Source organism: Carya illinoinensis, chromosome 5 (assembly GCF_018687715.1).
Source record: "Carya illinoinensis cultivar Pawnee chromosome 5, C.illinoinensisPawnee_v1, whole genome shotgun sequence".
NCBI lineage: Eukaryota > Viridiplantae > Streptophyta > Magnoliopsida > Fagales > Juglandaceae > Carya > Carya illinoinensis.
The window spans coordinates 27,765,301-27,884,690 of NC_056756.1; the positions used below are offsets into that span (position 1 = coordinate 27,765,301).

The 119,390-nt window shown below is 35.1% G+C and overlaps 4 protein-coding genes across 7 annotated transcripts in view; 2 read left to right on the top strand and 2 right to left on the bottom strand.

The window, feature by feature from the left end:
* LOC122308791 (alanine--tRNA ligase) overlaps nucleotides 1–6,054 on the bottom strand; it is a 20,601-nt gene extending 14,547 nt beyond the window's left edge. The window contains exons 1-6 of the mRNA XM_043122008.1: nucleotides 5,689–6,054; nucleotides 5,196–5,434; nucleotides 4,725–4,865; nucleotides 4,089–4,235; nucleotides 3,256–3,408; nucleotides 2,643–2,772 (exon numbers count right to left, since the gene is read on the bottom strand). Of these exons, the coding sequence (XP_042977942.1) occupies nucleotides 2,643–2,772; nucleotides 3,256–3,408; nucleotides 4,089–4,235; nucleotides 4,725–4,865; nucleotides 5,196–5,434; nucleotides 5,689–5,998 (1,120 nt within the window). The 5' untranslated portion in view covers nucleotides 5,999–6,054. The remainder of the gene's footprint in view (nucleotides 1–2,642; nucleotides 2,773–3,255; nucleotides 3,409–4,088; nucleotides 4,236–4,724; nucleotides 4,866–5,195; nucleotides 5,435–5,688) is intronic.
* Nucleotides 6,055–25,366: 19,312 nt separating this feature from the next.
* LOC122308908 lies at nucleotides 25,367–26,788 on the bottom strand. Its single transcript, XM_043122183.1, has 2 exons — nucleotides 26,651–26,788; nucleotides 25,367–26,090 (listed from the first exon to the last, which is right to left on the bottom strand). The coding sequence occupies exons 1-2, from the start codon at nucleotides 26,686–26,688 to the stop codon at nucleotides 25,784–25,786; spliced, it is 345 nt and encodes a 114-aa protein (XP_042978117.1). The 5' UTR covers nucleotides 26,689–26,788; the 3' UTR covers nucleotides 25,367–25,783.
* Nucleotides 26,789–59,183: 32,395 nt separating this feature from the next.
* LOC122309797 lies at nucleotides 59,184–73,878 on the top strand. Of its 2 annotated transcripts, none has more exons than XM_043123452.1 (8): nucleotides 59,184–59,472; nucleotides 61,034–61,441; nucleotides 62,438–62,479; nucleotides 62,580–62,968; nucleotides 65,176–66,538; nucleotides 69,628–69,722; nucleotides 71,670–71,811; nucleotides 73,009–73,878. In XM_043123452.1, the coding sequence occupies exons 1-8, from the start codon at nucleotides 59,295–59,297 to the stop codon at nucleotides 73,590–73,592; spliced, it is 3,201 nt and encodes a 1,066-aa protein (XP_042979386.1). In that variant the 5' UTR covers nucleotides 59,184–59,294; the 3' UTR covers nucleotides 73,593–73,878. The 2 variants fall into 2 exon arrangements, with proteins under 2 accessions (XP_042979386.1, XP_042979385.1); XM_043123451.1 differs by having other exon boundaries at nucleotides 59,186–59,472; nucleotides 72,913–73,878.
* An 18,747-nt stretch (nucleotides 73,879–92,625) lies between these two features.
* On the top strand, nucleotides 92,626–103,128 carry LOC122310613. 3 transcript variants are annotated; one of them, XM_043124675.1, is made up of 6 exons: nucleotides 92,626–92,779; nucleotides 94,486–94,782; nucleotides 95,283–95,417; nucleotides 96,792–96,848; nucleotides 100,423–100,557; nucleotides 102,619–103,128. In XM_043124675.1, the coding sequence occupies exons 2-6, from the start codon at nucleotides 94,489–94,491 to the stop codon at nucleotides 102,682–102,684; spliced, it is 687 nt and encodes a 228-aa protein (XP_042980609.1). In that variant the 5' UTR covers nucleotides 92,626–92,779; nucleotides 94,486–94,488; the 3' UTR covers nucleotides 102,685–103,128. The 3 variants fall into 3 exon arrangements, with proteins under 3 accessions (XP_042980609.1, XP_042980610.1, XP_042980611.1); XM_043124676.1 differs by lacking the exons at nucleotides 100,423–100,557; nucleotides 102,619–103,128 and adding an exon at nucleotides 98,628–100,252; XM_043124677.1 differs by lacking the exons at nucleotides 100,423–100,557; nucleotides 102,619–103,128 and adding an exon at nucleotides 96,969–97,838.
* Nucleotides 103,129–119,390: the final 16,262 nt, after the last annotated feature.

The following is a 119,390-nucleotide window of genomic DNA, read 5'->3' on the forward strand; positions in this document are numbered from 1 at the left end:
GGCATTCTACTAATGAAAGAGAGAGCCTATGGAAAGCGATAATAGACAAGAAGTATGGTAGTTAGCGCTGTAAATATATAGAACTACTCAACAAGTTTCTGGAGATCAGCTTAGTCAAACCTGAGTTTGGCTCAATTAGTTTAATAAAAGAGTTGTTTGTGAACACAAAATTATGATCAACTATTAAAGGATACAAGTCATATAAAACTCCACTAGACTTAAGATCGTATAAACTCAAATAATTTCATTGTTACTATTTTTTCAAGCATTATCTTTTAACTTGAAAATGAATATTCCTTAACTATTTAAAAAAAAAAAGGAAATCACGTTCTTAATACCATGTGTGTTACTTGAGTCCTTATAAATATTACATTGATATATATATATGTAAACTATATAAAGATATTTATGAAAACTCAAAGTTTGTTTATCAAAATTTGTAGATGAAGTTATAAGATACAATAAATAATATATTTTGCTGAATTTAAGTAACCCATGACCAAGTTTAAACTTACTCAAATGAGTTGTTTGTGAACATAAAATGTAACTAGGTAATAAGCTCAAACTTAACTTATTTTCGAACAAAATTAAACGAATAAGGCTTATTATCACTTACTACTTGCTCAAACTCGACTCATCTGATTACATTTTACAAATAGAGCTGGGCCTGGGATATTAGAAAACTGATTACATTTTACAAGGTCCCTTCGAAGAAAAGGCTTTGGCAACATGCCAAAGAAACAGATAGCCTATAGCGAGCAGTGATAAATATAAACTTAGGTAGAATGTGCGGTGGGCGGTGCTCCAATGAGATGAATAAGAGTTATAGGATTAGGCAATGGGAGAACATCCAAAGGGGTTGGGGGAGTTCTTCTGATGCATCATATGCATGGTGAGTGATAGATCCAAGATAAAGTCCTCTTATAATGTATGGTGTAGAGATCATTCCCTCAAAGGAGCTTTTCAACATCAGTAAGGCCAAGGAAACATTAGTGGTAGACAATTTATAGCCTTCAAATAGTCCTCCTCAATGGGGAGTGGAGTTTATCCATTTTTTTTTGGTTACAAGTACATTCCTAAAGTGGAGGTTAGCTGTATTACGAAAGACTAGAAGGTTAATTGCTTTACCTCTTTTTATGCTTAACTGTTTTCTTTCATATTGAGACAGGATGGCAAAAACAAGATGTGCTGGAGCATATCTAAAGAGGTTTTTCAAAGCTGAATCTTTTAGGCATTCATACCCCCACGATAGCATTAGTTTCCCATGGATGATCATTTGGAAGAACCATGAAAGTGGCTTTCTTTGAGTGGAAGACTAGATTAGAGAAAATCCTTATATTGGATAACCTACAAAAGATACATGTTATAGGCATAGAGTGGTGTTTTATGTGCACATGAAATGGGGAGTCCGCGGATCATCTTTTGCTTCAATGTGACGTGGCTAGCTCATTATGACAAGCTATGTATAGGCCTTGTTTGTGTAACAAGATATTATCAGGTATTGTGATTCTCTCAGATATTTCCTACCCAAACAGCACTCAAGCACAACAACTTTCAATTGCAAATCTTCAATTTTTTTCATCTAATCATTAGCTAATCATTTTATCCAAACACAAAACCCAATAAAACTTTTCCAAACTTCCAAACAAAACACAAAAAACATGACAACTTTTTCAAATTTCAAAACAAAAATAATATTAAACAATTGTTTAACTTTATAATATTTTTATTCAACTTTTTCTCCTCCTTTCCCAAAACCCACTTTAACATCTTAAGTGAAACCATTTCACTACCATTCATAGATATTCAGAGATATTCTAGGTGTCAAAACGAGCCCTTAGTCCTTTTGAACTAATTTGGGGCATCCCTAAAGGGGTGATTGATCTATTCGGAAATGGTGGTTTGATAAATCATCAAAATGTGACCTTTGGAAAATGATCTTGTTTGATGTGGTGCATATGGAGGAAAAGAAACAAATGAAGTTTTGAAAACAGCTCAAGGAGCATAAAAGAGTTCAAGGCATTCTTTTTCAGTCCCCTTTACATTTGGGGGGCAGCCCATGTATGTTTCCTTAGCCTTTGCTTCCAGGATTTTTTGTTTCTTTTCTTTCTATCATTAGGTGTATCTGGTGTTTACTCCTTGTGTATCTTCACAATGCACTTATTTCTTTCTCTTGATCATCAATAAAAGACTAAAAGTTACATTACTTATCAAAAGGTTCTAGTGTTCCAACATAAGGGGCGAGTGAAGTCTCTTATAAAAATCTTTACATATTTTTTTTCTAATGGTGAGGAAAAAATGCTCAGAATAGGAGCTTCCAGGATCAAAATTTCAGTAACAAGGAAAGGATGCAAAGAGAAGTCTCTCCCTTTATGAGAATAATGTTTTCTCATTTGCACAGACAATTGTTTTGGAATGGGAAGGAAAAGAAAAATATCAACAATGTTACTTCAATCCAGAAGAGGATTCTTTTAAAGTAAAAACATTTATATTTTCCCATACATTTTCTGAAGTTTACAAAAATAGCACATCAAAGATCTCTGTGTAAACCAAAAATCACGACCAAATACCTCAACTCGATGAATAAAAGACCAGGGTAGAAAAAATGGGTGGACAACAATTCTCAGTTTATAATACTCTACCTGGACAAGACCCATCAGCAATGGCAAATGAAAGAGTTCTAATGTGATCTGCAACAACTCTGTATGCCATATCAACTCTGTCTAGATCATCTGGTCCAACTTTTCCGGAATATGATCGAGCCCCAGTTGCCTACAAATAAATGGATTGTCAACAATTCATATTAAAAACAATATGGATTCCAATTATCCGATTATAATTCGTAATGACCTAATACACCAAGTTACATAATAAGGAGCTAGAAAGTGATACAAGAAAACTCCTTGTTGATAACTAATAGACGCTATAGTTAAAAAATGCCAAAATGGAAAATTGCTAATACAAAGCAAAAATATTCAATAAATTCTTAGAAATAGATATTAAAAAATAAACAATTAAAAATGAAATTATAGCAAAAGGATGCATGGAACCAGAAAACACAGCAACGGTCCAATGCAAAATTACGTTCCATCATAGCCATACCCTGGAAACATGTCAATTTGGACACTGCACCTCCGTTTATATTTCTAACCTTAAAGCTGAACAAAATAATTGAAGGATGTACTGTTCAGAAATTTTAGAGTGTAAAACAATATTATAATATATACTATATAACCATCAGCATCACCATCTTACATTTTGGATTGCGTCAAATATGGGCAGAAACACATCAGTATCATAGTTGCTCATCTTTCTTTGAAGTACAGACGTCAATCTTTCAAAACCCATGCCAGTATCAACATGCTTAGAAGGTAGAGACTTTAGGGAACCATCACTTTCCCTATTGAACTGAAAGAAATAACCAAAAAAAGTATGAATAAATCAAATTAATTGCCAGGCACCACAATGAACCAAAAAGAGAAAGAATAACATCATAACTACAGTAAGCATATTTTGAAGAAGTTTCAGACATCTCATTTCAGAGATGCTAAATGGGATCCACACGATAGTGTGGAGAACTCATACCTTTTAACACCCTGACTCTAAATAACTATACTTGGTATATTTATGGTTTTCATTTCTGACAAGTTCCTAATCGGGAACTTTCTTGTTTTGGAAAGTTTAGGGTGTGTTTGGTTAAGGAAAATTTTGAAAATTTTTAAGAATTTTTTTGAAATTTTGTTAGATGCATTTTTACTAAGTTTTGGGAAAGTAGATAGGAAAATTTGAATATTTAACTCATTTTTCACATTTTAAAATATCTTAAGCTACGATAAGGACAAGTCTACAAGCCAAAGTCAATTAAGAAGCCCTTTGACATATTAAAGATTGAAATTGTTAATCACGTGTTATAAGGACTTTATTTATGCCTGTTCTACGACATTATGGTTTATCAATAATTACTTTGAGATTTCAAAGCAATTGACACTGTTTGAGATTTAAAATATTTACAAAACTCTTTTTTCTTGATGTTATTGAAAGTAGTGAAGTAACATTCCTAGCTTTGTTAGAAAGGCAGTGTTACAAACCTGGATAAATACAAGGTTCCAAATCTCAATGCAAGTAGGATCGTCATTGTTAACTAATGATGCAGCATCCCGATTACCAATCCTATCATAGTGAATTTCAGTGCAAGGTCCACAAGGACCAGTATCACCCATCTCCCAAAAATTGTCCTATTTAGAGACACAAAAATACTAAACCAAATTAGAAGAATATAATGAAAAAGAAAACAATGCACAAGAAAAATTATCAACTAGATGGAACCTTTGCACTTAAGTGAGAAAGGAATGTATATGCATATTGTTGGATTTTTAAACTAAATTAAAAAAAATTTTGATGTAAACAGAAAAATAAGATCTTGATTGCAAGAGTTAGTGCACTCGTAAGTTGTTTGAAAAACAAGCACAAATGTGATTACAAAGTTACGCATGCATGTAGTAACATAAAGACAATTTCATGGTTAAATGCATAAGTATCCCCTTACATGTATTTCTATATTTTTTTTCACCTTTTGGCATTTAAAACATGTAAATTCAGCAGCAATGCAATATGTTCTAAAATATCACATAAGAAATCAAATCCCAAGAATATTTGTGACAGAATGTAAAAGTGTAGACCCTTGTCCCAATAACATGTAAGAGAAATATCATGGAAAGTCATACTTTGCATCCAAAAGGCAGCACACGTGCTGGTGGTAAAAATTTAAGCCATACGTCTCTAGCTTCATTGTCAGGAGCAAGACCCAATTTCTCATCACCCCCAAAATATGTGGCATAGAAACGATCTTTAGGTAGTTTATAAACCTGTAACAAGGAAAGATTATTAGATGTGACACTTTTTAGACACAAAATGCAAGAATATCATATGAAAGACAATTTCACTCTAAATCAGGGCATACAGGAAAATTTTCATTAGCAATCTCCATTGAAAAGCCAAATGCAAAAAAAAAAATCTTATACAAGAATGTCGAAGCAATGCAATGGGGTCATCAACGAAATTTCCCATTCACTAATCTATTGATACAAACAAGTTGACTTAGTATTTAATATGACATTACAATGAGTATAATTACAAAGCATTTTCATTCAACCCAACAATCAAGCATCTAATATGAATCTTTAAACATAACTTGCCTCTGTAAGAAGTTCCCAGGCCCATTCAATGGCTTCTTTCTTAAAATAATCTCCAAATGACCAGTTACCGAGCATCTCAAAGAAGGTGTGGTGGTACGTGTCTTTCCCTACATCATCAAGATCATTGTGCTTTCCGCCAGCTCGAATGCACTTTTGGGTGTTGCAGGCACGAGTCAGTTTGCTTAAGGCAGTGTTAGGGTCAGCGGTACCCAAAAAGATGGGCTTGAACTGATTCATACCTGTTTTTTGTATCAGAATTTGTCTTTCAGTCTCAATACTCAATCACATAACTATGCAACCCAGAGTCTATAAAGAAATGAACATAAAATCCCAGAACCGATGAGTGCTTATCTAAACATAGTGGGTGTGTAAGAGAAATTAGCATCCATCACCTAAGTCTTTATTGGCTTCCTATACAGTATATCTGAAACGAAACCAATTCCAAGTTTTCCGGGGAACCAAAACCAAGGCAGATGGTAAACGAGAACCATACCAGCATTAGCAAATAATAGAGTTGGATCGTTGACCGGCACAACCGGGCTGGACTGCCAGTTGACGTGGTTCTTCTCCTCGAAGAACTTGATAAAAGTGTCCCTGACGCGCTTCTCCGGCCATTCCACGGATTCGGATTCGGCGCCGGGCATGTTGGGAGGGGACGACGTCGTGGCTAAAGAAGAGAATGGATGAGCAAAGAACCTGCCGAGAAGGTATGGTTTGGAAGAGGGAAAATGGAGTGACGGCGAAGAGAGGGGAAGACGAGGGTTACGCACAATTCGGCTTGTAATGAGAAAGAATCCCCTCATTACTCATTTTACGCTAAATTGCCTTTATTTCAAATATTCTATCCCCGGCGTATTCAGAACGGTGTTATCCCTATTGACAGGAGACCTCTCGGTTTGGTTGCTATTCTTTTTAATTTTCGAAACTTTTCATCAACCACTCGGTTTCTCTATCTTTTTATTTATAACTAATATGATTTTGAAAACATTTATTTTGCTCATATTATGTCATGCAAACGATTTTCAATTATTTGTACTATAATTATTTAGAGAATTTTCATTCGTCACAAGTATTTTTTTCATTTAATTTTTATTTAAAAGAAAATACTTTGACTACAAAGGAATTACACATAATTAATTAAACTCATAATCTAAAATGACATCATGTAGTATGTCAAATTATAAAGTTATTTTTATTATATAATAGATATAACTGATAAATAAAGACATATCAATTTGTGAATTTATTTTTATATAATCTTTTGGGTGATGCTCCACCCATAGAAGAATCCTCACCAAACGGCAAAACTTGTTTTTTTATGCTTTTTTTTCAAACACTTCAAGCATTTTTAAAAAAATATAAAAAAAATCATAAATTCATTAAAAAAATACTTATTTAATCATTAAATAAACAAAAAAAAAAACAATCAATAGGTTTTTTCGGTAGGTTTTATAGGTAGAAGTAGTGTTTTCCTAATCTCTTTGTGTATCTAACGGATCACATAAAAACATGTCAATTTATGAATTTATTTTTATATAATCTTTTGAGTAATACTATACCCATAGAAGAATCCTCACCAAACGGCAAAAAAAAAAAAAAAAAAATTGTTTTTGCTTTTTTATCAAACATTTTTTTAAACACTTTAAGCATTTTTAAAAAATATAAAAAAAAATCACAAATTCATTAAAAAAACATTTTTTTAATCATTAAGTAAACAAAAAACAAAAGAACAACCCAATGAATAGGCTTTTTCATAGATTTTATAGGTAGAAGTGATGTTTTTCTAATCAATTTGTGAACATAGCAATTATATTATTTAAATTACCCTTCAATGCATAAGAGACCCTTAAGGTTCCTATTCCTCAAACATCCTTCAAATTTTACTTTCCAAAGACAATCAACCATAAATTTAAATATTTTAAAGATCAAAATCAATTTGCCTAATTTCATTTAAATAACTGTGAATTTAAATTAATTTGAAAGGTAATGGGATTTTACAGGTCGGAGGCACTTCTTCTTTTGTTTGTGTAACATTTTATCCAGCTTCTTCGTCTCTAACACAAGTCTTCTTTCATTTATAAGTATATTATTAATATTACTAATCTAAAATACTCATTATTTTGTTAAAAATAATAAAATATATATGGTCTATTACGCATGACATCACGTAGTTTTGCATTATCCTTTCCCAATGGTTGTGAGATAATTTCTTCGTTGCGATAATTTTTGAAATATGTCGACCTCTTTTCTTTTTTTGAACTTACAAGGAAGGGGGAGGGAGGTTGAACCCTAATTCTCCGACTTGAGAAACCAAAGTCATTGTCATCTGATTTAAAAGATCTTGACAGGAGTATATTGACTTGAGATTTGGGGTATAAAAATTAACTAGAAAACCGGATTGGACCTACTGAAACCGGTGGAACTGGCCCGAAACTGGTTCCTTAATTTCAAAACCAGCCGGTACCGATCTAGTTCTGATTTTATACTTTTTAGGACTAGATTAGACCGATTCGCTATATTATATATTTTAAATTAATTTTGTTAACATTATATATAATATTTGTTAATATTATATATAATTTATATATATAATATAATAATATAAATTCCAATTATATATGAGAAAATAAAATTTTAATCTTAAATATAAAAATTTATTTGATCATATGCTTTAATCATAAAATATATATTAATAACATTTGATGTCCTAATAAGTTCCCAATATATTCTTTTTGATAACTACATTAGGGAATTAGTAATATTAATATACATTAGTATATAATATATATTAATTACAATCTACATTTTATGACTTAATACTATATTATTATTAGTAATATATTTTAAGTCTATATATAAATTACTATTCCAAATAATCATACATGAAATAATGATATAGTAATAGTAATACTATCCATATCAATGATATAGTTACAATAAATTAAAATCACTATAATAAATACTAATATATAGTCATTCTAATTAATATAACTAATACTAATATATATACTAATACTATTAAAACTAGAAAACCAGATGTACTGGTTTAGGAAGGTAACCTGTGCGTAATCGATTTTCAAAAATATAAAATCGATACATTATAGTTCGATCTCAAATTTTATCTAAAATTAGAACCGTTACATCCCCACTTGAGATACATATTATAGTGGTTTTTTAAGGATCTCTTTATCATAATAATTCTAGATCAATAATATAATTTTAGAATTATTATTATAAAATATAGAAAGGGAAGGGTCCCTTCAATGGTTAATAATGCACAGGCTATCATGCCTAGGATATAAAGTTGCTGTTAACTTGTTGAACCATTTTATGAGCAGTGAAGGTTGGCATTTATGACCAACCGTATATTACAAGTGAGGAGGCAAAGTGTCGTACCATTAAAAACTTCGTCTCCCAATTTTATTGTCTATGTGAAAAACTTCATCTCATCTAAGGGTATAAAAAAAAATCGATAAACAAGTAAACCGAACCAGACCGGACCAAACCGGTGGGATCGGTCTGATCCCGAGTTTGGTTCGGTCCGATACCGGTTTATTTTTCTTAAAACCGATCCGGTTCTAATTTTTTTATTTTTAAAACCAGACCAGAGCGGCTTATATATATATATATTTTAATTTTTTATATTGTATATAATATTTATACATAATATATAATTATATATAAAATAGTTTTGTATTATATAATAAATTACTTAATATAACATTAAATTTTAAAATCTTATATCATTTTATTTATTGTATTAATAGTTATACTAATATTATATAGTGCATATTAATAGTTATTACTAATACTATATCACTTGTTGAACCCAAGGTTTTAAGTTTCATGTGATTAGAAATCTACACATGGATTTTGATGATAACAAATGAATTCAAACAATAAAGGAGTTTCAAGCTCAAGTTGTTCACACAATGGAATCAAGCACATCAAAGAACCAAGCATGAGCAAGAAGGAAACAAGTTCACATTGAAGTCATAGAGTAATGTTGTAAATCTCTTAAAATTCGAAATTAGGATTAATGCTCAAAATTAATATTTTATTATAAAACATTAAAATACATTTTCCACATATGCATGAATATTTTTTAAAATTAAATTTGAAAATTTTGAAAGATGATTGATTGTTATCTTTTGCATGTGCATGCCTTGATTAAAGGGTTAAATTTTGAAAATATTAAAGATGATTGATTGTCATCTTTCACATGTGCATGGTTTATTTGAATATTTTCAAAAGTGATTGATGCTTTTTTAGACTTATACAAAAGGTAGATGATTTTATTTGAAAATTTTAAAAAGTAAAATGTGCTCATTTTGTCATATACAAAAAGTAAAAGATTAGGTTTGAAATTTTTGAAAAAGAAAGTGTGCTCATTTTGTCATATGCCAAAAGTAAAAGATTAGGTTTGATTTTTTTTGAAAAAGTGAATGATGTTGTCTTTGACAATTGAAAAAGAAGAACCTTTTATTTGAATTTTTTGAAAAAGTGAATGATGTTGTCTTTGACATGTGAATCTTTTTAAATTTGAATATGAAGTCTCATATGCCTATAAATAGATCATTTGAGAGCTTCACATTTACAACACCAAGAGCATACAACATTCATTCAAAGTTTTCATTCTCTTTTCTCTAAGCATTGAGCCTTAATCCTTATTCATTTTGAGAGATATAGTTTGCGTTGTATTATTCTTATTTCACTCATTGAGGAGTGTTTTCTGATAACCTACCCACTATCAGCTTTTGTATCAGAAAAAGGGTGTGTATAACCCTTGTGCGTGTAGAAAGTATTCTACACGGGGAATAGTTGAATCACCACGTGTAAGGTGATTGCAAGTGTAGAGGGTGTTCTACACGGATCCTTTGTAGCGGTGTTGTTTAAAGGTGTAATAGGTTTATATCTCCACCTGAAGGATGTTGAATAGTGAATTTGAAAATCTTCAAGGGGTAACTTGAGGCGAGGACGTAGGCAGTAGGGCCGAACCTCGTTAACATACTGAGTTTGCTTCTCTCTTACCCTTACTCTTTATATTTATTGTTATTTCATATTTTGTTTATATTTTATATTATATATTTGATTTATAATTGTTATTTTTTTAATATAACTCAATTCACCCCCCTTTTGTGTTAGTCATCTGGGTAACAATTGGTATCAGAGCTAAGAGCTCTATTATAAGATTAACTATCTTTTGAGTTAAGATCTTATGGCTAACATTGCAACTTCATTTGGTGAAGGTCAATCTAACAGTCGGCCTCCACTCTTTTGTAGAGATAATTACTCATTCTTGAAAGTTAGAATGAGAATATTTCTTCAAACTCAAGGTAGAGAAATCCGGAACTATATTGTAAATGGACCTTATATTCCAACAAAAGTGGTTGATGGAGTAAAGGTCAAAAAGGAAGAAGAAGAGTTTGATCGTGAAGACGATAGACTTTATACTTTAAATTTAACTGCTATAAATTTATTATATAATGCTCATAATGGAAATGTGTTTAATAAAATAATGAATTGCGCTACGGCAAAGGAAATTTGGGATAACTTGGAAGTAACTTATGAACGAACTTCGCAAGTCAAGGAATCAAAAAGTTATATTCTTACTCGTGAATATGAAATGTTTAAGATGAATGATGATGAATCTATTTCTAGTATGCACACTCGTTTTACTAACATCATAAACAGTTTGACAGCTCTTGGCAAAGTTTATTCCAAGGTGGAGATAGTAAAAAAAATTCTCAACTCTTTACCAAAACGTTGGGAATCAAAATTTACAGCGATTCTTGAAGTTAGAGACCTCAAGAAGCTCGAAATCAATGAACTCATCAGGTCACTTATCACCCATGAGTACACATTGAAAATAGGAGAAGAAGAAGGAAAGCCAAAGAAGAGCTTAGCACTTAAAGTTGTTTCTCATGAAAGTGAAAGTGATGAAGATAAGGAAAATGACGATAAAGATAAAGAAGTTGCGATGATAACAAGAAGAATTCAGAGGTTCTTGAAGAAAAATAGAACTCCTCCGAGGAAATCCTTCAAAAAGTTTTCCAAGAAAGATTCAGGTAAAAATGACACTTTAATTTGTTATAAATGCAATAAACCTGGTCATATCAAGCCAGAATGTCCTTTGCTAAAGAAAGATCGAAACAAGGGCAAGAAAGCAATGAAAGCTACATGGGATGATGATTCAAGTAGCTCAGATAGTGAAGCAAGCAATGAAGAATCAGCAAATCTTTGTCTTATGGCTAAAGATGACATTGAGGTAACAAATCTTGATAATATTGAAAATCCTTCATATGAAGAATTGCAAAATATTTTAGAAGAGGTTTATAAGGAATTTGAAAAATTGGGTATCAAGTATACTGCTTTGAAAAAGAAAAATTCTTCTTTAACAAACGAAATTGAAATTTTAAGAAAAGAAAGTATCATTTTGAAAGATGAAAATCTTGAATTGAATAAGAAGAAAACCGATTTAGAAAATATTGTTGAAAACTTTACGAATGGAAAAAGAAATTTTGAAAAATTTCTTGGTAGTCAAAGATGTGTTTTTGACAAGGCAGGTTTGAGATATATGCCACAACAAAAATACAAATCTTATAAAAATTTCTTTGATAATCATTCTACATCAAAGACTAATATTCAAAATTCTTTTCATAAAAATAATTTTGTCAAAAAAGGATATTATTATAATCATTCAAGTTTTCATATATGTCACATGCTATTTGTAATTTTTGTAATAGAAATTGTCATAATTATTATACTTGTCCTATTCGAAAAAATCATACAATGACTATTAGGGCCATATGGGTACCTAAAAATCTTGTTTCTTCTAATACTAATAAATAAAGGACCCAAAGAACTTGGGTACCAAGAAAAATCATTTTAATTATTTTTATAGGTATGCATGAAGTCATCCACAAGCAAAAATAAATGGTTTTTAGATAGTGGATGTTCAAGACACATGACGGGAGACAAGACTGAGTTCTTTAATCTTAGATCTAAAGAAGAAGGACACGTGACATTTGGAGACAACTCGAAAGGGAAGATCGTGGGAATAGGTAAAAATTGGTAATGAATCTTCTCTCATAATTGAAGATGTTCTACTTGTTGAAGGTCTAAAACATAATCTTTTGAGTATAAGCCAATTATGTGATAAAAGATTTACAGTTACTTTCAAAATGGATAAATGCATTATTTTGAATGATCATGATTGTAATATTTGTTTTATTGCTTTTAGAAGTAACAATGTTTATATAATCGATTTTGAAGAAATTACCTCACAAGATGCTATTTGCTTTTCAGCTCAAAATGAAACTAGTTGGCTATGGCATAGAAGATTAGGTCATGTCAATATGGAACTTATTTCCAAACTTTCAAAAAATGATCTTGTGAGAGGTTTACCAAAAAAAAAATTTCTTAAAGACAAAATTTGTGATGCATGTCAATTTAGTAAACAAATAAAAACTTCTTTTAAAACTAAGAAATATATTTTCACTACTAGACCATTGCAACTAATACACATGGATCTTTTTGGACCAAATAGAGTTGCAAGTCTAGGAGGAAAATATTATGCATTTGTTATTGTCGATAATTTCTCTAGATATACTTGGGTCATCTTTCTTGCTCATAAAGATGAGGCACATAATGCCTTTACCAGCCTTTACCAAGTTATGCAAGGGAATTCAAAATGAAAAGGGTTATACTATTTCAAGTATCCGAAGTGATAGGGGAAAAGAGTTTGTTAATAAAAATATTGAAACTTTTTGTGATGAAAATAGTTTTGTGTATAATTTTTCTGCTCCTCAAACTTCTCAACAAAATGGGGTAGTTGAGAGGAAAAATAGATCTCTTCAAGAGATGGCAAGAACAATGCTCAATGAGAACAACTTGCCTAGTTATTTTTGGGCCGAAGCCGTAAGTACTGCATGTTATGTTATAAATAGAGTTATGCTAAGGTTTAAGTTAGATAAAACCCCCTATGAGATTTGGAATGAGAAAAAGCCCAACATTGGTTACTTTCATGTATTTGGATGCAAATGTTTTATTTTGAATGACAGGGATAATTTAGGCAAGTTTGATGCAAAATCTGATGAAGGTATCTTTCTCGGGTATTCTACTAATAGTAAAGCTTATAGAGTATTCAATAAAAAGACTTTGACTGTACAAGAATCTATGCATGTAGTATTTGATGAATCTAATTCTCCACTCTCCAAGAAATCTATTGATGAAGAAACAGGAGGTATAAATAACACAGAAAGTCTCAATCTCAACAAAGAGAAAACAATAGAGGAAGTTCAACATGGAGCCATAAGGAAAGATCATCAAAATTTAATACAAGATGCAACCAAATAGTGAAAATTTGTGAAAGATCATCCAGTGGAACAAATTTTAGGAGAACCTTCACAAGGTGTAAGTACTCGATCATCTCTTAGAAATATTTGCAATCATACTGCTTTTCTATCTCAAATTGAACCCAAAAATATTAATGACGCACTTCTTGATGAATCTTGGATTCTAGCTATGCAAGAAGAGTTGAATCAATTTGAAAGAAATGATGTTTGGACACTTATTCCTAGACCCAAAAATCATACTATTATTGGAACAAAATGGGTTTTTAGAAATAAGAAAGATGAGTCCGAAGTCATTACTAGAAATAAGGCTCGACTTGTAGCTCAAGGTTTTAATCAAGAAGAATGAATTGATTATGATGAGACATATGCACCAGTCGCTAGATTAGAAGCTATTCGAATGCTACTTGCATATGCTTGTTATAAAGATTTCAAACTTTTTCAAATGGATGTTAAAAGTGCTTTCTTAAATGGTTTTATAAATGAAGAGGTATATGTTGAGCAACCTCCAGGTTTTGAAAATCATATTTTCCCAAATCATGTTTTCAAACTCACAAAAGCACTATATGGACTTAAACAAGCTCCTAGACCTTGGTACGAAAGATTCAGTGGTTTCTTGATTGAAAAAGGTTTTTCAAGAGAAAAAATCGACACAACTCTTTTCATTAAATTTGAAAATGATGATTTTCTTTTGATTCAGATTTATGTTGATGATATAATATTCGGTGTTACTAATGAAAATATGTGTCAAGTTTTTGCTAAGACTATGCAGGAAGAATTTGATATGAGCATGATGGGAGAACTTACATTCTTTCTCGGATTGCAAATTAAGCAAGCAAAAAGTGGGACATTTATCAATCAATCAAAATATATTAAGGAATTACTGAAAAAGTTTGGGATGGAAAATGCTAAGAAAATTGGAACACCAATGAGCCCATCAACTAAATTTGATAAAGATGAATCCAGTAAACCAGTTGACTCGAAGATATATCGAGGTATGATTGGTAGCTTATTATATTTAACAGCTAGTAGACCATATATTATGTTTAGTGTGTGCTTATGTGCACGCTTTCAATCATCTCCAAAAGAATCATATTTAATTGCAGTTAAGCGTATTCTTAAATATCTTAGTGGTACAATTAACCTAGGGTTATGGTACCCTAAACATTCATCTTTCGATCTAATTAGCTACACAGATGCAGATTATGCTGGCTGAAAAATAGATCGAAAAAGCACTAGTGGAGCATGCCATTTCTTAGGTCATGCATTAGTTTCCTGGTTTAGTAAAAAAATAAAATTCTGTTGCACTATCTACTGCTGAGGCAGAATATGTTGTTGCAGGTAGTTATTGTGCTCAAGTTCTCTACATGAAACAACAACTTGAAGATTTTAAACTCAAGTATAATCACATTCCAATCAAATGTGATAATACAAGTGCTATAAATCTTTCAAAGAACCCAATACAACATTTTAGAACTAAGCATATTGAAATAAGATATCATTTTCTTCGAGATCTTGTGCAGAAAGGCGATATAGTACTAGAATTCACAAACACACACGATCAGTTAGCAGATATTTTCACAAAGCCTTTACCAGAAGATAGATTATGTATGATCAGAAGAGAAATAGGAATGATGCATGCTATGAATATCTCTTAAAAGATAGACTAGAATCAATAAAAATAGAGATAGATTTTTTAAATTCTTTTATATAAACTTGAGATTTTTAGCCTCATGTTTGAGACGCTCATTCTCTTCATACAATATCATGTCATTCTTATCCATGGGAACCGGCAAGCAGAATGAAGAATCTAATAAAGATTTTAACTGTTTATTCTTCTGCCGAATGATTCATTCCCTTGTGTGAGACTCTTGAACAATTCGTTGAAGTACAACAATTTGTTCTTTGAGCTTTTCAACTTCATGATTTTTGGCTTGTAGCCGCTGAGAAAAGGCAACAATAGAGGAAGAGTAGCGAGTCCCAAGACTCACCAAGTCATAAATAGCATCAGAATCTGACTTATTAGTCAGATTATTATTTTCCTGCTACAACATGGCACCAATGGCAGCTGCAGAAAGGACAGAAGGTTGAGATGTAAAATGTCTCATGGATGGATTTAGAGAAATGTTAGAAGAATGAGCCATTGAGAAAAAAATAGAAGGCTTAAAACGAGAATGTTGAAGGAATGCAGATGAGTTATAGAGATGAGATAAAAACTTGATGCGGATTGGATGAACTTCAGGATTGATTTTATAGAGATACATAAAGAATAAGACAAACTATTGTCTCTTCAAATCTTATTTAGTCAAAAGAAATACAAGATATGCTGGACACACATTGTCAAAAGTTTTCTTACTAAGCCAGCGAGATTAACAGTAGATTGTCCCTATTTTTCTAGTAAACGATGAACCTCTGCTGTTATCTGCCGATGTTGACCTTGTATCTGAACCATTTCTCGTTCCAGCTCCTCTATTCTTGGTTGCAGATCATGAGCATACCAATATGTAAATTTTTTCAACTCTTGGTTTTCTTACTTTAGCCTTTGATTCTCACTATCTTTGTTAGCAAGCTTCTGTCGTAATTCAAATATTTGTATGTTAAGATGATCAATCTCACTCACCCTCGCCATTAACTTCCGAGACATGATCGTAACAAAGGCAGCATATTAACTACTGAGCATTCTTGATTCTGCAATAATCTCAGAATCAGCCTTACTAGAAAAACGGTTCACTGCTCCTATCATGGTATTGACGGCCTCAGGAGAGAAGATTGATGATTGATGTGTCAAGGGTTCCTGATTCAAGTATGGAACATTAGTGGAAGAGAATTGCTCAGCCATTCTATCGTTGTGGAAAAACAGAACTCAGGTCAAGAAGCGATTTTTTTTTTTTGCATCCGATAGATGAAAATGATCATTTTTTTATAACAACTCAGAGCCTTCAATCACATTTGTCAACAATATCAGGCGATTGTTTAAATCTCCAGCCGCACTAAATTCATAGAGTTAGGCCTCAAGACTTTGCAGCATTTGTCGGGTCACGGATGGCTCCTTTTTTCAACTATCTACAGTGACTATTAAACGCATCGTTTTCTTCAGTCCATTTACTTGCTGCCGATCCTTTTTAATGATGCCAAAAAGGGAAAAAGTTTTAAACTAGAACATTAACATTGTTTAAATTACTAAACTTGTTATATATGCTTGGAATTATATTTATACTTTTGCTTGAAAAACTAACGCATATTTTCAGGAGGAGCTTAAATATTAATACAGGTTTCAAGTTCTATCAAGTATTTGTCATCATCAAAAAGGGAGAAATTGTTGAACCCAAGATTTCAAGTTTCATGTGATTATAAATCTACACATGGATTTTGATGATAACAAATGAATTCAAAGAATAAAGGAGTTTCAAGCTCAAGTTGTTCACACAATGGAATCAAGCACATCAAAGAACCAAGCATGAGCAAGAAGGAAACAAGTTCACATTAAAGTCATAGAGTAATGTTGTAAATCTCTTAAAATTTGAAATTAGGATTAATGCTCAAAATTAATATTTTATCATAAAGCATTAAAATACATTTTCCACATGTGCATGAATATTTTTGAAAATTAAATTTGAAAATTTTGAAAGATGATTAATTGTCATCTTTTGCATGTGCATGCCTTGATTAAAGGGTTGAACTTTGAAAATATTAAAAATGATTGATTGTCATCTTTTACATGTGCATGTTTTATTTGAATATTTTCAAAAGTGATTGATACTTTTTTAGGCTTATACAAAAGGTAGATGATTTTGTTTAAAAAATTTGAAAAGTAAAGTGTGCTCATTTTGTCATATAAAAAAAATAAAAGATTAGGTTTGAAATTTTTGAAAAGGAAAGTGTGCTCATTTTATCATATGCCAAAAGTAAAATATTAGATTTGATTTTTTTGAAAAAGTGAATGATGTTGTCTTTGACAATTGAAAAAGAAGAACCTTTTATTTGAATTTTTTGAAAAAGTGAATGATGTTGTCTTTGACATGTGAATCTTTTTAAATTTGAATATGAAGTCTCATATGCCTATAAATAGATCATTTGAGAGCTTCACATTCACAACACCAAGAGCATACAACATTCATTCAAAGTTTTCATTCTCTCTTCTCTAAGCATTGAGCCTTAATTATTGTTCATTTTGAGAGATATAGTTTGCGCTGTATTATTCTTATTTCACTCATTGAGAAGTATTTTCTGATAACCTACCCACTATCAGCTTTTGTATCAGAAAAAGGGTGTGTATAACCATTGTGCGTGTAGAAAGTATTCTACACGGGGAATAGTTCAATCACCACGTGTAAGGTGATTGCAAGTGTAGAGGGTGTTCTACACGGATCCTTTGTAGCGGTGTTGTTCAAAGGTGTAATAGGTTTCTATCTCCACCTGAAAGAGGTTGAATAGTGAATTTGGGAATCCTCAAGGGGTAGCTTGAGGCGAGGACGTAGGCAGTGGGGCCGAACCTCGTTAACATACTGAGTTTGCTTCTCTCTTACCCTTACTCTTTATATTTATTGTTTATATTATATATTTCATATTATATATTTTGTTTATATTATTTCATATTTTGTTTATATTTTATTTATTGCTTCACCATACATTAGACCTCATTAAAGTACACCGTATGGGCCACCTCCTTGATGAAATCATCAATATCCACTTCATCTTTTACATTGTACGTAGCAATTACACCATCCTTCTAGTGTAGAGTTGGAAGACTTGCAAGCATCCCCATTACTTCTTTCTAGACTTCTCTAAATTTATTACAAGTGTGTATGTTCTGAAATGTCTTCTCAAGTGGAGAGGGAGAGATGACTGGAATTGCGGTGTTAAAGGAGTGGAAGTCCGCTGCATTTTCATTCTCAATCTTCTTTCTCAACGCATTATCGAATTGATCAACAAATTCTTTTAAGTTTGTCTTAGCATGCACATACCCATAAAAAAAAGCATCCATGCTCTCGCTTCGTTGGGTTGTACTCATTACAGTCCAAAATACTTCTTTCATGAATACTGGTGCCCAATACGTACGCTCAACGTATAAACTCTGCAACCAAGCATTCTCCTGCAAGTTGTACGTATCAATTATCACTGCCCAAGATCTCTTAAACTCCTCTATTGTGTGCGAGTCATACACACAATTTAACAACTGACTTTTCAACGCAGTTTTCTAAGCACCATGTGAACCTAACTTCTCAGTTAATTTTTTCAATATGTGCCATAAGCAAAATCTGTGCCAACTATTTGGAAAGACAAGCGCAATTGTATTTTTCATGGCCCTATCTTGATCAGTGATAATAGCCTTTGGAGCGTCACCATCCATACAATTCAACCACGTTTGAAACAACCAGGTGAATGTCTCTGTATCCTCACTAGAAATCAAGCTTGGCCCCAAAAAAATTGACTGGCTATGGTGGTTTACACCAACAAATGGTGCAAACGGCATTCCATATCTGTTTGTCAAATATGTGGTGTCGAGTGTAATGATATCTCCAAAATATTTGTAGGATGCCCTACTTTTTGCCTCCGCCCAGAAAACATTCCTCAACCGCCTGTCATCATCCATATCTATTAGTGAAAAAAACCATCATTCTTGTATTGCATCCTAGCAAAATACTCACGGAGGGCTCCAGCGCCACCTTTCCCAAGTCGAAGGTGGCGTGCCTTATCAATGTAATTACAATAGTCTTTTTTATTGAATAACAAGTTCTCAAACCCACCTGCTTCTTGAACAAGAGCGGCAAAACTCTTGTTCATTCTGATCTCAGCCTGATCATTTGTATCTAACACTCTTTTAACAGACTCGCTTACTTCCCTATTGCAGCGAAAAAACCTTGCCTTTTGTGGACTCAGGCCGTGATTATGAGAATTGTTAACAGTTGACACCTTCAACACCCCATCAATGAACATAGCATTTATCCTTGCTTTATAATCTGTCTTTGATGTCGGACGTGGCCTTGCGACATTTGACGTTCGGTTTCGTGCCTTCCCACCACAAGCATAACCCAATGTGACATATCTGATGCTCCTATCCTCAAACCTATAACTCATTTGTGTCATTATCCCAAAACCACATTCTTGCCCATATCTTTTATAATAACAATTTAACTCCTCTTCATCTTTAAACACCATCCCCACCTTCGGCTCTGAATGATATCGACCCCCTCAGTATGCCCGGTATTTTGTGGCCCAGACCCAATATTCTCTTTGGATTCAACAATGTATTGAACAGAGGGAGTAGAGTCAGGTGTGACCTCTTGAATTTCATCCACATGGCTTGAACTTGCGGAGTGTACTTCCATCGAAGGGTTAATTGATGACTGAAATGGGGGCAACAGATTTCCCTACAGTTTACACCCAAATAATGTTCTAAATCGATTACTCATCTGAATAAAAATTAAAGCCAATTTAATGAACGAATTTATCACCTCATTAGTCCATGTAAATGGGTTGGCATCAGGACGAGGAACAAATGGTAGATACCATGCATGTGGCATTGGTAGATGGCAACCATGCATATAATTTGTTAAATCCGGATAACATGGTATTGGTATCACCTAATGCCATAAAACAATAATAATTATGAAATAAAGATGTACTAATATTAATGACGTCAATTGATTTTTTCAATATGTTCTTTTTTACATGAGAAATAAGGAAAAATTAATTTAGAAAACAAGCAACACAACCTATACCGGTATTAGAAAAATCAAATGAACTTCATTAATATTCACTTCACCTGGGTTGCTAGATTGGTTGATGGATTTGCAGTAGGCAGCATTGATCCAAATGGATAAAATGGTCTTGGTATCACCTACAGTACAAAACCAATCATGAAAATTTTTAAAAACTTAATTTTAACTTTAATTAATGAATACCTGGATTGATGGATTTGCTGATAGATCTGCGGTAGGAGATGTTATAGGAGATGCACGCTCCTTACCTTTATCCATTTGCAAAATATTTTAGAACATTTAAAAATCATCTTACACCATCAAAACAAATCAAATATATAATTTAAAACAAATCCAACTTCAACCCAGATATATTGTCATATTGAACTAAGTTATATAAAGCATCTTTCAATTACATAACAACTTATAAATATCTAAAATAATGCCAACATAGATTAATGCTCTTTCTAGTTTTAGGGGTTATCGAACTGGACATTTAAATGAGGGCTCTTCAGATTTAATCCATTTAGCACCTTTAACCTGAAAGCTAAAGCTATTTTACTGCAAAGGTATTGATTTCCAATCCTTGAAAATAGTGTTAGAAAATAAATGTTGTGCAGGTTTATTCTATATAGACATTGCTTTTATACAGCCTTCTTTTTGACCACCCAATATATCATCTCTACCTCATTGGGTGACATTCACTACCTCCTTGGGCAACACACAATCTTCCTCCAGTTAAACGTAAACCATGAATTAAAAATTGTGTTCATGTTTTTAGTATGTTTGACTAAAGGAGTAATTAAATAACTACCTAATATTTGGATGGAGCTAAAGATTTTGCTGCTATTGCAGCAAACAATGAAAGACCATTTATACAAACTCTGATAATAGAGAAAGGAAGAATTACTACTTTTGAAGAAAGTTCTCATGAAAATGAGATGTAACTGACGTCCTACACAACTGGCCAAGATGATAACAGTAGATGGCATAAGTAGTGTGTAGTTGCAAGACTCTTGGGTATCTGTTATTTTCCTCTTTATTATTTTTCCTTTCCTGAGTTCAGCAAAAATGGACTTGTACCAGATTATTTTGACATGATTCTGTACGGTTGGTAAGCTGTGAGAAAATGAGTTAATGTAAAGAGGCCATTCTCACCGACCAAAAAATACTTTTAAGCTAAAATGTAAGCAAGCAATTGGAATGGTGAGACAGTGTAATACCTAGTGTATGCCAGTGTAATCTTGTCTCAAAGGTACTAATTGGTGAGTTTCTGTGTATCATTAAATAATTTTTCGAATAAAAAATTTATGTAGGTGACCTGTTATGAATCAATTAAACTCTTTGGGATAAAAAACTGAACTCAGAAACACAGGAAGCAAATCTATGCTTTAAAGCAGTTGGTAAATAGATGTCAATCAATTAATCACACTCTAATCCAAAAATGTCAACTCCTTGATTCTAAAAGTAGAAAATTTTCCATACGATACCAAATATTGTTCTGCCCACCACCATCCATCTTGCAAAAAATTGCACCAAATAATAGAATAACGAACTAATAGTTAAAAAAATATTATTATTGGGTTTTATTGATGTTACAGTAGTGGCGTGGTTGAGAGGTGGCAGAGGTGGCAATGGCAAAAGGTAAGGGATGACACTGTACATCGTTCCAAAGTGTATGTCTATACGAAGACGGCTTCCAACCTAGAATAACACTTTTCTAGTCAATGGAGGATAGAGAAAACATCATCCCGTTTATCTTCAGGAAAAATGATGAAAAGCTATATTTTTTTTTAGCTGAACAATAAAACAAATAATGTGAAAGCAAATACCTTTTCTGCAAGATGATTTTTACAATTGAAAATGGTATGTTGGGTGTGATTCTCCTACTGAGACTACCTTATACTTTAATATAAGTTTCAAGCTGAACAGGGCGAGTTCTGTAGTGCTTTAGAAATAGATGAATGCAAACAAGCAGCTGCAGATAGAGAAAGTGAGAGACGAGTGGCTGAGCAGAGATGAAAATGGCGAGAAGATCTGTGAAGGTGGTCGCGGAGGAGGTGATCGCCACAGAGGGGAGGAATAACTCGAAGAGAAATGAAAATGGTGTCACCAGACCTCTGTTTCGTCTTTCCCTCATTTTTCTCAACTTTTCATCTTTTTTTTTAAACAACGTGCCATGTCAGCATTTGGTGCGCAGCGGTACGCAATGTGCTTGCCTGTAGCAGAATTGATAAAAAAAAAAGGTGTGAAAAAGAAGGAAAAATATAGTTGCAAGCACAATTGTGCACTAATCTGTGCACCAATGTGATGTGATTGGTCAAAAAGTAAATTTTATTGAAAACAATGTTAATTTAAATTTTAAGTATGAATGAATCAATATTGGTACACAAATTAGCACGCGACTGTGCTTGTATATAGCAAAACTCGAAAAAGAAAAAGTGAATTATCTTTCAGTCACAAGTGAATTGGCGAGAGAGAGAGGGGACAAGAGTCAAAAGTCGCCCAAAGGGAAAGGGAAATAATCTTCTCATCAATCACTGTGCCAAACTCCACACCCCTACACCCTTTGTGCCAACCAACCCCTCCTCGTTCAATTCGCTCCCTTTTTCTCTTCTCTACTAACTTATCTGTATTTTCCACTTTGTTGCATAAAACGTTTATGACCCTTTGTGTTCAATCCCCATTTCTGAACTTCTTAGCTTTTAGATCGAGCCCAATTCCATAAAGCTCTCAGATCCACAATTGCTTTATTTTTCGAGGTAAACTTAATCTCCCAAGAAATCAGATCTTATTAAATCTCTCATGTGCTTAAATATATGTTTGCATTTCTTTGGGTAGATAAGTTTGTTGCTAGAAAGAAAATTGCACGACTGGGTGCCTGAGCTTTGATGGGGACAAGTAACGGTGGTTGTGGGTGCAATGCGTGGCTGGAGATAATGATGTTGGAAGTCAACTAGGCAAAGCCTAATGGTGGAGACTTACTTTCTGGTGAGTAGATGCAGCTCGAGGTAGTGATGTTGAGGGATGAATGATGCAACACTTGTGGTGGTTGGCAGCTTGTAGAGGTGCTGTGCTTGACGCGAGGGGTTGTGGTTTACGTGCTATCAACATGTACGCAAGGTGGTTTGCATTTGTTCTTGTTGATTTTGCTATTTGCAGACAGAGTAGGAACTGCCTACCATTTTGAGCCATCAAGAATTAAGAAGACAAGAAAAAAATTATTTAGTGGTGGAAGTGAGAGTAGCACAATGATATGAAGTTATCGATTTGTAGGAACATCATAAATGAATCCAATCGGGCAGGGAAAAAGAAGATTTCATGGCAAGACCAGGTGGCTTTTTGAGAGTTTGAGATCTTGGTTAGTTGAAATGGTATTAAAGATCCTCTATATTGGTTGGTTCAATTGGTGTCGGAGAGGAACCGATCTATTTCCTTGGATTTGGCAATAATTTTAGCATTTTGAGAAGAGCTAGATCCGGTATGTCTTTCACTGGCACCCAACAAAAATGCAAGGTCTGTGAGAAGACAGTTTATCTGGTAGAGTAGCATTAAGGAATTAAAAAAAAAAAAAGGAAAATTCCACATAAGGTGTGAGGTGTGAGTTAGCTACTAGGACAATGCTACACTTACCGTTGGTGGCTCCCGTTGGGCCACCGTTAGGCTTAAAAAAAAGTTTTTTTTTTCAAATCATGTTTTAATAGTTTTAAATATTTTAAAAAAATATAAAAAATTTATATTAATATTAAAATTTTTTTCTTAATCATTAAGAAAAAAAATTAAAAAAAAATTGGCTAGCAGTGGCCCCCAGTGGGAGCAACCAGCAGTGGCCTTAGTATTTTCCTTACTACAATGATTGATCTCTAGCAAAAATCCACTGTAGATTAGTTGTTTCCTAGCAATTTAGAGCATTGACAATGGCTATAGTCTAAATTTTGATTAAAACTAGAGCTTTTAGTTAAAATCCAAACCAATAGAAATAGTGATCCATATTGGTCCAGTCATCTCAAAGTCAAAATAATAATATAATATTATATATTTTAATAATACTTATTTATTTATTTTTTAGTATTTTACAAATACACTTCATATATTAATTAATAATTTAATTAAGATATGATTATATAGTAAATTTTGATACAAACTGCTGTTGTGACCCAACTGGGAACAATTAAACATAACTTGATATTAGAGTAAGAATTCCACGATACCCACGATACAGAAGCTAGCAACCAGTTCATAAACAAAACATTTCCACCAACTGCTACCCAACATTTACACCAACAAAACAAAACATCTATACAGATTTCAGCCCAACTTGGGTCCGCCACTACTACCAATGAGTGCATCTATTGAAACTTTTTTTATCGTAAGAGTAACGTTAAATATAATTTTAAGGTATGTAAATTATGTGTATTTTAAGAAAAAAAAAAGGGACTAATTATTTAAAAATATATTTTTTTATGTAAATTTTATATTTATCTAATTTTTTAAGCGCTAGAATTATTGTACAAAACATTTTCTCAATTCCTATTTTCAATAAGAAATACTTGTACTTTTATTAAATCCATTTTATTTTGTGTGTTGTGGCGAGACAATAAAGAGATGGGAACTATAATTTATTCATTTGAACAATTTAAAAAGAGATACAACACTTCTACCAAGCAGAGGTGATTTCCTTCTCTCTCTTTATCACGTAGGCAATGAAAATGGGTGGGTGGGTTCGAACTTTGGATGCTTATTTTTGCCACAGGTCAAAGAGAGGTCTTGATTCACTTTCCCGTACAACAATTTATAGAAATGCGTTGTGTTGATCAGACATTTTATATTGGTGTTGCTGGAGCATTATTCATTGTGTTTCCACTAAAATGCTCAATGGTTTACTTCTCCGCTGATCGACGTATAATGTATATTCCATCACCAAAGAACTCCAAAATCTTTTGATGCGAGCGGTGTAATAACCATATCGATATTATGAATAGGAAGGCGCAACATGGATGTGAAATGAACAACAAAAAGGTTGGAAAGTGTAAGGCACCCCAACTGTTTAATGAAATACCTAGGCAATGGCTCACTTCGAGAGTAACACCTCCGTATGAAGAAGAAAAAGAAAATAAGAGAGGAAATTAGAAAAGTTTTATAACATTCCACAATACCGTTACAATATTATATATTTAATACAAATTATAATAGAAAGTACTAAGCAATTGAGGCCATGGGATAGTTCCAGTACAAACCTAAATAAAATTACTCCAAAGCAAATAAAACACACCTCCGTAAGTAATGCAAACTAGGCCCCACGAAACAAGCTCCCAGCCCATACGAAACAACATACTAAATCAAATAAAACAAGGATTAAGGCATGGGCCCATAAAGCCCATAAAGTCCAACCCATATAACAAGCAGATGCAACATAAATTTAACTCTGATGACCAACTAACAAGAGTTAGCCCACGCATACTTAGATCTTCCTGTTCTTTCCTCTGTCTTGAATCTTCACTTCACAAACCCCTTCTCCATGCAAGCCCTAGATCTAAGCTTGTGATAGATAGATGATCAATAGTAGTAAGACACAAGTTAGGATGCCTAAAACATAAATGACGGGTCCAATCACATGACGGTAGCGTGTGTTTGGAACTTGGGTTATCACCTCTGTTACAGCCATGTAAGCAAATGATATTGGAATGAACACTATGATGATTATAACGTTGACCATGTTCAACGAAGAATTGGATGAGTACATCACTTGTAGAAGGTTAAGCAGCACCTTAACTAGCTTGTTGATAATTTTGATGAATACGGCGGTATAATCATAATCAATCTCGTCTTGCTCTCTTGCACTAGCAAACAAATAAAAGAGAAAAACATGAAATTGAATAAATCTTATTTTAAATAAAATAAGTAGAAGAGATAAAAATAATACTATAAATAGAAGAGATAAAAATAATACTATAAATACAGATTCAATATCAAAGCTTCAACTTTTAAAACAAGAAAATATGTATGTAGTCGTAAAGTTTTAGTCGGCCCACGAATGAAACCAATCCTTAGAGGCCCATGGTGCTATCCCTATCCATATATGCCCATACATAGAAAAGTGGAGATCATGAAAATATTTACTAAAGTTCATAGATATGAGAATTCTAAAGATATTACTATTGAGAGAGTACGTTCTAAAGAAGTTATATAGTTTGAATATCGTAGATTATATCTACATTTAAGACATGACAATTATTTATGAAGAAAATATGATATATTACATACTGTCTCTTTACCAAAAATATATGATTAATAGAGATCTAACAAAAGCATGTGAAGAGAAATTTCAATTTGAAACACCAAAACCAAGCACTGTTGTAATTTAAGTAGAAATGATGAGCAAGAAATGTGGATCACTAACCTCAGATTGTACTCGGAGTTGCTGCTGCTGCTATCCATTTCCTCCTATTCTCTCTTCATGTGTTGTCTCAGTTAAGAACTGAAATGGAGAATGATCTGATTCCTATATCATGGCTAAGCATTATTTATAGGGAGCTCGTATTACTTTGTGGTCCCAAGACTTTGACCTTTACTAGCAAAGACAAATTATATCCTTGTCGGAGTAGTGGGTCGTCCAGTTATTCAAAAATTCGTTGCAAAAGCCGTTTAATTCGCCCCGTCTCATTGGGAATAATTATATATACAATTGACGGAATGCACGCAATATCAAACGTTTAATTAATACAAAGCATGGAAAGTAGACTCAACTCTCCTTGGCCTGTGACCCAAATGGCATTTGGGGGGAGGGTGGGGGGTTTGGTAAAGGAGATCGATTCTAAAAAAATTAGAAATCAGTAAACTGGTAAACCGAGCCAATCCGGTGAATTCGGTTTGGTTCTAAATCGGTTTGATCTGGTATTAATTTTATCTTTTTCAAAACTTTTAGTCCTGTATTGATTTTTTTTTCTCTAATACTAAACCGGATCAGTTTATATAAATATATATTTTAACTTTTTATATTATATAAAATATTTTTTATATGAGTGATTATATTATATATAATTTTTATATCTAATATATATAATTATATATAAAATAATATTGTATTATACGCTAAATTACTAATTAAAATAACACTAAATTTTAAAATCATATATAAATAACTATATATTATCACTATAGTCTATAGTATTAGTAGTTATACTAATACAATATCACTATATATTAAATTATATTATAATATATTACTATATTATATATTATAATATATCATTATAATCTTTAATACAATTATAATATAATATATTATGACTATATTGTTATATACTATATATAATATATCGGAAAAATTAGATCCGAATCGGTAAAATTAGAAGTACCAGTTTAGGGATATAACTGGTACAATATCATTTATTCAAATTTTAAAACTGATGTATATCAGTTCAATTTTAAAATATGTCTAAAATCAAACTGAACCAGATCGATTACACTCCTTAACTCAATGAGTCAATGACAAGACAACTCATCTGATGCTCACACCTTTTAATATATAAATATAAAAAATGATATTTATAGATGTAGAGTGCGTAAGTTACATATTTTATTTTATTAAAAAAGTGAGTAAATATGACATCTATGTAGAAAAAATTAATTTTTTAATAATAGACTTATTTTTTTCAAAAAACTTATGTAGTATTTATGCACCTCGTGACTATATCCACAACTATATATATATATATATATATTTATATATATCAATCATACGCGCATTGGGTAAGAGAAGAACAGTCGGCTTGTAAGTTGTAAGTAATGGAGGGCGAATAAAACGGCAAGAGCAGAACAGTTCGTGGTCATATAAAAGAGATGTTTTGATAGTTTTTCTTTTTATTTATTTAAATATTGGCAAGAAATTGACGTAAATGATAGCGACGCAGCTGTGTCTGTCTACAACTGCACTTTCCAGCTTCGTATTAAAATCGATCAAGAATTCGGGAGTGCCGTTTAATTCGCCCAGTCTCAGCGGGGAATGCTTTGCCTTCTCTTTCCCAAACCATGACCAGTAAGTATTGTCCTCTCATCACATGCTTATTATGGTCTTCCTATTGAATGTGTCGCAAGACTTGCCACTTTTTAATTCGTTTGAGCTAAGTTAAACTGAATTCAATTTTTTATAAATAATAATAGATTGAAATATATTTTGAATATTAAGATGAGTTTAATATTATTTATAAAAAATTAAAAAAAATTATGAATTTCACGTATCAAGATATTTTAAATTGAGATGAATTTACTAATTTAAAACTGTGCTTAGGTGTTAAGAATATTTAAACACTTTTCAATATACTCAGCTACTATTAATTACTTTATTATTACTTTTCACTCTCTTTTTATTACTATTCATTACTTTTTACTACTAGTAACTATTCTATTATTACTTTTTACTTATATTTTTATTATTATTTACAACATATCTTAATATTTCTCAACACCTAAACCTAACTTTAAAAATTATGTGTTTGAATATTAGATTGAATCGATTTCAAATCAATTCAACAACCAAATTGCTCGTGGTTGGTTATTCGGCCCCCCAAAAATTTGACTAACTTTTGTTTGATTGGATCATGACCAAAGTTCAAGCCCACAAATTTAAATGGTCTTGTATAATACCTCAAGCATAAAACCCTCGATTAAGTGCATAGAAATGGTTAGCCCGACAAAACATATCCAAGTTTAACGCAACGAGAACCTCGAACTAAAAGATGGAAACTAATTTAGGAAATAGTAATAATATATATAGTTGTAGAATTATAAATACCACGCAATCGTTTTGAAAAATAGTGGGATCTACGATTAAAAAGTTAGTTTTTTTTTTCATGTGGGTCCCATATTAATTCATTTTTTTCAAAGCAACTGCACGCCTTTTGCACAATCACTACTGCAAATATCATTTCTCTTTAGGAAAACCTCATGTACAACATCAAACTTGCCTCAAATCTAATTCAGCTGAAATTGAGAAAATTAGCTACAACCAATCAGATGTACAAGGCTCTTGTTTGGATGTTAAAATGAGAATAGATTAGAAATTTATGAATATTATTGAAATAATTTGTGAATAGTAGTGGAATGGTTTGAGTTTAGATGTTTTGTGAGGTTTAAGGAAATGAGAAAAAAAAATTAAATAAAAATATTATAAAGTTAAAATATTGTTAGAATACAATTTTTTAATATTATTATTGTTTTAGAAAAAGTTGAAAATTTTTTGTGTTTTATTTAAAAGTTTTGAAAAGTTGTAATAATTAGATTAAAAAAATTGAACATTCAAAATTAAAAAATGTTTGTATTTGTGGTGTTTTAATGTTGAGATGAGATGAGACCACATTGGAATCTAAACAGAGCTTAAGGGTAGGTTTGAAGAGTGAGATGAGATGAGATTTTGTAAATAATAGTAATATAGTTTATGAATAGTAGTGAGATAGTTTGAGTTGAGTATTTTTTAGATTTTATGAAATGAGAGAGAAAAAGTTGAATAAAAAATATTATAAAATTAAAATATTGTAAGAATATAGTTTTATAATATTATTTTTGTTTAAGAATTTGAAAATTTTGGAATTTTATTTTATTTGAAAGTTTGAAAAATTTAATGATTAGTTTGAAAATTTTGTAATGATTAGTTTGAAAAATTTTATATTTGAATTATGTTTGTGAATAAGATGAGATCATATGAGAATTTTATGTCTCATATCTAGCCCCAAACCTGCCCTAAAATTCTCTTCCAGGCATAGTCAAATCACATCGACTTTTGGGTGTCATTTTGGACAAAGCAGCAAGACACATATGATAAACCTATTAGGGATAACAATACATGACATAATCCATAAATTTGAAATGAATATGACACAAAATTAACAAGTTTAGATTAAAATACGTTGGCCGGATAAGATATATAATTAATATACAAGTTAATTGCGGGTTAACCCACAAAATCTACTATCAACCATATAACGCGAATAAATTCTATTTTTAAATTTTATAAATGTTTAGTTTTATATGCATTTTTTTGTTATTGAGATATATTATTATTATTATTATTATTATTATTATTTAACTACTTAATATCTCAAACGATCGAGCCTTTTTTGTTAATATATAATTTCTTATTTTGTAAAAATATTAAATTTCTTATATATTATTGGTTTGGGTATTGATAATAAAATATTTTATTATTATATAGTTGTAATTGTGAATGATTTTACATAGTTATACTTGTATTATATATGAAATATAATATGAAACGAGTAGAACAGATTAAATAGGTTAAACGAGTTGAAACAAGTTAAATTGGTCATGTCCATAATTATTAAATGAGTTAAGTAGGTCGTGTCATATCATTCATTATTTAAATTAGTTGAGTTTAATCCATTTAGTTAAATAGGTCGTATTTGGTTTGACCTATATAGTATAGTACTCATGACTTGATGTGACAAAAAAATACAAATTGTCACCCCTAGAGCTATATTTTGGGACCTTTTGGCCTTGTTTAGATTCATAAATCATTTCAACTCACCTCATTTCATTTCATCTAATCAATTTTCTAAACTTTCAAAAAAAATATAATAAACAATTTAACTTTTTCAAATCTCAAAATAAAAAAATATTAAAAACTTATATTTTAATAATATATTAGTCAATTTTTAACTCTCATCTTATTTCATCTCAACTCAACACACTAACAAAAATTAGTATTTTTGTTCGTATGTTAATTGTCATGTCTTGTGCCGAGGGTAAACCCTTTCAACTAAAATCAATAAAAATAATAACTTAAATACAAAATTCTCCAATATCAATTGTCTGGAGAATTCTTCATGAAGAAAATGAACTAAACACTAAAAAATAACTCTCTTCAATCATACTAATCTATTTATGTCATTTGCCATTTTCCTTAGTACTCTCATCCAGTTTCATTGTATTTCTGCATGATCGTCAATGACATTTGAAAAAGATAGCAAATAAATTGGTGAGGTGAGTCTACCGAGTTAGTAAGCAGTGAACCAATACTAATATACAGAACATGAGCCAGTAGTTTATAAACAATGCAACAATAAATAGAAAAATTAACAGTGTAGCTCTGTAAAATTTACCCTAATATATAAGTTATAACAATATCAATAACGGTAACCATAGTTTTACACGTGTGGCGGGGCTAGTAATACAATAGTATTAGTAATCAATTCCTAATAGTCATAATTTTATAACACTAATTCCATTAATCAGTTGCCACACCTTATGCTCATGACGAGTAATGCTAGATACAGTATGAGTTGTGCAGGTACCACACACTTATTTTAAAAAAAAAGTGGAGTCTAATATTAAAAAATTAATTTTTTATATAGATCTCATATTTACTCATTTTTTTTTAAAAATGTGTGCACAATGTTTGCGCACTCTGTGAGTGTAAATATCATTTCTTATGAATATATGATCACTTAAAAATAGCTCAAGTCTACACTATTTATGACAAAAAAAATACCCAATACAATATTCAATACAAAAAATACTGCAGAAGAATGATCGAGGTGATTTTCACAACAAAAACATGCGGGTTTTCTAAAAAAATCAATCTCAATTTTAACTTTAGCAAACCCATGATTCCATCTTTGGAGGCACACCCAAATTCTCATTTGAAGAATGACCGAGGTGCTTTTCTCAACAAAAACACGCAAGTTTTCTAAAAAAATCAATCTTAATTCATTTTAACTTTAGCAAACCCATGATTCCATCTTTGGAAGCACACCCAAAGTCTCCTTTCAAGTTTTCTACAAACCTATGATAACTAACCAATAATAACTTATCCTCTTTGTGCCTAATCCATTTAAAACAACTTCAAGGAAATCAACTCACAATTGGTCTAATAACACCATATACCATCTTGATTCTTGAACATAAAATCAAACAATTACTAAAACCACATACTGCATGTTCCAACCAAATATAAACTCTAGAATGGTTAAGTCTAGGAGTTTTTCGATTGTTCAGTGGTGGCTATTTTACTCCAAGAGCTAGAAACAATGACATCGGAGTAGTACAATGGCGTAATTGTAAAGGGTGATGAGACGTGTGGACTTGGAATGATGATGAAGCACACTAGTTGCGGTGGCAATGGCATGGCATACAGAGAGAGAGAGAGAGAGGACTGAGAGAGAAATCCAAAACAACGGTTTCGAGCAAGTCCTATGATGTGCAATGATAATGGTGGCGAGCAAAGCCTCTGTGGTCGGGCAGGGCACCACCCGCCGACAACATAAGATGTAGTCGGGTCAGGTGGTGGCCAGTAGTGACTTTGTCTGCTCATGGTCACCACAAGAGTGTAGAACCTTGGAGTCCTTTCTGCTAGCCTCTTGGTAGTCCGATGTGGAGAGTTAATGCATAAATTTGCACAACAAGTAGAAATAGAGGAAAGAGTCATTCCTGGCGCACGATGACAGTTTGGGCGTCGATAAAGTGTTTTTTTTGTTCATCCATAAAAATAAATAGCAAATAGGAGTACGAGAATCAATAGAGAGACAAAGAAATTTACGTTGTTTGGCATAATGCCTACGTCTACGAGTTGTTTGGGGGCGGATTGCACTATGATAGGCAATTTTATATATCTCTCATGCCTCAAGGTATTTTTCAATACAATGGAGAAAGTTGAAACCTCAGAAGGTTGAAGATAATACCTCCCTTAAGAGAGAACCTTTGGAGTCACTGTGTGTTCTCTTCCATTACTATTAGTGATAAGTTTTTAATGGGTTGGATCCAGTTAACTTTATCGTGGACAATGTATATATAAGGTTGTAACAAGTCTAGTTCGGTCTACTTTTGTACATCAGTATACATCGACTTTGAAAATTTAAGAACTGATACCGAACCAATTCATTATTGTATCTCAAATCATTTGATGGTTTAACCCAACCATCTCAAATCAATTTTGATCTCGTGTCTATGTGGGTGCATATGCACAATTTGCCTTTATCATGCATGACGTATGCTATGGGAGAGGAAATTGGGAATTCCCTTGGGAGAGTTGAAGAGGTGGATGCCCTTAAGGATGATCTTGGTTGGGGAAGTTATTTACGGGTTAAGGTGGAGATAGATTTGAGAATATGGTGAGAGGTAGGACTATAGAGGTGGATGAGAAGAAATTATGGGTATCTTTCACTTATGAAAAGCTTCCCAAACTGTGCTTCAAGTGTGGATGCATTCTTCATGGGGAGGAGGGATGTGTAGGGGAAGTCTTACCATAGTACCTAGATGGGGAGAAAAAGAATCAGTTTAGCTCTTGGCTTAGAGCAAGTAGGGGTCCTCAAGTTAACTTCAGGGGGTGGAGGGCGTTTGCCTAAGAAGAAAGGAGTAGGGAGAAACAACAAAGTGAGCAAGGTGTGGAAATTGAGAGGAAAAAAAGGAAGAGATAGTGGAGGTGAGTGAAGAATCTATTGATAGGGAAGAAAATGGGACAATGATATTGAAAGAGGTTGCTGGGGAAACCTATGTGGGGGATGAGGGGAGGGATGGTAAGGAGCGAGAGGGAGGAGGCATCACTGGGTTTGCAAATTTAATCACTGAAGAGGAGGGAAGAGGTAATACTCTTGGAAAGGAGAAGAGGTGGAAGAGGAGGGTAAGGGGGAAATAAAAAGAGGGATGGAATGAAGGGGGACGAGCTATTTAAAAGAGAAGAGAGGGTGGGCAAGTCACTAAGATAAAGGCAAATAAAGTGAAGAGGGGAGATGAGCTAGAGGCTGTTGAACTTTACAATGTTGAGGTGGTGGCTGTGCAACAGCCCCACCTATCCTAATGAGTGTCCTATGTTGGAACTACTAAGGGCTTGGGAACCCTTAGACAGTTCAGGACCTTTGCTCTATAGCAAAGAATAAGAGGCCCAGAGTCATGTTTCTCATTGAGACCATGATTGTTACAAAAAATGTTGAAGGAATTTGAACGAGAGTTGGCTTCGAGTAGTGTTTTGTTGTAGATTCTATGGGAAAGGTAGGGGGATTGACTTTGTTGTGGAATGATGAGATGGAAGTGGAGATTGTGAATTGCTCCAGATGGCATGTTAGTGCTTGGGTCTTAGATGTTGAGCTGAAAGAGAGGTGGCTGTTCACTGGCTTCTATGGCCACCCTGAAACAGCAAAGATGAAATCTTCTTGGGACTTGTTGCAGCTTTTGAAACTAGAAGAGCAAGTTCCATGGTGTGTGGTAGGTGATTTTAATGAAATAGCTTGTGAGTCTGAGAAATGGGGAGGTAGCCCAAGGGATGAGGGGCAAATGAGGTTGTTCAGGAGGGCTATGGAGGAGAATGGGTTGTTTAATCTGGATTATAGTGATGACAGATACACATGGAGAAATGGGCATACATATGGTACTTCTGTCAAGGAAAGGCTAGAAAGATATCTAGCTAACAACAAGTGGAAAGAGTTGTATAGGGAGGTAAAGGTTGAGGTGCTACCTGCTAGGTGTTTAGACCACAAACCACTAGTGATGCAACTGTATTCAAACATGTTAGCTGGCCCTAAGGAGAGAATGTTTCATTTTAAAGCTAGCTAGACCAGAGATAAGGAATGTGAGGAGGTGATAAGGGGGGATTGGAGTAGGGCTAGAGAGGGAGTTTCTTCTTTAGAGAAAGTTAAGAAGGCTCTAACTAAGTGTGGGTTGCTTTGCAGGGTTGGGGGAGACTAAAACATAAAAGAGAAGAAGGGGAGTTGAGGGAAAAAATTGAAATACTGAAGGGGCTACAGGAGGAGGAGGATGGAAACAGGAGTTGGGAAATAAGGAGATTAAAAGGGGAAGTGGATTAGCTATTAGAAAAAGAAGATGTCAAGTGGAAACAGAGGGCCAAGAGGAATTGGTTTAAATTTGGTGATAGGAACACGTGGTACTTCCATGCATGTGCAAGTCAAAGGAGGAGGAAAACAGGATCTCTCATATTTCTAATTTATCTGGTAGAGTTATGAGGGATCAGTTAGGGATCGAGGGAGCTTTTAGAAAGCACTTTGCAGAGGTGTTATTTTCAAGTGGCCCAACTTTGGAGATGATTGAAACTGGTACATAGTTTATTAAGCCTAAGGTGAGTAGTGGTATGAATGATTTTTTAACTAACGAGTTCATAAGAGAGGAAGTTAAAGCTGCTGTGTTTCAGGTGGGTCCTTTTAAGTTTCCAGGTGTTGATGGTTTTGGAGCTATTTTTACCAGAAATATTGGTATGTAGTAGGGGAGGATGTGTGCTTGGTTGTGCTGGAGTTTTTGAGAGGAAAGGGTGATTTGAGATCAATCAACTAGACCCTTATAGCACTAATTCCCAAGGTAAGGATCCTGTCACAGTTGGTGAGTTTCAACCTATAAGTTTGTGTAATGTCTTATATAAAATTATGGCCAAGACATTAGCAAATAGGTTGAAGTTGATTATGCCAGATATTATTTCTCACTAGCAAAGTGCCTTTATGAAGGGAAGACTAATCGCAGATGATATACGAATAGCCTATGAGCTACTGCACTCCATGAGGAATAGGTAGAAGGGTAAGGACGAATCATGGCTGTCAAGTTGGACACATCCAAGGCCTATGATCGTGTAGAGTGGGGGTACTTGGAGTCAGTGATGATTAAGTTGGGTTTCTGTGATCGGTGGGTGCAATTAATTATGAGGGCTATTTCAACAGTTTCACATTCTACCCTAGTAAATGGTAGGATTGGTGATGGTTTTGTTCCTTCCAAGGGGATAAGGTAGGGGGACCCCTTGTCTCCATTTTTGTTTGTGTTATGTGCTAAGGGTCTGAGTAGCTTGATCAATGCAATTGAGGAAAAGTGAGAAATTGAAAGGGGCTACAATTATTAGAGGATAGACATCTATGACTCATCTCATGTTTGCAGATGACTGTATTTTATTTTGTAAGGCCCATGTGAGGGAGTGGAGGAAAATGAAGGAGATATTGGAAGTGTATGAGGTAGCTTTTGGTCAGCGTTTAAATGATAAAAAAACCTCAATCTTTTTTAGTAGAAACACAAGAGGGAGGACAAGAGGCAGAAGTGGTGGGGGCAAGATTATGTAGTAACATTGAGACATATTTAGGCCTACCTACCTTGGTTGGTAGATTGAAATACAATGCATTTAGAGGTATTAAGGAGAGTATCTAGCAGAGACTCAGAGACGAGATGAGATAAGTTGAGATTAAAGTTGAAAGTTGAATAAAATCTTATTAGAATATATTGTTTTAATATTATTTTTGTATTGGAATTTGAAAAAGTTGAATTGTTTATTTTATTTTTGTATTGAGATTTGAAAATATTGAATTGTTTATTTTATTTTGTATGAAAATTTAAAAAAGCTGTAATAATTGAGATGAAAGTTTTCTAAAAGTGAACAAGAGCTAGAAAAACCAGTTCTTGTCAAGGCTGGAAAAGAGGTGCTTTTGGAAGCTATTATTTAGGTCATCCCAACTTATCACATGAGTGTATTTTGACTATTTAAGAGGCTGTGCAATGAGATTTATGCTATGATGACCAAATTTTGGTAGGGCCATAAACAAAATAATAGAAAAACACATTGGAGGAGTTGGGAGAGGATGAGGGAATCTAAACATTTAGGTGGTTTGGGCTTTAGGGATATGAATAGTTTTAATTCAGCTATGCTAGGCAAGCAATGCTGGAAGACCTTGACTTATTTTGAGTCCTTATCAACAAGAATTCTCAAAGAAAAGTATTTTAAAAAAGAGGACCTGATGTCATTGAAGCTTGGATGGTGCCCATATGTTATGTCATTGAATCTTGGATGGTGCCATATCCATCTTAAGCTCCTGTACATATTCTTGAAAAGAGGACTAAGGTTGTTGAGTTTATTGAGGAAGGAAAGGGGTGGAAGGTAGAGGTATTAGAAGTTATTGTAGGGAAAGAAGAAGCTGACATTGTAAAGTCAATTCCCATGAGCAGGAAGGGTGCAAGTGACAAGCAGATATGGGGTTACACTAATACTGGGATATTCTTAGTTGTGCTTATCACTTGGTTATGGAGTTGAAGAGTAAGAGAAAAAGGGGAGTCTTCTAGTAGGTACAATGGAGGGAGCAAGTGGAAGGCCTTATGGAAGATGGAAGTACCTGCAATGGTGAAAAATTTCATGTGAAAAGTTGTGGATGATTGTCTTCCCACTAAATAGAATATGGCTAAGCGTAGAATGGTGGAGGATGCTTTGTGCCCTATCTATTTTAGAGAAATTGAAACAATGGGCTATGCTATATGGAGTTGTGGAGCTGCAAGTATTGTATGGGCAGAAGATGTTAGTCCTGTTAAGAAGTGGTATTGCAGTGAGTAAGATTTTCTATGTAACATGGGATAGAATAATTCAAAAACTATCAAAGAAGGAAGTTGAGATGGTGGCTGTAACCATGCGAAATATTTGGTTAAGGAGGAATAAGGTGATCTTTGAAGAACAATTCACTAGGCTAAGGAGAGTGATTAATCAGGCTATTGAAGACCTGGAAGAGTACAGAGAGGCTCAAGGGAAGGGAGAGGAGCATCTACCAATAGAAATAGTAGTCAGAAGGGAGGTGAGGTGGAAGAGACCGGCAACAAATGTGGTTCAAGTGAACTGGGATGCAGCATTTGATCAAAAGTCTTTGAAGATGGGGGTTGGCATTGTGATAAGGGATGAGGAGGAAGAAGTACTTGCATCTACCTATATGCTAAAAGCTAATGTTTGCAATCTAATAGTTGCTGAGATAAAAGCATTGTGGTGAGCTGTTAAGATATGCATTGTGTAACAGCCCGTTAGAAATTTAACGGTGAAATTTCTATTGACTTTAGTAATCTTGTGAAGACCCTATAAGTTTTCACGAATCTATTAATCGTATAGTTAATGTTATTACTCACTGTGATATCAGGAGTGTGTTTTTTTATTATTGGAAATAGTTAGAAAGTTTTATTTGGACACATGGAAAGATTTTAGCCACATTACTCTTCCAAATCTACTCTCCACTTTCAGAAAATAGCCAAACCTGATTTTGTGGATATTATTGGATAAAAAAAAAAAATATCTTGAGCTAATTTTATGGATATTATTGGGTGAAAATATCTTGAGCTGATTTTTATAGATATTATTAGATTAAAATATCTTAAGCTGATTTTTGTAGATATTATTGGATAGAAATATCTTGAGTTGATTTTTATAGATATTTTTGGGTAGGAGAAACCTACACTCAACTCTCACTCTAGCCTCATCCTCTTCCAAATCTCTTCCATAAGTATCTCCAGTCACCCCCCACGAAATTATCTTCATTTACACTTTCCATTAAAAGAATACCAAACACTCTATCTCGGATAGCTTTTAGGAGTTCTTTTGTACACCAATTTCAAAGCTTTTGTAAGTGTTTTATTATAAAGTATCCTTCATATAAGTTGTTCCTTTTTTAGTCTAGTTTATGTGGATAGCTTATTTGTTCCATTTGAAGATTATTTGATCAGTCAAATATTATTTAAACTCTAAAAAGGTCATTCTAAGAGATAAACTGGAGAATATGTTATATTTTGGAGTTTTTGACCAAGTTAATGGATAGATCTTGGTCTGAAATTTTTATGGAGTATTGTTAACATGTGTATATGATTATTGGTTGAGGATTTGTTGCATGATTAAAGGTTGTGATAAAATATTTTCTTAGATCTAGAAATTTAGAAACTGGAAGAAGAAAAACAGTTTCTGTTTTGAGAAAGTTTAACTCTTTGGTGGTCTAAACCTATTCCAATGGCTTTGATAATTTTATTGAAGGATCCTAATCCTCTTATATATATGTTATAATATTATTTTGAAGATATTTGATGTTAGTTTCAAAAATATGAAATTTTATGCAAAGAGATGTTCGGATAGGCCAAAGTATTGATGTTCTTGGCTCAATTTATGTTTTGGTTAATGTTTAACCATGTGATCTTGAATTAGAAGCTTATATATGTTTTAGGACATCTTTTCAAATCATGTGATGGTTTGATTTGAAGATCATATCTTTATAAGTCATAGATCAAAAGGTTAATTAAAACAAATTAGAAACAAAAATCAATGGAAATAGCATATGAGAATTTTGACCCTATGGAGTTTTAATAGTTGTGATTATTTTTAAAATTTTCTAAATTGATATTTGAGTTTAGGATAAAATTTACATGAGGTATATAAATTTTGGTGACTTTGGAGTTAGCATGCAAAATCCTTAAGTTATGGGTAAAACGGTCATTTTCCTACATGTAGAGGGTAAAATGGAAATTTTACTCTTTAAGTTAGTATTTTTCCATATTTCAAATTATTAGTGATTTAGTTCTAACTTTTAGAATCACTAATTTCAGTTTTTCGTGATCGCGCTTAAAGTTTTATAAGAAATGTGGAGATCGAGGTAAGTTAGTTTTTAACTTACTAGCAGTCTACTATGTATGTGTGTTAAGTAAAGGAACTACAGTGTATATGTATGTGTATTATCCCATATGTCATGCCATGCCAAGTTATCACATAATTGTCTATTATATAGAATTTAATCTGTCATCAGTTTTTATCTGTTACATAATATATTCTGTTATGTATATGAAAACTGTTACATAATATATTCTGTCATGTATTGCTATACATTACAAGTACGTTATGTTAAGTATGTCATCTATGACATGTATGTCAAGTCATGTAATATTCACTGTTGCAAGTATGTCATGTTAAATATGTTGTCTATTATATGTCATATTATGAAATGTTTCTATCTCAAGTTGGTCATGTTTTTCAAGTTATGTTCAAGTCATGTTATGTTACATCAGGACTTCAGTCCTTTTGTATTCCAATCATGTTTCATCTTGAGTTACATTCAGTTTCGTGGGGTCTACAATAATTGTGGCACACAAAGTATGGGGTCACAACAATTGTGACACATATACTACGTGAGACACGACAATTGTGACACGTAGAATACATGAGGCTACAACAACTGTGGAGTATGTATTTTACTGCATTGTGATGTGTAGAAAAAATGAGGCTACAACAACTGTGGAGTATGTATTTTACTACATTGTGATGTGTAGAAAAAATGAGGCTACAACAACTGTAGAGTATGTATTTTTCATGTTAAGTCAAGTTTCAAAATAAGTTCATATTAAGTCAAGTTTCAGATCAAGTTCATGTCAAGTCAAGTTCAGTTCACGTTTCAATTTAAGTTACGTCAAATTATGTTTTAATTACTTATGAATTTGATTATGCATTCGTGCTTTTTTTACTGTCATCCATGCATCATTAGCCTGTGTGGAAGTTTTTTATTAATTTACTGAGATTTGTAATCAAATCTCACTGTGGTAGTCCCAACTACTATTCTTCCCAAATGGTAGATCTTGTTACAGGACCTGAAGGAGAATCAGGAGTTGACCAACTAGACACAGTTGACTAAGCGACGGTACGACGTCAATGTCAATATAGTAGTTAACGTAAATTACTACTTGTATGATGGAGTTGCATCTCCAGTACTTTTTGGATTATAACCATTTTGGACCAGTATTGTGATCTTAGTTATTCAATATATTTCATTTGGTGCATAGTATTGCTAAAGAAAAAAATTGTCCGTTGCAAATATTGCATAATGTTAGATGTATGTTATGAACATTGCATCTTATATGTCATGAACGGGGGCAGGTAACCTTGTGTTGCATGTTTCAACGCTTCAAATGTCCGTCCGATCCCAAACGGAATTTGGGGGCGTCACAGGATGGTATCAAAGCAATATGTCTCTGGGTAGTAAATCCACATGTCCTTAGGAAATGCACCAAATATTAGGCTTGAAATTTTAGTCGACATTAGGCTTGGATTTCTTAAAGGTATGAAAGGTAGTATGTGGTTGTAACATGTATACTCATGTGTTTCAGGAATGGACAAAGATGACTCGCGATAGAATACCTTAAAATCTTGAGGAAGACTTCAGTCAGGATAATCATAATATCTCGATGGATGGAGGATTAGCTGAAGCTGTGTATGTGCTGACTGACGTTTTTAGACATCAGCAACAACAACAAGTGCACGTACCTAGACCCGAAGTTAGGGGTTGTCCATATGATAAGTTTTTGATTTACCGTTACCTGAATTTTTTTGGTAATGAAGAGCCACTGAGAGTCGAGAAATGGATTATAGATCTCGAGAGAACGTACGAGATTTGTGGATGTCTTGAGGACCAAAAGGTTCTATATGCTAGATACCTATTCCAAGGAGAAGCTGAAATATGGTGGGATATACGTAGGCAACTTCTAGTTAGGGAACTAGGAAGTATTGCTGCATTGTCATAGGAGAGGTTCAAGGAAGAGTTTGACAACTGATTCTTCCCAGACTCTGTCAAACAACTGAAGGCCCAGGAGTTCACGTCCTTAACACAAGGTAGTTTGACTGTGGAGCAGTATGCCACTAAGTTCATGGCATTAGGAAGGTTTGCACTCCACTTGATTTCAACTGAAAAGATGTAGGCACAAAAATTTCAAGCAGGACTTCTGCCAAGAATCCGAAATCAAGTAGTTTGCCTCAGAATAGAGAATTACCAAGAGTTGGTAAATGTAGTGACGATAGCAGAGGCTGAGCAGAAGGAATTGGCGATCTAGAACCTTACCGATCGAAAGAGGGCCATGCCATTTGCTACCAACAGTAGTGCTGAGAAAAGGAGGTCCTTTTCTAGCCCAGAAAAAGGCAAGGAAATAATGATAGGAGGACAGAAGCTGTCCTTTTATTCACCATGCTCTAAGTGTGGTAAGCGTCATCCTGGAGAATGTTATAGGAGATATGGAGTCTGTTATCTATGCGGGAAACCTGGACATATGATTAGAGATTGTCCCAACGCCATGCAAGGCAGTGGAGCTGGTGATCGCAAGCCAAGGCCCCACATCCCGGCACGCATGTATGCAGTAACACTAGGTGATTTTGATGTTGACGCACCTGAAACTGATGAAGCTGGCGTCATGACTGTTTTTTTTTCTTTTCCTTTCCTTTTAGTATTTATGATGTTGCAGGTATTATGAATGTGTTAGAATTAGTATTAATATTGGTGTATATTTTTTTTTAGGAAGTGTTAATTTGTTAAGGTTCTCGGCTTGTGCACTATTCGATTTGGGTGCGTTGCAGTCCTTTGTGTCTGCAGCGTTGCACGAATTTGTATTTTGCAGACTGAGCTCTTACCACGACGGGTTGTAGTATTAATTCTCGATGGGAATACAATATCTTGTACCCGTTTAGTTAAGGATTCTCCGTTAGAGCTAGAAGGAAGGACACTGAAGGCTAACTTGTTAGTATTAGGGCAGATGAAATTCGACCTGATTTTGGGGATGGACTGGCTTTTCAAGCACTATGCTAAGATAGACTGTCGGAAACGAGAGGTTGTGTTTGAACCTCCCACTGAAGACATGATGAGTTACGCGGGAACATTAGTTAAGGCCACCCCACCTTTGATCTCGGCGTTGCAAGTTAGGAAGTGTATCGATGATGGACCCTCAGCGTTTCTATTGATAACTGTAGAGGAGACAGCCGGAACTATAGGAATCCAAGGGATACCTGTGGTTGAAGACTTTCCTGAAGTTTTCGTTGACGAGTTACCTGGTTTACCACCGGATAGAGAAGTAGAATTCCAAATAGAGTTGGAGTCGGCAACAACTCCGACTCACAAGGCGCCATATCGTATGGCCCCTACCGAATTGAAGGAGCTTAAGCTACAACTGGAGGCACTTTTGGAGAAGGGTTTTATCCACCCTAGTTCTTCGCCGTGGGGAGCACCTGTGTTATTCGTGAAGAAAAAAGATGGATCTATGAGGATGTGTATAGACTATAGAGAGTTGAATAAGGTGACGATTAAGAATAGATACCCATTACCCAGAATCGATGATTTGTTGGATCAATTGCAAGGAGCAGCAGTGTTTTCAAAGATTGACCTGAGATCCGGATATCATCAGCTAAAAGTCAAGGATCAAGATGTGCTGAAAACTGCCTTTAGGATAAGGTATGGCCACTTCGAGTTTTTGGTGATGCCTTTTGGGTTAACCAATGCTCCAGCCACATTCATGGACATGATGAACAAAATATTCAGACCTTATTTGGATAATTTTATTGTCGTATTTATCGATGATATCTTAATCTACTCTAAGAACAAGGAGGAACACAGACATCATCTAAGTATGACTTTAACTATACTTAAGGATCAGAAACTTTATGCCAAACTTAGTAAGTTTGAGTTCTGGCTGGAAGAAGTAAAATTTTTAGGTCATGTGATCTCTAGTAGAGGAGTAGCAGTAGACCCGAGCAAGATTGAAACCGTAACGAACTGGCAGAGACCGACCAGTGTGCATGAGATCCGAAGTTTCTTAGGACTGGCTGGTTACTATAAGAGATTTGTGGAAGGATTCTCCCATTTGTTTGGACCACTCACCGCCCTGACTAAGAAAAATGTGAAATTTACTTGGAATCACAAGTGCGAAATAAGTTTTCTTGAGTTGAAGAAAAGACTTACCACTGCACCGGTACTTACACTGTCAGAACCTCTTAAACCTTTTGTGGTATTTAGCGATGCATTTAAGGCAGGACTCGGATGTGTGCTAATGCAAGAAGGGAAAGTGGTTGCTTATGCTTCACGACAACTGAAGAATCACGAGCAGAATTATCCTACTCATGATTTGGAATTAGCTGCAGTAGTTTTTGCTCTTAAGATTTGGAGACATTATTTGTATGGCGAGAAGTGTGAAGTCTTCAGGGATCACAAAAGCCTAAAGTATCTGTTTGAGCAGAAGAATCTTAATATGATGCAAAGAAGATGGTTGGAATTAATCAGCGACTATCAGTGCGACATCAAGTATCATCCTGGAAAGGCCAACATGGTAGCTGATGCTTTAAGTCGCAAGGGCAGACAAGAAACTTCATCTGTTCCTTCATCAGAAGTAAATTCCCTCTTATGTAGTATGAGAAAACTGTTGATTAGAAACCGTAGTCAGGAAATCATGTTAACTACAATCCAAGAATTCATTCCATTGGACTGGGAAGGACTGAAAGATTGTCAAAAGAAAGACAGTAAACTTGCAGAAGTTGTAAAAAAGATCGAAAAGTTAAAAGGACCAGTGGACTTTAGCCTCAGAGAGGATGAGACTCTGTATTACAAGGACCGAAGAGTCATTCCAGCAGACAAAGAGTTAAAGGAAAAAGTACTAAAGGAAGCTCATAACACACTTTACATTGCTCATCCTGGTAGTACAAAAATGTATCAGGATTTGAAACAGTCTTTTTGGTGAGAATGAATGAAGAGGGACGTAGCAAAGTTTGTGAACAAGTGTTCTGTTTGTAGATTAGTAAAAGCAGGGCACCAAAAGCCAGCCGGTAAATTGCAGTCATTGCCAATCCCAGAATAGAAATGAGAGGATATTTCAATAGATTTTATAGTGGGATTTCCAAGGACCTCAGCCGGAAATAATACTATCTGGGTAATAGTTGATCGTCTGACAAAAAGTGCTCACTTCATATCCATCAAGAATACAGATTCTCTAAAAAGATTGACGAGAATTTATATAGCAGAGATTGTCAGATTGCATGGAGTGTCTAAGACAATCGTATCAGATAGAGACCCTCGTTTTACATCACGCTTCTGAAAAAATTTATAAGAATCGATGGGCTCTAGTCTGAGGTTTAGTAGTGCGTACCACTCACAAACAGATGGACAGAAAGAAAGGACGATTCAAACTTTGGAAGATATGCTAAGAGCCTGTATTTTGGATTAAGAAGGGAGTTGGGAGAAACAACTACCTTTGGTAGAATTTGCTTATAACAATAGTTTTCAGGCCACTATTCAAATGGTACCATATGAAGTCTTGTATGGTAGAAAGTATAGATCACCTCTGTATTGGAATGAAGTAGGGGAAAGTAAAGTAGTTGGACTAGAAGTCTTGCAAAAGATAAAGGACCAAGTACACTTGATTAAAGAAAGGATGAAAACAGCACAGAGTCGACAAAAGAGTTACGCTGATAATCGAAGGAGGAGCATAGATTTTAAAGTTGGAGATTGGGTCTATGTGAAGGTATCTCCTATGAGAGGAGTAAGTCGTTTCGGAGTGAAAAATAAGTTAAGTCCGAGATACTTGTGACCCTATGAGATAGTGTAGAAAGTGGGAGTAGTTGCGTATCGTTTGAAATTGCCAACTGAGTTCCATGGAATTCATAATGTTTTCCACGTGCCTTCTTTGAAGAAGAGTTTTGGGAATCAGACACCAATGATAGTGGATCTCGATAGCATACCTTTACAATCCAACTTGACCTATGAAGAGAAGCCGATGCAAATTTTTGACTGGAAAGATAAAGAATTGTGGAATCGTAAGATCCCATTGGTCAAAGTACTTTGGCAAAATCATAATATTCAAGAGGCGACTTGGGAGAATGAAGTTGATAGTACTCCCAGTTATTTGACATCTAAATTCAGTCTTGTAGAGTTGTTTTGGGCTTTTACTTAATTGATACTTTGTGTTTCACTTGTATGAGATTGACAATATCAAATGTTGTACTTCTTTGTTTGGATATCAATAAAGTATATGTGTTTTCTTAACTCTTGAATTGTTACTTATGTCGATTTCGAGGACGAAATTTTTTTTTTTGGGAGGTTGTAACAACCCGTTAGAAATTTAACGGTGAAATTTCTATTAACTTTAGGAATCTCGTGAAGACCCTATAAGTTTTTATGAATCTATTAATTGTATAGTTAATGTTATTACTCACTGTAGTATCAGAAGTGTGCTTTTGATTATTGGAGATAGTTAGAAAGTTTTATTTGGACACATGAAAAGATTTTAGCCACCTTACTCTTCCAAGTCTACTCTCCACTTTCAGAAAATAGACTAAGTTGATTTTGTGGATATTATTGGATAAAAAAAAAATATATCTTGAGCTAATTTCGTGGATATTATTGGGTAAAAATATCTTGAGCTGATTTTTATAGATATTATTAGATAAAAATATCTTAAGCTGATTTTTATAGATATTATTGGATAAAAATATCTTGAGCTGATTTTTATAGATATTTTTGGGTAGGAGAAACCTACACTCAACTCTCACTCTAGCCTCATCTTCTTCCATATCTCATCCATAAGTATCTCCAGCCACCCCCATGAAATTATCTTCATTTACACTTTCCATTAAAAGAATACCAAACACTCTCTCTCGGACAGCTTTTAGGAGTTCTTTTGTATACGCATTTCGAAACTTTTGTAAATGTTTTATCATAACATATCATTCATATAAGTTGTTCCCTTTTGAGTATAGTTTACGTGGATAGCTTATTTGTTCCATTTGAAGATCATTTGGTTAGTCAAATATTATTTAAACTCTAAAAAGGTCATTATGAGAGATAAACTGGAGAATATGTTATATTTCGGAGTTTTTGACCAAGTTAATGGATAGATCTTGGTCCAAAATTTTTATGGAGTATTGTTAACATGTGTATATGATTATTGGTTGAGGATTTGTTGCATGATTAAAGGTTGTGATGAAATATTTTCTTAGATCTAGAAATTTAGAAACTAGAAGAAGAAAAATAGTTTCTGTTTTGAGAAAGTTTAAATCTTTGGTGGTCTAAATCTATTCCAATGGCTTTGATAATTTTATTGAAAGATCCTAATCCTCTTATATATATGTTATAATATTATTTTAAAGATATTTGATGTTAGTTTCAAAAATATAAAATTTTATGCAAAGAGATGTTCTGATAGGCCAAAGTGTGGATGTTCTTGGCTCAATTTATGTTTTGGTTAATGTTTAACCATGTAATCTTGAATTAGAAGTTTATATATGTTTTAGGACATCTTTTTAAATCATGTGGTGGTTTGATTTGAAGATCACATTTTTATAAGTCATAGATCAAAAGGTTAATCAAAACAAGTTAGAAACAAAAATCAATGGAAATAGCATATGAGAATTTCGACCCTATGGAGTTTTAATAATTGTGATTAGTTTTAAATTTTTCTAAATTGATATTTGACTTTAGAATAAAATTTACATGAGACATGTAAATTTTGGTGACTTTTGGAGTTAGCATGCAAAATCCTTAAGTTATGGGTAAAACTGTCATTTTCCTACATGTAGAGGGTAAAATGGAAATTTTACTCTTTAACTTAGTATTTTTTCATATTTAAAATTATTGGTGATTTATTTCTAACTTTTAGAATCACTAATTTTAGTTCTTCGTGATCGCGCTTAAGGTTTTATAAGAAATGCGAAGATCGGGGTACGTTAGTTTTTAACTTACTAGCAGTCTACTATGTATGTGTGCTAAGTAAATGAAATACAGTGTATATGTATGTGTGTTATCTCATATGTCATGCCATGTCAAGTTATCACATAATTTTCTATTATATAGAATTTAATATGTCATCAGTTTTTATTTGTTACATAATATATTCTGTTATGTATATGAAAACTGTTACATAATATATTCTGTCATGTATTGCTATACATTACAAGTACGTCATGTTAAGTATGCCATCTATTATATGTATGTCAAGTCATGTAATATTCACTGTTGCAAGTATGTCATGTTAAATATATTGTCTATTATATGTCATGTTACGAAATGTTTCTATCTCAAGTTGGTCATGTCTTTTAAGTTAGTTTCAAGTTACGTTATGTTACTTCAGGATTTCAGTCCTTTCGTATTCCAGTCATGTTTCATCTTGAGTTACATTCAGTTTCATGGGGTTCACAACAATTGTGGCACACAAAGTATGGGGTCACAGCAATTGCGACGCATACACTACGTGAGACACATCAATTGTGACAAGTAGAATACATAGGGCCACAAAAATTGTGGAGTATGTATTTAACTGTATTGTGACACGTAGAATACATATGGCCACAACAACTGTGGAGTATGTATTTAATTGCATTGTGATGTATAGAAAAGATGAGGCCACAACAACTGTGGAGTATGTATTTACACATAGAATATACGGGGCCACAACAACTGTGGAATGTATATTTTTCATGTTAAGTCAAGTTTCAGAACAAGTTCATGTTAAGTCAAGTTTCAGATCAAGTTCATGTCAAGTCAAGTTCAGTTCACATTTCAATTTAAGTTAAGTCAAATTATGTTTTAATTACTTATGAATTTGATTATGCATTCATGCTTTTTTTACTGTCATCCATGCATCATTAGCTTGTGTGGAAGTTTTTTGTTAACTTACTGAGATTTGTAATCAAATCTCACTGTGGTAGTCCCAACTACCATTCCTCTCGAATGATAGATCTTGTTACAGGACCTGAAGGAGAATCAGGAGCTGACCACCTAGACACAGTTGACTGAGCGACAGTACGGCGTCTGTGACGCCCCCAAATCCCCACGCCCGAACACGGGGAAATCGAGACGTCCGGATGGTGACAACCCGGGTCACCATCCTATCGACGGGTGCCAAGTGTGTGCAAAGGCAACAAATGTGCACGAAAGAACACGCAGCGGATAACGAAAGTCATAACTAAGTACCAGAATTTTTCTTAACGTAATACAAGCTGTTTAAAACGTACATAGATAAAATATTACAAAACACAAATACAGTTTTAAACAAATATAAAACATAGCATCAGCAACCCGGCGGAGCCGCATCCTCGGGCTCAGCCTCCTCCTCTTCATCCTCTAACTCTGCACCAAAAGCTACGGAACCAAGAATGGTACCGCAGGTAAGTAAAACCCAAACACTACCAGATAAAAACACATAAAACTCAAAAAAGATGCATGAAACATGCCCAATGCACAAAGCCCATAAAACACCAGTTTTCCACATACGCCAAAAACCCATTTGGCCCAAAAACACACAACCTTTCTAACTAACACGCCAAAAGTCACATTTGGCCCAATATCTCGCCAAAAGTCCATTTGGCCCAATACCACGCCAAAAGTCCCACTTGGCCTCTCAAACCATTATCCAATTTTAACCGCGTGCACCATGACCTCCCCTAGGGGTCATCCGCACACCCTGGCTCCAGTGCCACACCGCAGAGTACCACCACGCGTGTGAGACCTAACAAGCGATGCCCAGTTCCGCGCCCCGCGCGTGCGTAGCCAAGCATCCTCTAGCCCTCACCAGCGAAGGGCCACGGAGTCGGTGCGTAGGGCGATGCCCGGTTCCGCGCCCGGCGCGTTCGTAGCCAAGCAACCCCTAACCCCCGCTCCCGTCGTCTAGCGACAACTCATGGGACATCACTCAGTTTATTCCGCTCCCGAGTGACCAGAGGAGCTCCACCGGGATAATACCCCATCCCGTCTTGGGGTCGTGATACACACGCACCCGTAACACCACTCACGCCAATACACAGGCCTTTCACACAATTCCACAAACACACGTGCATGCACCATGCAATGCCATAACAATGCATAATAAAATAATCAAACAACATAAAACGATTAAACAGACAACTCCGTCCTCCATCCATCCGACCCTCGAACTCCTCGGACTCAGTCCGGAATCAACCAACCAGCAAATTAATAAATTGAAAGAGTAATATATATTTAAATCTGAAAATAGGGTTTGGAAAATACTTACAGCGCTATACGGTAATTTTAGAAAACAAGCGGCGTTGCAAACGGCGGCGGAAAAGTAACGTCACAGTGAAAATTCACTGTGGCCGTGGGTTGTGAAAAACCCACTTTTGAACGGGGACAAACTAGGACACGAAATTGATAGGGAATGGTCTATGGATGGTTGTGAAGCTATTGGGAGTGATGAACGGTCGTGGGTGGCGGCGGAATCGCCGGAAATGGCCGGAAAGTGCAAATCGGAAACTAAGCTCGTAGGAGCTGTTCCGGTGGTCGTTGGAGGCCGGAAATGGGTGGGTTAGGACGGCAAGGAGTCGGTGATGAAGTGGTGAAGAAATGGTGGCCGGAGGTGGAGCGACGGCTGCGGATCGGAGCAAAATCCGTGGAGGCTTTGGAGAGCTTTTCCGACCAAACGGCCGGCCGGTTGGGGGTGGGCTTTGGAGGGGTGGTGCGCCGGAGGGAGGGGAAGAAAATGGGACCGGTGGCGAGCCGAGTGGTGGGCGGACGACGGTGGGCCGGTAGAGAGAAGGTATCGGCGTGAGGGAGAGGGAGGAGAGAGAGAGAGCCGATCGGGGGGGTTCGGACGCGGGAGCAGGAAGGAAAAAGAAAAAGAAGAAAAAAGAAAAAGAAAAGAAAAAGAAAAGAAGGGAAAAAGAAAAAAGGAAAAAGAGAAAAAGGAAAAAAAGATGCAAAAAGAAATGAGGTCCAATTCTCACTCTGGGAAAACAAAACAAACTGCCGAAAAGGAATTAAAAACTACAAAACAACTTAAAGAAATAAAACACAACATCAAATAAATTAAAAACCAATTTTAAAACGCAAATAAATTAAAATAATAAACTAACATATTAATTAAAATAAAACAATTATTTCAGCGAAAATACACTCAAAAGCGGGTCATCACATCCTCCCCTCCTTAAAAACAATTTCGTCCTCGAAATTGCAAATCAACCCCCAACTTAAAGCAAGCCACAAGAAAGCACATAAACCAACTGTGATCAAGATTAAGACACATACCTTCCTTATTCGAACAAATACGGGTACTGCTCCCTCATATCCGCTGCTCGCTCCCAAGAGAAGTCTTGTGCCAACGGATCTTCCCAAGCCACTTTAACCAAAGGTATCGTCTTGGACCTCAACTGTTGCTCCTTCCAATCCAAAATCTGCGACGGAACAACTTCGTAAGTGAGATCCGATTGCAACTGAATACCTGCTGGGTCGATGAAACGTGGCTCTTGCTGTCCAAAGCTCTTCTTCAGGGATGATACGTGGAAGACATCATGAACATCCCCAAAATAATCTGGCAAAGCAACTCTATAGGCGACGGACCCTACTCTCTCCAGAATCTGAAAAGGGCCGACGTAACTCGGATCTAGTTTCCTCTTCTTACCAAAACGCTTAACACCTCTGATGGGAGAGACTTTAAGGTAAACCCAATCACCAACTTCAAAAGACAACTCTCTCCTCCGGGTGTCAGCGTAGCTTTTCTAGCGACTCTGAGCTGCCGCCATTTTGTCTCTGATGATCCGGACTTGGCTTTGCATTTCTTGAATTATTTCGGGTCCAATTACCCTACTCTCCCCAACTTCATCCCAACACAAGTGCGACCTACACTTTCTCCCATAAAGAGTTTCATAGGGAGCCATCTGAATGGTCGCATGGAAGCTGTTATTGTAGGCAAACTCGATGAGCGGCAAATGATTTTCCCAACTCCCTTGGAATTCCAGGACACATGCTTGCAACATGTCTTTCAGGGTCTGAATGGTGCGCTCTGACTGGCCGTCTGTCTGCGGGTGATAAGCAGTACTGAATTTCAACTTAGTACCCAAAGCTGCCTGCAACTCTTCCAGAACTGCGACGTAAACCTCGGGTCTCGATCCGACACTATACTCTTCGGTACGTCATGTAGTTGCACTATCTCTTTGACATACAAACGGGTCAACTTACCCAAAGAGTCGGTGTTATTAACAGGCAGAAAATGAGCACTCTTCGTTAACCGGTCCACAATCACCCAAACAGAATTCTTCCCACTAGGCGTTCTCAGCAAACCCACCACGAAATCCATCGTGATATCATCCCATTTCCACTCAGGAATATGGAGGGGTTGGAGCATACCTGCAAGTCTCTGTTGCTCGGCCTTCACCTGACGGCACGTGTGGCATTTCTCCACATATAAGGCAACGTCCTTCTTCATTCCATCCCACCAGTAATTTTTCTTCAAGTCTCGATACATCTTTGTACTGCCGGGATGAGCTGAATACGGGGCCGCATGAGCTTCCACCATGATCCGTTCTTTGAAATCTGAGTCCTTTGGGACCACTCTGCGATCTCGGAACCGAAGTATCCCATCACTATCCATGCTATAGTGCAACGGCCCTCGAGACTTTCGGACTCTTTTCCTGATGTTTAGCAGCTTCGGATCCTTTCTTTGGAGAGCTTTCAATTCTTCAAAATCAGTTACCCGAATATCAAGAACTGAAGACAAAATCTCTACTTGCTGCGAACTTTCTATAAGGAGCCTTCTCATCCCACAAAGCAACGATTCCAATTCTGACGGCTCGGCTTCATCTTCCAAATGAGACTTCCGGCTCAAAGCATCAGCAACTATATTAGCCTTCCCCGGGTGGTACTTGATCTCACACTGATAGTCACTGATTAGCTCCAGCCATCGCCTCTGCCTCATATTCAGATTTTTCTGGGAAAACAAATGCTTCAAGCTCTTGTGATCAGTAAATACCTCGCAAGCTTCCCCATACAAGAAGTGCCACCAGATCTTAAGGGCAAAAACAATCGCAGCCAATTCTAGATCATGCGTCGGATAATTCTTTTCATGGTCCTTTAGCTGACGAGATGCATAGGCTACAACCCGTCCTTCCTGCATAAGGACACAACCCAAACCAAACTTAGACGCATCACTGAAGACTACGAATGGCTTATGCGGTTCTGGGAGTGCTAACACTGGTGCCGTTGTCAACCTGTTCTTCAATTCCTGGAAGCTTCTCTCACATTTCTCTGACCAAACAAATTCTGTATTCTTCCGAGTCAAAGCTGTGAGAGGTCCGGATAGGCGAGCAAAACCCTCTACAAATCTTCGGTAGTATCCGGCGAGCCCCAAGAAACTCCTGACCTCGCGCACTGTTGTCGGGCGCTGCCATGACAATATGGCTTCTACCTTACTAGGATCAACTGCCACTCCGTCCCGGGAAATTACATGCCCAAGAAATTTAACTTCTTCCAACCAGAATTCACACTTGCTGAGCTTGGCGTATAGCTGGTGTTCTCTCAATCTCTCTAGTACCAGACTAAGATGATATACATGCTCTTCAACATCTCGGGAATAAATCAGTATATCATCAATAAATACTACCACAAAGGAATCCAGATAAGGTTGAAACACTCGATTCATCAAATCCATGAACGCTGCAGGGGCATTAGCTAACCCAAACGGCATCACCTTAAATTCATAATGCCCATACCTCGACCTGAAAGCAGTTTTAGGCACATCCTGGTCTCTGATTCTCAGCTGGTAGTATCCCGACCTCAGATCAATCTTAGAGAACACGGTTGCTCCTTGAAGCTGGTCAAACAAATCATCAATCCGCGGGAGAGGGTATTTATTTTTGATGGTCACCTTATTCAATTCCCGATAATCAATGCACATACGGAGGGTTCCATCTTTCTTCTTAACAAATAAAACTGGTGCACCCCACGGCGACGTACTAGGCTGAATAAATCCCTTCTCTACCAGTTCTTGCAACTGAGTCTTCAACTCTTTCAATTCAGCCGGTGCCATGCGATAAGGAGCTTTATGCACAGGAGCCGCTCCAGGTTCCAAGTCTATAACAAACTCCATCTCCCGAACAGGGGGTAGTCCGGGCAAGTCATCCACAAACACATCGGGGAACTCTTCCACAACTGGAATGTCTGCCAAAGACTTCTTCTCAGATGGCGTGGACACCATCTGCACCAAGAATGCATCCGCTCCCCATGCAATCTCTCGTCTTGCCTGAATAGCCGATATAATCATTGGCTTTTCTTTTAATCTACTCCCCACAAATTCCAGACAATCACCATCTGGAAGCTGAAAGCTAATTATCCGACTTCTGCAATTAATACTCGCAAAATATCGGTATAGCCAATCCATTCCGAGGATGATATCAAAACCCAACAGCTTGAACACCACCAAATCAGCATCCAAGAATCTTTCCTCAAAATTTAACGGGCATCCCAAAGCAACCTTGGAACACCACACCATCTCACCATCGGGTAGGGCCACTACCATAGCCTTCGGCAACGGTTCCGTGACCAAGTTACACACCCGACCAAACGTGGAAGACACAAACGATCGTGAGGCACCGGAATCAAACAAAGTACAAGCATAAAACTCATACAAACGGACTCTTCCTGAACCAAACACACAACCCATGAAATCCAAAAAAAAAACAACGAAGAAACCAAATGCACCAAAAATTAAATCCAACTTAAAAATTAAATTAATCCATACCTGTGATTACTCCAGCATCATGGGTCGCTGGTGCCTTATCATCCACCTCTCCGGATGTGACAGCATAAACCCGGGCTTGCACTGCTTGTCTCGGGTTGGTTCTTCCACCGTGTCTACCTCCACGGCTTCCTTGAACTCTGACGGGGCAATCCCGAGCGATATGTCCCACTTGGCCGCACCGATAACACTGGGGTCCGCTACTCGTCCGACACTCGCCCTCATGAGCTCTATTACAAGCTCCACAAACAGGCACACGTCCTCCCATGCGAACACTTGAGGATGCTTGAGGTCGAGTTCCGGTCCGCTGAACGAATTTTTGGGGCGAACCCGAGCTGCTTCCTTCACTAGAGAAACTCCGCCTCTTATGCCCTGGAGGGGAGCCCATACTCAGATTATTTTCCCGTTCTACAAGGGTGGCCACATCCACTAACTCCTGAAAAGTGGATATCCGATGGCTGACCACCATACGGCGTATGTCATGACGCAGCCCCTCCTGGAAACGATCTGCTCGCATCTCCTCAGTGGCGACAAGGTGAGGAGCAAACCGCTCAAGTTCTATGAACCTCCGGGCGTACTGTTCCACTGTCGCGCCCCCTTGGACCAGATTGGAGAACTCTCTTGCCTTTTGCTTCCTTACCGATGCGGGAAAGAAGCGGTCATTGAACTCCTTCTTGAAACGCTGCCAGGTCACCGCAGCGAAAGATCCCAGTTCAGATTCCAACAGCACCCTCTTGGTATCCCACCAATCAGAAGCGGTACCTTGCAAGAGATAGCTGGCGTAAAGTACTTGCTGTGCCTCAGTGCACCCACACACCTCAAAAGTCTTCTCCAGATCTTTGATCCATTTTCCAGCCTGAAGTGGATCCTCATTTCCAGTGAAGTGTGGAGTCCTATGCGCCAGGAAGCACTCATAGGTGCATCCGGCTTGCACCATGCTACTGGACCCTTTTGGATACATCCAAGGCCCTCCCTGATATGGCCAAGGACCTCCTGGTTGTGGCCAATACCCTCCTTGTTGCGGACAAGGCTCTCCTGACGGTGGATAAGGCCCTCCTGATGGTGGACAAGGCCCTCCTGATGGTGGCCAAGGACCCCCTTGTTGCGTCCAAGGTCCTTGTTGTGGCCAAGGCCCTACCTGTTGAGACCTCGCACTCTGCTGCATAAACTCCGTCATCTGCCGAATTGCTTCGGCTATGGAGTCATCCCTGGAGGTATTGTCCTGTGGCTCCTGAGTATTTTTCCTTGGTCTCCCCATAATCCTGCCACAACACCACTCTTGACCCTCCTTTAAGAAAACAAATAAAACCATCATAAAACCAACAAAATAAAAAACAACACTACATGGCAAGAAACAAAAGAAACCAACATGCAAAAACATAACTAAATAAATAAAAACAAGCAAACAAGCTCACACAAATAAAACAAATAAAACAACTATACTTAACATAAATTTTAAAACACAACAAAAAAAAACATTCTGGTACTACCTACGGGACACGTGGTTTTACCCAGAGCCAAACCGCTCTGATACCACCTGTGACGCCCCCAAATCCCCACGCCCGAACACGGGGAAATCGAGACGTCCGGATGGTGACAACCCGGGTCACCATCCTATCGACGGGTGCCAAGTGTGTGCAAAGGCAACAAATGTGCACGAAAAAACACGCAACGTATAACGAAAGTCATAACTAAGTACCAGAATTTTTTTTAACGTAATACAAGCTGTTTAAAACGTACATAGATAAAATATTACAAAACACAAATACAGTTTTAAACAAATATAAAACATAGCATCAGCAACCCGGCGGAGCCGCATCCTCGGGCTCAGCCTCCTCCTCTTTGTCCTCTAACTCTGCACCAAAAGCTATGGAACCAAGAATGGTACCGTAGGTAAGTAAAACCCAAACACTACCAGATAAAAACACATAAAACTCAAACAAGATGCATGAAACATACCCAATGCACAAAGCCCATAAAACACCAGTTTTCCACACACGCCAAAAACCCATTTGGCCCAAAAACACACAACCTTTCTAACTAACACGCCAAAAGTCACATTTGGCCCAATATCTCGCCAAAAGTCCATTTGGCCCAATACCACGCCAAAAGTCCCACTTGGCCTCTCAAACCATTATCCAATTTTAACCGCGTGCACCATGACCTCCCCTAGGGGTCATCCGCACACCCTGGCTCCAGTGCCACACCGCAGAGTACCACCACGCGTGTGAGACCTAACAAGCGATGCCCAGTTCCGCGCCCCGCGCGTGCGTAGCCAAGCATCCTCTAGCCCTCACCAGCGAAGGGCCACGGAGTCGGTGCGTAGGGCGATGCCCGGTTCTGCGCCCGGCGCGTTCGTAGCCAAGCAACCCCTAACCCCCGCTCCCGTCGTCTAGCGACAACTCATGGGACATCACTCAGTTTATTCCGCTCCCGAGTGACCAGAGGAGCTCCACCGGGATAATACCCCATCCCGTCTTGGGGTCGTGATACACACGCACCCGTAACACCACTCACGCCAATACACAGGCCTTTCACACAATTCCACAAACACACGTGCATGCACCATGCAATGCCATAAAAATGCATAATAAAATAATCAAACAACATAAAACGATTAAACAGACAACTCCGTCCTCCATCCATCCGACCCCCGAACTCCTCGGACTCAGTCCGGAATCAACCAACCAGCAAATTAATAAATTGAAAGAGCAATATATATTTAAATCTGAAAATAGGGTTTGGAAAATACTTACAGCGCTATACGGTAATTTTAGAAAACAAGCGGCGTTGCAAACGGCGGCGGAAAAGCAACGTCACAGTGAAAATTCACTGTGGCCGTGGGTTGTGAAAAACTCACTTTTGAACGGGGACAAACTAGGACACGAAATTGATAGGGAATGGTCTAGGGATGGTTGTAAAGCTATTGGGAGTGATGAACGGCCGTGGGTGGAGGCGGAATCGCCGGAAATGGCCGGAAAGTGCAAATCGGAAACTAAGCTCGTAGGAGCTGTTCCGGTGGTCGTTGGAGGCCAGAAATGGGTGGGTTAGGACGGCAAGGAGTCGGTGATGAAGTGGTGAAGAAATGGTGGCCGGAGGTGGAGTGACGGCGGCGGATCGGAGCAAAATCCGTGGAGGCTTTGGAGAGCTTTTCCGGCCAAACGGCCGGCCGGTTGGGGGTGGGCTTTGGAGGGGTGGTGCGCCGGAGGGAGGGGAAGAAAATGGGACCGGTGGCGAGCCGAGTGGTGGGCGGACGGCGGTGGGCCGGTAGAGAGAAGGTATCGGCGTGAGGGAGAGGGAGGAGAGAGAGAGAGCCGATCGGGGGGGTTCGGACGCGGGAGCAGGAAGGAAAAAGAAAAAGAAGAAAAAAGAAAAAGAAAAGAAAAAGAAAAGAAGGGAAAAAGAAAAAAGGAAAAAGAGAAAAAGGAAAAAAAAAGATGCAAAAAGAAATGAGGTCCAATCCTCACTCCGGGAAAACAAAACAAACCGCCGAAAAGGGATTAAAAACCACAAAACAACTTAAAGAAATAAAACACAACATCAAATAAATTAAAAACCAATTTTAAAACGCAAATAAATTAAAATAATAAACTAACATATTAATTAAAACAAAACAATTATTTCAGCGAAAATACACTCAAAAGCGGGTCATCACAGCGTCAATGTCAATATAGTAGTTAACGTAAATTACTACTTGTATGATGGAGTTGCATCTCCAGTACTTTTTGGATCATAACCATTTTGGACTAGTGTTGTGATCTTAGTTATTCAATGGGTCTTTATATATGAAGTATGTTTTAAGCATTTGGGATAGTTCAATTTGGTGCATACTATTGCTAAAAAAAAAAATTGTCCACTGCGAATATTGCATAATGTTAGATGTATATTATGAACATTGCATCTTATATGTCATGAACGGGGGCAAGTAACCTTGTGTTGCATGTCTCGATGCTTCAAATGTCCGTCCGATCATGTACTAATTTAGTATTGAATTTATATATACTTCATATAAGTTTTAGACTTTTTATTTGAGTATATGGTCAAATGTTTAAAATTGTATTTACAAAAAGAAGATATATATATATATATTTTAATTTATTATGCCGAAAATATATTTATCATTTATATATATATCTATCAAAAGCAAGTTTATTTTAATAACTTAATTAATGTTTATGTTTAAGATTAAAATTTTATGTTAGATGAAATTTATATTATAAGATTAAAATTTATGTGTTATATCAATTATTATATTAAAAATTGTAAGATAAATTTTATGTTATATTACATGTTACATTAATTTTATGTTAGAAAATTAATAGACTTGAATAGTAATATTAGAATTTCATGTTATATTAATTAGCAATTTAGCATATAATATATATAATATAATGTCAAAATGTATAAACATATATACCGGTCCGGTTAAGTTTAAACCAGTTTTTAGAATATGAAAACTGGTACCATATTGGGTTAGGATCGGTTTTGACTTTTAAAAATCGATACCGTACTAAATCACTTACAAAATGTACCGATCCAACCCATATGTATATATAGGTAATCCTATGATGCTACGCCAATACATATAGGTATTATGATATTTCATTCCAATATCCAGACAAAGACATCACTTAAAATTGAAAATCAAATTCAAAACTTAGCTTGTCATGGGAAGATTTGGATATTTAATTGAATTGAATTAAATAAAATATTATTAGAATATAATTTTTATTTTGAGATTTGAAAATTTTGAATTATTTATTATATATATATTTTTTAAAAATTAAAAAATTGTAAAGATTAGATGAATTGAAATTTGAAATGACACTACTTTTGGATGCAAAAAGGGCTTAATTCTATTACCAAACACGGCAATCTGCCTAATTGGGTTTGGACCGTTTGGTTCGGACCCGATATGAAGCCCCAAGTCTCCTCCTGGACGTTTGCATCTTCGGTGCCAGTTACACGGCAGCAAACAAGGAGTAGAGAGCAACGAGAGCACGATGAAGAGGTGGAGATTGCTGGTGGCGGTGGTTCCTTTTGTTGTCCTTGCAGCATTCTTAATATTAGCTGTTGACTCTGAGTCGGACGGCGTTGGGGAATGGCAGATCCTCACCAAGCAAAACTTTTCTTCTCAGATTCGACTGCACCCCCATATCCTCCTCTTCGTCACTCTTCCCTGTATTTACTCTCTCCCTCTCTCCCTCTCTGTGTCTCTACATATATAATGCTTATATGTTAATCGGGAATGGTCCTGTGATTTTCCTTTTTTTTTTTTTTTCCCTCTATTTTTCCCCATAAGTTTTTTTGTTTGAATGAGACGAAATGAAGAGTTCTTTTGTTGCTGAACAAATTGAGCCCAGTCTAGTTTTAGAGTGGTGAAGAAAATAAGCTTATTTGTTTTTGATATGTTGTGGGAACTCTTTTCTGCCAGTCAGAACAAACGAAGGCATAGAAGCCAATATTGGATTTAAGGTGTGTGAAGGAGTGCTTACTTTTAATTTTCATGGCCCACTGTCTCCAGGCATTATTTCTGGTTGAAACTTTGCAGGTATTAAAATTTGAGAGCATAAGTGAATTCCGTAAGAATTAATCTTTGCAACATATGATCTTAGGATGCTTTGATTTAGGACTCTAGAATGCTCAAATTTCTGGGTTAGTGGCTGTCCCAGTTTTGCTAATTTTTTTTTTCCCTGTACTAGACCCAATTGGGCATGTTTCACCTAGTTGCCTTTTATAACAAATCAGCCCTTAAATCAATTAATTTTATACCCTTTCCACCTAGGTGTTTCTAGTATATAGTCCCTAGATGATATTTGGGTGGCAGCATTTTGCTTATTTTATAATATCATCTTACTGATATAAAAATCATTAAAAGAAAAGAAATAAGGTTATAATGAAGGAGAAGCTTCATTGTACTGGAGGTAGCGTTAGCAATATTTTCTCCATCAGTTAATCTTCTTAAATAAATAATAATTTTCATGCTTTTCCCACAAACCTGTGGTTTTCACGCATTTGAAAATTTTAAATTAATGGAATTTAATAAAGGGTGCAAATGCAAGGAGGTGATGGTCATTTGAACGGTTGAACCTGTAAAGACATGTTAAAACTTAAAACGTTGGCTGTAAATCTGTCATGTGGGGAAACATGCCATCCATAACTCGTTACTATATATAATGTGGACTTGTAGTGTCTTCAGTTGAAATCTTTGAACCATTCTAAGGTTAGCTTCTCTTTCCTTGCATCTATGCAATCTCAATCTGATACTAATTGCCAAGCCACCTCATGATGCGATAGCTGACTGCGTAGGCACACAGGTATGTTTGTGTCTGTGCAGAAATGATGGAGCATGCCCTGAACATTTTGGGTTGCTAGTTAATAGTTGAAGCGATAACACATATGTGCTAATATAATTTCTTTTCCAATTAGCAGAAGCACGATTTCTTGTGTGGATAGCTTTTTTTTTCCTGCCATCTTGTCTACATTTTGCCTCTTTTCATGTCATGCTACTCATATAGAACCAGCATAGCAATGTATACGGGATTTACATTGAAATATGAATTGAAAATAGTGATCCATGGAAAAGGTTTTCTTAATTCATGCAGCGTAGTCTTTCTCCAGTTGCAAAAGATGTTCCCCTTGGTTATTGATTGTGATGATTTTCATCAACTATTGTTGAGCCAGCCTTTAATATTTTTCTTTTAGACTAAACCCAGTCATTGATTTTGATTTTGATGCAAAGGGTCCGGTGAATTTCGCTCCCTTATGAAAGAAGTATCACATGTGGTTTTTGATCGACAAGAGGAGTTTAGCTTGCTAAAGTTGATGTTTATGTATAGAAATAGGGAAAAGATGTTGGCAGATGCTGTCAATGCTACTGAGGAAATAACAATTTTATACTACCACTATTCTATATCTTACAAATATCGAGGAAGATACCGAGCACAAAATATATTATCCTCAGTCTATCCCTATATGTTGCTTGTGCCTGAAGAACTTCCTCTCAAGTCCTTGAAGAGTCCAGAGGACTTGAAGATGTTTATTAGTTCAACTGACAAGGCTCTGCTTCTCCTTGAATTCTGTGGATGGACCCCTAAATTGCTGGCCAAGGAGAAGAAAAATGGAACTGATAGTGATTCTGGTGCACAAGGTTAGTGGAACATTTATTGGCAACCATGGATAATTTTTCTAAATTTCTTATTTTTCAACTAATCTTATCAATTTTGCCTTGAATCAAATATCTGTATGAGAAATGTGTGAATTTAGTTATGGAGTTGATGAGATATTGCAGATGATGGTGGTGTATGTTTCCTGGAAATTTTATATATTTTAATCTATTTTTTACATAATTAAATAAAACCATGTTTTTTGCAGACTGAGAAAAAATGAAGGTGAAGTATCATGTTAAATTGATTTATTTGGGTTAGGTGACTTTGGCAGTGGCTGGGCGGATCTGACAATTATTTGTGTTTTTCAAATTTTGTGTATATTTTGGGGCTGTGATTTACTACTTTAACCTTCCTTTTTCCTCCTTTTTGTGTTGAAAGCTTGGCCGTAGATATTGCAGATTTTAATGTCCTAAAATTCTTTTAGCTTTCATGTAAATGTGCTAGTAACAAAGAGATTGATAAGAAAATTGTTTCACCAAAAAGCATGCTCATGGTATTGAATATATGTAAAAAAATTAAATATTTAATGCAGAATAGTGAATCAATTTAGTTGCTCTGTATGATTTTGTATCCCAAGTTCCATTTAATATTTAATTAATTTAAATAACTAAAATCATCCTAATTTTCCCAACTTTTTGACTGTAACCTTGGCAATGATCATGTCACTTATCTAAAAAAAAAATTTATTGCAGAAATAGTGAATCAATTTAGCTGCTCTGTATGGTTTTGTATCCCGAGTTCCATTGATGATTTATTAATTTTTACTTCAATTAGTGACATCATCAATTTTTTTTTTTTTCAAATAAACTTTTTTGTATTACTTTTTCATCATAACCTTTTTTGTAACATAGACAATCATCTTGACTATGTTAGCGGAAACAAAAGCTTTGGTATGATTAAGAATGTCCCTATTGGCTACTTTTATTTTGTGGAGTTAATTTTATCCCTCAGTGATAGTAACATAATTTTCTTTGCAGGCATGGGCTTTAATGAATCACCGACTAACCAGAAGGTGGCTGGTAGTTTCTAACTGCAAATGATTGCAAGACTGATTTTGAAGTAAAAAAAAAAAAAATTATCAATAACACATTTGTCACTTCTCCTTCTTTTCACGAACAGGGGATGAAAAATGGAAGTGTGGTGTGGAAAATGGGTTCAGTGAAGTTCCTTGGCTTGTGGAATTTAGCTCAAGAAATGGAAGTGCTCCTTTTGAGGAAATTGAGAATGTTCACTCTAGCGCCTCTTCCTGTTCCTTAGAAGAATTTCAGCAGTTTGATTCTTTCTTCTCGAAGTTCATGATTGTTGCAAGAGAGCTCTTTCTGCCCCCAGAAAGGCATAGATTTGGTCTGGTCTCAGATAGATCAATGCTTTCATCTCTTGGTCTTGAAGATTCTGATTCATGGTTTGCAGTGCTTTACTTTGCTGGATGTCCTACTTGTTTAAAGATTATTAGGAAAGAGGATGACCTCAATAATGTTTTACACATTGACAATCCTGTTGTTACGGAGGTAATTTTATCCAGTTTGCTCATCAATTATCTGTTGATCCCGGTCTTTTATAAGGTTTCCATACATTATATGGTCTTGTTTAAAAAATTGTGGCTAAAACCTTTTCAGATGTATGAGTTACTTGGCTGATTCAATGAATCAATGTGAGTGGGATCAGTAGTTGGCCTTGCCTAGAATGTCTCATCCAGTGGTTTAACTATTCATCAGAAAAATATTTATCTTTTAGCTTATCTAGTGAAATTTTACATGCTGAGGGCCAGGGGTGGGGGCTGGGTCACCCGTACCTGCCCAGCCCAGTCTGCGCATCCCGCTAGGGCACTGGTGGTTGGGGGCTGGGTTCCCTACCTGCCTGCCTGTTTGGATATAAATACTTAAAATCCCTAATTTAATGCATGTCATTCTCTCTAGCCGCACCCCATCCCTCTCTTTCTTCCTTTTCTTCTCTTCTCTTGTTCTTTTTCTTCTTCGTCTATCTCTCGACCAAGGGTGGGTCTCAAGAGCAAGGTAGAGATTTTGTATATCCATATGTTGGATTTTGGACCATATTTGTGCGATTTTGTTTGGATTTGTGGCAGTTTTTGTATATTTTAGATTTTTTTGGATTGGATCTATTGTCTCTGGTGGATTTCTGGGCTGATTGACAGACAAAGTGTTGAAAAATCCACCTGCCAGTATAGGGCGGCTAGCAGCCCTACTGAGGGCCTGTCTTTTCTATTGAGACAGTTAAGCTCATACCATTTAGTATCTCATTTGTCTTAGTACGTAGAAAGCCTTTAGCTGCTGGCCTCAATTCTTGCAATATTTTTTGTGTCAGTGAGGTCGGACTAAAGATGGTTGCTTGTTCTCTGTACTGTATATAAGCAGCACTGGTTCTTCGGAGCCATGTCCACATCAGATGTGCTTTTCTTTGTAGGGGTGTGAATTTAATGTAATATTATTGATGGTAGTGGTAAATATAATAAGTCATGCAATTTAAGCCTTTGTGTGTCTCTCCTTTGCAAGTGTAATTTTTTTTTTTTTTTTGATACATTTGGGGAGGGGGTTTTCGAACTCAAGACCTCCTTTGTAAGTGTAATTTAAGGATGCAAATTTAATTAGGCTACATTTGGATGTTGAGGTAATCTTAGATAATCTGTAGTAAAATGTAGTAAATAGTAACCTCACTAACCAAGCACATCCTTAGATTATTATAAGCTGCAATGATAGAACTTTTAAAAATGTGTTATGTCTCCGTCTCATTATGTATATCGAGATTTACCACTTTTCTTGTCCCACAATGGATGTCTATGTCCAAAGATAAAGCATAAAACTTCTTACCTTCCCACCATACCGTCTGCTCATACTTTTCCACCACACATTTCAGAAGTTGAGATAATTGAGAAGCAATTGTCTTTTCTTACAATCTCTGCATTTGGCAACTTAGACATACGTTAATTGACAGAGGGAGTATATATTTGCCATAAACTTGCACTCACAAATGTGGACCTGCTGTACCCATTCTATGCAATATCAGGGAGTATTTGGTGTTATACATGTATCCTCAATTATGTGCTGACCATCATCGCTCTGTACAGTTTGGCCACATCTGGTTTACTCTAAACAACCTTCGATTTCCATAAATTTTGATGATGATGAACTCTAAGACCATGCGAACGCAACATGTCTTTTACTTGAGTAAATGGAAAAACCTGCCTTCTAATTCCACTTAAGAAGGAAATGCTTTTGCAAACAGGGAGTCATGCTGCTTTATATGTTCTATCTGAATATGGTTTCATGTGGACGATTTAAATAATGTAATTGAAACAACTTATTTGATTGTATTCCTCTTTTAACTTGTTAAGTTTGTTTGATTTAACATACCTTCTATTTGTAATTGTTCTATCTAACCGATGTTTGGTAAATTGCATGCAGTGGTGTTAGTATAGCCAATATCTGTCTATTCATGGGCTGTCAGGTGTTGAATTTCTCTGTTTCTCATTTTTAGTAAGCTTTGATATATGGTCATGTATTAAGCTGAACTTGACTTCCTTTCGTGCCAAGGGGTTTTTGTACAACCTGTAATGCTGTCTGTCTTTCCACATCTTCTTCTTCATCTCTCCCTCTCTCTCTCTCACTCACACACACACACACACACAAACACACAGAGACATGGTTTGGTTGTTTTCTAGCAATTCTTATGTTAGCATGTTTCTCTTTGAATCATGCAGCTGGAAGGAGATAAGAATGATATCGAGCCTGCTTTACCTGCAAATAAGCCCTCAATGCTTCTATTTGTGGATAGATCATCTGACTTATCAGAAACTAGAGGCAGGGTTAAGGAAGCTCTTGATGCATTTAGAGAATTGGCGCTGCACTATTATATTTCAAATCAGATAAGCGAGCAAGAGAGGGAACTGCCAGAGAAACCCTCAGTCCAAGATTATCAAGCATTGGGTAGTATAGCAAAACATCCGAGATTCAAACTATCTCCAACAGCTCGGAAGATTAAATTAAAGGAGAAGCTGTCCACCATCATGATTGTAAATGATGAAAAACATGTCACTTTAGATAAATTAGCTTCAAATTTAGAAGACAGTTCCTTGCCTAAGATCTTGGCACGCCTTCTTCAACAAAATAAAGAACTTAAATTAAGCTCCCTTGTGAAGGAGTTGGGTTTCCAACTTTTATCTGATGATATTGACATCAAGTCAACAAATACATTGCCATCACAGAGAGTTCAGCCTGATCAAGTTTCACCTGTAGTTTTTAAGGAAGGTCTCAACTCAAATACTGATGATCTGGACAAAGATCAACCCACAGAAAGAAGCTTATCTGCTCAGGTGCAGGAGGGAAATTCTAAACTCACTGATGGTGAACCTTCTTCTCAATATAATGAAGGGACAAAGGCTTATGTTGATAACATTAAGCAATTAATATCTGTTGGAGCCCACCAATCTGTTACAGCTCTTAAAGATGTAGTGGTTGAAGAGAAAATACCTGAAGATGTGGCTGTTGAACAAAATAAGTTTTCTCATGTAGACAACTTAGGTGAACAACAGCTTCACTTTCAAAGTTTTGAGGGCTCTTTCTTCTTTTCTGATGGTAACTACCGGTTACTTAGAGCCATGACTGGTGGTTCAAAGATTCCATCTGTGGTAATAATTGATCCAACTTTGCAGCAACATTATGTACTACCCCAAGAGTCAAATTTCAGCTACTCTTCACTTGCTGATTTTCTTGATGGATTTATTAATGGAAGTCTTCTTCCATATCAACGGTCCGAACCTGTTATTCAAAGCCCTAGGGAGGCCACTCGTCCTCCATTTGTAAACGTGGATTTTCATGAGATGAATTCTGTTCCTCGAGTTACGACACATACATTCTCTGAGCTGGTTCTTGGTTTTAACCAATCTGACACTAAATATGCAGTCCATGCCTGGAATAAGGATGTGTTGGTCCTTTTTAGCAATAATTGGTGTGGGTATTGCCAGAGGATGGAACTGGTTGTTCGTGAAGTATATCGGGCTGTGAAGGGCTACATGAATGCATTAATGGGTGGATCAAGGGATGTGGAAAAATTGTTTAATAGTGGTAAGTACTTAATATAGTTCTTAATTAAATGGGCATCATAATTTCCTTTATCTTGTATTTCCTTTTGTTTTGCCCCTTGTAAATTCATTAACACTAGACCAATAAAAAATATGAAATTTGAGTCCACATAAAGTATGAGGTAAAATGGATAGACTTCTTTGTGAGTTCTCAACTCCACAATAAAGTCGAATAATTGACTTTTGCATGATGGACACGGTTAGATATTTAGTCCATTGTCCATGGCCCAAATGCCATCTTGTCTCCCTCTAGACGAAGATTTCAAAAGCCCACTTCTTTTTTTTTTGACAAGTAGCATTGTATTGATAGAAATAGGCATAGTCTAAGTACGCAGGAAGTATACACAACAAATGCCTATGTACCATTAAGTACTAGTGTGGGATACAAACAGATCATGAAAACTGTCTTCATTACAACTAATGACTGAAGCCCCAGAAAATAAAGTATTATAAAAGAATCTCTCCAGCTCATCTAAGGAATGTTCCCGATCTTCAAAACACCTCTTATTTCTCTCCATCCACTATTACCACATAATGCAGATGGGAATCATTTTCCACATAGCAACAATGTGAGCATTTTGCCATTTCCCCTAATTCCTTTCCCTCACCTAAGAATATCAATAGCTCTTCCAGGCATAACCCAAGCCACACCAGTTCGGTTAAAAATATCATTCCACAAGAACCCGTCCACCTTACAATGTAAGAAAAGATGATCCACAGATTCCCCATTTTCCTTACACGAAACACCAATCCATAATGATAGAGACCACGTTTCCTCAAATTATCAGTATGGAGCAATCTTCCAAGAGAAGCAGTCCATACAAAGAAAGCAATCTTTGGAGGCACCTTACACTTCCAAATAGCCTTCTAAGGGAAACAATGATCATTAGAGAATCCCGAGAGAGCCTTGTAAAAGGATCGCACCAAGAACCTATTACTCCCACCAGGAATTCAAATCATCCTATCCTCCTTCACACTACCGAATGACAAAGCATACAAGGAATCGAAAGAATCAGCAAATGTTCCAAGTTCCCAATCACAAGTCGCTCTAAACAAACTGACATTCAATGGAAAGAACTATTAGAACACACCAACGAATCAGCCAACACAGCCTCTTTATCACTAGAAATCTGGTAAGGAGGCAGAAAGACATACTTAAGAGCCCTTGCACCACACCAAACATTGTGCCAAAAGTAGACACCATGACCATGTCCAACTGCCAACCTGAAAAAGTTGGAGAAACCCTCCCATCTGGAACGAATATATTTCCACAAATCCACACTTTAAGTTCAACCTTGATCATTTGGAATTGAATTTAATCATTAGAGTTCAATCAATGGCAAAATTGTTAAATAAAAGGACAAGTAAACAACCATTTGACATTTGTGGTTGAAAAAAAAGGTGAAAAGCTAAGTTTTATGGTGATATACGGTCATTTCGGTTTAGATGATGAAAAGATGGCATATTTTCCCTAATCAAGTATGTTGTAAGATTCCTTGTCAATTTCATGACATATATAAGCATCCTCTTCACTGTATTTGTTGCAATTGTCATTGGTCATTACCTTAGTTTCTAGTTTTATGTCATATGGTATATACTTGTATGGCGAGATCTGTATTAAAACTTGCTAGTTTCATGTCATATAGTAATCATTGTTGAGCGCTTCTTGAAACTTACTTGGCGCTTGGTTAAGAGAAATCTAACACTTTCTCTGGCTTCCATATTTATAAGAATGCAATTATGAGTGGTTGTAAAGTCGCTTCTTTGCGTATGAGGTATCTAGGCCTCTTGTTGGGATCTCATTTTAATGTCTAATCCATTAGGGATGGTATTTGTGAGAAGGTAAAGTAAAGATTGGTTGGATGGAAGAGGTTATATTTGTCAAAGGGTGGTAGAGTTACTCTTATAAAGAGTACTTTGGCAAATTTGCCCACTTATTTTTATGTATGTTTTTCCTCTTGTTCACATTGCTAATAGCATTGAAAGATGACTGAGGGACTTCTTATGGGGAGATGTGAGGGTGGTGCTAAAATCTCCCTAGTGATCTGACCTAAGGTTTTATCCCATATATCGAAAGGGGTTTGTTGGGAAACTGATTCCTTTTAACTGGGTTCTATTTGAGAAGTGGTTATAGTGCATGCCAAGGAGACAAAAAGCCATTGAAGGATGCTGATAGACATGAAATATGGTAGTTCTTGGGGGGATTGGTGCTCAAATGATGTTGGGATTTATGGGGTTGGTCTATAGAAAACAATTCAAAGGAGTTAAGGGGATTTCTCTAGATTTACTAGATACAAGGAGGGAAATGAGTTAAAATAAGTTTCCAACACGATGTATAATGTGGAGATCAACCTCTTAACAGGGCTTTCTTGGTAATGTAGATTTTGAATGGTTCCAATCAATGGGAAGTGGCTTTTTTTGTTTTTATTTTTTTATAGCAGTATCTGATTTGGAGATCTTTGCCTTGTTCTATGCCTGGATGTACTCTGCTCAATGGATCAGGGGAGAGAAGACAGGATGTGTTGGGTTTCATCCTGGAGAGGTGTTTGGTGTGAAATCGTTTTGCTGGCATTCTCTCTACCCCCCCCCCCCCCCCCTTCACCCTGGCGGAAATTTTCATTTCCCATGGAAGATCTGGAGGTGTAAGGCTCCAGCTGGCATTCTTTGCTTGGGTTGTAGCATTAGGGAAAATCCTTGTACGACATGGTTTAAGGAAGCATTGTTTGTTTTCCAGAAGATTTTGTAGTGAAAACCTATGTTGGCAGACGTGTTTTCTGGAGAAAAGAATTTGTATTTAACTTTTCGGGAGCATTACAGTATTTTCGCGCTTTGGATTTGAGAGCTAGTCATGTAAGTTGTTGTCATATAATTTTGATAGCCTTGATTTCATCTATTAGACTAGGGAAATTACTTGTTTTGACCATATGGAGTGCTGTGTGCTGTTAGAATGTGTAAAATACGTAAATTATGGATTTTTTGCGTTTCCCTTTAAATTATGAAATGGTAGAAGAATGCTCGAACATAATATCTTATGAGTCTTCAGGTTTTAACAATTTGCTATTCATGTGGCAGACACTTCGACGGATGCCTTGGTGAAGCTTCCACTGATCTATTTAATGGATTGCACATTGAATGATTGCAGTTTCATATTAAAATCAATGGATCAGGTCTGGGATCTACATTTAATTTCTGTATTTGTTGAATGTTTCACATGATTTGTTGTTTGAAGGTTGTGTTCTTCTCCAACATCTTAGTTGGCAAAAAATTTCAGTTTCTTTTTGGGCTAGGGTGCTTTTTTTTTGTTTTTTGTTTTTTTTTGGGAAGTTTTTCATATTTGCTGTGGAATCTTTGATTTCGTAATTTATCATGTTGCTTTATGTGATATACTGTGTTATTCTCTTAAGTTTCCCATTTATTTAATAAGTTCGTTGCTAGATCTCATTATTCATAAGACAATATAATTGTTTACTTATAAAAAAAGGACATATATATAGGTTCGCACCCATTAATCTCTTTGAGCTAAAAACTAATCACACAAATGGCAATCATAAGTAGGACTGCCAATAGAATAAGCGTAAAGATCAGCTAATACTTATCAGCCTTGTTTTCAAACACATTGTTTCAAAACTCACTGTTCAGCAGTAGAAAAGTGGGAATGATAGCCAATGGATTCTATCTCAAATTGTAGTGCTTCCTTAATAAAAATGGAATAGAGGTTGTCATCATGGATTCAAGAGCCGTTGGATGTATATGTGACTTGACAATAAAAGAAATAAGAGTATTCAGGGTCAAGAATTAAACCATTTGATCGACTGCAGTCGGAATGCGATCTGAAAAATATATTTAACTATCTGTTAATAAAATGCTAAATTTTTCTATTGCCATAATCAAAAAATGAAACTAAGATTATTTGAATCTCTAGCCTGATGGTAGGGGTGTAATGAAATGGTCATTAAGGTTTGGGGTTTAAGTGGTCAGTTATAAAAAAGGGTTTGGGGTTTGACTGGTAGTTTTTTATGGAATTCATATATATATATATTTATCGGTAAACAAAATTTTATTGATCATAAGAATAGGCAAAAGCCCAGGTATACGGGACATATACAAGAGTGTAGCCTTAGCGTGCTAGTTCAGCGGTACAAGAAATTCATGGAAACTCATTCCATTGAAATCAATTACAACCGACCAATGAAGTAAAGTATTGAAAAACAATTTCCTAAGCTCTTTCAATTAAACTTGAAAGAAAGATGTGTTAGCTAGCTTAATGGTAAAGACGAACTAGGGATATGACTAGGTTTTAAATTCTCTCACTTCCCAACTTCTTTTCTTTTGTGCTTGTGAAAATGAACCGGTCTGGACAATGATTAGTTAATGTCGCCAGTTCTTCTTTGACCCATTTTTCAAATGGCTCCTTTGACTTCCCAACATTCTGTTTTTCTGTTGAACTCATGGAAATGAATCGGTCAGGTCAATGATCAGTTTGGTTTACCAAACCTCTGGTTATAGGTGAAATGGACCAAAGTGACCAAATTTTAGTTGTGGGGGTAAATTAGATTGGAACTAAGGTAAGAAGTTGAAGCTCTGATTGGTCTAATTATCATTGTCTGTCTGGTCTTGAAACATTTCCCAAACCTATTGGAAATTCTCAACATACATTTTCCAGAGGTTCCTAAAAATTGGTGGAATATTAGGAAACTGGTGGATGTTACTAAACTTCTGAAGTACAAAAATGTTATTGAATTTAAGCTGGAGCCGCCCTTATCATATGAGACTTAGAAGTTGCATCTAATTTTTTTTTACATTGTTGAGTAATTACTAAACATTTTAGTTCAACATTTACTGGCAGTTGCAACTTAAAGTTATTTCTCAAGTTTAGAGTTGCATCCTAGTTTTTTTTACTTATGTAAAAAAAAAAAGAGTTACATCCTAGTTTTTGTGTTGATTTTTGGTGTAATTGTTTGTACTTCTGTAATATGTATAGGATTAGGAGATCTTGACCTGCTTGCCAGGAAATGCTGTTCTGCCAAAACTATTGAACAGTTATACAATCAGAGCCATTCTTTGATTAACCTGCCATTTTATTTATGTTCTTTTGTTTTACTGCGATTGTGCAGGGAGAATTTTATCCTGCTCTGATGTTATTTCCAGCAGAAAGGAAAAATACTGTCTTCTATGATGGAGATATGGCAGTAGCTGATGTAATCAAGTTCATATGTGATCATGGAAGCAATTCTCATCATCTTATGAGTGATAAGGGTAATTTTCTTCATTTGTATATTTTTGACAAGTTACGGAGATTACCAATTCATATGAAGGAAACTGATTAACTTTGATAACTTGGATGTTGCCTGCTTTGGAATGTTGCTCACGTTTGTTTTACCTTCTGGGCTTCCGCCATCGCATTGTCTTGCTTTTAGCAATTCTGAGTGCTACTCACTGCTCTTCTTGTGGCTTTGAAAAATCGTCTATTTCTGTTGCTAGTCTGTATGCTATAAATGTCTGGTACTTCTTTCTTCAGTAGAGTTTTACTTTTTTGTCCTCTTGGTAGTTTCTTAGTTGGTTCACATATCATAATTTAATCTTCTTTGAACTCCTGTTTTTGTTGGTCAGTTGGTTTTGTGCAGATACATTGCAAATGTTGCTTTCATCCTACCACATAAGAAATGTCATAGCAGTTATCAGAGCGTTATAGCCTTATTTTATGGTTTTTGTTACTGTACTTACAAAAGAAAGACCTGCATGTTCACATTTAAAATGATCACTTTTCTTTTTAATTTGATTAATATCTTAAAGCGTTGCTATTAGTGGTTTAGTTTTTATTTTTTATTTTTTGCAATAATAGACCAATGGGTTCATATATGCTATATGCGTGTAGAGAAAGGTAAACCTGCACTAGATACTGTTGCTGAGTGCCATATGGGTCACCTTGTGAAATGCAGCATGGGTATAGAAAATAAATTTGTTATTCCATTTTGAAGGTGAATTGATTGCCCCATTTTCATCCTGTTGGGATAAAACTTATTTGTGTACATGGGGCTGATGGAGTATACATGTTGGTCCTTGAGATTGAAAGTACCTTCATCGAAGAAAATGAACCTGTCAACTCGCTGGCTATATGTATAAATAACTATGCAGACAAAATACAGAAGTTTCTTGACAAACTCTTTGGAATTCGAATTGAATTGTAAATTTTGTAAGAAATGGTTGGAAGAGCTTGCTCAGTTTGTGCCGATATTTCATTGTTTCTTCCTTCGCTACATTGTTTTGTTTCAAAGTCGGTTCATTGTGTTCACTAGTTAGTTATTCCTTTTTTTAATGGCTTTTCCCCAACTGCATAAACCTTGTATGCTAGTGTAGGAATTCTACGGACCGTTGCTGCAAAGAAAGGCAAGAGTCCGGATCTATTTAAGGATGCATCTACAACTGAAATTCATGACAAAATCCCCCTCGCAGAGGACAAATTCCATGAAGCCCTATTAAAAGACAGGACGCCAAAGGGAGTCTTCAAGTACATCCAAACCAAATCTCATACATCGAAAGACTTGCATGAAACTGCCCCACATGTTGTAGCTGGTTCTGTCCTAATTGCTACCGACAAACTTTTCAGCGTACAACCATTTGGTCAGTCTTTAGTTCTCATTGTGAAAGCTGATGAAATTACTGGATTTCAAGGTCTAATTATCAACAAGCCTATCGGATGGGACTCACTGAGTGAACTGGAAGAAGGGTTAGAAATGCTAAAAGAAGCTCCTCTGTCCTTTGGGGGACCACTTATGACACACGGAGCACCTCTTGTAGCCTTAACTCGAAGAGATACTAAAAATCAGTATCCTGAAGTTCTACCAGGTGTTTACTTCATTGATCAAGTCGCCACAATCCGTGAAATTGAAGACTACAAGTCAGGCAACCGATCCATTGCTGCCTATTGGTTTTTCTTGGGCTACTCCAGCTGGGGTTGGGATCAGCTGTTTGATGAGATTGCTGAAGGGGCATGGAATGTCAGCAATGATGGTTTGAGCCATTTAAAATGGCCATGAAGTTTTTAACTATTTAATCAGCTGGATTGCATGGCTTCAAATAGGATAGAACCTTTGGGTAACTCAAGCAGGGACTTCAAAACAGCGGACGATCACTGAGGTATGGTTACACAGAAGAACGTAGCATACATACATTAGAACTTGATATGTTTATAATATTGATAGTATTTTGTGCACGATAATTGTAAATGCAATACTGTCAGTTGTATTTCTACTAAAATGAGTTACCCAGCTGTAATTCCAACAAGATTTTCATGCTTGAATAGTTATCACTTTGGGATTTTAATTTTTGGGTCAGTTTATTTTATGATTGAACATGGTTTGATGAATTTATTCTCTCGTCTTGTTTGGACTTTAATAAAATGTTTGTACAAAGAGTGCATCTATACATAGGATGCGGTGTAAACGTAACTTGAGGTGGTTCGCCCTAAGAGACGGCTAGAAGCGACTGGAGTCCACCAGAATCTGGTCAGAAGTAGCAGGGATCCCATTCCATGACTGAGTTTACATCTATATTATAAATTGGGTGGCTCTACCGCCACCACTGGTGGGTGGCGGAGCTACCGTTAGTTGATTTTGTGTTTTTTTTTTTGCTTTAAATATATTATATATATATATAACACTTTAATTAAAAAAAACAATATTATTAAAAAATACTTATTTAATCATTAAATAATAAAAAATGTCCAGTGGTAGCTCCCGTTGGCTCCCAGCATTTTCCTTACAAATTTGTGTTCTAATTGTTTGGGTGAGTTTATTTTACTTATCACGAAAACACATGTTGCGGTTGGAGGGTGTAAAAGTAGCTTTTGTACCACCACATCCTGTTTTGAGATTATAATTCATTTTAAATGTCTTATTTTTTAGCAAGCATATGTTGTATTAATTCAGAATATCCTCCTATGGAGAAGCAAGAAACTCAATCGTGCAATTTTGGATTATTTGTTTATGTATTTTTTATATGTAAAGTCCAAGGTACTGCGATTCAAATTTCAATAATTTTAAAATAACTAAGTTAGGCTCTATCTTTGTTGAGTTTAAGCCCCAAGCCCCAATTATAAAATATTAAAAATTGATCCTAGGATCCGAATGTTACAAACCACCCCTATAAAGGAATCTTATTCTCGAGATGAAACACATCTTAATCGAATAGGTAGGGATATTTATATCATCTTCACGCTCCTAAGTGGCTATATTCTTGGCGTGGTGAGTCCAAAGCACTTTTGACCGTTTGAATGGCCTTGTTGCAAGGAACTTGGGCCTTTGTGCTGATACTCCCACTAGAAACTCCTTGTAGGTTAGGTCGTCTCGCAGCTAGCGGGACTCGTACTTTAATACGTGAGTGTAAACATACTTTTGGAGCATAGAAACATGGAAGACGCCCTAAATAACTAATAAGTGAGGTGGAAGTGCCAACCTATACGTTGCAACTCCAATCCTCTCTAAGATCTCAAAAGGGCCCATGTAACTTAGGAGATCAAAAGTACAGTAGGTTGTATGAGTATAGTATGTCAATTAATGAAATGAACTTGTAATAAAAGAAGAAAAAGGGCTCAACTTGACCTTTTTCCCGTACCTCTTAATCTTTTACATTGCGCAATCTTTAAGAACACTTTGCTCCCTACCTCAAACTATAGCTCTTGCCTTCTTTGGTTCACATACTTCTTTTGTTGCTCCTATGCTGATTAAAGCTTCTCCTAATGGCTGAGATTTTCTCACACATATCCTGTATGATTTTCTATCCAAGCATCATTCACTCTCCCACCTCACCCCAATAAAGTAGTGATCTACACTTGCATCCGTAGAGGAGCTCATACGACATTGCTTCAATTCTCTCTAGGTAAGGCTGTACACAAACCAAAGAAACTGGCCTCCACCAATGCGGATTGACTAGCCGCGTTAGGAACTGGTCGAAACCAGTGGAGAACCAGTTGGCATGCGGTGGGTTTTTGAAGAAAATGACGTTCAGCGGTTCGGTATCAGTTTGAAGGTGGACAAGACTGCTGAATCGATTGATGATATACTATTTTTTTTTTTTAAATAAACTGTACTCAAAACGATGCCTTTCCTTGAAACGACGATGTTTGGTATAAAATCAAATAACGTTGTTTTATTTAAAATGTATGGAAAAAAAATGTATGAAATGACACCGTTCCACCTAAACTTAAGTGGAATGGCGTCATTTCAAGGTCATCTTCTTCCTAGGTCCCAGACCTTCTACCCCGATCTACTTTCTGCAACTCTCTCTCTCTCTCTCTCTCTCTCTCTCTCTCTCTCTCTCTCTCTCTCTCTCTCTCAGAAGAATCTCGAATCTACAAGAATCAAACAACGACTGAGAGCTGCTAGAGAACCGCTCTAGTCGAGACGGCCGGTTTTCCTCCTCTCCATCGATTAGTTATAGTTGGTTGCCTCTCCATTTTTTCAGATGGTGTCGGTTTTGCTCAAAAACTGCACCAAAAGTGTCGGTTTTCACCCCTATCTCTAGGTAGTTGTTTTCACACGCGAACTTAATACTGAATCCAACTACCTTTAATATCTATCGCACAAGCTCTAAGCATATCCTCTAAAGTTTGAATTGTCCTCTTTGACTATTCATCTTTGTTGGTGGAATGTTGTATTGTAGGTTAACTCAATTCCCAACTCCTTATGTACACTCCTCCAAAATATCGAAGTGAACCGGGTATCCCTATCAGAGACAATCTTAGATAATATACCCATACCCTATGCAATAAGATAATCGCTCTAATATATAACTTTGCCAACTTGTCCATAGAGTACATCATCTGAATAAGAATACAATGGATGGAGTTTTGACAGTTAGTCAACAATCACCCATGCAGCATCATGACTTCTTGGTACCTTCAAGGATCTCGTAACAAAATCCATCCCCATAGCATCTCAAGTCCAAACTAGTATAGGAAATGATTGTAGTGTCTCCAAACACTTATGGTGCTTTGCTTTGACTTGCTGACAAGTCAAACATTGCACCACATAAACAACCACCTCTTGTTTCATCTTGTTCCAAAAGTGTTGCTTCAATTCTTAGTACATCTTGGTACTATTTGGGTGAATCATATAAAGTGAGCGGTGAGCCTTCCTTAGAATTACATCCCTAATCTCCCTATGATTAGGCAGGCATAATCTCCCTCTAAAGTTGAAGGCACCATCATCTTATATTGCAAAGTTAGACCTCTTGCCTTTTGGTACCTATCCCTAGATCTTCAATAACTTTGTATCACTAGCCTGGGCAACTTTGATAAGGCCTATCAACAACAAACCAATGCTCAAACTATTCAGTCTGGCTTGTGTATCTTTGATTATCTTAATATCTACTCCCTCATTGTCCAACAAAATATGTCTCTAGGGTGTGTGCATTGTAGCAAATATATGCGAGGATGACTTCCAACTGATGGCATAAGCTGCCACATTAGCTTGATTCAATGAAGTCCCATTTCCTGGAAGAAAGTGATCTATAATAAAAAAAACAATTATTAAAGTTTGCATATAAATTTTTCTCTTAAAGTGCTTGCAAAATAATCCTCAAATGGTCCTCTAGTTCCCCTCTACTCTAGTAATAAATAAGAATGTCAGCAATAATGACCACAACAAACTAGTCAAGATATTTCCTCAAAAAACCTATTCATGAGATCCATGAATTTTGAAACCAGTGTGGGTATTGGTTACGCCAAACAGCATAACAAGGAACTCATAATGTCCATATTGCATCCGAAAAGCTGTCTTATGAATATTTGACTCCTCGATATTAAGCTAATGATATCTAGATTGTAAATCTATCTTGGGGAAGACTTATGCTCCCTGAAATTGTTTAAATAGGTTGTCCATATGTGGCAGAGGATACTTGTCTTTTATGGCCGCTAAATTCAACTCCCTATAAGTGATACAAAGCTACACTGACCCCTCCTTTGTCTTCTCAAAGAGTATCGATGAACTCCATGGAGAACATTGGGTCATATGAAACCCTTTTCAAATAGCTCCTACAATTGATTCTTGAGTTCCTTCAACTCTACAAGGGCCATACCGTAAAGAGCATGGGAGGTATGTGTAGTTCCCAAGGTGAGGACAATCAAGAACTTGATCTCCTTTTTTAGAGGTAATCTTGAAAGATCATTTGGAAAGATTTCCACAAACTCCCTAACCACATCTATTTATTCAACTCTCAGTCCATCGGCAAGGGATGAGATTAGGTTCACCAAGGATGTTGTATAGCCTTGTCTTAATAATCGAGTTGCTTGCATTGTATAGATAATTTGAGGAAGGGGTTTCACCTGTGATGAATTAAAATGAAACTCATTTCCATTTGTAGGCTTGGAGACTACATTTTTCTTGAAGTAGCCAAGAAAAACATGAATGGGATAACCAATACATCACCATAATCACTTCAAACTATAAATATAAAATACAATCAAATATGCAGGGAGGACCCTACCCTAAATCTCCACTAGAAAACCACATAACAAAATGTTGCAAATAATATGCTCCTCGTGGATTTAGCAATAGAAAAAACAAGTTCAAGTGCCTCAGGTGTTCTCTCAACCAAACATGCATAACAACTCGAAATAAAGGAATGAGTGTTAGTGGGTTCAGGAAAAATATACATAATGTGAAATAGTAAAATAGTACATACATGCATGTTATTAACAATTTAGTGCTACAAGGAATAGGTTAAACATGTCGTTATGTCATGGAGGTGATTTGCAAAAATAGTAAAAATATATGTAACCACATCATTTCATGCCTCTACATTGTCAGGGGTGAGAGCAAACACTCGTGTTGTGACCACTACCTTCTGCTTACCACTCTTAGCCACCAATGATCTCTTTGTCTGAAAATCTTGAGCAAGATGGTTCGACTTCTCACACTTGAAGCAAACATTTTGTCCCAAGCACTTCCCCAAGTGCATCTTCCCACATGTCTAACAAATAGGGTGAGTCTAGCCCCTTATGAGGGCATATGGCTGGTGTTTTTGTAAGGTCTTTTATTTCATATGGGAGTTTACTATGATTGTTGCTACTGTTGACCTTTCCTTTGATGTCTGAATTCTATGCCCATCTAGATGTATTCTTCCACTGAATTCTATGCCCATCTGGATGTATTATTCCACAATAGTAGCCTAGGTGACTAGCTCTGTGAAGTTGCAAATCATGATTACATGAAGACACTCCCTAATCCTCTGAACCAGACTACACAAGATATGACTAAGATAGATAGATGATAAACATCCTTAGTGATTAGCATACATGTACTTATCAGTGAGTACTTATTATCTCTTCTATTTGGAAAAATCTTTAAAATGGAGTTGGTGTAAACTCATGTTTTACATGAACCAATTGGATTTTGACACATAAGCCTTCAATTGGTTTTCCAAATGAACCAATTTGCACAAGAGTATAATTTTGATTTTAACCCTGTCATCCTCTTCATTTTCCCTACAACACGTTAAGTGATGAATCCTAACAACCTCTCTCATGGTTGCACTTTTCTCTTTACCTTTAATCGTGACTTCTTTGATGTACAAAAAATAATTAATTTTACTTTATTTTAGATTTAGGTTATTCTCTCTTGGATATTTCTCTTTTCCGTTTTGATTTTCTAAACAAAAATGGAGCTATTATCATGACTCCCTTTGTCTTTTAAGAATATAGGAAACATTTATTCTCACATTTTTCATCTTTGTCTTCTACCTTCAAGATTGTTGAACCCAAACTTTTAAGTTTAGTGTAATTATATATCTACACATAGATTTTGATGATAACAAATGAATTCAAAAAATAAAGGAGTTTTAAACTCAAGTTGTCTATACAATATAGTTAGGCACATCAGGGAATCAAGCATGAGCAAGAAGGGAATAAGTTCACATTAAAACTCATAGAGTAATGTTGTAAATCTCTTAAAAATTTGAAATTAGGATTAAACCTCAAAATTAATATTTTATCATAAAACATTAAAATACATTTTCTACATGTGTATGAATATTTTGAAAATTAAATTTGAAAATTTTGAAAGATAATTGATTGTCATCTTTCACATGTGCATGACATGATTAAATGTTTGAATTTTGAAAATATTAAATATGATTGATTGTCAGCTTTCACATATGGATGCTTTATTTGAATATTTTCAAAAGTGATTGATACTTTTTTTAACTTCTGCAAAAGGTAGATGATTTTGTTTGAAAAATTTGAAAAGTAAATAGTACTCATTTTTTCATATGAAAAAAGTAAAAAGATTATATTTGAAATTTTTGAAAAGTGAATTATGTTGTATTTGAAAAATTGAAAAAGAAGAAAATTTTATTTGAATTTTTTGAAAAGTAAATAATGTTGTTTTTGACATGTGAATCTTTTTAAATTTGAATATGAAATCTCATATGCCTATAAATAGATCATTTGAGAGTTTCACATTTATAACACTAAGAGCATACAACACTCATTCTCTCTTTTCTAAACATTGAGCCTTAACCCTTGTTCATTTTAAGAGATATAGTTTGCACTGTATTGTTTTTATTTCACTTATTGATGAGTGTTTTCTGATAACCTATTCACTATCAGCTCTTGTATTAGTAAAAGGGTGTGTATAATCCTTATGCGTGTAGAAAGTATTCTATAGTAGGAATAGTTGAATCACTACGCGTAAAGTGATTGCAAGTGTAGAGGGTGTTCTACACGGATCCTTTGTAGAAGTGTTGTTCAAAGGTGTAATATGTTTCTATCTCTACTTGAAGGAGGTTGAATAGTGAATTTGGGGATCCTCAAGGGGTAACTTGAGGCGAGGACGTAGGTAGTGGAGCCGAACCTCGTTAACGTACTGAGTTTACTTTTCTCTTACCCTTACTTTTTATATTTATTATTGTTTCTTATTTTGTTTATATTTTATATTGTGTATTTGATTTATAATTATTAATTTTTTAAATGTAACCTAATTCACCTCCTCTTGTATTAGTCATCTGGGCAACAATTGGTATCAGAGCTAGTTGACTTGTACTGTTCATACAGGCAGATTACCCATGAGAACTCTCGCTTGTGACTGTGTCACCGAAATAAGACTCTCCAACCATGGGTGACAGTGCACAGGTAGAGACGGTGGTCGGTTAATTTGGTAGGTACAATTGTTAGGTGACATAGGTGCTGCCTATAATAAGTAACAATTAGTATCAAAGCTAGTTGACTTGTACTGTTCATACAGACATATCACTCATGGAAACTCTCGCTTGTGACTGTTCACTGAAGCAAGACTCTCTGACTATGGGTGACAGTGCATCGGTAGAGACGGTGGTCGGCTAGTCTGGTAGGTACAATTGTTAGGTGACATAGGTGCTGCCTATGATCAGTAACAATTGGTATCAGAGCAAAGGCTCTATTATAAGATTAACTATATTTTGAGTTAAGATCTTATGACTAACATTATAGTTTCATTTGGTGAAGGTCAATCTTACAGTCGACCTCCACAGAGACAATTACTCATTCTGGAAAGTTAGAATGAGAATATTTCTTCAGGTTCAATGTCGAGAAATCTGGAAATGTATTATAAATGGATCTTATATTCCAACAAAAGAGGTTGATGGAGTAAAAGTTAAAAAGGAAGAAGAAGAGTTTGATCGTGAAGACGATAGACTTTATATATTGAATTTAATTGTTATGAATTTATTATATAATGCTGTCAATAGAAATGAGTTTAATAGCATAATGACTTGCGCTATGGCAAATGAAATCTAGGATAACTTGGAAGTTACTTATGAAGGAATTTCGCAAGTCAATGAATCAAAAATTTATATTCTTACTCATGAATATGAAATATTTAATATGTATAATGATGAATTTATTTCTAGTATATACACTCATTTTACTAACATCATAAATAATTTGACAGTTCTTGGCAAAGTTTATTCTAAGGTGGAGATACTAAAAAAAATTCTCAACTCTCTACCAAAAAGCTAGGAATCAAAAGTGATAGTAATTCTTGAAACTAAAAACCTCATTAAGCTTGAAATGAATGAACTTATCGGGTCACTTACCACCCATGAGTAAATATTGAAAAGAGGAGAAGAAAAAAGAAAGCCAAAGAAGAACTTGGCACTTAACGCTATTCTTCATAAAAGTGAAAGTGATGAAAATGAAGAAGTTACAATGATAACAAGAAGAATTAAGGGGTTTTTAAAGAAAAATAAAACTTCTCTAAGGAAATTTTTCAAAAAAGATTTAGGTAAAAATGACACTTTAATTTGTTATAAATAAAATAAGCCTGATAATATCAAGTTAGATTACCCTTTGTTAAAAAAAGATCAAAACAAGGGCAAGAAAGTAAAGAAAACTACATGAGATGATAATTCAAGTAGCTCAGATAGTGAAGCAAGCAATGAAGAATCAGCAAATTTTTATCTTATGGCTAAAGATGACATTGAGGTAATAAATCTTGATAATATTGAAAATCATTAATATGAAAAATTGTAAAATATTTTAGAAGAGGTATATGAGGAACTTGAAAAATTGGGTATTAAATATACTGCTTTGAAAAAAAAAACTCTTCTTTAACAAATGAAATTGATGTTTTAAGAAAAGAAAATATCGTTTTGAAATATGAAAATCTTGAGTTGAAGAAAAAGAAAACTGATTTAGAAAATATTGTTGAAAACTTTACGAATGGAAAAATAAATTTTGAAAAACTTTTTGATAATCAAAGATGTGTTTTTGACAAGGCAGGCTTGAGATATATGTGAAAACAAAAATACAAACCTTATAAAAACTTCTATGATAATCCTTCTACATCAAAGTCCAGTATTCGAAATTTTTTTTATAAAAATAATTTTGTCAAAAAAAGATACTATTATAATCAATTAAGTTCTTCATATATGCCATATGCTATTTGTAATTTTTGTGATAGAAATGGTCATAATTATCATGCTTGTTCTATTAGAAGAAAGTATATAATGACTATTAGGGCCATATAGGTACCTAAAAATCTTATTTTTTCTAATACAAATAAATGAAGGACCCAAAGAACTTGGGTACTAAGAAAAATCATTTTAATTATTTTTATAGGTATGCATGAAGTCCTCTACAAGCAAAAACAAATTATTTTTAGATAGTGGATATTTAAGACACATGATGGGAGACAAAACTAAGTTATTTGATTTTAGATTTAAAGAAGAAGGACACGTGACATTTAGAAACAATTTGAAAGGGAAAATAGTGGGAATAGTTAAAATTGAAATTTGTTGATGAAGAAACAAGAGGTATAAATAATACGGAAAGTCTCAATCTCAACAAAAAGAATACAATAGAGAAAGTCTAACATGAAGACATCAGGAAAGATCATCAAACTTTAATACAAGATGCAACCAAATAGTAGAAATTTATGAAAGATCATCTAGTAGAACAAATTTTGGGAGAACTTTCACGAGGTGTAAGCACTCGATCATCTCTTAGAAATATTTATAATCATACTGTTTTTCTATCTTAGATTGAACTAAAAAATTTTGATGTAACACTTCTTGATGAATCTTGAATTCTTTCTATGCAAGAAGAGTTAAATCAATTTGAAAGAAATGATGTTTGGATACTTGTTCCTAAACCTAAAAATCATACTATTATTAGCACAAAATGGATTTTTAGAAATAAGAAAAATGAGTCTGGAGTCATTATTAGAAATAAGGCTCGACTTGTAGCCTAAGGTTTCAATCAAGAAGAAGGAATCGATTATGATGAGACATATGCACCAGTTGCAAGATTAGAAACTATTTGAATACTACTTGCATAGACTTGTTATAAAGATTTCAAATTTTTTCAAATAGATGTTAAAAGTGCTTTTTTAAATGGTTTTATAAATGAAGAGATATATGTTAAGCAACTTCCAGGTTTTGAAAATCATATTTCTCTAAATCATGTTTTCAAACTTACAAAAGCACTATATAGACTCAAACAAGCTCTTAGAGCTTGGTACGAGAGACTCAGTAGTTTCTTGATTGAAAAAGATTTTTTAAGATAAAAAATCGATACAACTCTTTTCATTAAATACGAAAAAGATAATATTATTTTGATTCAAATTTATGTTAATAATATAATATTTGGTGCTACTAATGAAAATATGTGTTAAATTTTTGTTAAGACCATGTAGGAAGAATTTGAAATGAGTACGATGAGAGGACTTACATTCTTTCTTGGATTTTAAATTAAGTTAGCAAAAAGTGAGACATTCCTCAATCAGTTAAAATATATTAAGGAATTACTAAAAAAATTTGGGATGGAAGGTGCTAAAGAAATTGGAACACCAATGAGCCCATCCACTAAACTTGATAAAGATGAAACCTGTAAACCAGTTGACTTAAAAATATATCGAGGTATGATTGATAGCTTATTATATTTGACAGCCAGTAGACTAGATATTATATTCAGTGTGTACTTATGTGCACGCTTTCAGTCATCTCTGAAAGAATCTCATTTGATTGCAATTAAGCGCATTCTTAGATATCTTAGTGGTATAATTGACCTAGGGTTATGTTACTCTAAGTACACATCTTTGAGATAATCAGCTACACAGATGCAGATTATGTTGCTTGCAAAATTGATCAAAAAAGCAATAGTGCAGCATGTAATTTCTTAGGTCATGCACTAGTTTCCTAGTTTAGTAAAAAGAAAAATTCTGTTGCATTATCTACTATTGAGGTAGAATATATTGCTGCGAGTAGTTGTTGTACTCAAGTTCTTTACATGAAGAAACAACTTGAAGATTTTAAACTCATCTATAATCACATTCCAATCAAATGTGATAATACAAGTGCTATAAATCATTCAAAGAATCCAATACAACATTCTAGAACTAAACATATTGAAATAAGATATCACTTTCTTTGAGATCATGTGTAGAAATGCAATATAGTACTAGAGTTCACAAACAAACACGATCAGTCAGCAGATATTTTCACAAAAATTTTGTCAGAAGATAGATTATATATGATTAGAAGAGAAATATGTATGATGCATCCTATGAATATCTCTTAAAAGATAAACCAAAGTCAATAAAAATAGAGAGAGAATTTTTATAAATACTTTTACATAAATTTGAGGTTTTTAGCCTCATGTTTGAGACGCACCCTCTCTTTATACAATATTATGCCATCCCTATCCATGAAAATTGGTAAGCGGAATGAATAATTTAATAAAGATTTCAACTATTTATTCTTTTGCCGAAGGATTTATTTCCTTGTGTGAGACTCTTAAACAATTCACTGAAATACAACAATTTATTTTTTAATTTTTTCAACTTCATGATTTCTGACTTGTAGCCGCTGGGAAAAAACAACAATAGAGGATGAGTAACGAGTCCTGAGACTTACCAAGTCGTAGATAGCATCAGAGTCTGACTTATTAGCCAAATTATTATTTTCTTGCTACAACATAGCACCAATGGCAGCTGCAGAAAGGACAGGAGGTTGAGGTGTAGAATACCTCATGGATGGATTTAGACAAATGTTGGAAGAATGAGTCATTGAGAAAAGAATTAAAAGCTTAAAGTGAGAATGTTGAAGGAATGTATATGAGTTATAGAGATAAGAATAAGATTTGATGCAAATTGGATAAAGTTTAAGACTGATTTTATATGGTATCAAATGAGTGAAGATGGTCATTTTTTTTTATAGAAAATTAGAACCCTCAATCTTGTTTGTCAACAATATCATACTATTGTTCAAATCTCCAGCCACACTTGTCGGGTCACGGGCGGCTCCAATTTTTCAACTATCTATAGTTTCTACTAACACACCTTTTTCTTCAGTCAATTTATTTGCTATGGATCATTTTTAATGATAACAAAAGGGAGAGAAGTTTTAGAATAGAATATTAATATTGTTTGAATTGCTAAACTTGTTATATATGCTTGGAATTATATTTATACTTTTGTTTGAAAAACTAACGCACATTTTCAAGGAGAGTTTAAGTATTAATATAGGTTTCAGGTTTTATCAAGTATTTGTCATCATAAAAAATGGGGAGATTGTTGAACCTAAGATTTCAAATTTCGTATAATTATATATCTACACATGGATTTTGATGATAACAAATGAATTCAAAGAATAAAGGAGTGTTAAACTCAAGTTATTTACACAATAGAGTCAAGCACATCAATGAACCAAATATGAGTAAGAAGGAAACAAGTTAATATTAAAACTCATAGAGTAATGTTATAAATCTCTTAAAAATTTGAAATTATGATTAAAACTCAAAATTAATATTTTATCATAAAACATTAAAATACATTTTCTACATGTGCATGAATATTTTGAAAATTAAATTTAAAAATTTTGAAAGGTGATTGATTGTCATCTTTCACGTGTATGACATGATTAAATGTTTAAATTTTGAAAATATTAAAGATGATTGATTGTCATCTTTAACATGTGTATGCTTTATTTGAATATTTTTAAAAGTGATTGATGCTCTTTTTGACTTATGCAAAAGGTAGATAATTTTGTTTGAAAAATTTGAAAAGTAAATAGTACTCATTTTGTCATATGCGAAAAGTAAAAATATTAGATTTGAAATTTTTGAAAAGTAAATAATGTTATCTTTGATAAATTGAAAAAAGAAGAAACTTTTATTTGAATTTTTTGAAAAATGAATGTTGTTGTCTTTAACATGTGAATCTTTTAAATTTGAATATGAAGTCTCATATGTCTATAAATAGATCATTTGAGAGTTTCACATTTACAACATCAAGAACATACAACATTCATTCAAAATTTTCATTATCTCTTTTGTAAGCATTGAGCCTTAACCTTTGTTTATTTTGAGAGATATAGTTTACACTATATTGTTCTTATTTCACTAATTGATGAGTGTTTTCTGATAACCTACCCACTATCAGCTCTTGTATCAGTAAAATGGTGTGTATAACTCTTGTGCGTGTCGAGGATGTTCAACATAGTGAATAGTTGAATTACCATGTGTAAGGTGATTGTAAGTGTAGAGGGTGTTCTATGTGGATCCTTTGTAGCGGTGTTGTTCAAAGGTGTAATAGATTTTTATCTCTACTTGAAGGATGTTGAATAGTGAATTTGAGAATCATCAATGGGTAGCTTGAGGTGAGGACGTAGGCAGTGGAGCCGAATCTCGTTAACATATTGTGTTTGCTTCTCTCTTACCCTTACTCTTTATATTTATTACTGTTTCGTATTTTGTTTATATTTTATATTGTGTATTTGATTTATAATTATTAATTTTTTAAATATAACCCAATTCACCCCCTATTGTGTTAGTCATATGGGTAACAAAGATGAAGACTAATTTTGAAGTAGGGATATATTCCTTTGTTTATCATTTAGACTATCTTGTTTTCAATTGATTTGTGTTTGATTGTTGAGGAAAATTTCCAAACTCTATTGAGGGATCTTCTATTGTAAAGCATTTTTCTATTTTAAAGATATGTTCTTTATTTGGTTAATTAAGTGTGCTGAATTTGGTAGAATATTGTCGAGGTCGTGAAATCACAAATGAAGTTTGAAATCTATTATAGAGTGGAACGGTGGAGGTGAAACCCAGATGGTGAGTCAATTGGTTTTAGGATTGACCCATTTAATTAAGTTGGTTGTGCTTGTGTTGACCCATATAGTCTAATACTCATGATTTAACACGATACGAATACAATCTGTGAACACGAATTGCCACCCCTACTCTATTAGTAGTTGTATTTGATGAGATTTGAGATACTATTCATGTCAGTATTTCATTTATTGGTGTCAAACTCAGTTTAATATTAGTACCAAGCTAAAGATGAATTCCTTGTATTTGACTTGTAGTTAGTTTTGTATTTACTTTATACGTGATGTAGTCCACATAAATAGTAATTCAATACCAGTTTTGGTCGCTTGCCAAACCATTCATTTATGCCTTTGTTTTATGGTATCAGTGCAGCAAACGGCTCGAGACTAGTCTATCTCTCCTCACTTTCATGGCTGCTCCAAATCCTATTGTCCCGTATCCTTTCGCTCTCACCAACATCTCTCTCCATCATTTACCACAACCCATCACCTAGAAACAAGATGACAATAACTATCTCTTGTGGCTATCTCTTTTTCTACTTTTTCTTAGGAGCCATCTTCTGTTGGGTATCATTGGGTTAGGAAGGATCAATTTTTACTAAAGTGGATTAATGACACACTCTTTTGTCTACTATTTGCGAACTCAACATATCCAAGGATGTTTGACATCGCTTGGAAACTCTTTTTGCCTCAAACTCTCGATCTTGTGCAACTTGCATGCGTGGGCAACTCAACAGCATGCACCAAGGCTCTCAAACCTGCCATGCAGATCTCAACTATGCCAAATCTTGGTCAAACCTATTAGCTGCTGTTGGGAAGCCTCTCGATGATATTTCCTTTCTTGTTAGTGGTCTCAACTCATCATTTAACTCCTTTGTGACCTCTTTCTCTTTTACCACACGTGAGAAATCTCTCACCTTTAATGATTTTTGATATGAATGATTCACTCATAAATGCTTACTAAATTGACAACAAACCTTGAGAGAAGATTTTTCCACCTTTGCTCTATATAGCAATAAGTCTTATCAACCTTCAAAATCTAATAAGTGCTTTTCCAAACAGAAACAGTCTCCCACCTATCGTGGCCCATCCCAGCACAAGCCTACCCCATCTTCTTCCGCTACCCCTACTTCCAATTCCATCACACTAGCCACCAATCCCTCCTCATTTCCTTCCAAGAATCATGTCCCTTGTCAAATCTGTGGCTAAACTAACTACCAAGTACCAAGCCTTGGAGTGCTACTACAGAATGAATTATTCTTACTAAGGTAGGCATCCTCTCGCCTAATTTGCAGCAATAGTCGTTCATACTAATGAGGTCTTTGAAGGATAATAATGGATCATGGACAATGCCAATGCAAATATTACTAGTGAGCTTGAAAATTTACAAATTCGGCAACCCTTTGAAAACAACACCATGGTGGTTGTAGGGAATAGAGTAGGCCTTGCTATTGGGAACACTGGCTCAACATTTTTAACCTTCCCCAATCTAAGTCAAATAACTCATTTCTTTTCAAAAATATTTTACATTATCCTTGAGTCTCTTCAAACTCGTTGTCTATTCATCAATTTTGTTTAGACAATTATTACTACTTTATCCTAACCTCTGGTTATTGTTGTGGAAGGACATTCGGACCAATGCTACACTATTGGAAGTCAAACTTGAGAATGGACTCTATCCTATTTGGTTGCAAGGAAACTCTCTCAAGAATAACAAATCAGTCAATGCTTTGATTGGCATAAAGACTTAATCCTTTGTATGGCATTTTAGACTAGATGATTCTGATTTGGACATTGTATTTCAGGTTGTCAAACAAAACAACCTTCCTGACTTTTATTTCAATTTTAATAAAAAAGATGTTTGTGTTTCTTGTCAATTGGGTAAGAACATTCGATTGCCATTTTTTGCTTCCACTTGTGTCCCTACCTCACCCAACTTCGCCATCATTGCTCCCCCTATACGTATGGACTTTCCCCATCACCTCTGTAAGTGGCTATAGGTATTATGGGTTGTTTGTGGGTGAATTCTCATGCTATACATGGATTTATCCCCTTCACTCTATATTTGAAGTCTATGATTGCTTCATCAAGTTCAAAATTCATGTAAAAAACCAACACTTCTCAAAAATTAAATAGTTACAATTAGACAGTGGTGGAGAATATATTTCTAATCACTTTCAAACATTCCTTACTAATCATGGTATTGTGCATCATAAATCTTGCCCACATGACCTCTCAGTAAAATGGACTTGCTGAGAGGAGACTGAGACTCATTCTAGAAACTGGTCTTATCCTATTGGCATATTCTCATCTCTCTAAACAAATATTAACCCGATGCCTTCTTAACTGTAGTAGAAACTGAATCTTTGGCTACATGTGCTTCCCTTTACTTCTACCATATGGCCTTAACAGTTAGACTATCACTCAAAACCTAGCACTTTTCTAGGAGGGAGATTGTAATATTGCAATTTGACTATAGGATAATGTGAATGGGTATAAGCTTAGATAGAGTTTTAAGTTTTTCTTGGATCATTACATGATCAATCAGCCAATACTTTACTATATTGGCACAATGAGATTTATGACAAACAATGGCCATTTTTAAAGACGTGGTTATAAATTGTTGTACTCAATGTGTTGAGTTAATGGTTTAGCTTGCCATTAACATAAAAGTTAGTTGATGCACTAAATTAACAATTTAAACACTGTAACACAACATATCATTCATTTGGCTCACTAAAAATTTTGGTTACCATTTAATTGTCCAATCTATATGGTTTAAGTGTAAGCTTAATTGTGAAGCATCCTCCCCTTACAAGTCAATTTTCAATGGCAGATATTGAATCGTTTAGAATAGGAGAGAACTCACTAACATAAGAGTTTAGTTCATACCATACCAAACTAAACTTGATCAATGGTTTTTGCCACACTCCAAGCTCACATGAGCTATCTCATGATTAATGGTTTGGCTTGTGACAAAGGTGACAACCCGAGCTGTGAAGATAAGAAAGAGGTAGGACACATTTCTATACTTAATGAATGTGTAAAACAACATCCATTTTTGTCCTTGACATAGAAAATAGAGAGATAGTCCTTGGAAATTTGTTTATGATCCAAGTGATGCATTCAATAATGGATGAAGAAAAACCCAAGTGACATAATTCTTGGTGAGGTTGTTTATTAAATAAAGGGACATAATAATTACGTACTCTAAATCATTTTCTACCAAGACACTATCATATGGTAATTAAGGTGATTTAGTTGTTTCATTGCCTCAGTCAACTCGTGCAAGGCACATATATATACTTTGTAAGATGAACTCGATCGATAGCAAAATGAATCATAAACTACACTTGATTTGCACCTCCATATATTGTTACATTTCCTTGTTATTTTCAGCTATTATAGTACACATTTCCTTGATTCTGCATAAGGCCTTTCTCTAGGCTTGATCCCAACATGATCATTGATTAATTCTCCTAACTAGAATATGTAGAGGAATAGTCAATTATTTCTTATCAAACAGTGCCTAAATCTTCTTAACGAACAACAATCCCAGATCTAGAATGATCTCCAATAAGTTTTACTTCGTCACCCTCGATCCTCTTCTTAACAACAATCCCAGATCTAGATCAATATCTAATAAGTTCTACTTCGGCATCCCTTCTCCAAATTGAAGTTACTTTTAGAAACATTGCTATGCATTGGTGATTTCATGGAAGAATATTAATATATCAAATATATTATTGTATAATTGATAATTGAAATGCTTGTAAGATCTTGAGATGCTATCTCTTCTAGATGTAATGAATTTAACAATGATGCATATTATATGATATTGGCTCCATCAAAATCGAGTTTGACTCAATTCATTTGTTAAATAAATCATTTATAAATACAAAGTATCATCAATTATTAAACGATACAATTTGTATAAGTTCAATTCAACTAGTGTAAGTTCTGTATGTTTTATTTTGTAGTATTATATATAACTTATGAAAAATGATAGTTGCAGTTATGAGTGTGAAAATGCCACGCAATCATTTTGAAAAAAGTAAATAAATACAGAATCCAAATAAAAAAGATTAATTTTTTAATAATGTACTATACTTTTTCTTAAAATGACTGCATATTATTTGTGCACTTCACAACTATATGTAGCATTACTGATAATTTATAAAAATCAGAATAGTCGCACATTGATCTAGCAGTGAGACATGAGATTGACCTTGTCAAGTTTTTAATTATATCCAATTTTCAATATTGTTTACAACATGATTGTGTGAAGTTGTTTAAACATGATATTTTCTGGATTTCTACTTTTAATAAAATATATATTTAAATGAAAGAAGACAAAATATTATGAGCGAAAAAAAGACAAAATGTTACTTATAAAAGAAAACTTTCCAACCTTCAAAACTCCATGACCTTTCAACTTATTTTAAACTTATTGTGATTTCATATATAATATATGGATGATGTAGTTCAATCAAAAGAAGACAAAATGCTATGTGTGAAAGAAGGCTAAGTATTTTTAACATTGGAATTTTCATAATTTTTATAGTACAAAATTTAATTATATTCAGTTATTATGTACTATTAATTAATTTTATTGAACTTTAGAATTCATTAACATCAAATGTTACTCAACCTTATAATGTTATTGAACTTTAGCAATTAACCATTAAATGAATCCTTATGGATATAATAGTTCATATATGAATTTATGAATCATATAAATAAAATTATAAAAAAACTCAAAGTTTGTTTATTAAAATATCTTATTTACATTATTAAATACAATATAAATAATATATTTTGTCAAAATCTTTTGTGAATAAATTTAAACTTACTCAAATAACTGTAAGAAAGTAAGAATAATTTTTTTTAATTAAAAAATGTAGAACATACTTCTAATACCAATTTTGAGTTGTGTTATTTGAAAGTTTTTACACCGCATACTATTCACAGGATATATTTAGATTTTTAAGATTTAAATTTTAAAATTTATATTTTAAATTAAAATATGTTATATGAATAATATGAGATATAAACACTTTCAAATATAATTATTTTAACAATTTAATTCAGAATAATGCTAAATACAATCATAGATTGTGTAAACGTTGTGTATTTAAAAGAAAAAAAGATTAGGGCCTCTATTAAATAAATAATTTTTCATATAAGTCTAATATTTACTTAATTTTTTATACGAAATACATGATACTTACACACTCTATCTATGACGGCAAATATTGTAAAACCTTCTCAAGAATGAAGACGCAACCGGACTGCATGTCGTGCAAGTTCCGAACTGCATGTCGTGCAAGTTCTCTTTTCCAGTCCACGACCACGTTCTCAAAGACGTATCCTCACTTACGGTCAGGTAGTTGTGTGACCGTGAAAGCGAATGTCATCTGCATGCAAGGCAGTTGCGTTAAGCACCAAACTAGAGGTCCTTATTATTACCTGATTTTTCTTTTTAAAGGAAAAAAAAAAAATTATAAAACAAAGAAATCTCTCCCCTATTGATGCTGCCTGATGGTTACTCTGCTCAAACTTGAGGCCCTCCCCTTCCCTTCTGCTCTATCCAAATCCAACATCCACTGCTTCCCATTTTTCTCTGCGTTAACGCCAGGTTCTCTCTCTCTCTCACTCTCTCTCTCTTTCTGTCTTCACTTATTTTCGTTATAAGTTTGTGTCTCCTTATGTTGTTTGATTCATATTTTTCTGAGCTATGTTTTGTTCTTGAGTTCAAACTTCAATATGCACTTTGTTTTGTACTTATGAATTCACCTGACTTCTGTTCTCTTCTCATTTTTCTGTTCCTTCCAGCAATAATTCTGGTTTTAGAAAAATCTGCACTTTGAAAAATTAAAAACCAAGACTTTGAAAAGGATGCTTCCTACTCGAAACACCAAATGCATGTCATACGAAATAAAGAGTTTTCTAAGGAGGAAAATTTTCAATTTCTGTTTATTAAATTTATGTATTTATTTATTTTTGGTCATGAGTACGCTGGAAACACTTGCTTTTCGAAAACGTGACAAGTTAACAAAATGACCAATTGCAGAACATATAGTTTATGTAAAAATTGTAGTCATTGCCCATATAGAAAATGAGAGAAAAGACAGGTGAACAAAAAGGATAATCTTTCTATACTGACGTGTGATGCGCTTAACCAAGTTTTACCGAGCAGAATTCGTTCAGTCTTCTAAGATGATTAACAGAGACAAAATTCATAGAGAACTACAGATACTGGGAGGTCATAGGTTCATTTCATATTCTCTATATCAATCTAGGAAGTCCAGTTTGCTTAACAACCGGACATATAGGTCAAATTATTGACTAGGGCAATTGGCACAACAAGTCATCTCTCTGCATCTAATTGTTAGGCGCAGAGAAAGCATAATGAATATGCCTCCACATTATGTGGAAAAGGAATTTGTACTTTGGTGGGAATGATCAATTGTTCTTCCCATTTAAACTGAAGTGTTATGTGCTATTTGTGGTGCTTTTTTTTTTGCCGGGGCGGGGGGGGGGGGGGGGGGGAGGGGGGACTCAATGTGCTAACTTTGGTGGTTTGGGATGCAAAATATAAAACTCCTGTTACTTGGAGGGTGAAAAGTGTATTTATCCCCTTATTTGTGTTAGTTATTTGGGACAAACTCTTAGGGATTGGTTCAAGTGATAAGGGCCTTGGCTTTGGTGGTATACTCTCTCCAAGTTTAAAAGGTCTGGATTCTTTGGTGCAAACAATTTCTAGGGGCTGCACCCCATTGGTGAAAAAGCTATTGATTTACTTGATTCAGGTGATGGGGATGCACTACACGGGTTGGGTTTTAACCGGGTAAAAGACATGTTGCTTTTGCATGGTTTCCCAGATTTCTTGTCACAAAAATTTATTTGGGACAAAAGAGTACACGTACAGAGTGCTATATCCTAGAATATGCAATCTGAAAAAACAAAAAAGAGGCAAGAGGATAGGATACATAATCAACTACCGAACTTATTGCTTTTACTTTTAGAATCTTGAACTTGTAGAAAAATGAGAAAACTCTAGTTTAGTTTTTGAAGTGGTTTTGTTTAAATGATTCAGCTGCAAAGTTTGTCATTTCAAGTCCCAAAACAACAATAAACTTTTATTGAAATTTACAAGTTTTCCATTAACTACATTAACCATCCTCTTAGTATGTCTTATTTTGTGTCTGTAATAATATGTTGGTGCTATTTAATTTCTATTATTCTTCATAACTTTTCTTGGAAAAGATGATTTAGTCAGATGTGCTCATGACTTTCACTGAAAAGATTCTCACTAACTTTAGGATGATCCTATATTTGCAGGATATGATGAGCACCATCTCAAGCCACCGTTATAATTGGTCACTAGGATTTCAAGAGCATTTTGTTAAAGGAAGATCTAGTAAAGTTCCATTTCCCGGATATTCTGGTACACATCCTCCTTCCAGAAGATTGGAAAGACTGGCTTTCCTCCATGGTCAATGCCTAGATCATAGATATCATGAAGGTATTAAGAAATACAGGCCTGTCTTGGCCAGTATGGTGGATGATGGCATGGATCCAGATGACTCAGAAGATAGTAATAATGAGAAAGAATCCCCAAAAAGTGAAACTGGAGGAGTATGTTGACATTTCTCACCTTTTCTTTTATCCCCTTTAGGTTTTTATCCATTGGGTTCTAACGGCTACAGAGATGGCTCAAATAGAATCTAACAGGTGTAAAATTATATTTGACATCAGTAAATTCTTGTTGAATAAGGAATCTCATGTTTTTTCTTTCGAGATTAGTGGAGGTTAACTCGCCTTGGAAATTTAATTATACAAAATATCAAGAAATATAAAGCGTCACATCGTTTAAAGTCAGTTAGAATAATTTTCACTGCTTCAAAACAATATTTTGTGGGATGAGATGTCAAATGACATGGCACAATGCAAATACTTTCTGAAAATTACATCTTAAACATGAATGGGTCGTTATCAGTTTCAGAGCAAATTGAGAGGATCCTTGTCCATTCTTGTTTTTGTGGTAAAATCCTTACTTGTTCTGCAAATTTACGTAGAGTTAGTTATGGAATAATCAAATGTTCTGAATTCATATTCACTTAATCCACATATGTTAGATGAACAGTGATATACTTCGAGAAAATCTTGAAAGAATTGTTGGCACAGATGATTCCACCTTCAGTGGAATAGACCTTGCAAACCTAATCAGGAACAAGTATGGGAGGTCTTATGATGTTCAACTAATAAAGAAGGTATGCTTCCTGTATTTGAAAATAGCCATGTTATTAGCTAATTTGGACCTGTTGCATGAAGTCTGATTAGTATAAATGTTACACTTTGCAATATGTATCATAAGCTATGAGAGGCAGCAACATGCATTCTAAACTACCAGCAGGTTTTAATAATTTCCACACTTGCTTAAACTTTGACCCTTAAAATGAACGAAAATAATCTATTTGGTGTAATCTAAATCACTACATGTTGCGAAGGATGCAAATTGAAATATGTTGATAGTTTAGGGTTCATGTTGCAAAATGGCCAGTAGTTCAGGGAAGGTGTAATTACTTTTTTTAATTATAATTATTCCAAATCATGCAGGAAACATTTGAAAATTTGTTAGAAATTATGTAATCCACTTTTATCAAATATTTTTGGTCTTTATTTGAGCGTTTGATATTGTAATGTCTCTTCATTATCGTTACCCTTAAAAAGTCAGGTAACCAATCGATAATTTATTCCTTTTCTTTTTCCTTTATAAGTGATTACTATCTTTCATGCAATTCTAATGACGAAGAAGGCACTTGATTAGAGGAGAAAAACCAATTTCATTTCACTTGTAGAATATAGGTGATATTGAAAGTTGCATCATAAAGTTTTAGGAGTAAAATATAGGACAGTTTTATAGACTCGGTTATATTCTTCTAGTATGATTTTCTGTGGAAGCAATTTTTCTGCATGGGTGCAAGTGCAACATAGAGAGATAGAGACGTCAAAAAGTTTCCATTGCCTATAAGGAAGCATTTAATAACTTTCATTGGAAGTTAATGTGGTGGGTTTTAGTAAATAATGGAATTCCTCTAAAAAACATTTATACTATCAAGTATATGTATTATGGAGCAATTATTAGTGCGAGAATGATTGGAGGAATGAAGGTTGAGTTATCATTCATTATAGGCTCCATCCAAGATCATTATATTTTGTTTTAGCATGCTAGTGTCTGTGCCTTTAGTTTAGCATGGCTGATAAATTATCTAAGATTGTGCTTGTTTGCTGAAGTGTTGTGAGTTTAAATCAGCACAATTTTTTTCATTAACATGTGATAACACAAGTTATGGTAGTAAGAATAAGATGATTGATTACATGGATGATTGTCTCTTTTGTTATCGAATCTGCGACCTGATTACTCACGTACTGTCTTTAAAACCTAATTTCTGGTGGTTCTATGGCAAACGACCCTAAGATCTGCCAAAAGTTTGTAACATCTGCATTGAAATTGTGCACATGATAATTTTGAGAGGATTGTTGACTAGAAATGTTGGCCATATGAAGGAAATTGTTTCCATTTTTTTTTTTAATCTTTTGTTCTTTTTGGAATTTCACAGTTACTTTTATTTACCCTTCTCTAGGAGTTCCTGGGAAGAAATCTTCTTGCATTGAATGTGATGTGGAAGTACATGGAGCAGGTTTGCAAAATCTTGCACTACAGATCTATGCTTATTAAGTATCATGAAAAAGTTTCTGAATCAGAATGGTAGTAATTAATATAAAGGAATTATACATGTGAAGTATCTCCATGAACACAGGTGGAGAGGATCAGAAAGAAACCAACTAACAGTACAAAAGTGGCGGTGAAGAAAAACCACTCCAAACCAAATGAATTGAAGTGAATTCCCACGAGTCACACAAAGCAAAGAGAATTTTCTTCTACCTCAATATTCTAGCCATGATAGATAAAAGAGACCATGAGAAAGAGAAACGAGAGACAAAAGTTAACACCAAAACACTTGCTGTACGGCACCCCTCTCTAATTCGTTTCTTGTGGTGCACCACAACCTCATTTTCTTCTGTTTAAGTTTTCATGCCAAAACCAGATCTCTCTAATTATCTAAATACTGCTCATTTTTCTCGTGAAATAATGAAGGCCTTGGTAACTATGTATAGCACTAGAAACTCGGCTAGATAAAACTTCAGTTGATGAACAAATTACTGGATTGGTTTGGGAAAGGAGATTAAGCCGAGGAAACTTTTAGGTCTTGCTGCCAAAATTGGATGAGGAAAGTAGCTGGAAATTGCTAAACAATTCCAAAACTGGCTTGGAAAGAGGCTGCCATACAATTGTGAGGAAGACCACATATTCAGGGAGAAATACCTTGTGGCTTGTGGGATTCTCAGTCACAACAAAAGATAGCCACCTTGGCCCAAACTTTGTAAAGTCTGACAACACAAAAGCTCCTCAGAATGTCTTCACTAATGTCCCTAACTATAAACACCGATAGTCAAAGCAATGATTGAACTTGAAGACAAGATGTTTAACTATTATGCCAAACTCCTCTACCAGTCCCTTTAGCCTCAAAGATTCCTTAGCTTCTAGTTAAGCGTTATATTTCATAGGCTCCTTTTGGCACTGCCTCTTTCTTCTTGTAGACCCACTTGCACTCTACAACCTTGTGGACGCCTTATCAAAAAAAAATGATAGGGCATGGATTCTGATGTTGTAGACCCACTTGCACTCTACAACTTAGAGAAAAACTGTCGGTATGAGATGCAGCCCTAAAGCTATCCTTGCTCTGTCCCATATGCAGTATTCGTAGATATTCCAGTTTGCATGATTTTACATCTTTCAACAAATTTCGTGTGTGATGTCCAAAATTGTCCTGCTCACCCATATGACCAAGTTGCATGTCATAAAATTGCATCATCATTGACCGATTCTGCCAAATTAGATACTGCAAAGTGCAAATCAAAATAGGATCCTCTCCATTTCACTAGAAATAGATAGGATCCATTTAGTGTAAAACAATGGGTATTTTCGTATTTTTTTATCATGTTGACATATGAAATGGCTAAAGTGCCCCATGTTTTACACTAAATGGATACTATCCATTTCACTTTGAATGGAGAGAATCGTTATCCCTGCAATCCACCTATAACTGTATTCCCAACTAATTAGGTTTTGTAAATTGTCAAAATTTTTTTAACCTTTCTGTACTAAAAATGCAGCTATAGTTGTTTTGCTAACATGTATCTGGCTGAGTAGTTATTAACCTATGAACCTGATGTGTCTAGAGATATTAGATTTTTCTTAAGCACTCCACATTTTTATTGGTTGTGAATTTTACTGATATTCATTTTCCTTTCCTGATGAGATTGTGACTACTTCATGCAATTCTTCCTCTTAGATTTATCTTTTTCATGCCATAGCTCAAACCTTGCCACGAGCTTATCAGCTTGATCATCAACAGGTTTCCTCCTATTTTCATGCGATCATGGGGATCCTGTTACCTTTTCCAATCCTAGCACCTTTTTCCAATGTGCAATGTTGTAACCACCTAAATGAATGAAGGGGAAAGCAACTCTAATAAAAGTATTTTGTTTACTCTTCCTTTTCAACTTTTACGGAAAAGTTTAATTACTGCATATTCAACATATTGAAGTTATTGTACCACTTAAGCAGAACTGTACTTCATGTGTAAATCATATCACACCTTATGCATGCACAACTTATTTTTCAGCCATTTCATTATTTTCAAACCCTCTAATTTTTGTCATATAACCTCAGGTCCTTGTTGTCAATTATTTTATGAAGGATTTAATCTGGGGTTTCTTTTCTATCCTATTAATACCTTATAGACTCCTTTTTGTATCAAAGGATCCTTCATCCTTTTCTGCCAAAGAGAAATTGTTCTTGCCTTTGAACTTCTCTACGTCATACTTGGTACTCATCATATTGACCTTTGGCATTGATCTGAAACCCAAACCTAGACTCTTATACCACTTGTGCAAAGGATAATGAGCACTAAAAAAATCATAAAGCAACCACACAGGACATTTGCATGTTTCCCTATATGTGATGTACATCCACAGAAAATGATGATCAAGAAATCTACTAACCAAAGATGAAGTACAAAATAGTGGTGAAGAGAAAACATTCGAATTAAATCCCAAGACACCCAAAACTTACTCCCACATACTAGGCAAAAATAATTTCTTCTATTTTTAATTCTCTATCTGTGAGAGAAAAAATAGAGAGTGAGCAAACAAAAGAGACAGCAGCTCACACCAATCTTGTTATGAGGCACTTCTCTCAATCCTCTCTTATTGTGTGCTACAAGCTCCCTTTCTATTGTTGAACTTCAGAAATCTCCTTTCTAAATCTTTCATGTGGCCATTTTTTCATGTAAGAGAATGATGATAGTTATTATGCAGAGCACCTCTGACTTGACTGTAACTTCAGTTGGCTGAGAAAATAACTGAAATTCTCCCGGAAAAGGAGAGTAAGTCAGCAGAAAAATCTTCTGCGTTCTTCCACCAGAGTTGGTGTAGAGGAAGGGTAGGAGTGAATTGAAGAAGGATTTCAAAACCGTCTTTGTAAAAGGGTGTGTAATTCGTGTGTAAGCAAGACCACATATTCAGGAAAGTAAAGCCATGTGAGCTGATGGGATCCCAAGTTCCAACAACATTTATTTATAGTTTGGTCAATTTGGGAAGAGGTTTTTTTGTTTGAAGTTCAAGATTAACATTGTTGTCTTCAACTTGCATATTAACCCCCTACTTATCAAAAAAAAAAAAAAAACTTGCATATTAACCCCCTATATTATATGATATTTAACCATCTGACTAGAACTCAGCAAAGAAAGGATCTAAAAAATGGGAAAAGGTTATTTAACCTTCATTGGCAACATATATCTGCAATTGGGTTATCAAGGAAATGAAATCCCAAGTTACATATTGCTAAAAGGATTATCATTCAAAAGGAAAAAAAGGCAAAAGGATGCAAATCTGGTGAGAGAAATAATGTACTTATATGTATATAGAAGGCAGTTTAAAAAGCAGCCTTTAGAGATAGCCAATTGAAGTTTTCCCCGGATAACCTTTTTATAAAGTTGCAAATTACTTCTGCTTATACATACAATTCCAATTGTGTAATTTAGTTTGTAAGAGTGTTCCCTACAATGGTTGTGATTTATAATAATTCAGTTATATGGTAGAGCTTATTTATTCTCATATGGGATTGTTCCAATTACTTTGTTCTTTTAGAGATCCTTTCCGCTTACTGAAGAAGAGTATCTATTGAGGCTTGATGACGTGGCAAACACATTGAAATGTTGGGGAGCTGTCTCACATATACGAAACAGCCTAGAAAAGTTGAAAGAGCGTCCTCGGATAGGAAAGGTAAAAATAAAGTTCAAAATTTGCATATATTCGTTGTTCATTTAAGACTAAATGTTTAGTTGAGGAAAATAAACATTTAGCCTCAAGACACATTAATTGGGATCTACCAATTTCTGCAAAGAAAGCAAGAGATAAGACTATTGCTTTTTCACATCATCACTGTAGTACCATTCCATTTCTTTCGCCTTATTGTCCCGTAATTAGATAGCCCAAATGAGAAAATTGTACTTATAGTTCTAAATAGTTCTAAAGTTACTCTACTTATAAAAAAAAAAAAAAGGTTCTAAAGTTACTCATCAACACTGAGTTATGTGTTCCTCCAGAAAGGAGGTCGAGTTCATGGCTTCTGAATAAAAATACTTGCAACATTAGCTCTAGAAATTAGAAGCACTTATTTAATGTCTGTTTCTCCAAGTTTAGATGGAAAAAAGAAAAGAAAAGAACATGCAAGGAAAATAGCACGAACAAAGTATTTAAAGATGTGGAATTTCAGACGAAAGCAAATATATTGAATGCAGTAATCACTCAAACAGCCAGAACTAAGCCACTGTTTAATCTCTAAATACGTTGCAACCCAAACCCCAATGGACATGGTAATGACTAAGACTTATATTCCCAAAACCTGCATATACAAATTATCCATATACCCTAGCAAGTAATAACTGACACAAAAGAAAATAGCATTCTATCTAAAATTTGGCATCATAAATTAAACCATACTAAGTAATCTTGTCAAATAATCTAGACTCTGAAAATCAACCAAAATACACAAGTTTTGAAACTAGATTGAAAGCTTCAAGGATAACATTAAATTTATAATTCAGCAAGCATAACCATTAAGAAAAGTATTAACAATTGTCCCAAGTGTCATCTAGAGGCCCCAAGACCCACATAACCCCTAAACTCTAGCTAGATGGTCATATATATTGTTTGAAAAATACAAGGATTTTCTTAGTCCCCGTATTAAGTAGAAGTAATTAACTTGGCGCTTGTAGTCTAGTCATTTCATAGAATTGATTTTTTTTCCTTTACAAAACATTATAATCGGAACAATAATATATAGGGTTCCGTCTAGTGGTTGAAGGGTGGGCTTGGGATGAATGACTTAAGACATCTTGGATTTGATTTTGCACTAGGAGTACCCCTGAATTACCTGATAAATGGTTCTGGCAGGTGGGTTCATGTATCTAGGGTTTAGTCCCATGGGTGATTCCTTTTTCTTCTTGGCAATTTTAACAAATTGGAATTACAGGAACTGGAAGTATATAGTGGTTATTCAAACTTTTCTATTGGTGTTGAAAAGTCTGCATCAAATTGCTGGTTTCCTTGTTTATTTTCTACCATTTTGGAAGTGTCTGGCAGCCAGTATCCTTTGTGATGCTATTTATGTCAGTTGAAACAGACCAATTAAGTTAACACCAGTTAAGTATCTTGTGTGGTACAAGTACTCGAATAAGTTTTTCTAGCTCCTTTGTCATTCATACAACCAAATATTCTATTTATAAATTAACAATATCCCTCTGGTGCATTACCAAATCCAGAAATTAAATTAATGCATTGTTACATACTGGGAAACCTCAGTATATGGTTTTAAAGAAATATTGAAGTGAAAAGTTGTTAATTGAAGAAGAAAAGATTGTACGTTTTTTGTGAACAATATTGTGCTGATCAATCAAATATAGTAAAAGCTAGGAGTAGTGATGGAACAGTACGTTGTTGTTAGTTTTATGTTTTACTCTCTTGGCCTTTTTTCTCCTTACTTGATGGTAAAAGGCACTAAAGATCTCTTCCCACTAACCACATAACCCTGCTCACATAATTTTTCTCTAGACCTGGGTAATCTCTAAGTAGGCCTCGTTATGAGCAAATAGATTGCCATGCACTCACTATAGGCATTTGTAGTCTAGGACTAGAGTAAACTCAAAAAGAATGTTAGCAATACTTCTAAAAAGTGAGACAGATTATACTTAAAAAAAAATTGAGCTAAATTCTGATCTGAAGTAGCATAGACTTTATCGGTTAATTTATTTTGTCTACGTTGTGATTGGTCATTTGCTGCAGGCAGTTAGCATTTTTATAGACATGGATGAATCTGGAGGCCGTGCAAATGAATGGATCTACAAGTAGATATCAGGGTCAGAATTTTTCATGAATGAGCTACTGTTGCCTATTCTATGAGGAGGGAAGAACCCGAGGGAGTAACCACACTCACCAATACAACATCCTTGGCCTTGATTTGAAGGTTGCCTCTATATTAAGCATAGTTTGGTCCTAGACATGCTGAAATCATTTGTTAAAGTGGGGATGTATCTGATGGGGGCAGGGCAAAAAGATTGGTGTCTTTGTGCTTCCAACTTGTTCATTACTCCATGGTGTACCTCCATAGAGTTTATTTTAGCATGACCCATCTTTATACGCGAGAGGAAAAGATAGAATCCTTTTTATTCATGCATTTGTCTCCTCACTGCATGTAAATATATAAGTTTGTATGTAGGTAGACTCCACCCACTTCCCTTGTAAGAGAATTCTAATCTTTTTATTTATGCACTGTCTTCTCACTGTACGTAACTATAGAAGCTGGTGATGATGTAGGTAGACTACTCCACCCTTCTCCCGTCCAAGATACACTCATATACGCTATCTGACAGCATTTATCATGCAAATGAACATATCTTCTTAAGGGATAACTAAACTGCATTTATGGCATGATTAGCTACTGTCCCTCATTATATGTATGGTACCCTCCCCCGTAAAGTTTTGTTGCTGCACGTTTCTGCCTAACAAGTTTGAATACAAGATATTAGAAATAGGGGATAACCTATACATATGCATTTTATAAGAACGCACTAAATGATATAATGATAAGTTTTAAGCTTCGAAAATTGATTCAATAAGAATTCTTTTTGGCATAATGACAAACACACCCATCTGTGTTTGGGATTTTTCTATCAAAACTTGGAGTTTTTGGAGCAAGTCACTTGCTTTTAACGACTTTTGTATTCAATGGATAACCAAAAAGACCGTTTGAGAATTACATTTATATCCCACAGGAAAAAAAATTGGAAAAGAAGAGAAGATAATTGGCTCACATTTGGACTCTACTCACCTCGCATGCCCACTCTGTGTGCAGGGTAAGGTAATGCATGGCCTCCAATTCCCTTGCTAAGGGTCGTCAAGGAAATGTTTATTCGGTGAGAAAAATTTTACAAACTATATCATCATCATCATCCTATTTTTATTCCATTGTGATGAGGTGGTATAGTCGATTAACATTTGAATTTTTCTTTTAAATATATGAAGGAAGATATTATAGTGATAAAAGTGACACATTTTATTTAGTGAGATTAAATTCGGTTTAAAGTGTGGTTTCTAACATTACTCCTTCAGTTATTACCCTTGCCAAGAGGACTATCCTAACACCCACACACCCACCTTGCATGGTGTGGGAGGCCACCCTAGAATACATAGATCAGAAATGCTAAAGCCACACATGGGGGATCATGAAGTGGGGTGTATTTTTTTTTTTTAAAATACTTACTGATTAAGGAAGTGTTTTTAAATGATATGATTTTTTTTTTAAATATTTAAAAGTATTAAAAAAAATACATGAAAAAAATTGCACTGTTGGGATCCCTCATGTGTGGCTGTAGAGCCACTCAAATATAAAAATTAAATTTGATTGCTCCTTAGTATCTCAATTACAAATCCACAAAATTTCAATTGAATACAGTAAGAAGACTCTAGAGTTGCTATATGGTGGTCATTGATGTCTTGTAATATGGAGACAGTGCACTAACCTTACTTCAGAAATTCTAAAACCAGATTAAACATTGATCTTATTATACCAAGTTTAATAATTTTGAGGCAATCTTCTACCCTATGAAGTTTTCAATTTCACCTCCAACTACTTTCAACTCAAAAGTTTTATGTTTTGTCTGCAGAATCCGATTTTTTAATCCTTTTAAATTATGACTAAATCTGTTTTGTAGCATCTCATAGAACATTAATGTCATAATTTTGGTTCAATTAAATCAATATCTTAGGTGCTTTCAACAAGGAAATAGCGGCTAAGGCTTGATATTGACATGATCCCCTTGTGTAAAAAACTAAGGTCCTGTCGTCAAGGAAAGCCTTGGATGTAGAAACATGAAGGGAAGTTGATCACACGACTAAAAGAGATGATCAGTATGGGTGCATTTTTATACCTTGAGCATTTAAGCCAAGCCATGCCATGCGTTTATATTAATTTATGTCAAAATGGGGTAATTGTGTAGGAGTCTAAGCTCGAAAGAAAGATGCATGATTGAAGCATGATTTCAGGAGTGTAAAGAGGGGCATTCTTGCATTATATTGTGAATGAATTAGGATATAAAAACTTAAAGCTTGGAATTATAACCACATGCAATCACACGTGTGGGACAACAACACTAACATGTTTATCTGTAAGAATAAATCTTCCCATCACCCCAACACCCCACCCTTTTTTTATTTTTTAATATTTTTTTAATATTTTTTTTTGAATTTATTTTTTTTAAATTAATTTAATTATTTTATTTATTATTTATATATTAAATATTTGATAAAAAATAAAATAATAAAAATTAAAAAAAGGGTGGGGTGTTGGGGTGTTGGGGTGTTGTGTAGCATAACCCTATCTGTAAGCTATCTCTCGAACTTCATTAAATTATTTTCTTAAGAAAAATTCTAGTCATCATCCCCACACACCACACACCATACATAATTTTTTTTATTTTTGTTTTAAATTTTTTCTCTCACCAAATGTGTGGTATATATATGATTATTAGAAGAACTCAATTACTTTAGGAAGAATAAAATAAAATAAAATTTAAAAAAAAATGGTGTGTGGAGAAGATGAATAGCAAAACTCATTTCTTAAATATAAAAGGTTTATTCACGCCTGAATGATTATCTATATAATTTTATATTATCTTGTTTATTTTTAAAAGGAAAGTTCTAAAATGTGACTTTTTTTATTATATAATTACACTTGTAAATCCATAATTAAAAAAGATCATGAAAGTCCATACAATATTAAAAAAGAAATCACCGAGAAAAGCACACAACCTGGTGGCCGGAAAGACTCCACTTTTCGAGTAGGAACCTAAATACTTGTAAATAATGATGATTTTTTTAAAAATATTTATTAAACTTACTAATTGTTTTTGTTCCGTGCATGATCTATCCTGTTTTTATATTTAAAATTTCCTACCACCTTGATAATTGTTTTTATGAAAATAACAAAGGTCATGTGTTTGAAAAACTTGGAAAGTGCAAAATCTACATGTAATCACTTAATTAGCTCGAGGAAAGGGTAACTTATGAGTCCTTTTTACTCACACTTGTGGTTCAAAACTGTAGTACCGCAGTTGATAGTGCATATTACAAAGTTCTTTTACTCAGTAGCTTTACACCACACATATGTTGAAGAAAAAAATAAAAGCAAGAGAATGGTGTAGGGTTGCTGAGTAGAAGACTATTTGTAATGCCCGTCCTTGTGGTGGGACATTTTCGTTCGATTTTGATTAAAAAAATCGACGAGAATTACGATTCCTTTAAAATTTCTTTTCCATTTATGCCAGAATACAAAAAACTCCATATTATAAATAAAATTCATTTTCTTAATTAAAAGATTACAGCGAAAAATATTAAACTTTCAGAATTAATGTCTTTCATATAAAACATCTTGTCTAGACCTTCGTGCTCTTCCCCTTAGCTTGTGCCCATCCTGACCTGTCATGCTCATATTGTCCCTGAGAGGACACATATAAAAACTAAAATGAGTCGATGACTCATAAGCATTACTTCATACCGTTAAAATATAATAACATATATTTTCAATCATGCATTTATCATTCCATACATACATATCGTACTTAGCATGCATACTTCTTTCTTTTTGTTTTAAAAAACGTTGCGAGGTGAGATTTTTCTTTTAAAACATGCTTTCTTCTTTAAAACAGTTCTCCACGCATCGCTGCCTGCATTTCTTAAAGAGTTTTTTCATGCATTTATCTTTTTACACACATTCATGCATACATACATTCATTCATTTATCTTTTCTTACGTACATTCATACATTCATTTTGTTCATCCATGCATACCTGCATCTTTTCTTAACATGCATCCGTTCTTTCTTATCACTTTCATTGGCCATAGCACACTGTTAGGCCCCGTGTGCTGGGGTTAGCGGTCTTTTTGGACCTGATTTTGCCCGTGGCCACGGGTTGGGAATCCATTCCGTCAGGGTGCAGCAATGGGTGCACTACCAGTACTACTTACTCGGCATTGCAATCTGCCCAGTCCAGTCCATTCATTTGGTACCATTTCCATTTCATTCATGTAGCTGTTACGTATTTTCATACGTCAAACATTCAGTCCAATCATTTCCTTTCCTTTACAGTTTTTTCTTACCATTCTTACAGTTCTTCAGTTTTTACGGTTCATAAAAGTCATAAAAAGAAAATAATTTTCTTAAAGAGTCATTTTAGAAAAAGTCATCTTTCATGGCATCATTTAAAGCATCATCTTTCATAGGGACATTTTAAAACACTTTCATAGGGACACTTTAAAATAGAGGGCCAAGGCCTCACTTTCAAATGGACATTTTAATACACTTTTTTCACATCGTTTGAAGCATGGTTGTCTTTCTTTTTTGGTAAAAGTTGTTTTAAGAGAAGTTTCTTTAAGAGAAGATGGTTCTTTTTTTTTTTTTTTTTCTTTTTCATAAAAGTTGTTTTATTTAAATTTATTTTATTTTTAAAAAATAGTTTTCTTTCTTTTTCGGTCCTTATAGTTCTTAACAGTTCTTACGTCTTTTAAAGCTTCATTTCGTTTCTTTTCATGAACATACATACAGTACGTACTACTTATAGCATCCATTCACATGCATAAACAAACATACTTTGGGTGAGTGAAGAGGAACTACCAAGGAGGGTTGCTACATACTTATAGTTGAAAACTTACGTTTTGTTATTTTCTTTCGTAAAACGTGTATTCGTGGAGAAAAGTTTCATTTTCTTTTTAGAGAAAAAGCTTTCGTCTTTTTCTTCGTTTGTATAAAGAAAACTCTAGAAGAGTATGAATGTAATACTTACCTGGACTTCATGCTATATTCAATCCATGTAGTCCATTCGTGTGTGTGTCAGATGGCAACCTACATGCATACACATAACCTGACGTCATCATCTATCTAATGCATAAGTAACTATTCTAAAAATAGAACTATACCTCACTTGGAACACTCTCCGTCTATCCCTGGGCTCTTACGTGTCTTTTACTATACTGAAACCTTCGAGGTCTTATTTCTTGAGTAAACCTTCACGATTCACTTTAAGGTTAAGACACTAAGACCTCTGTCTCGTTTTTCTATTTCCACAATCCGACATATGATTCCGATCGATAGAGTCATGTGTCACAACCTTAGACTATATACTCGTCACTACCTTTATGTATCCTAACCCATACTAAATTCTCATTCCCAACCAGTTAGGCTACATGAATTTAAGCCAACTCTAGGGCTAAAATACCATGTAACCATGCTCATGACAGATTACCCATCACATATGGTAAACCTATCCAGTACACGTGTCTCGCCAGAGACACCTATATTTCATCCCCTTTTTATCACTTAAGAGTAACTTATAATTCCAATAAATGTCCGCTTGTATAAACAAGCTCCATATCCAATACCAACTTGCTTAGACCTGGTTGATAGGACTCTTCCTACTTCCTGGCCTTGTACAAGTTCATCCCAACACTTGATAGGAGAGGACTGCATCCACAAATGCACCTTTGTCACGTCACGCAGCTCAAGACTAATACTGAGTCACATCACGAAGCCTATCATGCTTCCGCCGCACTCTCTGATACTTTTTCACCACTTCCATATACTCTTAGCCATAGTCAACCACAAGGTGACACCCATCACCCCAGACTATAAGCCATGTCACCATTGATTCGGGACACAGTTACACAGTTCCCGTCACTTAACAAGAGGATTGCATCTAGAAATGCGCCTTTATCACATTATGCAGCTCAAGAAAATTCTCGAGTTACAGCATGATGCCCATCGTGCTTCTGCTGCACTCTCTAATACATTTTCACCGCTTCACATAGTTTCCCAACGCTACACCATACACTCCACGCTTCTCCACTACGTCATCCAACCCTTCGTGACATGCCATTCGGTGTATCATGAGCATAGCACATAGTACACTCATATGAACTCTCTTCCATCTACACTATGACACACATCACTACGATGCACGCCTCATGGTGCATCGCTACGTGACATGTAGTACGCGCCACATGTACTCCCTTTGCTGTAACACTTATTATCACGACGCACACCACACGGTGCATCGCCATACAACACGGAGTATGCTTCACGTGCACTCCCTTCATTCTACGCCACACGTCACTACAACGCACGTCACACGGTGTGTCATTACAGTATATGGAGGATGCTCCATGCATACTCCCTTCACACTTCACGTCGTATCACAACTACGGCATCCATCTCACGCCCATTTCACAACTTAGTCTACAACACTACACAGTCAAGCCCAACACTTCACAACTACACTTCACAATTATGCAGGGAACTCCACAAACACTAACTACACAGTTTACAGTCCAACCAACCAACTAATATAAACATAAATAACTAAAGATAGAGGGTTATACCATCGACGGGATAATCCGTGTGTCATTTGCTGCTCATCACAATCAAGGCGTCGGAGGAGTCGTACAAGGCGGTAACACCGCGTACGGTGGCTGTCCACCACATAAAGTGGCTGTTTGGGCTTGAGAATAACTAGGCGTGACCTTGGAAAGGCTCAAGGTGACCTTGTGGTGGTCAAAGGTGGCGGAGCATGGCGGCATCACACTGTGGATAGTGAATCCGAAATGGTGGGAGTTTGCTTGAGGTGGAGGAAGGCCATAGAACTTCATGGGAAGCTAGGGAAGGTAGAGGAAGATGTGGTGGAGTTGTGGTGGCTAGGTGGTGGCCAGACGGTGGCTCACGGCAGCAGATCGGCCACTAGAAGTTAATTTCGTGCCTTGGAGAGTGAGGGAGAGTGAGAGCTATGAACAGTTCCTTTGGACATGAAATTTGTTGGGAAGGTCGTGGTGATGAGAGGAACAAGGTGGTAGTGGTGAAACACCGTGGATAGCCGTGTACACTGATGCACGGCGGTGCAACCGTATGGTTAGTTGTGGAGACCCATCGGAGAAACAGAGAGAGGTAGGGGAAAAGATGGACATGGGGAGGAAGCCCATGATGTGGTGAAGCCATTGGTAGTGCTTGGTGGCTGTTTTGGCCCTGTATGGTGGCTCAAGGAGGAGAAAATGGGTGTAAAACCCATTTGCTTAGAAGAAGAATGAGAGAGATGGGGCTGCTGGTGTAGCTCACCACCAGTGAGGTAGTGGTCGCCGATGGGGGAGGATCATGCTGGAAGTGGGGCACGGCGACTGGAGGTGGCGCCAGTTGGAAGCATGGACCGAATGGTGGAGGCACAATCATGCATATGTCAGGCATGGGAAGAGAGAGGAGAGAGAAGAGAGAAAAGGAAAAGAGAAAAAGTGAAGAGAAAAAGATAGGGGTCTAGGTATTTAATCCTAGTCCTACATCTCGGGATCCTCAAAACAATCTAACGATGAGTTTAAATACTGATTTGAAAATGCATAAATAAAATAAAACACTTAGATAAAACACTGAGAGGAATTAAGATATAATATTATTTTATAAACTAAAGTTTATAAAATAATATTTCTTCTTCATTATTTAAAATGATAAAGTATCGTTAATTACTCAAAGATAATAAAATCATTTAAATTAAATTAGAGTTTTCAACGTAAAGTCAAATCTCTTAATATTTTAAAACAACTAAAATATTTAATTTAAGTAATTATTCACAATTATAATATTTTTAGAGCTTATTAAAATATTACAATTGTGTCACTTTAAAAACAAACTTATCTAATAATACTAGAAATATCTTCCATAGATATTTCCATAATATTTAAAATAACCGTAAGCTTTAAAATATGTTGGATAGCTTTCAGAACAAGCCATCAAGGTACAACACTTAGGATAAGGCTTAGCACGTAGATCGAAGTACGTAGATCGAAGTTTGACATGTAGATCGAGGCTCATAAATAAAGAAGAAGAAAGAATGAGTGGATATTACACTATTTACATACGACAAGTAGCCTTTGCAAGTGAGTAGTCCGGGTAGTGAATATTTGGTCGTTTCTGGCGTGAGATGTAAGTTATTTCTTAATGTCGACAATGCTTATATTCTAATTGAGCCCTTATTTTCGAGGCTTGCTTTGGTTGGTAGAGAAATTTAGGTACTGTTTATTATCTTTTTCTCATACTCAAAAATTTTAAATCTATAATGTGCTATAACTATTAAGTTTTGATAGCATATTATCACACAATGGTATCAAATTTTTACTGTATAAGAGCATTTACATTGGGATGACCAAAAGTTTTGCCAAATTTTACTCCAAAATCATCTTTCCTTATTTTAACTACTCTCTTTTCAAAATATCCAATATTGCACTCCATTTTCTTTCTCAACTATATTAAAATAATATTTTTTATTCTTTTTTTAATATTTTTTTAATTCACTTTCTTTTACAATCTTAACTGTTCACATTTTTTTTAATAAATATTTTTCCTTCTATTTTGAACTATTCATCTACCAAAATTTATATTATTTTTTGTGGGCATGGTAATATTTCAAAAGCATTATGTTTTTAACAATAAGTTTTTTTTTTTTTAAATTCTCATTTTTCAACAGTAACATTTGGAATGGTAAAATTTTCAAAGATAATAACTTTTGTCCTTATCCTAAGGATAATAATTTTTGTCATTTTCTTAACGGTTATATTTTCAAATAGTAATATTTTGGTATAAAAATATGATCATTTGCTCTTTAATTGACATCTAGAGCAACATAAGTTTATTTGAGATTAAGAAAAGATTTTCATTCTAGCCTCATTCTTCACTTCGCTCTTTATATGGCTCTTTCTTTCTTTCATAACTTGCTTTTAAACTTTGAAGATGAGTTGCAGATAGTTCTCAACAGAGATGGAGTGATCATATACAAGGTTACAAACAACTTTTTCACAACTATTTTGTAGAATTATCAATATATCCCTCGAATATATTTCGAATGAGATTTCATATGGTTCGCTTTCTTTTTCTTCATATTCAACATGAGGTAGATGCTTATGGGCCTTATTTCCTCCAAAAAAGAGATAATACTAGAAAATTCGATCTATCTTCCCTATAAAAGATAACTGTTACACTTAAAATGTTTACATATAGAGTAATTGCCGGTTTCATGGATGAATACATACGGATTGGAGAAAGAATTGCAATGGAGAGCTTGAAACACTTTTTGGAAGCGATTGTAAATGTTTTTTCTAATGAATATTTGAGGTCTCTAAATGCTAATGATATTGCTCAATTGCTCTTTGCTGGTGAACAACGTGGATTTTTAGGGATATTGGAGAGCATTGATTGCATATATTAGAAGTGAAAAAATTGTCTATCTATGTGGAAATGTATGTACTCTAGTCACATTCATGAACCAACTATTATCAATTGGTGATATCATATGATATTTGGATAAGACATGTATTTTTTGAATTACCTGATTCTCATAATGATATCAATTTGCTAGAGAGATTTTTTATTTTTATTTTCACTGAGCTCACCTAAGGGTATGCTCCTCTAGTCAGTTGCTCAATTAGTGGTAATGACTACAGTATGGGTTACTACCATACCAGTGATATATATCCAAAGTGGTCAACATTTGTGAAGACAATATCATCTCTACAAGGTAACAAGAAGAAATATTTTGCAGCAATATAGGAATCAACAATAAAGGATGTAGAGTGTGCATTTGGGGTATTTCAATAATGACCAACTCAAATGTTCAAAACTAGTAATCTAAAAAATATTATGAAAGTATGCATAATTCTACATAGCATGATTATCGAAGAGGAGCAAGATCATAAGAGAGTTCCCTACTTCGATTACGAACAAGTTGATGATAGTCCTTCTAAACCTTCGCGCAATCATTCAAGTGAACTTATGGAGTTCATTCAACCTCATAATCAGATTAGAGACACTTCAGCTCATTTTTAGCGCTTGTCGGACCTAATTGAGTATCAATGGCAATTATATAGTCACCTATAGAAAATGAAAAGTTTAATGTAATATCTGTTGTCAATTTGGTGTTTCCACTCCTATATATGATTTCATTTCCATAATAAAATATATCCCAATAAGATTTGGGCAAATTTTTATTTTTTAGCATTTGCCATCTTCATTATCAAAAGCAAATTGTTATACAAGCACTGTTCTTAATAACATGCATCCAATATCACATTTAACCAACATCTCAAATGCAATCCAACATTATAGAAAATGTCCTTAAGCCCAAAAGAAAAAATAGTTAAGGCAATGGAAATTAACCATTGAAAGCTTGCTAGAAAATTGTCATGATGATTAAAGAATTTACAATTCAATTGTCACCCTCATTTCACTGCTTATTTACATTACGTTTTTCCATAATTTCTATTTGACATTGATGGAAATACGTTCATCTTAATTCAGGTAAGACGGTGACATCCATCAGCATAATCAGCTATTCCCTTTCTAACTGCTCCATCTTTGCTTTCTCCTTGACTTTAAATCAGACAAATTGAACTCTGTCTATTTCCAACCTGATCCTTTCGTCCTCCTGTTGTATTTTATGGTCCTCTATTTCTAGGTTGGAATGCATTTTCTGCTCATTAAAATGAAAATACTCTCTCTTGGAGGTTACTCCTCAAGAAGAGTGTATTTTATCTTGAAAATCTCAACAATGTCCTCAGCTGGCCTATTTGGAGTCTTTTGTTTTGCTCTCTCTCTTTCCTTCTCATTGACCTCTCCAATCCAACAACATCATTGTCAAGAACATGCTCCCCCTTGACTTCATTTACTGAATTTAGAGTAACATATGTACGAGTTGGGGTCGGCAACATCGGGGATCTTTGCTTTAGACCATCCTTGGAGCAACGCTCAACCCATATTGGTTGGTCTTTTAATAGATACCAACAATGCTCAAATGAAAATTGTGTTTTCTCTAGTGATCGGTACATAATTTTCGCTTTGTCTAGCTTGCAAAATACAAACAAATAATACAATAATTAGTGTATATTTATCCAAAACCAAAGCAACACAGCATGCATAATAACAACAAGAAGTTAGTGGATGGATATGCCTTGTCTTACTCGGTTAATTCACTTTGATTTAACCCTTCCACTTGGGCAAGATTAGCATATAATTTATTGGTCACTTTTTTAATCATCGGCCATCAATGCATTAAGGACCCAAATATCCAATTTGTTGTACTTTGCTTATACTCATTGAAGTATAACAGAATTTTCTCCCAAAGTTGGGTATGTTTTTATCGATAGCTAGACTTAACTAAGCCGACACAAGTAGTTTGTCTTCCTCTTGGGTAAAATTGGCAACCGTCTATGATTTTTTAGTGGTAAGAACCTCTAGTTGGGTGGGGGGTAGAGAGTCTTCCACCAAGACTAGACTGTGTTGAGTTTGAGTCAAGAATGAGTGATCAATGTTAGGGTTTTGATTTAAGAGGTTTGTGAAGAACATATTTCCATGCTCTTATGAGTCTATCTCTATAAAATCATAAACAATGAAGTAACTTAGATATGTTAGGAACTAAAAATCAATGGTGAAATCAGGACTGCCAAGTTGGCTTAAAAAAACAATGGTGATATAGTGAAAGGGGCACAAGCTTATAGCTACAACAATCGGTTACCAATATTATGAGTCTTGACACAGTTATTGGCCATCCAGGTTACCCAACAAGGAGTTTGTGCCCATTTTTCTTGTCCCCAATGAAGTTTGATTTCACCACAACCGAAGAAGAAAATAAGAAAGAAAAACCAACCAACAAAGAAAAATAATAAACAATATGCTCAAGTGGTTCAATTCTCGACCACAAGGGCCTGCCACGTATTCCCAAAGATTTCAAAATCAATGAATATTATAACTCAAGAATATGGGAGCTCAAAATGGTCTAATTTTAAACATAGGAAAGGATCACAAGCTCAAATGGCTGCAAATCCCCATGGCCTATATGAAACTTTTATTATAAAGATGGAAATATGGGTTATCCTGCCATAGTGATTGACCCCCATTTACAATTCTTGCTGATTTTACATTCCTAACACTCAATTTAACCACCATCACAACCTCATTACAATATAAATACAATCCCAATGACAATCTGTGCATATCAACACCAAAACCAACAAAACTCCGGTTCTAACAACAAATTCATGATCTTTACCAATAGTTATCAAATCAACACTATCAAGAGCTACGATAATAACCATTCTCGCAATTTGTGATATGCACCTCAAGTACATATACTTAATCCATAAACCACAAGAACATATAACTCATAGTGAAGGGAAATAGCTCATAAAAAGCTATAATTCAAAAACAAAGCAATTAACAATAGAGGGAAAAGAATCAAAGACCCAACAGCACAAAGGAGGAATCAATAGATAACAATTCACAACTGTGGAAGCCAAATATCACAGCAAAGCCAAAAAACATGTTGAACTAGCCCAAATTGCTTGAGTTACAAAAAATTATCAAACAAAAGTGGAAATTGCCACTGTTACATAAAAAAGCCAATAATCACAAAAAAACCAAAGCAAAGAACACAACACAAACACTTCTACAAACGAAATCTCAAATCACATAAATTACATGAAACACAAATCACACAATAAGGAATCTAATGGCAAACGAACTAATCTATCAAAAATCTTTTCAAATTAAAAACAAAATCTCATCTGTAAACCCTAGACAAGCATGGATAGAGACTCAATGATTACTTTATGATATTTTGTCATAGATCTAAAACAATTGCTCTATGAGGTTCTGTTTGTGCTACAGAAGCACAAAATGATACCCAAAACAATTGCTCCATGAGATTCTGTCTGTGCTTGTTTAGCAATCAAGATCTGCATCTCTCAAAGCATTCCCATGAGAGAGAGAGAGAGTGTGTGTGTGTGTGTGTTGTGTGTGTGTGTGTACGCGCGTGCATGTGTGCTTGCTTGTCGTAGTTGGCTCATAGACTTATCGAAAAAGACAATCAAAGAGGTTGTCGTCGATAGATGCAAAGGAGACTTAGTAACAAGTAGGGCATGAGAGAGAGTTGAACGCGGGATGGTGAACAAATCACAGAGGTCAAAATAACAAACAATGGGAACGAGGATGTATAATAGCTTTCCAAATATCGAGATCTACTGTAGCATCCCCAAATCCAAATCCTAATTTAGGGAGCTAGATGGAAGGATGAAAAATGTCTTTTTCCCAAAATCTCTCCTATATTTTGGAGAAAGGAGAGATTTTTTAGAAAATTCATAGATGGAGAGCCGAATGAGTGTGTGACTCAAATTCATGTGTCTAACGTGCCATTGAACCAATTCTCCTACTAAATCAAAACCTAGGATGTCAACTTTATATTAAAAATGGGTCCCTCTTCATCCCTATGAAAGTGCAAGGTAATGTCAACATTTGAGAATGAAAAGAATTCTCCAAGGGATTCTCCAAGGGAATAAGTATCTAAGTGAAACGGTGCGCATTGTTTAAGCAATACGGTGCGTTATGAGTTAGTGTAATATAGGCTAAAACAGTGTATTTTGCACCTGCTTATACTAGTTGAGTCTGATACTTTGTCGTTTTACATAAAGAGGAGCTTATAAAAGCAAAGGCCTCGTATGATTTTATATTGAAGAGTTTTAATAGAGGTTTAGTAATAACAGGAGATTGGAAGTCCCTCCAAGGCTTCTTCCAAGAATTCCCTTATTGATTCTTGGATTTAAGTCATTTCATTGTTCATAATTCTTTGAGTTCTTGATTCAGGTTTCTTTGTTTGAGTTGTTATTTGTGCAAGGCACTTAACAATGGTATCAGAGAGGCTGATCCTCTCATGGCAGAAGGAACTAGAGCGGCATTGAAGATGCATCAATAAAGTACATAAAAGCAGCATGAAGGCACTCAGAAGCAGCTTGATGATCATCGGCAAACAATTCTGGGCATAACTGACAAGTTAGGCCAACTTGTTGATATGATGAAGTCTTTTGTTGAAAGTCGTCAAGTACAAGTTCTAGGAGATGTTTCTAACGATACAAGATTAATGAATAATAATGATAGAGGTTTCCAACAGAGGGGTGTAAGTTTAGAATCTCTCCTGATGGGCCCCAAGGTGAGTCAAGTCGTAAAGATCCTTTGCAAGTTTCAGAATGGGCAATTACAAGATCAAGAGCTAAGAAGATGAAGAAAGCTATGCAAGGATGGGTGAAATCCACTTGAAACGTGTTTAGCAAGAGTCCAACATTCAAGATGGGCTTGAGAGGAGGATATCTAGTTTTTATCCACATGATACACTACAAAATACACGACTGAGACTTATTGTTATTGAAGACCTTGGACTTATTTATTTCATTAAAAGAGTTTATTTTATTACTTTAGAATGAGTGAGCTTAAGGACGTCAACCCACACATATGTCTTATTTCTAATAAACTAGGATTTTTGGGAAGGCCTTGTATTTTGCCAAGGGCATATTTGGAAAGTTATTATTTAAAGTAAACTAGGGTTTTAGAAGTACTGTAGCCTGAGCACTGTTCATGCTATAGTACCCGGGGCTCACTTAGGGTTTTGGGAATTGTTATTTAAACCATTTGTAGCCTCATTTGAGAAGGGTAAGACATTTTTTATTGAATTTTCATTATGAGTGAGTTTTCTCCTCTTGTTCTTAATTGAACACTTGAACTTATCAAAGGTAAATCACAACCTTTGTAGCGTTCCTTCTTATAATTTGGGTTCTTGAAACATGTTCTTCAATGTGTCTAGATTTTAATATAATTTAGGTTCTTGAAACGAGATCTCAACGGGTCTAAATTCTCTATCCATAAACTTGAGTTTGGCGTTCTTTGGTTTGTTTGAGCAGAAATTCGTTTTTCCTAGGGTTGCCAACTTATTCTATCATTTGGGTTTCATGTTCATCATTATAGGGTTTAAATTCCTTGTTTGAGGGCTACCTAAGTTTGCACCATCTAGGGTTTGAAATTTCTATAGTTTCATTGATTGCCTTCTATTTTCCTTGTCAAATTTTTATGTGATTGAATTCAATTGTTTGATTATCACAATTGAATATTTCTGTTTGTGGTTGAATTGTTGAGAAAAGAAAAGAAAAAAAGAAAAGGAAAGAAAAGAAAAAATAAGAAAGGAAAGGAAAAGAAAAGAAAAGAAAAAAAAAAAAGGAAAAAAAATTGGGAAAAAAAAAAGAAGAGAAAGAAAAGGATTTTGGGTATTGGTTGTTTGAAATACTTTGCCATATGAAATTGAGTGACTTGGCATTTATTGAGCATTATCTTTAAAGGGCCTGAATAAATCTATCTAGTTGGTATCTTGTCTTATAGTTACCCTTCCATTCCAATAATTTTCTTCCATTGTCGTTTTATTCCTTCTGTGTTTCTCTTATTCTTGTTTCTAGGACCTAATTATTAGTTGGGATAAAACAAGGTTGTATTGTCTTGATTTAGTTCAAGTAGTTTTGAAAGAACTTGAGGGGGAAAACTCTTGAGGTAAAAGGAAAGAGAGTGTGAGATCATTATCGGAAAAACGCCAACACGAGTGGAGTGCCATTATTTGAGTATAAACACGTGAGGGAGAGCATGTGAGGTTTTTTTCCACTAACATTCTTTTTTGTGCAGCATATACGATGTCTCATTAAAGTGACTCATAACCAAAGGGGATGTCAGACAATTCATTCTTTTTGTTACAGTCCATGCAACAAAAATTTGAAAGGTTAAATTTAAAGTTGGAAGAAGTGAGGGATAAGATGGAACAACAAGATACATTGATTAGAAATTTGCAAAGTGGGAGAGTAGGAGGAGACATGAGCCTAGTATTGAGAATAGGTACAATAAGAATGAAGAGTATGAAGAGTCTCTTGTTGTTAGGCGTGCTCCCAATACAAAATTTAAGATGGATGGTATAGAGTAGCGAAGAGAGAACATTTTTCGTACTAGATGCCACATCAACAATAATGTATGTAGTATGATTATTGATGGAGGGAGTTGTACTAATGTTGCTAACACTATTTTAGTTGAGAAATTGAATTTACCTATTTTGAAACACCCTAGACCATACAAGTTGCAGTGGTTGAATGATTATGGGAAGGTTAGGATAAATAAGCAAGTGCTAGTTTCTTTTTCAATTGGGAGGTACAAGGATGAGGTACTTTGTGATGTTGTGCCTATGCATGCTGGCCATATTTTGTTAGGGAGGCCATGGCAATGTGATAGGAGAGTGATCTATGATAAGTTTAGAAACATGTATAGTTTTGAAAATGATGGAAAAAGAATGAAACTTGCTTCTTTAACTCCAACACAGGTCCATGAGAACCAACTGAAGTTGAAAAGTGAGGTTGATAAAAAAAAAAAAAAAAAAAAAAGAGAGAGAGAAAGTGAGATTGATAAAAAAAAAAAGAGTAAAAGTGAGGTTGAGTGAAAAAAAAAAAGAGTGAGAGTGAGATTGAGGAAGAAAGAAATAATGAAACCTCAAGAAAAAGAGAGTGTGAGTTGAAAAACAATTGTGAGGCTGAGAGTTCAAAAAAAGATGTTGAAAAAAAGAGTGAAAGAAAAAAAGAGTGTAAAAAGAAAAATGAAAGTGAAAAGAAAAGTGAGAGTGAAAAAAGTG

Bases quoted from the DNA above. Each gene is read 5' to 3' on its own strand.
- LOC122310613 (XM_043124675.1), top strand. From the start codon at position 94,489: ATGATGAGCACCATCTCAAGCCACCGTTATAATTGGTCACTAGGATTT. The intron at 94,783-95,282 runs GTATGTTGACAT...CACATATGTTAG, and splicing joins CAAAAAGTGAAACTGGAGGA to ATGAACAGTGATATACTTCG. The intron at 96,849-100,422 runs GTTTGCAAAATC...TTGTTCTTTTAG, and splicing joins TGTGGAAGTACATGGAGCAG to AGATCCTTTCCGCTTACTGA.
- LOC122309797 (XM_043123451.1), top strand. From the start codon at position 59,295: ATGAAGAGGTGGAGATTGCTGGTGGCGGTGGTTCCTTTTGTTGTCCTT. The intron at 62,969-65,175 runs GTAATTTTATCC...TGAATCATGCAG, and splicing joins ACAATCCTGTTGTTACGGAG to CTGGAAGGAGATAAGAATGA. The intron at 69,723-71,669 runs GTCTGGGATCTA...GCGATTGTGCAG, and splicing joins TATTAAAATCAATGGATCAG to GGAGAATTTTATCCTGCTCT.
- LOC122308908 (XM_043122183.1), bottom strand. From the start codon at position 26,688: ATGGATAGCAGCAGCAGCAACTCCGAGTACAATCTGAG. The intron at 26,091-26,650 runs GTTAGTGATCCA...TTTGTTTGCTAG, and splicing joins AACTCCGAGTACAATCTGAG to TGCAAGAGAGCAAGACGAGA.